Source organism: Thunnus albacares, chromosome 14, assembly GCF_914725855.1.
Source record: "Thunnus albacares chromosome 14, fThuAlb1.1, whole genome shotgun sequence".
Taxonomy (NCBI): domain Eukaryota; kingdom Metazoa; phylum Chordata; class Actinopteri; order Scombriformes; family Scombridae; genus Thunnus; species Thunnus albacares.
In genome coordinates this window covers 28,581,504-28,690,185 of record NC_058119.1, presented here as the reverse complement: position 1 = coordinate 28,690,185, position 108,682 = coordinate 28,581,504, and the positions used below count along the sequence as shown (strand labels likewise).

Sequence of the window (108,682 nt, the reverse complement as noted above, 5' to 3'; positions counted from 1 at the left end):
TTTTCAGGGTATTGTTTCCTCAGCTGGGCCCATATTCGGCTCCGATATCCATTAAATCCTAATGGATCGTGGCTATTTCCTAGCAGCACCGCCGGCATGTGTGCTCCCTTAAAAACTTCTTCTGTAGCAGCAGTTCCTGCCATGTGCATGAGCAATGCTTTGATGTCACCCAAAGCCAAGGTGACTCCTGCTGTGCTTTCTTCTAATGCTGTGATCCACTTATTAGCTCCCTCATTCAAGTCTGGCAGTCTTCCTGCTAGACCAATCATGTCACAGAAGGACCACGGAGTATATTGAGGAATCTGGTTTCGGCCCTTGGTCACTAATGGCATCTGGCGAAGGGGTGTCTGTTGAGCGTTTGGTCCTGTAGTTTTTCCATTGCGGAGTTGCATATCTAGGGGGCCGAAAGAGGCTTCTGGCCTGGTTGTCCATTCTGCCAATTCTATTGATTCCCCTTGTAATACTCTTGAATGTCTTTGCATCTCTTCCAGTTGTTCCATCTCCTCCAGATGTTCCAGCACCAGCCATTTTTTCTCCAAATTTTTTAGCATTTCTCGTTCTCTCTGCTCTTTCTGCAGACGCTCCTCTAGACGTTCTTTTGCTCTCATAAACTCCTCATGTAGTATTGCTCGGCGTCTTTTTCCCTCCACTTCATCTTCTACTGTGTGAGCTTCTCTTGGTGGTGGGAGCTGAGTCCCCTCACATCTTGGGAGGGAATGAGCGCGGGGTGTCATTATATCGCCAGTTCGGTATCGTCGTTCTGTATACTGTGACCCCTTCTGGCTGCATCCCTCCTTTTTCTGGCTCTGCACAGGTAAGGCATGTCGTCTCTCTGATCCACAGGCTGTCATTTCCTTGTCGTTATATGTTGTTTTGGCTTTGTTTGGATCTAATTTGTCCACCTGGGAGCGTGTCTTCTGTCCATAAGCCTCACAGGCATCAAGATATGCTGTCCTGGCTTTATCTGTATTTAATTCATCCTCCAGGGAGCGTGTAGTTTGCCTGTAAGTCTCATAGGCGTCATCGGACCGCACACCTCCTCTTTCTTCCTCACAGAGAGGGGAGGCAGCTGATACCCTTGATGACTCATTGCGTGCTGGAAGATCTTGTGTGTCCCAGTTCAATGTGAATCGTCCAGTGATTTCTCCCTCTGCTATAGCTTCTCGTCCCACCAGTGGGCACTGTTTTACTCGTACAGCCTCTTGCTGGGGGGAATATGGAGGTGGCTGGCTTGTTTCCATCGGAGCTGAGGGGGTAATTTGCTGCTCTGCCTTCTTTTTCTTGCTCTTTAAAGCGGGCATCTGTTTTATGTCCAATATATGTTGCTTAGCAGTGTCTCTAAACCATCTGAGCACTTCACGTTCTCTGGCGCGCTTTCCTTCCCTGCTATTGCTGGTGTCTTTTGCCTTGTAATGTTTGATGTTAGCTTCTACTTCTTTACAGCAGGCCACATCGAAAGTCCCCTTCTCAGGCCACTGAAGGATGCCTGTTGTTCGCTTATGCCACGTCTCCATACAATGTCTTATTTGTTTGACCTGGTCTGGATGCTGTCTTATTACTAACTCTACTGGGGTTAGCAGCCCTTCCTGTTTTGTTATTTTAGCTCCCATCACTCCTTGTTTAGCACTGTCTTCTTTTCTGGTGATTTCTGGCTGTCCGTCTTCCCTTGTTAGTATTAAAACTAATATTTTGCCTACTGTAGTAGCCTGTTTTAACCTTGGTGCTAACTCTGGGTTGTACTTTAAGAACTCACTCCCGTCTTCGGCTCGGGTTTTTTCGAGATACCCAAATTTACCTGTCTCCCACTCTACGTTCCTGGGAACAATCCAAATCTGCAGCCGCGGATCTACTGCCCCTCTATGTCTCCCTGCGATTGCTAGATTTTCAGGGATTCCTAAAAAAGGGCGCAAAGGAAGAATAGCTACACCTTTAGGGTACAGACAAAGATTTTCCAATATAGCAGCTAGGGTGAATGGCACCCATAAACTGCGTATCACGTCTTCCCAAGGTACTGCTGGGAATTCTTCTTTTGTTTGATTCAAATTTATGATCTTTGTCAGTTGCCACAATTTCTGGTTAATTTCTTGTTCAGTCTGCCAGTGTTCCACGCCGTCCTCGTCAAAATATGCGTGTTCCAGCCAAAAATGTGTTTTTATGCCTTTAGTTTCCACATTTCCCTTATTCAAAAAATGACTGGGGGCCTGTATTTCATTATCACTATTACTTTCTTCTCTTTGTTGAGCCATTCACTATTTTTACACTCTATTCTATTTGTTTAGTATTATTCTTGAGTTTGTGTATGTTCATACACTTTCTCTGCACCTGTGTATGTGGGAATGTGTGTATATGTTTGACACGATCATCCACTTTCTCCTGCACTTGTGTATGTGGGAATATGTGTGTGTGTGCGTGAGTGTGAGTGCGTGTAGGTGTGCGTGTGTATGTGTGGGTGTATGTGTGTAAGCGTATGTGTGTATGTGTGTAAGCGTGTGTGTGTGTATGTGTGTAAGAGTGTGTGTGTGTATGTGTGTAAGCGTATGTGTGTGTGTGTATGTGTGTATGTGTGTAAGCGTATGTGTGTGTGTGTATGTGTGTATGTGTGTAAGAGTGTGTGTGTGGGTATGTGTGTATGTGTGTGTATGTGTATGTGTGTAAGCGTGTGTGTGTGTGTGTGTATGTGTGTAAGAGTGTGTGTGTGTGTATGTGTGTATGTGTGTGTATGTGTGTAAGCGTATGTGTGTGTGTGTGTGTGCTCTGCACTCCTTATCTACACCTGCTCTGGCTTCGCGCCCAGATTTATGCACAGGCCTCTTGCTCTTCTCTCTCCTTTTTTTCTCTCCAAGCTTATACACTAGAAAGGGGCCTTTTATTACCTTTCATACATGTATATATATTTATGTTCACTACTTCATACTAACTTTAACAGAATTATCACCTCTTCTAGGTGATATAAAAGATAAGCCTTTATCCTGAGGCTTAAAAATTAGCTCGTTTTACCCTTAAAACGCTAATTTCTGTTTCTCGAGATATATTTTGTTCACCCATGCAGACCCCCCACTCTTTGGGAGCGGTATCGTGAACTTTAAGGTACGCCTTTATCCTGAGGCAACCTTTGACCTTTAACTCTAAGCGCTTACAAAAACTCACACTCATGTTTGTTTTGATTAGGTATGGCAGTCTAATTTAAGAAAACCTCAACCTTTCATTAAGTTGAATCTGGTAGAGTGAAATTCCATGCCAATCAGCCCGACAGATCAATGTTCCAGGATGAAGATAACATGCCGCACAACCCAACGCTCAAAAAAAAAAAATTATTTATTTATTTATTTATTTATCACCCGTCATTTATCACCCGTCGGTGAGTCACATCGCACTCCAGTCAGCCAGATCCAATTTAATGGATGGTCCAGGATGGAAATGCGATGCAACCCCCAACTTGGCGCCCTTTTTTTTTTTTTTTTTTTTTTTTCAAGCATCGGGTGTCAGGGAAATACTGCTCTGATCTTTCTAGCTATCCCTGGTTTATTGCCAACCTAATCAACCCTCCCGCAAAAACCACAGTTGCTAACATCCAAACAACTATACATACATTAAATATGATCTCATCACATTCATTCTTTTCCGCACCATGGTTTTGCTGAGGCATAGCAAACACAAACATCAAAAGCCACACCTTATCATCCAGCCTCCCTAATTTTTGACCAATTATTATGTTACTTTTTTCCTCGTCACTCGTTGCTGGCAAAAACTCTTCAGACCATGTTTTGAGCTGTTTGTGGGCATATCTCGGCCCACATAATTCTTCCTGATTGTGTCCAATTTTTTATATATAAGTATTGGGAATCACTTTATACCATTATTGTCCAGTTGTCTTCTGGCCTCTTATTTTATTCTAGTTATTCTTAGTCATTTTACACCCTTATTTCTTGATCTTTTCCAGAGGGTATTTTTTCTAAAAGGTGAAGACTTTAATGCAGACCCAAGCAACATGACATGTAATACAAACACACTCAAATTTCTCCAGTGTATGATTATGATTCTTCTACTGTGCCTCTATATGTACAGTGTGATTAAATATGGTTCGTGAGATTATAACTACACCAATACAAATTGTATCACACTAGCCCTTATTGCTTATAAACTTGTAAAATCAATCTGCATAGCTTAATATTGTCTTTAAGCACACCAATGACTTCTAATGAAACTACACCACACAAGCAGCGTTGAATGGGCCCTCGTGCCTCTGCGCATGTCAGGCCGCAACGCAATCGAAGGGCTTCTGTGACGGGCATGTAGATGTCTTCAGACCCAGCTGTTTTCAGACAGTGCAAGAAGGAGATAAACATCACTTCCTTTGTCCACTGTTTTGCCTGCTGCTGGGGCTGCTTTGCTGAAATTTTGTAGGGGGCGCTATTCAGCCAGTTTGCATCACTGATGGAATATTGTCATGTAGACGTGATCAGGCTGGGAGAAGTTTGGTGCAGACTGGAGCATGTACAATAAAGTTATAGCAACTTCCTCTGTCATGGCGAAACATCAAATCTCAACGGTGTGAGAATTTTCTGCAGGGTGAGACATGTCTGTCTTGCTCATACCTGTGTCATCGAATTATGCAAGTTTTGGGCCCATTCACTTGAATTTCAATTAGTAAATTGAAAACTCTTGATGAGTTTGTGTGTAAAACAAATCAATTTCCTAATTTTCATCAAGTCTATTTTTAGAAAAGTAAAGACTTTTGACCCACATGACCTGGTGAAAGTTTGATTGAAATGTGTACTGTCAAGTGTCTAGAGACAATAAGTAACTGCAGCTGGACACAGAAAAATACTCATATATTTGAATGGAGAGTGTGAGTGAACCCACACCTTTTTGAACATTTACTGCTTCCACATAGTTTTAGATACAGACTTCATTTGAACTTTAAATGCATGGGTGTGGCAAAATGGCTTGATAGAGGCTCATTTTAGCCTCAGGTTTGAGGGGTTGGTTTTCAAATAATGTCTTAGATACTAGAATATTTTTTTAGGCGTGGCCTTTCCTCATCATTCTCTAGAACCTGTCAGGTAAGGAGTCAGTCAGACTTCAACTTGTGAGGACGTCTATTAGGTCAGTCATGGCTGTAAACATCCCAGGAGTGGTAGCGATGGTGTTTTTCTACCTGCTGGTCCTTGGAACTGGCATCTGGGCTTCCTTCAAGTCCAAAAAGGAACAGAAAAAGAGTGCAGCTACCAGAATGGACATGGTCCTGCTGGGAAACCGAAGCCTTAACCTGGTGGTGGGGATCTTTACTATGTCAGGTGAGCTCGCAGGCATCATTGCTTTTGTCCCGTGGAATTCTGACATTTCTTTCGTGATGATGGAATAGAGTTCAATCTCATCTTAAATATTTCAACCAGAAAGGTTTGATAGATGCAAAATGGCTTGATAGAGGCCCATTTTAGCCTCAGGTTTGAGGGATTGGTTTTCAAACAATGTCTTAGATACTAGAATATTTTTTTAGGCGTGGCCTTTCCTCATCATTCTCTAGAAAACCTTTCAAACCTGTCAGTCACGAGACTCAGACCTCTTTTTTTGCTCCTCCTGTGATTTTATAATGAGTGTGTATTGCAGAATGTTTCACAGTACTGAGGGAGTCACAACACCAGGAGCAGTTGGAGAGGAGGATTTTAGAGTACTCTTCTTGTGAAATATCTTCATAAATCCCATTACTTTGGCCAAATCTTACATTAAAAATCATATTTTAGTAGGAAATTTTGTGGCGAATCCATTCATACAGGTTTGAAAGTGGTCAGACTTATAGTTTAGACGCCAGAAGCCTCTGTTTGACACAAAGTTCATGCCCATAGATTGCCTCCCCATTGGTTTACATTGTAAGGGTGATGTGGCACTGAAAATTTGAGGGCTTATAAAATCCAAACAGTTCAAGTTATTACAAAAAAACAACTTTTTTTCAGCATAGTGTCATAAGTCACCTATTAAAGTTTGAAGCCGATACCATTAACACCCTCGGAGGAGATAACATTTGTTCGGGGGCCAAAATTGGGGCAGTCTTATTTTGAGAGGCTAATTGCGGACTTCGTGTTTGATTTAGGTCAGGGCCAGTGTGTGATTTGTAGGTCTTGATGAGACGAATAATTGAGTTTTGGTTTGATCTCTCTACGACATTCCTACAGGCTATGGTGGCCATTTTAGTTACATAGGTGGTGCTAGAGAGCACATTTTGGCACTTTAGGGGTTCATTTTTACATTTCAACAAATTTTTCACCAGACCTGATGTGCGTGCCAAATTTAGTGAGTTTCTGACCATGTTTAGGGGGTCAAATTTAGGGTTGAAGTGGCGTAATAAGGAAGAAAGAAAGAAAAAAAGAAACAAACAAACAAATAAACAAACAAACACATGAAAAACAATAGGGTCCTCTGCCTTTGGGTGTCCAATAGGGTCCTCGCCCAAAAGGCAGAGGACCACTGTAAAACAGTAGTCCTCTGCCTTTTGGGCTTGGTCCCTAATAATTGATGAAAATAGCATCTGATGTAGATGTCTTCTTTTCTGGTGATTTCTGGCTGTCCGTCTTCCCTTGTTAGTATTAAAACTAATATTTTGCCTACTGTAGTAGCCTGTTTTAACCTTGGTGCTAACTCTGGGTTGTACTTTAAGAACTCACTCCCGTCTTCGGCTCGGGTTTTTTCGAGATACCCAAATTTACCTGTCTCCCACTCTACGTTCCTGGGAACAATCCAAATCTGCAGCCGCGGATCTACTGCCCCTCTATGTCTCCCTGCGATTGCTAGATTTTCAGGGATTCCTAAAAAAGGGCGCAAAGGAAGAATAGCTACACCTTTAGGGTACAGACAAAGATTTTCCAATATAGCAGCTAGGGTGAATGGCACCCATAAACTGCGTATCACGTCTTCCCAAGGTACTGCTGGGAATTCTTCTTTTGTTTGATTCAAATTTATGATCTTTGTCAGTTGCCACAATTTCTGGTTAATTTCTTGTTCAGTCTGCCAGTGTTCCACGCCGTCCTCGTCAAAATATGCGTGTTCCAGCCAAAAATGTGTTTTTATGCCTTTAGTTTCCACATTTCCCTTATTCAAAAAATGACTGGGGGCCTGTATTTCATTATCACTATTACTTTCTTCTCTTTGTTGAGCCATTCACTATTTTTACACTCTATTCTATTTGTTTAGTATTATTCTTGAGTTTGTGTATGTTCATACACTTTCTCTGCACCTGTGTATGTGGGAATGTGTGTATATGTTTGACACGATCATCCACTTTCTCCTGCACTTGTGTATGTGGGAATATGTGTGTGTCTGTTTGACACAATCATCCACTTTCTCCTGCACTTGTGTATGTGGGAATATGTGTGTGTGTGCGTGAGTGTGAGTGCGTGTAGGTGTGCGTGTGTATGTGTGGGTGTATGTGTGTAAGCGTATGTGTGTATGTGTGTAAGCGTGTGTGTGTGTATGTGTGTAAGAGTGTGTGTGTGTATGTGTGTAAGCGTATGTGTGTGTGTGTATGTGTGTATGTGTGTAAGCGTATGTGTGTGTGTGTATGTGTGTATGTGTGTAAGCGTATGTGTGTGTGTGTATGTGTGTATGTGTGTAAGAGTGTGTGTGTGGGTATGTGTGTATGTGTGTGTATGTGTATGTGTGTAAGCGTGTGTGTGTGTGTGTGTATGTGTGTAAGAGTGTGTGTGTGTGTATGTGTGTATGTGTGTGTATGTGTGTAAGCGTATGTGTGTGTGTGTGTGTGCTCTGCACTCCTTATCTACACCTGCTCTGGCTTCGCGCCCAGATTTATGCACAGGCCTCTTGCTCTTCTCTCTCCTTTTTTTCTCTCCAAGCTTATACACTAGAAAGGGGCCTTTTATTACCTTTCATACATGTATATATATTTATGTTCACTACTTCATACTAACTTTAACAGAATTATCACCTCTTCTAGGTGATATAAAAGATAAGCCTTTATCCTGAGGCTTAAAAATTAGCTCGTTTTACCCTTAAAACGCTAATTTCTGTTTCTCGAGATATATTTTGTTCACCCATGCAGACCCCCCACTCTTTGGGAGCGGTATCGTGAACTTTAAGGTACGCCTTTATCCTGAGGCAACCTTTGACCTTTAACTCTAAGCGCTTACAAATTTAATCTAATTTAAGAAAACCTCAACCTTTCATTAAGTTGAATCTGGTAGAGTGAAATTCCATGCCAATCAGCCCGACAGATCAATGTTCCAGGATGAAGATAACATGCCGCACAACCCAACGCTCAAAAAAAAAAAATTATTTATTTATTTATTTATTTATCACCCGTCATTTATCACCCGTCGGTGAGTCACATCGCACTCCAGTCAGCCAGATCCAATTTAATGGATGGTCCAGGATGGAAATGCGATGCAACCCCCAACTTGGCGCCCTTTTTTTTTTTTTTTTTTTTTTTCAAGCATCGGGTGTCAGGGAAATACTGCTCTGATCTTTCTAGCTATCCCTGGTTTATTGCCAACCTAATCAACCCTCCCGCAAAAACCACAGTTGCTAACATACAAACAACTATACATACATTAAATATGATCTCATCACATTCATTCTTTTCCGCACCATGGTTTTGCTGAGGCATAGCAAACACAAACATCAAAAGCCACACCTTATCATCCAGCCTCCCTAATTTTTGACCAATTATTATGTTACTTTTTTCCTCGTCACTCGTTGCTGGCAAAAACTCTTCAGACCATGTTTTGAGCTGTTTGTGGGCATATCTCGGCCCACATAATTCTTCCTGATTGTGTCCAATTTTTTATATATAAGTATTGGGAATCACTTTATACCATTATTGTCCAGTTGTCTTCTGGCCTCTTATTTTATTCTAGTTATTCTTAGTCATTTTACACCCTTATTTCTTGATCTTTTCCAGAGGGTATTTTTTCTAAAAGGTGAAGACTTTAATGCAGACCCAAGCAACATGACATGTAATACAAACACACTCAAATTTCTCCAGTGTATGATTATGATTCTTCTACTGTGCCTCTATATGTACAGTGTGATTAAATATGGTTCGTGAGATTATAACTACACCAATACAAATTGTATCACACTAGCCCTTATTGCTTATAAACTTGTAAAATCAATCTGCATAGCTTAATATTGTCTTTAAGCACACCAATGACTTCTAATGAAACTACACCACACAAGCAGCGTTGAATGGGCCCTCGTGCCTCTGCGCATGTCAGGCCGCAACGCAATCGAAGGGCTTCTGTGACGGGCATGTAGATGTCTTCAGACCCAGCTGTTTTCAGACAGTGCAAGAAGGAGATAAACATCACTTCCTTTGTCCACTGTTTTGCCTGCTGCTGGGGCTGCTTTGCTGAAATTTTGTAGGGGGCGCTATTCAGCCAGTTTGCATCACTGATGGAATATTGTCATGTAGACGTGATCAGGCTGGGAGAAGTTTGGTGCAGACTGGAGCATGTACAATAAAGTTATAGCAACTTCCTCTGTCATGGCGAAACATCAAATCTCAACGGTGTGAGAATTTTCTGCAGGGTGAGACATGTCTGTCTTGCTCATACCTGTGTCATCGAATTATGCAAGTTTTGGGCCCATTCACTTGAATTTCAATTAGTAAATTGAAAACTCTTGATGAGTTTGTGTGTAAAACAAATCAATTTCCTAATTTTCATCAAGTCTATTTTTAGAAAAGTAAAGACTTTTGACCCACATGACCTGGTGAAAGTTTGATTGAAATGTGTACTGTCAAGTGTCTAGAGACAATAAGTAACTGCAGCTGGACACAGAAAAATACTCATATATTTGAAAGGAGAGTGTGAGTGAACCCACACCTTTTTGAACATTTACTGCTTCCACATAGTTTTAGATACAGACTTCATTTGAACTTTAAATGCATGGGTGTGGCAAGAAATGAAATTCTCTGGCCAAGTCTCTGTTGTTTTGCAAGCAGAGTGTACACTTGAATGGAACATACAGAATACTTATCACTCACAGAGAATCCTCACACTTTAGACAGAGATACAAACAACCAACGCATTGTATAACAAGGCAATGATTCGCCTTAATCTCCCGGCCTGGAGACCCTGACCATAAACACAGATCCCTGCAAGCACACATTTTATCTTTACAGCTGGAGCCCAGTGAAATAAGCCAGAAAACACACACAATGTTGTGAATGACCCTGGCTTAACACAGACTAAACATCTCAGTACACAGCTTCAGTAATCACACTAAATTTCAATCACAGTCAGTAGTTTTTCCTCCCAAACCATTTTAACAGAAATACTCTCCACAACTCAACAAGTCTGTGTTTGACTTCCTGCTTATTTGATGCAATTTTATAGGATTTCACTGCAGCATTATTTTCCAGGTTTGTCATCATATGTCACTGTCCAAATCAGTCTTGCTTTTCAACTTATCTAATATGTTTATTCATTCTGCAGCTACGTGTATTGGTGGAGGCTTCATTGTCGGCACAAGCGAGATGGTGTACACACCGTCTTTGGGACTAATCTGGGCCATCATCATGTTTTCTGCATATGCAGTGTCTTACATTTTTGGTAAGAGTTAAAGGAATTATAATATGACAATTTGCATTTGTTACAAAACAATTAACAATGAGATTAACTTTTTGAGTCAATGCACCGATGCAATGCAACAATACAGCAAGAATAATCCACTTTCAACAGAATATATAGCTCATGCATCTAAGTTCAGATGAACATCGGGTGTTTAATAGTTTTTGATTAGCAAATAACATTTCATCTAATTGCATTATAAGGTCAAAATTTAGATTTTAACCATTTCTTCATTGAGGGCAGTACAACCCTTGAATGTACTGTATATACTGAACCTTGTCCTGCCTGTTTTGCAAACACAGTGCAAAAATGTTCATTTTTTCCTTCTCAAGGTGGCCTTGTATTCGCCAAGCCTATGAGAGACCGAAAATATGTGACCATGTTGGACCCTTTTCAGATCAAGTATGGAAACGCAGTCACAGCCGTTCAGTCCCTGGCTTCACTTATAGTCGATATTACCTGGGTTCCTTCAACACTGATGGGTTTAGGTAAACAGTGTGGCCTTTCACAAAGTTTTCAGTATACAAAACACAATGCAATACATGTATATATTACATATTGTAATGTTAATGGATATAACATAAATCTATATTTACTTTATAGATATTTAAAGTTATTATATTTAAGTATTTCTTATCAGATTTACAGTTATTTTATATGTTCAATAAAATGAATGTATACAGGTTTGCAAAATTAACAATATTTAAACAATATTTGGTTGTAAGTTTCTCTTATATGTTGTGTTTAATAGGTGCAACTATGAGTGTGATTTTGGATTTGTCCTATAATGTGTGCATCTGGATCTCTGCTGCTGTGGTCATCATTTACACACTGCTGGGGGGTCTCTACTCTGTGGCCTACACAGATATTATACAGCTCATCCTCATATTCATCAGCTTGGTGAGTTTGTTGTATTTTGTAGTTTTGTTAGTTTCGACAGCTGTTTTGTAAGAGGTGTCTTTGATTTAGTTATTTCAATAACTGCTTTGAAGTAGTCTCAGCAGTAGTTTGTACACATAACATCTATCTCCTCTGTTGCTCGTCCTGAGGGGTTTTTTGGATTGCATTTTTTCTTATCTGAGTCAGTGGTCTTAGGATAGAAGATGTTGTATTGCTGTACAAATTGTAAAGCCCCCTGAGGCAAATTTGTGATTTGTGGTATTGGGCAATATCATTTTCTTGACTTGACTAGTTTACTTCTTTTTGTTAGTCCCTGACTCATACACATGTATGTTGTTGCACTCCTGCAAGTTGACATTTGTTGAAAAATGATTTTAACCCAGAAATATATACATCAATATATCTATCTAATAAAGAAACATTAAATGGACAGATTGTTTTCATTGGACCCTCAGGTTTACAGACTTGAAACACAAGAACCTATGTGCAGTGGTGGAATGTACTAAGTACATCTACTCAAGTACTGTGCTTAAGTACAACATTGAGGTACTTGTACTTTACTTGAGTATTTCCATGTGATGCTACTTTCTACATTTCAGAAGGAAATATTGTACTTTCTACTCCACTACATTTATTTGACAGCTTTAGTTACTTTTCAGATGAATATTTGACACAATGGATAATATAACAAGCTTTTAAAATACAACACATTGTTAAAGATGAAACCAGTGGTTTCCAACCTTTTTGGCTTTTGACGTCTTACAAAAAGCAGTGTGTAGTCGGGGTCACATTTCACATGTCTATGAGTTGTTAACAGCTCCACCAAATAGTGATTTTTCCCTCTAAACTTCTCACATGCTTTCATTTCAATAAATGTTCAAATGATCCAATATTTCAGCAAAAATCAAAGATTAGAGAAAAAGACTAAAAACTGAAAACAGATTTGTGTATCAGAACTTTGTTTTTTCTTCTTTCCTCTCCCATTAATCATCTCACGACCCCTCAGATTTATCTGCTGACCCTTTGGAGGGGCCCGACCCCTAGGTTGGGAACCACTGGACTAAACTAGCTAACTGTATATAAAGTAGTGTAAACTAGCTCCACCTCCAGCAGCTACAACAGTAACATGCTGCTCTAACACTGATGCTTCACTATTAATAATCTAATGATGTCATATATAATAATATATCAGTCAGAGGGACCAAACCACTACTTTTACTGCAATACTTTAACTACATCAAGCTCATAATACTTATGTACTTTTACTGCAATACTTTAACTACATCAAGCTCATAATACTTATGTACTTTTACTGCAATACTTTAACTACATCAAGCTCATAATACTTATGTACTTTTACTAGGATATTTCATACAGGACTTTACTTATAATGGAGTATTTTTACATTGCTGTATTGGTACTTTTACTTAAGTAGAGGATCTGAATACTTCTTCCATCATTGCCTGTGTGACTCTTACAGTGAATGAATTTTGTCATTTTGTTGGTTCCCAGAAAACAAACTTTCAACAACCAGATGATTTTTTTTGTGTAAATGATTTACTTGCTTCTTGTCTCTGCAGTGGATCTGTGTCCCCTTTCTCCTGACGAACCCCTACTCATTAGACATCACTCAGACGGCCCTAAACAACACCCTACACGCTCCCTGGTTTGGTCAACTGGAAGCAAACATGGTCTGGAGGGCGATCGATTATTTCTTATTTTTGGTAAGTTTTTTTTTCCAAGTGCATTTTATTCTAGTCTGTAAATACAGAATTCACTTGCTGTAGTTTAGTCTGTCAAGCTCTCTAATCTAGCGTGGGACATACTGTATTCAGTTTTTAATGATAACAGTAAGAGATTTACTACTCAAACAGTCATTTCTGGAACAATGACATATCCCTGGCAAAATGTCAGCATCCTCATCAGTTGATGATTTATGAAGAAGATGTGCTCTTGTATTTAATGGTATCTACTTAGCCACAGTATCACAGTACAGCAAAGTAAGAAAAAAAATGCTGAATCAGATTTGATATTTTGCACTAACATAAGCCTGTTTGGATGCTTACTATAGAAAAATGTACCTTGGAAATGAACACAGAGGTTAGATTTATGTTTTATTTTTTTGTATTATTTTCACATTCACAAGATAAAACAAACTGCGAGGACTTACATAATGCCAACTCAGGTAATGAGCTTGACTGTGGTTTCTGGAAAGTAAAATCCAATTAAAAGCAGGGCTGAGAACCCTCGTTCGGTTTAACTTTGTTTGTGACATGTTTTTGTCAGACAGCCAAAATAATTGTGCACGTACACTTGGTCTCTGTCTCTTTCTCTTTCATATGCATGTACGCACACACACAAAGAGACTTTTATCATGATTTTTTTTCTCTTTTTCTCTCTTTTACATTTCGTTTTACTTACCTACTTAACTATAGATTATCAGGTCGGGTATCCTCCCACATCCTGCTCTTTCACTCCTCACCATAATAGTGTACTTTTTTGCTCAAAACACACAAACCTGACATCTTGGCACTCTTTCAAGGGACAATTCAGCATCACCTTCATATTGATAGAGACATGTCCCTATCATTCGTATCGTATGCCCCACATTATTTTGAACTGATGTAGTAGCATCCGTGATCGGCTCCCACACAGTGCTTATCTGACTCTGAACCAGACTAGCCTGTAACTGCCTAGTTACAGTTGATAATGATGAAACAAAGTTGATAAAAACAACTTAAAAAAACAAAGACGCATACAGGCAGTTATTCAGCTGATGTCTAAAAGTTTCAAATCCAACAGAGAGCAGCTTTAAATTGAACTCGCTTTATGTTTAAGGGAGGCGGGAACCTGGGATATCAGGCCTACCACCAGAGAACCTTGTCGGCTTCTTCCTCAGCCACCGCTCAGATCACATCTTTTGCAGCTGCTTTCTGCATGTTTGTATTTGGGACTCCATCTATACTGATCGGGGCAGTGGCAGCATCCACAGGTATTACACTTTCTCAGTGACTGATGTGAATATTGTAAAATACATACAAGAACAAGACTTGTAGTACAAGTGTATATGACACTTGTGATCACTAATGTATGTTCGTATCCACAAATAAATACTACCCAACATGATTAAATGTCAGTTCTACAAATAAATATGATGCAGTTTGAATAAAATTTAAATATTCACTGTTTTCTGTGCTTACTGATGTCTAAATTTTGGATCTGTCCATCAACTTGTATAATTCCTTCAAAATAATTGCAATTAATCTTTGGCAAGGAAAAAGCCACATGTAGAATTGTGATGACTAAACATGCTCTAGGTTTTATGTTGTTGCTTGATTTATACATGTTTTATGTATGTTTTATGAATAGTCTGTGTGCTTCAGTCTCTGCATGTTCTATGTTTTACAAATTTCCGCTAAATGACAATAAAGTTAAAGTTTAAGATATATTATGGTCTTCTGCAGCGAAAGGTGTTGAGAAATGTTTGACTTCACTTTAGGGCTGCAACTAAATTATTTTCATTTTCAATTATTGATTATTTTCTAGATTAATCAATTAGTCGTTTGGTCTATAAAATGTCACAAAATGGTAAAAAAATGTCAAACACTTTTCCAAAACCCGGGATGCAACCTAAGATGTTTTGTTTTGTCCCGACCAACAGTCCAAAGACATTCAGTTTACTGTCATAAAGTAAAGACAACAGAAAATATTCAGATTTAAGAGGCTGGAACCAGAGAATTTTAGCATTTTTTCACTCAAAATAACCATTTATCAAAATAATTGGCGATAAGTTTTCTGTCGATCTACTAATCAATTAATCAACTAATCACTGCAGCTTTAGATAAACTGTTCCAAGGTCAGGGATGAATCTTGAAGCTCAGATGTGGTTTTAAATATTTTGGAACTAATTTAAAATCAATGAACCACAAAACTAATATTAACTAAATAGAACAGCATCAACTCTTCTTCACAGTCACAGTGAGACATTTGTTAACTACCTTTTTATTATGCTGATATTATAATTACTTTTTATTTAATAAGAACAATAAGAATTATAGCTATAACAGAGTTTAAGAATTTTTGACAGACAAAATAAAAGCAGGATAGTCAAAAAGCAATAAAACAATAGAAAGTTAATGAGTAAGGTTAAAAAAATAAGTGAGATAAAGTTAAGATAAAAAGATAAAAGACATAAAAACCCAGCAGAGAGACGATAAAAAAAACCAACAAAAGATAAAAGTATCACATAAAAGCAAGTCTATAAAAATGAGCTTTAAGAAGTGATTTAAAAGAAGTCACTGATTCTGTGAGCCTTATCTCCTCAGGCAGGTCGTTCCAAAGCCGAAGGGCCCTGATGGCAAAAGCTCGGTCACTTATAGATATAAGCCTCAACTTTAGAATGACCAGATCGTCGACCAGATTCATCGAGAAAATGATCCAGAGATTAATCAATAATGAAAATAATTGTTAGTTGCAGCCCTAGTGATAATAGTGTTTATAACTCAAACTGCCTGTGAGCATTTTTGTTTTAAAGGAACTAATTAGATTTTATGACCATCTGTCCATCCTCCAGACTGGAACCTGACTTCTTATGGTTCTCCATCTCCATATGAACGTGGAGAAGCAGCTCAAATCTTGCCCATCACCCTAGGACACCTCAGTCCGTCCTATATCTCTATCTTTGGTATCGGAGCCATCGCTGCTGCCGTTATGTCCTCAGCTGACTCTGCCTTGCTGTCTGCAGCCACTATCTTCACCTCCAACATCTACAAAAACATCCTGCGGCCACAGGTTTTGTACTAAAAAAAAAAGACTCATCTTGAAGTATGAAAGAGAAAGTAACATAAACAGCATTAGTGACATGATTCTCCTTTCTACTCAACATTTATTCAGGCATCACAGAGAGAAATCCAGTGGGTGATACGTGTCTCTGTGGTGGTAGCCGGCTTGGTTGGTACGTCACTCACCAGCATGCAAAACAGCATCATATTGCTCTGGTTCCTTGGCACAGAGGTGGCCTACCTCTTAATCTTCCCTCAGCTCATCTGCGTCCTCTTCTTCAACATCTCCAACGGTTACGGGGTTGTTATGGGCTGGCTGATTGGGTTGGTGTTGAGACTGCTGAGTGGAGACCCATCACTGGGACTACCGGTAATCCTCCAATTCCCAGGATGCACTCTTGAGGACGGTGTTTATGTCCAGTACTCTCCAGTTAAGACCATCTCCATGCTGTCTGCCTTCACTGCCATCTTGTTTTTCTCCTACCTGGCTTCTCTGCTCTTCAACAAAGGCCTACTTCCTGAGAAGTGGGATGTGTTCAAAGTGAAAGCCCAGTGTTCACCACAACCACCAACAGCTACACCGGCAGCAGACGGTGCCGAAAAGCACAATGAGGATGAGAATTTAAATGAAAATGAGCTTGATCGAGATGCCTCAGAGCCGATGATTAGCACCACATGTTAAGTGTTTTCTGTGCAGTGCTTATAATATTATTATCATTATTATCTGGCTGTTGTTCACCAAGAAATAGTTCCAGCACAAAACCGACAATTTGTGTTTATATTTCAGTTTGTGTACAAATTAAATGAACTACGTACAGTTAATTTGTGATCTTTAGAGGTGTTGGTAGGTGTATTTTTTGCAGTTTCTTCCTGTTTCCAGTCTTTATACTATGCTAAGATAATCACATTTGGCTTCATTTCCATAGTTAGCACACAAATATGAGATTGATATCAATGTCCTCATCTAGCTCTTGACAAGAAAGGGAATAAGCAAATTTCACCAAAATATCAAATTATTCCTTGAGCTACTTCTTGCATAACAAAAGTAGTTCATGCTAAAGGTAAACACATTCACACATAAGTACACATAATATGACTCTGATAACATAAATGATTGTTTATTTGAATTGAAATCATATAATTTCTTGAATGCTTTATATATTAAGCAAGTTGCTTGAAACAATGTTTAGGTTACAACATTCAAAAAACAAATTATACTTGCAAATGGAAGATCAGATGGAGAATGTATGATGTTGTCATGTGTCATTAAAGAATGAAATGTGGACATATAAAGGTGTTTCTTTCTTTATTTTTGTATCTGAGTGGAAAGAGTATCAAAAGATGTTACTACAAAACCTGTCCCTGGAAAAGTGAGGTTTTTTTCTCTGATTTATTCATTTATTTATTTTTTATTAACTCACAAAAATACAAATAGAAAAACTGAAAATACAGAATTCTGGCAATTGATTAACAAACAAGTGAGTCCTACTGCCTCTACCAGCAGTTCAGACCAAACAGCAGCATGAATAAAATACTTTAATCGGAACTTGCACCTCGTTTTGGGGCATTTTAGGCCCATTCACATTAAAACTACGATACTATCAACTGTTGTAAATAACAAAAATATATGTATATTTATATAATAAGCTTTGCAAAGTTTACATTGCACATAAACTGCTGCATGAACTTAAATAATGTTAGAACATATACAGCATTTGATAACAACATAAACAATTTACCAAATACTGATATGTGCCAAAGTGTCTCGTACAGGAAGCCCTACTGTATCTTGCTCAGGTTAATATTTTTATTTTTCACCACTAGATGGACACCTAAGACTGCTAATTTCACACTGATGCTTCTTCAACACAGGTAAGTAATAAGATGTTACACTGTTAAATACATTGTATAATACGTTGCCGTTTAATGCCTGCTAACTGTTTGGTTTCAATCAATGTTACTGATATCACATTAAGTTAATGCTGATTAACCAACAGCCATTGTGATTTTACATTCAACATAATTGAATCCCAATAAGCATACCAGTAACTCCATCATGGTTTTATGTTACAAGAAACAACCCCAGGATGAAATGTTAGGTAAGCATACAAGCCTTAGTTCAATCTATATCTACTTTACAAGAAAGGATGTAGGATGTAATGACAACCGTCTTCCCAGAGGTGGTGCAAGCTGCATGCTGGTGAATAAAGCCACCCGTGTCTCAAGATCTGTGTGTTTATACACACGGCAGTCTGACACACAGGATGGAACTGCAGGGTGGAGCCGTTGACTAACCAGTTACCAGAACTTGGATCTCAACAAAGCTCAACCTGTCAAATTTCTGCAGAGAGAATGTCTAGACTTAACTGTAGGCTATTTTAATTAACTCAGTGTTAATTATACATGACATTACGATTGCCTGGCAGTACTTTGGTCAACCATCTATTGCCCAAATGTTGTTCATATGTTATTAAATGTTATTACAGACACAACAACTGTTGCAACACAATTTTTTTTTTTTTGTCAGTCCCAACTTAAAGGCTTAGTCTGTCGCAAGGCTTAATTTGCCTCTCACTCCACAAGTAGTCATGGCCCTGCTCCTCTTGGCAAGGTGTGCTATCAGTTTCTGTGGAAAGGTATGTGTAGTGTCTCAGTGATACCGTGATGTCTTTGGAGCTCCACTCCCATCCACAGTCAGTGATGGCCTGGTCTGTTACGCCATGCCGTGCAACTTGAGCCTTGCACCTCAGGACTGCGGTTTCTGCTGTGAGGTCAGGGACCAGATCAACCTCCTGCATGGTTGAATAGGTTCATGCTCACTATCTGCCAGGGATGTGAGGGAAGCGGGTGAGACATCATAGTCTCCTTCTGTTGTTCATACAACAGAAGGAGTTGCACACAGAGCATTGCTGCACAAAGTCTATGATTTCTCCTTGTTGGCAAGTTGGGCCAAAAGTGGGTAGTAAGCCTGTAGCAAGCCTATCCTCCTACTTGGCTGTGGTGAATCTGTCTCAGCATTTCCAGTCGCAAAGGTTTAGGATTGATAACACACTGGCTTCTGAGGAACACAGTCTTGCGCACTTATTTCGTCTCTGGTGGTCCAGTACTCTCTGATGGCGATGGGGAGCTCCTCTATGCAGTCTGATCATCCCCCAAACATGACAGTCTTGAGGTCTGAAGGCACACATCTTCCTCTGTGTTTCTGTTTAACTTGCACAAGGTGTTGGCTGGTGAAGTTCAGGTAGTCTGTCTGCTGAAGCGCTGCAGCATCACATTGCTCCTGCTGCAGGCTGCAGACCATTTCATGTCTGTAAGGCGTGTCTTTTCTCTTGTATACCAGTGTAAGGGCCTCCTCTGGAGGCGCTTTGGTGCCCGGAGGAGGGGCTTTATGAAGATGGACACCAATGGGCGGTGATCTGTCTCTGCTGTTATGTCTCCCCTCCTGTACAGGCAGTAGTGGAATCACTAACAGGCAAATATGATACTCATGCACTCCTTTTCAATCTGTGCATAGTTTTGTTCTGTGTGGGATAAAGCAAGGGAAGCAAATGCGACCGGCTGCCCTTCCTGTAGCAAGCAGCAGCCGTCTGACTGGAGTCACTCCGTATGGTGACTGGCCTGATCATAATACCTTAAGACAGGCACCGCTGTGACCAGCATCTCGGTCTCCTTCATAGCCTTCATGCTTGGGCAGCCAGTGCCACTGCACATCTTTATCCAGCAGTTTTTTCAATGACCAGATTACTTATGCAGTCTGTGGATTGTATGACTGTGGTTAAGTGTCCATCTCTCTCGTATTGATTCAACGGTGCTTTGACGGCTGCCTTGAGGACCAGTGGCATGTTTCTGAGAGCGTGCTGAGCAGGGGCCACAGTGCTGTCCAGTTTTAAGTGACCATGCTCTATACTATGCAGCTCCTCGGGAATGGTGAAGCATATCAGGCCAAGTCTCTTGCATTTGAAACCTGAAAGCAAGGGCTCGGATTTTATAATTTCAAAATAAAGTTTGTGTGTCTTGCCTTTAATAACGCACTGTGTGCTGAACAGGCATCCCCACACTGGAGTAAAGTTTCATTTTGGTGAAACTTGGCTGGGCTGGTAACCTGGGTGCTAGCCTCATTTTGTCTTTGTTGCTCATCACGTTGCAGGTTGCTCCACAGTCGAGCTGGCATCTCTGGTGCCCCTTTTGCAGCTGCAGGTTGACAAACATCTTTTTCCCCTGTGTTTTCACTGTTCCTATGCTCATTGCTGTGTAAATCTGGCCATGATTGTAGTCATCGTCATCTTGGTCCTCCAGCGATAGATGGGGCATCCATGGCATTTAGCTGACGTGCCTCTTTTCACTTTAGCGAAGTGATTGGCGGTGTCACATGAGTGACACAATTTTTCACAAGCGGGGCACTGGTCTCACCCACATCTGTGTTGAACGCCACAGCACTTGCATTCGCCTCTGCCTCAGGGTCGGTTTGCTAGTTGACTCAAATGGCCTGCTGGTAGGCCATGGTCACTGGCCACTTTCCCCACGCCTAGGGCTGTCCAGCACCCAAGCTTTTGTTTCCCCTTCTTATTGTTTAAGAATTCTAAAGACATACCTTTCGAAGGTATTGTTCAAGCTCCTCCAGTATGGCCACCATGTCTTCCTGTTGGGCTTGAGTGAGAGCTAGGTTGTGCTAAATGTGACAACCTTCGTTTCCCATCAGGTTCCTGTGCTTTACTGCCTGCACATCTACTGCTTTCTCATGGATTCCAGTCACCAACAAGTAATCCTCAAACTCTGCTTGAAAACTTGCCCAGTTGCTGCTCAAGTCACCAGACATCTTCATCTGCTCCGAATGCGGAATGGACGACGCCACCTCCTATTAGCCTCAATTTTCGTATCAATACAAATAAACATGCATCGTGTTAGCGACAGGCTACACTAAGCTCACTTTCGGGTCCTAGTCTATCTGACACGATGTTGCAGGTTGGTGAATAAAGGTGCTGGCCAGATTGTGTCTCAAGATCCACATATTCATTCATGCAGCACACTGATTCAGGCAGGAAAAACACACAGCTTGGCCTCAATGACCAGTAACTGACAAACAGGATTTAACCGCAGGAGTGAACGTTTGACTAACCAGTTACAACAAGACAGTCTGTGACAGAAGTACTCACCTGAAGCCTTGGATTCAAATAGTGTTTTTGTTGCCTTAAGCAAGTATGAGCAAGCTAAAATGTGTGACAAGTTCTAATTCCACCTTTATGTCAGTTTAGGGTGTGTTTTAATTACTTGGCAATCTACCTCCATGCATTGGAGAGAGAGAGAGAGAGCGCGAGCCCAGCAAACATTTCAACATTGAAAAAATAGTTGGGATGACAGGGTTTAAATATATAGCCAGAATGACAGTTGAACTGACGTCAGTCATAAAGTCAGTGTTATCTCAACGTGCAGTCTTCAACTTTAAAAATTATTAAATTTCTATGTCCTGACATGTTAAATGAATAACTGCCTTGCAAGATTTCCACCAATGTTTATATTGACATCATGGCTAAGCACATTAGCACTCAATATTCAAGAATTCCTGCACACATCATCTGTTCAGATTAACTTTTTACTGTAAAATAATTACAATATAGTAATTATTATTACTATATTGTATACATATATATATATATATATATATATATATATATATATATATATATATATATATATATATATATTACATAGGTGACTATATATATGAAATACTTAAAAAGACCATCTCATAGAAAGTCCAACCGTCTGCACTCCTGGTGTGCTGGACTACTTCAATCTTGAATGCTGCATTATTTCTGCTCTTGCTGGCACCCTGGACTACTAACACACTACACAAAATAACTTACATTCTCTATTTTTTTACTGTTGAAATTATAGTAGGCAGATTAACTTGTGTAACTTGTGTATCTCTTTTTCAACCACAACAACAAAAATATAATCAAGACATTTATGTTATTTGATAGCAGATAAAGGAAAGGAATGTTTATGACATGCCCTCAGTGACTGCATTTTCACACATACAATGCATTGAGAGGAACTGGTTTTGGTAAAAATGGTACGTTTGACACACATGACACAAGTACAAACAGTTTAGTTAATTTTATTTGTGAAAAAACATCCATAGATTCTAACTCTCCATTCAGAAGGGCATCGGCCCCTCAACATACTGAGATTTGGCTGTGCTCAGAGAGGGTGCTCTAAAACAGTTATAACAAATAAATTAACAAATGAAATTATACATCTGAAGTTGAAACTATGACTCTCCTGACATTAACATTCCATAATAAATTTTTTATGACTGCATTAATATAATTGTACTGGGTTTTTAAGTTTGACGCATATAAAACAATCCACTAAACTAATCGAAAAGAATCTGGACTGCCTGGAGCTACCACTACCTCCCTCTCCCTCCACCGCCTGCTCTTCCTGAAACATGCTTTAAGTGATCAGACATGGGACCGCTCTATGTCATAGGTTATGCTGTTAACTCTCCATCTTTTCACGGCACCTGTGGAGAGGCAAAACAAACAGTTCATTCTTTCAACATTGTCCCTATGCGCAGCAGCAATTTTGACTTCTTAAACCCAGCCATCAGAAACATTAATACCACACCAAATGATATTACTTTAGAGTCATGGGTTACTGTGTTTGGTGCACCCTCTATATGAAAGTGGAAAGGTAAATAGTTGACTGGAATGCACTTTATGTTCTTCAAGAAACTAGACAGTTAATTGTGGTTTTAAACTATTTTTTATGGTCAAAACATGACAAACACTTGCCAAACATAGAACATTCAAAAAAAATTATAACGTTAAATCATTTTTCAACATCAAAATATGCAGAGTAAAATTAAGTGAAATCCTTTTTCCTAAACAAAATAAATATCTTAATAGTAAAATTAAGTGCTACAGTGTGATACAACACATGTAAGATGGCTCAGACTGCAAAGTTAGTTACATGTCCAGTAACACACGATACCGTAAGTGTAACCCATCATCTTGAATTGAGTCTTAACATGAGAGGAAGTAAGACCATTTCCACACTAAGCTGGCTAAATTCATAAACGTATCTTTTTCTCATTTTGGCCCTCCGTCCAGACTAAAATAACATTTTTCTCCCTCGAAAACAGAGCTTTGTAGAAATGGCCTCCAGAGTGTGTAAATGTGAAAACACAGGCTGGTTTCTACAAAGCTCTGTTTTCCCCGTATACACCACAACACCAAGCCAAGTGTTTTCACATTTACACACTCTGGAAAAGCTCCATTTTCAGGGGAGAAAATCAGTTTTAGTCTGGATGGAGGGCCAAAACAGACAGAAAAAGATGTGTTTATGAATTTAGCCAACATAGTGTGGACATGGTCTAAGAAACATCTCAGTATAGGGGCAAGACAAGCATCATCATGTGTCGTCTGATATTAATAACAATCTTAATACTTTGGTGGAATTGTGGGAAGTTTGATGGCTGATGGACAGGGTTTTAAATAAGTTAGATAGTAGGAAGGAGAAACTATGTGTTCTGTGTTTTCAGGAATCATGGCTGAAACCCAACTTGGATTTTGTTATGCATGGATATGTGGCAATTAGGCGAGACAGGAGACATATTAGACAAGGTAATCCCTGAAGGGTACTGGGTGTTGGAAATGGACTGGAGTTCATTTGGTGGTGGAAATGTGGGATGAATATAGAATTGAACTATTAGAATTTAAATGGCTTTTAGTCAATCAGCCTGTCAATCATTCAATTTCATTTAGACTTTAGTAGATTGAACAATTCGTTAAAATGAATGCAATACTTTATGTTTTCACAATAAAGATATACTAAAAAGCTATTAAAAAGGCACATAACTTACAAGCAAACATAAACAGAGTAAAATCTCAAAAAATATATCAACATAACAGAGAAAGGCGAGACAACAAAGATACAGGTGCCACATAAAGTTGCAAATCAAACAGCATGAGAAGTATTAGAAGTATATATATGTCCTGTTGAAGGCTGTTTCAGAGCTAAGGTTAGTCTTTAAGTGAAATTCCTCTGAGTAATTATAATGGTAGTGTGTTTTTTTCCAGACAAACCAGAGTTTCAAAGCACTGATTTCATTCTTTAAGGCTTTGGCAGAATATTAATGAGCAGCATGCTGTCAATTATTTTGACAGGATACTCCACTGATACTACATAAAGATTTCTGGCTGGAAGAAACTAAGTAGTATATATTATATAATTAAGACTAATTAAAGCATGTATTTTTAATAATAGAATAGAACACATAATAGAATTTAACAATTGAATGGGCACAAAGCCTGTTCTGTAGGAATGAGTTGGATGCTTTGATCATAGTTTATAGATGAAGATCTCAAGCCTGCATGTTTAATGAAGCTACCCGTCACTGGTGGTCTTTGAATTAAACAGACACAATTACATCATTTCCAAATGGCAAGGCCCCTGGTCCAGATGGTTTTGTTATTGAACTGTATAAAAAATATTCTGGGAAGGTGGCTCCCTTTCTTTTGAGGATGTTCACCCATTCATTATTACTGAAAGACAGGAGGGGTGAGACTGAGTGTTTGTCTTTTTGTCCTATTGCATCACTGAACTCAGACATGAACATTTTTACAAAGTTTTGCAAACAGGTAAACAAATATATTTCATCGAACAGCCATGCTGATTAAACTGGCCCCAATAGGTTTTCATTTTTAATGGCAGAAGACCAGAGAGCATAATGTACCATGGGTAAAGGAAGGGTTCTAAGGTGGCTGCCCTTTGCCTAGAAGCAGAGAAGGTATTTGATCAGGTGGAATGGGCCTATATGGCGAAGGTATTGAAGGAATTTGGGATTGGTAGCCAATTTGTCTCATGGATTACAACATTGTATGATCACCCATCTTCCTACATCCTCACAAACCAAGAAAGATCAGCACTGGTTTCAAAACATCGCAGGACATGCCAGGGCTGTCCCATCAGCACGTTCCTCTTTGCAGTCATTATTGAGCCCCTCAACTTTAGTATTAGGGATCACCCTTCTATTGAACCCGTCCAATTGGGGAATGTGGATCATCCCATCATATCACATCTGCCCATAGACTGTATAAAAATATGGACGTAGTTACCGTGACGTCACCCGTTGGTTTCTGAAGAGCAGTTTTGAAGCTCAAAGTGAGCCGCTCCGGCCGTTGCCATCTTGGCAGTGCGTGACGCTGCCCAACTCCCAGCCAATCAAAAATGGGCAAAGAGCAGCTGGCAGACCTGTCAGCAGCCATGTCCTTCGTTATGCATGAATTTACGGCTTAATAAAATTTAAATGGGTGAGTTATAAAAAAAACCCGTACAGTTATCATGAAAGGGGAAATTAGCTATAGAAACCAAAACCGTTTTTTGTACCAGGCTGTAAAAATGTTTCTGCTGTAAAGTTGGGCATTTTAACATGGGGGTTCATGGGGATTGACTCGCTTTTGGAGCCTCAAGTGGCCATTCAAGGAACTGCAGTTTTTGGCACTTCTGCATTGGCTTCATTTTTCAGCCCGAGGTTGTCACTTGCATCTGCCTTTCGAAATGACAGATAAACTGAAGTATCTTGGAGTAGTTCTGCCAAAAGACCTGAAACTATTTTTTAAGATGAACTTCCTTGAGAAAGTGGAAAAACTGAGGGGGGGGGCTCTTTCTATGGTGGGCCATATAAATGCCATCAAAATGGTCTCTCTGCTGAGATTCTTGTTCCTCTTTCAAAATCTACACATTTTTTGACAGGGTCTTTTTTCAAATCATTAGACTAAATAGTTATGCCTTTTATCTGGGGCTTTAAAGCTCACAGGATATCAAAAACTCATTTACGTAAACAGAGAGAGATAGGTGGAAGGGGACGACTGTACTTCCTGCATTATTACCAGGCAGCGAATGCAAGGGCCCTTGTCTATTGGCAGGAAGTTACAGAATGGAGGTATCCACCGAGGCTGCGCCCTGGGTTGCCATTGAAAAGAGTGTTAAAATGTTAAAAACAGCACTCCCCCAGCAATCCTTTTCTCAGAACCCAGATCCCCTGCAGATACTAAGGTGGATAACTTAATCATTTTGAATTGTTTGAAAATATGGCAGCAAATTAAGTCATTTAGCATTTACATATTGTTTCTATCAGTGGCCCTCTACCACCAGTCAGAAAAGGAGTTGAAAGATTCAGCAGATTGTTGGCACTGAACACATGGCTCTCAACTGCATGTACTGTCCATTCACTGCACTTTATTGAAAATTTCAACTTTTTCTGGCACCACAGACATCTTTTTAAGGCAGATGGACTTTCCTTAACAAGTCAGGAGTAAAATTGTTCATCTCTAACTTATTTTACTTCCTGCATCACCCATCTGTTCCCTCTGCCAAGGACAAGAGACAAGAGGAATTAAAACAAGAAGAAGACATAACAAAACACGGCAGAAACCTTGAAAGAGAGCCACCTCAGCCTCCGTCTGAAGAGAGCTTTCAACATGACATCAGAGTCGAGAGGAGGAGTCTCCACCCTCCTCACCAACCTTTGAGGATTCACCCCTTTCAACCCCCAAAACCCCATCCAGGTCACTCTCCTCTCCAATCACCCTTTCCCCCTCTTCCCCCTTCTTGGAGTTCACTGAGCAGATGAAAGAGCTGTTCACTGCAGGGACCAAACTTACACCCCACCTTACTTCCATTTCCTCTTCCCTAAACCCCCCCTCGGCGTCCACTTCTACCGATGGCTTTAAGTCCTCGACCAGTCTCAGTCACAGTTATGCCCCCCTCCCTATGATGGCTATCATCCTCTCTTTCCCCAGCCTGAGAAAAGCACAGCACATCCAGTTATTTGTGTACAAAATACAGCAAGTTATAACTGATATGTGCTGGGTCCAGGCTGCAAGGCTATTGGCACTCATGTCTCTTCCCAGGAAAAGCCAGGGTCCAGTGTGCTGGTAGCTTGCCCAACTCCTGTCTTGATACGTAACAAGAAAAGAATGGTGGATCTGCTAAGAAACAGGAAGCACTCAATCAGTTCTGCAAATTTATCAAATATAGCATCCATTCCTCGTCAGCTACAGCTTGTCCCTAAAAACTGGTTAGATAATATTTTTAACACATTTAATTTAGCTTTATTAAATGTCAGGTCTTTGTCAGGAAAACCGTTTTTAATCAATGAGTTTATCATCAAGCACAAACCTGATATTATGTTGTATGAAACCTGGTTAGACCAAGATAACAATGCAGCTGTTCTTATCAAGTCAACCCCTCCCAAAGTTTTATGAATGAAGCTAGAGTGCATTTGTTTAATGATTCCTTCCAATGCAAGCAGATGTCTTGTGGAAACTTTGATGCTTTTGAATATGTGGCTCTTCAGTTGAATTCCTCCTCTACAGCTGTATTTCTAAATATCTACAGGCCACCTAAATACTGTGCTATCTTTTTTGATGACTTTGCTGAACTGCTGTCTTTTATCTGTATTGACTTTGACTGTGTAGTTATTGTTGGTGAGTTTAAAATCAATGTTGACACCCCCCAGGACAGAGGGACTAAAGAACTGTGTTATGTTCTTGATAACTATGGACTGACTCAGCATGTAACAGAGCCCACACACAACAAGGGGCACACTCTGGACTTAATCATCTCTAAGGGTCTGAACATTTCTACGGTTGTGGTGACTGATGTTGCTCTCTCTGATCATTCCGGTGTTTTCTTTGAGAGTGCTATCTCCATGTACACAAATGTTCAAACAGAGGTAATCACAAAACAGTATATCACTGACAACACCAGTGAAATATTTATTCAGGCTTTCTCTTCCACACCCGCCCTTTCTTGGGTCTCAGCCAATGAGCTTGTAGATAATGTCAGTTCTAAAATTACAAATGTTATTGATGCCATTGCTCCCACTAAAGTGAAGGTTGTCTCTGGTAAGAAAAGATCTCCATCCAATGCCACGATGGTCAGAATGGAAAAAAGAGAGTGTTGAAAAGCTGAATGCAGTTGGTGAAAAATAAATCTCCAGGTTCATTATGACAACTATAAAAAGAGACTTCACATTTATAATTTGGAACTGAGAAATGCGAGGCGGTCCTTCTTCTCTGAGATCATTGCCAAAAACAATAATAATGCACGTGCCTTTTTTGCTACTGTTGACAGGCTAACGAACCCTCCTGTGTCAGTAGCCCCTGAGTTTCTATCCACTAAGGCCTGCAATGAATTTGCCTCCTTCTTCACTGACAAAATTCAGAATATTACCTGGAGGACATTATACCCTTATTATATAACCTTTATTATAACCTTTATCATAACCTTTATTATATGTTATATAATACCATTATATGACATCTGAAATCCTCTTGCTGCCTTGATATTCTGCCTACAGGCTTTTTCAAAATTGTTTCAAACTACATGGCCTCAGCTCTTCACACATCTCTTCTCTCAGGTGTCTTCCCACAGGCCACTCTTAAAAAAGAGCAACTATAGGCCCATATCAAACCTCCCATTTTTAAGTAAGATAATTGAAAAAGCTGTTTTTCAACAGCTGAACAACTTTGTGGCACTAAACAACCGTTTTGATGTCTTCCAGTCGACCACACCACAGCACTGAGACTGCTCTTGTTCAGGTCTTCAATGACATACACTTAAACGCTGACAGTGGCAGAATTACAGTATTAGTATTATTGGATCTCAGTGCCGCATTTGACATGGTTGACCACAAAATATTACTAGACAGACTAGAAAACTGGGTGGGACTTTCTGGCACAGTACTAAGCTGGTTTGAATCCTACTTAAAGGACAGGGACCACTTTGTATCTATAGGAGATTACACATCTGAGTGGACAAAAATGACATGTGGAGTTCCCCAAGGCTCCATTTTTGGGCCTCTACTGTTCCACATCTACATGCTCCCACTAGCTCAGATTATGGAAAACAACAAAATATGTTACCACAGTTATGCAGATGACACACAAATTTACATATCCGTATCACCAGGGGACTCAGTCCAATACAAGCACTGAGTAAGTGCATTGAACAAATCAGCGATTGGATGTGCCAGATTTTTCTTCAATTAAACAAAGACAAAACTGAAGTAATTGTTTTTGGAGCCAAGGAAGATCGATTAAAAGTCAGCGCCCAGCTTTAATCAATACTGTTAAAAACCACAAACCAAGCCAGAAATCTTGATGTAGTCATGGACTCAGACCTGAATTTCAACAGCCACATTAAGACGATTACAAAGTCAGCACTCTATCACCTGAAGAATATATCAAGAATGAGAGGACTTATGTCTCAGCAAGATTTGGATAAACTTGTCCATGCATTTATTTTCAGTAGATTTGACTACTGTAACGCTGTCTTCACAGGTCTCCCTAAAAAATTGATTAGACAGCTGCAGCTGATTCAGAACGCTGCTGCTTGAGTCCTCACTAAGACCATGAGAGTGGATCATATAACTCCAGTTGTCAGATCTTTACACTGGCTTCTTGTCTTTCAAAGAATTGATTTTAAAATACTGCTGTTGGTTTATAAAGCACTGAATGGTTTAGGGCCAAAAAACATTTCTGATCTGCTGCTACATTATGAACCATCTAGACCTCTCAGGTCATCTGGGACAGGTCTGCTTTCTGTCCCCAGAGTATAAACTAAACATGGAGAAGCAGCGTTCAGTTTTTATGCTCCACATATCTGGAACAAACTCCCAGAAAACTGCAGGTCTCCTGCAACTCTCAGTTCTTTTAAATCACAGCTGAAGACTTTTCCGTTTGCCGCTGCCTTTGATTAAACCAAATTTGAGGGTTAATATTTTACACTGCACTGTAACTTTTATTCTCCTGTTTTATCTGTCTTATTCCTTTTTAACTTCTTTTTATTTCCAAATTCAACACTTTTTTATTGTATTTAAATGTCTTTTTACTTGTGTTGCCTTTTTATTTCTTTCTTGATGCCTTTTATACTCTATGTAAAGCACTTTGAATTGCCTTCTTGTTGAAATGTGCTGTACAAATAAACTTGCCTTGCCTTACCTTGCCTAGCCTAAACAAAGAATGTGCTTTTGATATGGTTAAAGTCTCTCTGACCCAGAGCATAACATGTAGCTTCTTCAAATCCCATAGGAGAGACAGAGTTCAAAAGTAGTGCAAGAAGACAACCACACAGCTAGAAAGTCTTATCTTAAAAGAAACCGCACAAGGTAGGCGTAAGCAGCACATGGCCGCCATTTACTAATTTTAATTTAGATCTTTGTTTCTCTAAAAGTAAGAAAAAATCTATATTTAACAGCTCCAATTCAAGGTGATGTGCAGTCTTCATTATTCAAAAACTAAATTGCGCAGAATCTGTCCTACTATTTTCTCTCTGTGTGATCAATGTAAATATCTAGACATGCCCAAAACTGTTTCATTTTTGATGTGACATATTCAAGTGGTTCTCTGACAATTACGGCTGTGTGTTTGAACCTGATCCAGAGATTGCATAATTTGCCATTTTCTCTTTCCCTTCTAAACCACAGTGTCTTCGTGCAAAGCACTATTATGTGGGGAATGATAATCGTAAAGAAAGTAATTTTAAGGCTTTGGAAGTCAGATACTGTGCCTCAGTTTAAGACCTGGTTAACTGAGCTCACTGGTATATTTCTGGATCACCTTGCTCAGTACATCGCTGAATTTGACCAGCAATAAAATCCATAGTGTGCCATTCACCTCTCATTGAGTGCTCGTGCTAAGATGTGTTGTGCTAGTGATGCAGCAGTGTAATTCATTATTTTCTTTGAATACGCCCTCTTTCTTTTTTGTCCTTTGTTTTAATTTGTTTTTTTTGTTTTCTGACATGTGTCTCTGTTTCCTGTACTGAACTATGGAAAATCCAAATAAAAATATTATTTAAGAAAAAAATTACAAAATTACAAAACACTAGAATCATCTCTTCAAGGCCGATATGGAAAGGAGACACAATTACAGCAACAAAAAACTGTTTCAATGTAGATGTGAGTGTTGTCTTAAGACAGACTTGAAAAAATAGCAAACTATCCTTTAATGTACAAGTGCACGGCATCAACCAGGGAGACATAAAAACCTGTTAGGCATCTTTCAGTGGTATGAACACACACTCAAAAAAATAACTCATTGGACAGAATTTCCATCCAATAAATATATGTAGCCCCAACTCAAACCAATAACATCTATGCATTATAATGTATTTGAGTTTGTCCAACTTGCTTTTCTCCTGTTGGTCCAACTCGAACTAAAAACATCTATGTAATATACTTAAATCGAGTTAGTTCTACTCATTTGTGTCAAATAGAGCTTAAATAAAATAACTACATTAAAAGTAGATAAAATGATTTGTGTTTGTTCAACCTAAAAAAATACATATAATTAATTGGAAATAAAATTAGTGAAATTAACCCCCTACCCCTTAGGAAACACATGAGACTATACCTGTTGAGGTGCTTTTATTTAAAAGCAATAAAAACTGAACAGGATCAGCAAAACACCGTGGGGGGGGGGGGGGGGGCAATTACAGAATACTCCACTCCCACTGGCTCACTGTCCAACCAATACCACATCTCCAAATTTAGTGTGACACTGAAAGAGGGTGTGTTCTTTTAAGACTTAAGAAATTCTCAAAGTTGTTAATCCAAACAAAAAATTTACAATGCCACTGAATCATCTGAAAAAATATCATTGCCACAAAGCTGGCTGTGTAAACTTTCAAAGATAGGTGGTTTTTACTTGACAATGACAATTATCAACCACTCCACAGACCAGGTTTGGTTCAGTACACACTCTTGCTCAGTACAAACTCAGTTCAGTGCAGACTTGGTTCTGTGCAGATTCAGTTCTGTACAAACTCTTGATTTTGGTTTTGTTTTCTGATTCAGCTGTCAGTAAAGAAAAGGTCTGTGTGTTTAGGGATATTACTGTGTTGCTCTGTGTCACAGCATGCAGGAGGCTGAAAATCCTACCGCTCCCATTATGTCTGACCAATCAGACCTCTGCTCAGAAAATGCCGCTTTACTGAGGTCATGCATGTGCACAGGATTGTTTGTGTGGGGGGGTGTGGATCTGTGAGACTCTCTCGTAGATCACAGTATAGCAGCATTTTCTGAGAAGAGCTCAAACGTCTCTGATTGGTCAAACATAACGGGAGCGGTAGGATTTTCAGGCTGCTGCATACTGTGACACAGAGAAACACAATGATCTCCTCATACACACAGACCTTTTCCTTACTGAGAGCTGAATTGGAAAACAAAAGTTGCCTACCCCAGCTTTAAGTTTGAGTAAAAGTACAAACTTGAAAATTCATAAAGGGATGGACCCAAAATATTATTTAATTGCAGTAATTTGAGTAGCAATTTGTTTCACCCCTGCATACACACCTACATGTGTACTTACTCCACTTTCCTGGAAGAGGGCAGGCCATCTGTCTTTGAAGTCTCCTATCACTGGCCTCTGCTCCACAATCTCCAAGCATCTGTGTGAGTAGGTCTTCTCCATTTTTGCTTTTATCACCACTTCATTGTCACACTTTTTCAGTTCTGACAATAAAGCAATTCTCTCATTCTCCAAGCTTTCTGCAGTTTCACCTTTTGGGTGCAGAGGAATGTAGTTAACTTCAGCTTTTCTTGTTTTTTTTTATGTTGACTGCAGCTTTGCCTTGGCCTTCTCGTTTGTGCTTCAAGGAGTTTACACGGATTTCAGGATGTCGAAGTCGTCCGAGTTTTGTTTGATAGTTTTGCACTTTATACTTAAGTGACTGCTGCCAATCCCAAAAGCCTGTCTTGGTTCCCAGCTGTGCCAAACAAGGATGGGCACTCCTCAAAGCTTCCGCAACCTCTTCACATTGATAGTCTTTTGGATATTTTGGGTATTATATCTATCGCCAGGTCAGATAAATGAAGAATAACTCTGGATTTAAATACCATAGTTTTTTTTTTTAATTGTTTTTTAATAGTGTTTTATAAATAAATCATACATATTTTATGGTCATTTCAAACTTGTAAAACTGGAACGTAAAAATGTTTTATCTGCATATTGACCTTTCAAAGCCCACCTGCAGGGCTTCACTTCAACGATCACTGCGCTACAGGATTATTTCATGTTTCATGTTTCAATTGCATTTAAACACTGGCTAATGTACACATAAAAACAGTAACATTATGAATAACTATCACTTGTAAAGCAACTCTGAAGCTACATCTAAGATCAAATCATGAAAGCATGTCAGCCGAATTTTACTCTTTTATTCTGTTTATTTTTTAGGTAAATGTTAAATCATGTACATGAAGAATATTATTAACAATAATCATGGGGTTGGTCAATATTGAAATCAAAATTATTTAGATGAGTATGTTTTGACTTTGCAAACATGATGCATTTATTGAACATTTCTTGAAAATTAACTAAAAGTATTGAGGTCTCTTAAAATGAAGCGCAGTTAACCGCTCGGGCTAAGCCTGCCTTAGCTTGCTTGCTAGCTAACAGGTGCTCGGATTAGCCGTTAGCTTTTAGCCAGACGTGGTCTGGTTCTAATTTAAAAATCCGACTTTCTTTACCGCTTACCTTTTCAAAACTCAACGAACAAGATAACGGCTGTATGTGACGAATTCAGAAGCATCTGTTAACTAGAGTTTGTATAACTGGTGTTGCAACACCGGAAAACCAGACGCTGAGCTGATCACTACTTTGCCTCTCAGTGTCTGTCTCATCTTCTGAACCCCGACACTGTGTGCGTACGCTCACAACATTCACGACATTCAATCTGGTACACAATAGGAGCACATGAAAACAATGTTATGTCTGTGCTTGTCCACCACTATAGTTAGTAACGTTAGCTGAAAACTCAAATGAGGCTTCTATAGCTACTCTCTCTGACCTAAAAATAAACAAAGTGAAATTATTTCTCTACTGTATCACGAAAAGTGCACACATGTCCATCTATGTCATGCACATTATTTCACAGGAATCTATAAGGCCCACTGAATAAACAAAAAAGACTGAACACTTACCCAGAAATAAAACTTGCACCCGACACGCCACTCTTGCTGTCTTAAGCAGAGGCTGGAAATGGTGGACGCTTACTGCTTGGCAAGGTCAGGGAGAGTGAACTCCCACGCATGCTTACGTAGTTCAACTTGTTCATTTTGGGTTGAAGAGTGGCACAGGGGACTCAATTAACTGATTTTACGTTACATTTGTTAAACATATTTGGGTTTTGTTGGATTTAATATATTTTGGTTAGGCAAATAATATAGTAATGTGTCACCTCTAAGAGGAGCTTGAATCATTTTTTTGAGTGCAGTATCCACCTCTAATAATAGGCTACATTTATGTTTTAAATGAAGACATCTCCAAAGTGATGTACTTTGAGTTCTTTACTAGTACATACTAGTCTATAATAATAAAAAACTTTATTTATATAGCAGTTTTCAAAACAGTTACAGCACACTTTACAATAAAAACAGAATACCTCGACATGAGGACCCAAGGAAGTTTGATATAAACACTGTCACATCACAGCAGGATGGGGCTTCTGGGCTCTGACTTGATGAGTGGGACAAAGGCATGCACCTCGCTCAGTTGAACTGCCCGAGAGAGAAGAACGAGCATACACAGGAGCAAAAAACAGAGGCAGAGGCAGTAAAACTAGCCAATAGGAGTGCACACGTTTGATCGGCAGCAGAATCAACTAGTGGAAGGCTGTAAACTGCCTCTATGGTTCAACCTCACTTTAGTCTCACTGGTGAACTTTCTGTCTGGATTTAAGCCATTTAATTTATTGATACGTTTGTCAATTGATACATACATATGTGGTTCTCGAGATATAATAAGCAATTTGCACGTTCCAAACAGGCACATTTTGAATGGGCACTGCACTAGTTATAAAAACACGAAGAGATTAAAGCTAAATAAAGTTCCATAAAATAATAAATGAATTAACCAAAAAGTGGATTTTTAAAAGTGATTTAAAAGAGGAAACAGAGTTTGTTTCAGAGACTACTAATCATTGGCTCCGAGGCCTCAGTCTGACTGTCGTTTTTATTCAAATATTCATTCTTGTTGTGTTCTGCGGCGCCACCTATTGGTGTCGCTGGTTGTGATGAGCGCTGGGCTTTCACTTTGAACACGTCCCACTTCTCAGGAAGCAGGCCTTTGTTGAAGAGCATAGAAGCCAGGTAGGAGAAGAACAAGATGGCCATGACGGCAGACAGCATGGAGATGGTCTTAACTGGAGAGTACTGGACATAAACACCGTCCTCAAGAGTGCATCCTGGGAATTGGAGGATTACTGGTAGTCCCAGTGATCTGTCTCCACTCAGCAGTCTCATCACCGAGCCAATCAGCCAGCCCATAACAGCCCCGTAACCATTGGAGATGTTGAAGAAGAGGACGCAGATGAGTTGGGGGAAGATTACGACGTAGGCCACTTCAGCACCAAGAAACCAGAACAATATGATGCTGTTGCTCATGTTGGTGAGTGACGTACCACCCAAGCCTGCGATGATCACAGCAGCGCGGATCACCCACTGAATCTCTCTGTCAGATGCCTGAAGAAGAAAATAGAGGAAGAAGAACAGGTAAACAACAAGTGACTGAGACTGTCTTGCCTCCAAATACATCTCTTACTGTCTTCTTTTCTTATTCGCTCATCTTCCTTCTTTGTTTCTCTGTCACTTTACTCAGTTTATACTCTCCTGTTTATACTCTCCTTTTCTGGAGTTAATGAACCGCAACGAGGCGGTGAAATCCTTCACAATAGCAAATAACAAGCACATCATTTCACCTGAGGTCTCAGTATTTTCTTGTATATGCCGGAGGAGAAGACAGAAGCTGCAGAAAGCAAAGCAGAGTCAGCTGACGACATTGCGGCGGCGGCCACACATCCGATACCAATAATGGAGATGTAGGGTGGAGTGAGGTGTTGCAGGGCGATGGGCAGGACTTGAGCTGCTTGCCCACGTTCATATGGAGATGGGGAACCATAGGAGGTCAGGTTCCAGTCTAAGGTAGGGATACATAAAGAGGGAAGGCTTAAAAATGTGTTGTCCAATGTGTTGGAGTGATTTTAATGAGCAGAGGTGCCTTCTGTATATACTAAGGAGTGCATTAAACACAATATAAGAAGCAAAACAGGCCCAGTTGATCTTTTCACAAAAACCATCCATTGTTTATATATTTTTGAGAGGAATATTTTCCTGAAGACGTTGAAATATTAATTGATGTTTTAAAAGGCAGGTTCACAATTTTTAAGTCTATCTTAAAAAAATAGTCAGGTGCCCAAATGAACATAGAAATGGGTTTTCTTGCCATAATCATTCCTCCTCCCATTAACCTTTGAAGTTGTCATTACCTGTAGATGAAACAGCGGCCCCAAGCAGTATAGGAGGTATCCCAAATACAAGTAAGACGAAAGCAGCAACCAAGCATGAGAGCTTGGCTGTGCCCAAGGAAGAAGCCGACAAGGTTCTCTGGTGAACGCACTGATATCCTAGACTCCCCAGTCCCTTAAAAGTAAAACAATAGTTAATTAATTTAATCATTAGTGTGGCATCCCAACAGGATAACATTTCTGCTTGCTATCATTGCTGATGCAACCATTCGGCAGAAAGGAGAAATGCCTTGAATTTACAGAAAGAGGCGGATAGTTAAGTTCACCTTGAAATTTACATATTTTATTTATATATTTTATTTTTTATTTTATTTTATTTGCACACACATACGACTGCATAAAATCTAGATAATAAAAATTAAAAAGATGTGACGGGAGAGGTCAAGAAGCCACAGGCTACATACTGTTTCAGATAATAGCCTCTTCCTATAACATGTAAGCTAATATTTATGGTGTTTATCTTAATTCTGAGAACAGTTAAATGCATTTGACAAAGGCCATAGAATTGTTTCACCTTACCAAGAATAAGAAATCATCAACCATTATCCAGGCCTTTTTAAGCTCTGGTGCACCAATCCAGGGAGCATGTAAAGTGTTGTTCATCACTGTCTGGCTGATGTCCATTGAGTAAGGGCTCATCAGGACAAAGGGCACACAAATCCACTGCAGGAACAAATAAAAATGACTTTTAAAGCTATCCAGTTTTAGATACCTTGTGTAAGAGCCAACACTCTATAAAACAGTTGCAGGCAATTCTGTAAAAATGTTAGGTTTTGAGTTAAATGAACCTCCCTAAAAGTGAAATTTTAATGTATGAATTGTAACTAACAAGCCCTCCAAAATAAACAACCAAATTTGTTTTTTGTCCATGTGACTCCAGAATCTGACACCTCTATCAGCAGTAATCAGCAGGACAACATCATTTGTTTGTGTTGGTGTGACAACGCTGTGGTTAAGGTCTGGTTAGGTTTAGGGAAAGATCATGCAGTCCCTTTACACCTTGCATAGAAATGCGCCTTGTATCCAGATTTTATCAAGATATGATTTAACCTGATTACATTTACACCTGGGATTAACATGTGTCTCCAGTGTCCAAACTGAGATCCGATTGAGATCCGATCGTTCTGTTCAGCTCAACCAACCCAACGTCACATCCTCCTCTCGTTTGCATGGGTCCAAAAAAAAAGAAAGGTAGCCTTAGCAATTATGTATTTCTGCACATGTAATTGTATGTGGAGTGACAACGCAATTACATTTACGCTTGTGTTCAATATGGTCATAATGCGTCCCTGATCACCTCCGGAGGTGGTTTGGCCAATTGGATCACAATATGTCCTCAATGTGTCTTGGGTGCATTTACACCTGTACTTTCATGTGGTTAAGCACTATCTGATCACCCAAAACACATTTTAATGCAAGGTGTAAAGGGGGCCATGGTTTGGGTTAAAATGATCAGCTTGTTAAGGTTAGAGAAACATGTGGTGTGGATTAAAGTTACTACTTCCTTAAAGTTAGGCCACCTTCGTCATCATGGCAACAATAATAACCATGGGATTAAGGTTTAGGGGGTGATCGTAGTTACATTTTTAAAAAAACTGCCCTGGATCGCGGTTGGAATTGGGAAACAAACAGCGGTCTCCTGTGGCAAAGTCCACTGTTTGCTCTTTGCAAGTTTGGGTTAATCTATCTACCAAACCCGCCACCTGCGAATGAGGAAATTTGTAAGTTTATATAGACGTAATCTGAACTGCGCCACTTCTCTGGTTCATAATTACTATGGCCACTAGATGGCATAAGATAATCCATGAAGTCTTGTCTACAAATGCAACACAGGACATTTTTAGCCTGATAAAAATACACAATACACAAATAAGCTGTAACTTTGTTAGCTCTCACACATTCTTAAACAGTGTTATAAATCAATTCTACTCTTAGATTAATTAAAAGAAACCAGTTAACACCCCTACACCAATGAAAAATCATGAAAAAAACAGATAATGGTTAAAACTAATTGCTAACTCCTGCTATAAAAAAAAAAACATAAAGTAAAACAAATTCACCAAGCTGATGAATATGAGGATGAGCTGTACAACATCTGTGTACGCCACTGAATAGAGACCTCCCAGCAGTGTGTAGATGATGACCACAACAGCAGAGATCCAGATGCACACTGTGTAGGGCAAATCCAGGACCACACTCATGGTTGCACCTGTCATAGACATTGTATTCATGAAATTTAATACAACCAATCTTTGTGTAAAAAGAAATATCAAGAGCACAAATTAGTTTTTTTTTTCTAATAGAAAAAAATAGTGATCCCGTATCTGCTGTACCTAAACCAATTAGTATCGTAGGTATCCAGACCAGATCCATAATAAGTGAAAAAAGGCACAGTCCTGCTGCTAGTACTTTTCCATACTTCATATGGATAGGGTCCAACATCGTCACACAGTTTCTTTCTCTCAGCGGTTTAGCAAACACAAAGCCACCTAAAAAAAAAAAAACACAGAGCACATCACAAATAGAAACAAATCAGCTGTGAGTGTATGAGTGGCAAAATGAATAACTTAAATGTGAGGTATGCCTACAAGTTGAAACAAGGAAAAATTTCACAACACTCTGAGCTCTCATGAGTAACTTGTAAATCCAAAACAAAGTATGGAGACTAATGTACACAAGATTTTTGTTCTACTGTCATCCAGATGTATTAATGCTAAACCACTTACAAATGCTGCAATGGATTAATTAATCTACATTAAGGTTATCAATTCAATACCAATATAGAGTTGGTATCAGTAATTGCTATTTGTAACAAGTGGACAAATTGTCATTAAATGTGCAGATTAATAATTATATTTCATTTCTTTAAATTATATAAAGTAAGTATTAAATTATATTTTTTACTTTTTGCTATTCCACACACTAACATGTCTGTCTGGTGTAATAATTTATTACACCAATCATTTATTTGTCTCCTGCTTTACCTTTTACATTGACATGTAAACTTAAAAAAGCATCTGTTGAATTTGAACTCAAAATACATATTGATTTTAACTGAATAAAAAGTTCCATAATTAATCTGGTGGCACACTTTAACCTCCATACAAACTTTTACTTTTTACTTTTTTCCTCCTACATCTGGGTTATATGCTAATATTTTTGTGGGTCAGATTATGTAGGGATAACAATTTGTAACTGTTTTCAAGAAACAAGAAAGAAAAAGAAAGAAAGAAATTAGTATTTCTCTTCTTCTCCCTCACATCCCCATAAAGTTGTGAGGTTTTTAAAAATATTTTTATTATTAATTTGAAAGCCAAATTGGACATCTTCCATATTTTTGGTCAAAAATGCTAATTGTATCAGGTAAATATGCAGCTTGGCCATCTCAAGGGAAGTGAATAGACTGGACATGTCATGTTAGTCATGTTATGAGATAACCTAGCTAATCACAACTGCTGCTTAATATACATATATACACAATATATATTCTGACTTTCCAGGTCAGAGCTGTATTTCTTTTATTACTCATGCAGACATACAGTAGCCAAGATGTAATTTTAAACTCTTACAAAGGATAAAAGATGAGCTATATGACAATAACATCTGGAGCGTCCAGGTTAGTCCCATAGATGGCGTGTACATCATCTCAGTTATGCCGACAATGAAGCCTCCTCCGACCCACGTGGCTACAGGATAGAATAACAAACACACAAAGTAATTTAGTGAAGAAACAGAGCGCAACACGTCATACTCTGAAAACCACGCCCACCGGAGGGGAAAACAACCTCCGCCATAATATGCAACCAAGGGCTGAAATGCAAATAAAATGCCTGTGGCTAGCTAAAAACATTAGATTTCAGCATGTCAAAGGATTATTTTTGCACCCTATGTCTACCAGAGAGGAAAAAATAGTTTAGCCCTGTAAGGCCAACTTTTAGCTACTAAAACTGCTTCTGGTTGCAGTATTTGAAACTCTATCTGTATCTTATCAGTTAAAAAACTAGATTTAACTGCTCCAGGGCTTTTTTCTGGGCTTTTTGTTTGCTTGCCCAAATAGTTGCCTGTTACATTAATTAGAAACAGGTTCTGACTGTTCTGAATGTTTTGGGGGATGGTTGTTGCATTGTTCAGGGACAGGTGTGAATAGTCCTGATGTGGGCATGTAAATGTTCCGGGGGGATGGAAGTACTCCTTTAGGTATAATTAGTAGAGAGCATAATAGGCTAGTCAGATAGTATTGTGTGAATTTAGTGTGTGTAAATGAATTAGGATTAATTTGCATTGATATTATTTAGCCTGGAAAATACTTAGCTCTCAATCCTGAACACTTGGTCCACCACCCTATCTATTCCCTCAGGTTATCTCATACAATATGATACTTATATGTATCATAAGTACATATATTTATTATTATTTGTTTTTACTTTTTCCATTTCTGAATGCAACCAGCAAAGACAGGTCTTCTATACAGTGTGCAGGATGTGATTGTTGCCATCCAAAATGGAGAGAGTGATTTTGAAATGGAATCAGATGACACTGATGCGAATGACGAAGAGGCAGATGAAGATGCCAGGGAAGTGGATTAAAAAAAACCAACAACCCACTGACTTCCCAGCCAGTGATTATCATCGAGCCCCAACCAAACAAACACACCATGACAAAGAGAGGACGCTGCAGACACTGCAATAAAGGATAAACCAACGCTATGTAGCAAGTATGATGTTCATCTTTACTTTTCAGAGGAAAAGAAGAGTCTTTGGGACTTTCATTGCAAATGAACATGGCTGAACACTGGGACAGAGATGAAATTCAGTTTTGTAAATACAATTCTATTCTGTTTTTTAATTAATAAATCACTATTCATAAAAAATATTACTTTGTGTGATTATTATTCATGGTATATACTGTTATGGAGCTAAATAAGAAGTCAACCGTACAAATGAACCCTTAGTTGTTCTGTATATTTGTTCAGAGAATGTGAGTAAGAATACAGAAATTCTGCTCCCAGCTAGGCCCCACGTTGCAATATTACAATATTTCCCTTGAAAACAGAGTTTTTATGAACTGTTGAGTGTTGAGTGAATCGGGATAAGTAACGCAATAATGCATCAGTTAACCAGGCTGGTAGAAAACTACAACTATGGTCCCAAAAAGAAGTAAAACTACAACTATGGACCCAAAAAGAAGTAAAATTATAACTATGCTCCCAAAGAGATTTAAAATTACAACTATGGTTCCAAAAAGAAGTAAAATTACAACTATGGTCCCAAAAAGAAGTAAAATTATAAGTATGGTCCCAAAGAGAAGTAAAACTACAACTGTGGACCCAAAAAGAAGTAAAACTACAACTGTGGACCCAAAAAGAAGTAAAACTACAACTGTGGTCCCAAAAAGAAGTAAAATTACAACTGTGGACCCAAAAAGAAGTAAAACTACAACTGTGGTCCCAAAAAGAAGTAAAATTATAACTATGCTCCCAAAGAGATTTAAAATTACAACTATGGTTCCAAAAAGAAGTAAAATTACAACTATGGTCCCAAAAAGAAGTAAAATTATAAGTATGGTCCCAAAGAGAAGTAAAACTACAACTGTGGACCCAAAAAGAAGTAAAACTACAACTGTGGACCCAAAAAGAAGTAAAACTACAACTGTGGTCCCAAAAAGAAGTAAAATTACAACTGTGGACCCAAAAAGAAGTAAAACTACAACTGTGGTCCCAAAAAGAAGTAAAACTACAACTATGTCCCAAAAAGAAGTAAAACTACAACTGTGGTCCCAAAAAGAAATAAAACTACAACTGTGGTCCCAAAAAGAAGTAAAATTACAACTGTGGTCCCAAAAAGAAATAAAACTACAACTGTGGTCCCAAAAAGAAGTAAAATTACAACTGTGGACCCAAAAAGAAGTAAAACTACAACTGTGGTCCCAAAAAGAAGTAAAACTACAACTATGTCCCAAAAAGAAGTAAAACTACAACTATGGTCCCAAAAAGAAATAAAACTACAACTATAGTCCCAAAAAGAAGTAAAACTACAACTGTGGACCCAAAAAGAAGTAAAACTACAACTGTGGTCCCAAAAAGAAATAAAACTACAACTATAGTCCCAAAAAGAAGTAAAATTACAACTGTGGACCCAAAAAGAAGTAAAACTACAACTGTGGTCCCAAAAAGAAATAAAACTACAACTATGGTCCCAAAAAGAAGTAAAACTACAACTGTGGTCCCAAAAAGAAATAAAACTACAACTGTGGTCCCAAAAAGAAGTAAAACTACAACTGTGGATCCAAAAAGAAGTAAAACTACAACTGTGGTCCCAAAAAGAATTAAAACTACAACTGTTGTCCCAAAAAGAAGGAAAATTACAACTGTGGATCCATGTAATGCTTATCAGTTCAATTTTACATATAAATGAAAGCTGCAAGCAGCGTTGAACAGGCCTTCGCACCCTTGCACACGTCGGGGCACGGTGCAGTCCAAGGGCTTCTGTCACAGGCATGTAGATGTCTCCAGACCTGGGCTGACAGGTCTGACTTTACAGACATGTGAAGTTTGGTGCAGACTGGAGCATGTACAATAAAGTTATAGCAATTTCCTCTGTCATTGCGAAACATCAAATTTCAACTGTATGAGGATGACAATTTTTGGGAGGGTGAGACATGTCTGTCTTGCTCACACCTGTGTCATCAAAATTATGCAAGTTTTGGGCCCTTTCACTGTAATTTCAATAAATAAATTGAAAACTTGTGATGAGTTTGTAAGTAAAAGAAATTAATTTCCTAATTTTCCTCGTCTTTTTTTTTTAAAAAAGGAAGGACTTTTAATGCACATGACCTGGTCAAAGTTTGATTGAAATATGTACTGTCAGGTGTGTAGAGACAATAAGTAACTGCAGCTGGACACAGAAAAATACTCATATATTTGAATGGAGAGTGTGAGCGAACCACTAGGTGCTCGGGCCCTAATAAAGGAAAAACTGCAGTACAGAGCAACAAATTTTAGTTTTGATTTTATTTTTCTGCAGCACTTTATCACTAAACTGTCACTCTCACTCAATGAGCTCCATTCAATGCCCACACCCATCCCACCCTCCTTATCTCTCTCTTTCTCCCTCTCAGTTGGAGAGGAGAATGTCACTCTTCTTGTGAAATATCCTCATAAATCCCATGACTTTGGCCAAATCCTACATTAAAAATCTAATTTTTTGTAGGAAATTTTGTCGCAAATCCATTGATACAGGTTTCAAAGTGGTCAGACTTATAGTTTAGACATCAGAACCATTTGTTTGACACAAAGTCCATGCCTAGAGATTGCCTCCCCATTGGTTTACATTGTAAGGTGTGATGTGGCACTACAACTTTCAGGGCTAACAATATCTAAACTGTTCGAGTTATTACAAAATTTTTAACAACTTTTGTTCAGCACAGTGTGATAAGTCATATATTCGAGTTTGAAGCTGATACCATTAACGCCCAGGGAGGAGATAGCGTTTCTTGGGGGTCCAAAATTGGTGCAAAGTCATACTTTGATGGGCATATTGCGGACTTCCTGTTGGATTTAGGTCAGGGTTGTCGGTGTATCATTTGTAGGTCTTGATGAGACAAATAACTGAGTTTTGGTTCGATCTCTACGACATTCGTCCGGGCCGTGGCAGCCATATTAGATACATAGGTGCCGCTATAGAGCACATTTTGGCACTTTGGGGGATCATTTTTACATTTTATCAAATTTTTCACCAGACCTGATGTGCTTGCCAAATTTGATGAGTTTTTGATGAGGCCCTAAAAATGAAGTTCAAGCAATCATCACGCTATTCTCACACAGACTTTACTTGGCAGCTCCACACCCTGAGTGTGACGTCACAGAAGTGACAAGGAGGCATCTTCACTCTATACAAAGTCTATAGAGAGTAATGAAATGTTTACCCCTCTGGGGTGGGCAGGACTTGATTGCGTTTTGTCTGCAGTGGTTTGGATAACCGCAGGGTTGGGTGATATTTCAATATAGTCAGTTATAAACCTTCAGTTTGATCACATCTTGACGATATGATCATACCATATTATCATTTTAGAAAGTTGTAAGTACAGTTGGTTATTGCAGATTTTGTTTTACACATTCAAAGAGTATAGTATATAGTATATAAAGTATATAGTGTCAGTCAAGCAATACTGTATGTATACTGTATGTTTAAGTAGTTCTTTTGACCAAAAAAAAAACAAAGTAGACATATATGAACAATTTAACCTACCTTGAACACTTTGAACTCTAATTACACATGCAGTGCAGATCATTAAACCCCTAACATTTTTTTTCTGTTTTCAGCCCTTCATCTCAAAAAATGTAATTTTCAGAAATATTACAATAATAATATTATAGTTACAGATATATTTGACTATAAGTGTTCTATGTAATCAGAATTAGTGACACTGCTTTTAGAGTTGTTTATATAATGTTGTTGATATAATTATCAGGATTTTATCTTAATTGTGCAAGTAAACGTCTTGTCTTTGTTGCGTAGTTTCTTAACTTGTTTTCACATTTCTCATTCTTATTAACCATTAATTAATTTTGCATAGCCTCGTCACACACATTTATTCTTACATTTACAGACATTTCAGGATTCCACTGTGAAGAACCTCATTCGTTTAAAAAATTCTTTAAGATTTATTTCATTGCCTTAATAATCATGACTTAGTAATTCTTAGTAATTCATAGTCAAACAGTTCTCCTCACCTGTCATCGTGAAAATCCCCACCACCCAGCTGATTTGCCGGTTTCCCAGCAAAGCCATCTCCATTTCAGTGGCAGCACTTTTCCTCTGTTCTCTTTTGGACTTGAAAGAAGCCCAGATGCCAGTTCCAAGAACCAGCAAGTAAAAAAGCACCATCACTATCACTCCTGGGATATTGACAGCCATTATGTACTGGTTGTTGTTCTGGCTTCCCCACTAGCTGATATCCAGTCGACCACGTGAATGACTGGCTGTGTACGGATATAAGACCAGCATCAGAGAGGAAAAACTGGATGAACCAAATACCTCCTTCACTGTTAAAGATATACTGTTGTCCTCTGGTGAAAGTTTTGTATTTCAAGTTTAAGCATGCCAAAAATTCCAGCAGTCATCTCGAAAGATTTACTGCTTCAAAGGAAGTGATGGTAAAATGGAATTAGTTGGTGTTAGTTCTGTTACACTACTTTTTTTTTTTGTTTTTATACTCCTGATTTGGTTAAGGAGCTTTTATCTACAGTACTTTGGTCCTGTTGTCTGTCGTCATAACTGCGTCCACATTCAGAATAAACTGAAACCTTTTCAGTTTCTCTGATTAATTACTGAGTGTGTGTGTGTGACTGTGTTTTGTATCTGTTGGATGGTTGTGTGGTTTGTCAGTGCTTTTGGAGGGTGGATGGCTATCAATGTTGTTTGTTCTTGTGTTTTATCGTATTCTCATGTCACTTGTTGCTGAGTGCACTTTAATGTAAAGAACATTTAGTTTAACTGTAATGAATTTGCAATGTAAATAAAATCATCTTGCCTTGCCTTGCTCATGGTCCTGAGGGAAAGAATATATAATTTCAACTTATTTTTTATGCTTGGAATAACAAATTAACTTGACATTAAGCTTAATACCAATTAAAAATAACTTTTGATATAACCTTGTGTACTATTTCAGTAAATTTTACCTGCTAGCTTCTATATATTTTGAATAGTTTAAAGTTATGTTAACCACACCAAAAGCTGAATGTTTCTGTGGTCATACTACGTAACTTATTAACTAACTGGCCTTATTAGCTTGTTAGCTTAGCCTGGAAGTTTTACCTGACTAGCAGCCGCACCTATCCACTCATCCACTAATTGTTACGTAGTTTAACAAATATCCATTTACTTTTTCTTTTTTTTATTTATTCAACTTCAGTTTCACATACAGATAACATAAATGGAGTAACATAACAGAAATATAGAACAAACAAATACACAACGCCAGGGATTACAGATTAATATGAAATGAAAATGGTGCAGTAAAAATAAAGATATAAAAATTAAATTTACACATTACAATTATATTAGTATATTAAATTTGGAGCACAAATTTATAGTTTTCACAGCTTTTCGATTGCATGAGGTAGACACTGTTTTAATTTAGTATTCTGTTTTTTTTAAATGTACAAAAAGAGGGTTTAACTTTTAACACCTTACATTTATGCATATAAAATTTGGCCAGCAATATGATAAGATTACAGAGAAAAAATTTGTTGTCCAATTCTCTCCCATAATTTGTAAAACCAAACAAAACATCCTTAAAACAAAGAAAAAAATTTTTCTTTAACTTTGTTAACCAGTAAATATCTATTAGGAAGAGATAAATCCTGAACAAACGCATTCCAGGTCGTAATTACATATGGAACATTACATTACTCAACACAAATGCTTATCTGACAGTTATACTATGTATGTATGTGTATGTATGTATGTATGTATGTATGTATGTATGTATGTATGTATGTATGTATGTATGTATGTATGTACGTATATATTTTGGTCGACTTTCATTTCATATCAAACTTCTTGTTTTGTCTCGCTGGTTTGGTTTAAATTTACGCTGTGTCAATTTTTTGACGTCATGTAGTTGCGTTTTCTTTCTTTTTTTCGTTGTTCATGTTAGTTCTGTTCCACCTTCAGGCTAAACTAAATCAGTTACCGTAAACACACCATTATCATTGAAACTATGGTGAATCATCGGATTTACCGACCATAAATTGGAATAATGAATGCAGCACAGAAACGACGCGTGCGCAGAAGCTGCTTGAATCCGATTGGTCCGTTTCAAACTCAGACCGCGGCTGTGTTGTTGTGTTTAGCTTAACGTTAGTTAGTACACAAAAGAGTATTCTTCTGTTCCCGTAGCTAATGTCCCAAGTATAACTGTCAGGTAAGTATGTTTGTTCAATACTGTCGCAGTTAGAGTGTCATCATTGGGTTATTTTCAGACAAGTTAACAGACATTTGTTAAACTATGTAACAATTATGAGTGGATAGGTGCGGCTGCTTGTCAGGTAAAACTTTCAGGCTAAGCTAACCAGCTAATAAGGCTACTCAGTAAGTTACGTAGTTTGACCACGAAACGTTCAGCTTTTGATGCAGTGAACATAACTTAAAACTATTCAAAATATATAGAAGCTAACGGGTAAAACAGTTTTTAGCGTTAGTAAAATGAGCAATGCCGAATTCACAGTGAGCCCCAACGGCTTCTAAGTGTTTGCTTTCACAATTTTTCAAGTCTGTCTTAAAACAATAACGTTAGTCAGGACAGGTGCCCAAATCAACACTGAAACATGTTTTTCTTGCTGTAATCATTCCTCCTGTGACCAACAGGAGATCACTCTCATAATGCACTTGTAAGTGCCAAAATCCAGCCCCCCTTAAAATATATTTAAAAGCTAATATGAAGCTTCAGCCGTCCAAATGAAGAGATGTCAAATGAAGAGATATCTTTCAAGGTTACAGTCTTTTAGTGCCAAAGTCCCTCTTTTTATTACTGTACTTCAACCGCAGCTCAACATCCACTTGATATGACTGACTCAGACTGCTGAAGCCTCATATAAGCTTCACATCAACTTTTAAATGTATTTTTGCACAAAATAACTATGTGGAGTCAAGGGACAGAGGATGTATCAGGCCTATTGTACAGACTGTAAAGCTCCTTTAGGGGGTTTACATACTGGGCTATATAAATAAAAATTAACTTGACTAGACTTGGCCTCATTGTGGATATTGGGATCTTTTAATATCCAGTATGAACAGGGGGGGGTGATTACAATGAGGAAAACCTCTTTCAGTGTTCATTTGGACACCTGACCCTGACCCTGACACCTGTCCATAAAAGTCTGTTGATACCCAGTGCAACACATAGTGCCAGATTTTTGGAGGAAGTTACAAAGACTGAGGACCTGTCCAGGGAGCTAAACCATATTGCAACATAGCGACACTAACCTTCTTAATTTTGCCTTTGGTGGAGGACACCCCAACTCAACTCAAATTTATTTATACAACATTTCACACACAACACAGTTAAACCAAAGTGCTTTACAGCACACATAAAAGAAGGAAACAAACACATCAGACGAGAAGAAAAAGAAAGAAAATCAGAATGATGATCAATAAAAATGATGATAATGATAATAATAGTAAAGGCACATGCTCACACAGAGGCCATAGTGGCAACACAGACCTACAGAGACTTCAGGAGAAATACCTCAGCTGGTTAAGTTAGGCATCAGGGTGCAAAATTAACTTTTTTGTCCACCGGCCAAATGGCTAGTGAATGTTAAAATTTTACCACTCACTCAATAGAATATAATAGGGTTTTTTTGGCAAGTGAGTGAAGCAAATCTACCAGCTGCTTGCATATATGACCAGCATTTGGCTGGTGTTAATTCTGTGCCTCAGGATTTTAAAATAAGTCCTGTAGCCAACAGGCAACCAGTGAAGGGAGTCAAGAAGATGAGTAATACGCCCCCTCTGGTTTGACCTTGTCTTGCTGCTGTATTTTGAACCAGTTGGAGATGGGACAAACAAGGCTGAGTGATACCAAAATATAATGAGTTGCAAAAATCAAGGTGGGAGGATATGAAGGCATGGAAGACTTTCTCCAGGTCAGACGTACAGAGGATTGATCTGAGTTTGGAGATGATGTGGAACTACACGAAGCTTAATTTTACCACCTGATTGATTTGTTTGTCAAACTTCTTTAATTCTGAATTGAATATGACTGCAGGATTTTTTTTTGCGTGTGATTTAAAAGATGGAGCCAATGGGCCAAGATGAGGAGAAGTAATGTTGGTCAAATGCTGCGGTCTCATTGAGCTGGAGAAAGTTTGCAGCCATCCAGGATTTGATGTCTTCTAGGGAGGAGGTAGATCTGTGTATCGATGTGAAAAGTGCCCTGAGATTACTTCTTTGGTGATTTGGCGCTCTACAAATAAATTGACTTGACTTGATCGACAGTGAAAAGAAATGTTGTGTTTTTGAATAACGTGACCTAGTGGAAGCAAATAGATGGAGAAGAGGACTGGACCAAGTATGGAACCTTAGGGGGACATCACAGGAAGTGAGGGAACAAGATGAATAACTAATAGAGACACTGAAACATCTGGTTGACAAATGAGAAGTTTACCAATTTAAGGCTGAACCAGAGACCCCCACCCATTTATTTAACCTGTGAATGAGAATAGAATAATCTGCTACTGCTGTTTAGAGGACGGAGCAGTTACCTGAGTCAGCAGCTAGATGACCTCCTGGTTATTAGTTATTCTCAGTAATGCAGACTCATTACTGTGAAGAGCTCTGAAACCTGATTGAAATTTTTCAGAAATGCAGTTTTGAGCCAGATGGGACTGCAGTTGGTTTAAAAACTACTACTTTTAAAGGATTTTAGAAAGAAAGTGAAGTTTGGAGATTGGTCTGTAATTATTGAGGACTGAAGGATCTCCATTCTGTTTTGTTTATTTATTCATTTATTTATATAGTGTGGGATGGAACCAATGGTGCCAATAACTTCTTTGAAGAGTTTAGTTGCAATAATGTCAAGAGAGCAGGTGGAGGTCTTTATAGAAGACATAGCCTAATATGATGAAGTTCTGGTAAAGTGATGCAGTTATGGGAATTTAGACCTGCAGTGTTCTCAGAGGAGATGGAAAGATGCTATTTACAGGTGGACTAAAAATTAGCACCAGCCACCAGCCAAATGCTGGTAAAATATTTAAGTGTCTGGTAGATTTGCTTCACTCAGCAGCCAAAAAAAAACAATGGGCTGGTAAAATTTGAACTTTCACTAGTCATTTGGCTGGTGGACAAAAAAAAGTTAATTTTGCACCCTGATGTGAAATACTTACTGTCTCTAAAGAAGTTTAGATGATTCTCACATTTAGATACAGAAGCTTTAAGCAGGGGTTTAAAGTGGAGGAGTTGACAGAGTTTAACACATTAAAAACTACCCTGGGATTATGACTGGGATGATAAGATTTTGTCAGAATTTGAAATGAGATCTGCAATTTCTCCCCCTTCCACCTCCGCTCTGCCCTTCTGCATACATGCTCTCCTGATTTCTCTGGTATTACTGTCATCAAACCACAGTGAGTATCATTTTCAGTAGTGGAAAACAAGTTTAAAACCATTAAAAACAAAATGTACTTACCAGACCTTTTCTTAGGCGACCAAAATGTTACAGTTAACTTTATGGCTGCAGCAGCCGTAGTCAAAAAAATGACTGCCCTGTGATCAGATAGGTGAAAATCTTCTATCACAGGGTTGGAGATACGGAGACCTGAGGAGAGGCCTCACTTGGACAAAGTTGGTCCACTTGACCTTCGCTCACTTTGAAGCCGTCATTACTTATATGTTGCAGGATGATGGAATCATGCCTGAACAGCGAGGCTGACAGACGGGAACAAGTAGAGGTCAACGATTTGAAGAGAGAGCTCTCGTCCGATTGCAGCACCCTACCAGACCCACAGGTAGGCCGAGTAATGACAGGGTAGATACCACTATAATGACTGAATATCTAACAGAGAGAACGCTTTATTTAATCATTTATTGTGAAGTCATTTCAGTTTTACCAAAGTTCACAGACAGCTGAGTTGAAGTGCAGCGCCTGTTCAAAACGTGTCTCTCTGGTGAGGTGTGAATGAGTTCATACACCAACGATATGACAGAAACTAACATTCAACTGTACACAGATGTTATAAATATTAAGTACTCTAATAGTACATAAATGTTCTTTTCTCACTTCAAGTAGTGTAAAATAAGAGATTCGTTAAAAAATAAAATAAAGTGGATCAATCGTTTTGGGTCATATTAGGCTCCTAGATGGTTCTTATTTTCTGTTCCTTCAGTGTGGATTTGAGTAGGTATGTTGAATGTCGACAGTTTAACCGCTGCTCACGCTGTGTTTGCTCAAAAGATTTGTGCTTTATCTGTAGTGGCGCCACAATCTTGGAGCATATGAGATAAACTGGTTTTGAATTGCCTGTGGCAGTTTTTTCCCTTCATTTTATGTGTGTACAGTCTACAGACATTGTTAGTTGGGCTCTGGGTGCTTCCAAAACATGGGTGACCTGCGATCAAAAATGTACCTGAAAGTCTCCTGCGTAGTCACTTGATGCTGCTGCTGCTGCTGATCTGCTACACGTGCTGCAAACGCTTCGCTTTCTGTCTTGACACGGAGTAAGAGCTGTCTACTTTTCTCTTTTTCGAGCATTTTTCTCCGACTCGTGTCACGCCTCATCTCTGGTCTCTCCCAGTCATGCCGGAGCCCCTGCACAGAGCAGAGCGGCATGCTGATCGCTGGTTTATTCAAAGTTTATTAATATTAAACGCATCGCGTGTCCAAATTGCACCGAATTCGGTATGGCACTCCCGTTGTTCCCCAGCAATGCTCCCGCCAAATGTGGAGTTGATCGGATGAACAGTTGAAGAGATACGTGATGGACATACAGACAGATTCCTTCCTTTAGTAGACAGATGTATGCAGCTGTGGCATCAATTATTAAATAATACTTTAAAGACATAACTGTCAAAAAGGAGACTGAATCATGATATATTTTAATATATTACTGAAACCAGTTGTTCAAACATTGGTGGTTTTTAGTGACAGACATGTCTATATGTTCGGATTTCTGAGTCATTACTGTGTTTTTGAGGTCACGAAAAGCCTTAAAAGTTGTAAAGTTGTGATTTAACCCTGATGTGTTGTGCAGCACTCCAGCACCGAGGAGAGAGAACACCTGCAGGTCTACCTCCGCATCCGACCTTTCACCTCAGCAGAGAGCGATAATGGCGAGTCACAGGTAAAGACAAGAGACGCAGAGAAGTATTTGGTTGAATTTTGACTGTGGCTGTATATGAATACACAGTAAAAATGACACTGCTTCATCTACAGGGAGTAGATTAGAGAGTTGAACAATGTTTCAAAGTACTGACTGACTGAATTCTCTTGATAACTGCACTTCATTAAATTACATGTTAACAGAAACAGAATAATTCTACACTTTTTGTCTTGACTGTCTCTCTCTCTCTCTTTCTTTTTTTTTAAAAATGTTTTTAACAGGACTGTGTTACCATCGAGCCTCCTGACACAGTTCTGCTGAAGCCCCCCAGTTTGTCCCTCTCAGCCAGGCTCAGCACCGATAAACCACTTATACAGACCGGACAGCGCTTCCAGTTCTCTCGGGTCGGTGTTTCCTGGCAGATCAAACTGTATTAACTACAACTTACTGTAGTTTAATGAAGAATTACTTGCACAGGTTTTATTGTCACGTGTATATGATCCATTTCAGTCTCCTTCCATTTATTTTAGGTCCCAAAAAACAAGGTGACTGGCCAGAAAAGGTTAAGAAATAAGTTGTAGTGTTTAAGTTTCTACTCTTCTTTTTTTCCAATAGGTGTACGGTCCCGACACAGCACAGAGAGAGCTGTTTGAAGGCACAGTAAAGGATTTGGTGAAAGATGTTCTGGAAGGAGGAAACTCTCTGGTTTTCACTTACGGAATCACCAACGCCGGGAAAACCTTCACATTCTTGGGTCGGTTTCACATTCTTGGGTCTGTTTCACATCCCCCCCCCCCCCCCCCCCCCCCCTCCCCCTCCTCTGTGTGTGACAGATCAGTGTAAACAGCCACACCTTGCAAGATTTTCAGTTAATCAAGTTATACAACCTTTGTGTTGCAGAGTTCAATTTGTTGATCATGAATTTAAGTAAATATTGCATCATGTACCTCACACGCAGCTGAGTTTCTGCCCTGTGTGTGTTCTCTACTTAGATGAAGCATCTAGTAGGAATAATCCATAGTTGTAGTTTTTTATTTTTTTAATTCTTGCAGAGGAATGATCACAATAGCCTGCTACACATATGACATTTTGCAACTGTTCTGTGCAACTGTAAACCTTATCAGGGGGAAAAAGAGTCTCATATCAGTGCGTTTACATGCACCAGTTTATAGACACACGCCTGAGGAACAAATAACCGTTTATATATATTTCTGTCTGAAAATGTAACGGTTATAGAAGAACCGTCCAACAAATATGTCTCTTGTCACTCCAGGTCCGGATGCCGATGCCGGTATCCTGCCCAGGTCTCTGGACGTAATCTTCAGCAGTATCGATGAAAAGGTTTTCACTGGGATGAGCATCAAACCTCACCGCTGCCAAGAGTTCACAAGACTCACCAGGGAGCAGCAGGCGGAGGAAGCTGCGTTCAAGAGAAACCTCTTCAGACAACTTAAAGAGGTACCGTTTTGTCACCAGAAGTTCAGACGAATGAGCCTTAAAAAATAACAACATCAGCGTTTATTGATACATTTCAGAATTTTATTTTTCATATTAAGACTTTTAGAATAACAGCAGAGCAGCAACTGTACTGTAGACTGTATATTCTTAAAGAATATGTGTGTCTTTGATGTATTTTTAATGTTTTTTCTTTGCATTATAGAGTGAGAGGAGCAACGCCAGCCTGTTGAACTCGACCAATAAGACGATCCTTGAAGGCAAGATATAGATTTATCTTTTTATCTGTTCTGGTAATTAGTTATTGATGCAGCTGCAAATCTGACAAAGAACCCATCCGAACAATTAGATAACATAATTCTGAATATACTGTTTAATGTCATGGCTTGAAGGGTATTTGAAGTATAAAGTTTCCACTGTTACTGCTTCTACTACAGCGAGTGCTACTACAGGGCGATGACTCTGGATGTTTTTGTCTCTCTGCTGCAGGCTCCTCCGTGCTCGGGACGACTGTAGCAGCAGCAGCAGCAGAAGAAGAAGGAATTAGCCTGGAGGTAGAAACAGACACTAGATTCTCTGTTTGGGTTTCTTTCTGTGAAATCTACAACGAGAACATTCACGACCTCCTGGAGGTGGTGCCCAGCCGGGCCCTGAGGCGGACTCCTCTCCGTCTGTCACAGGACGTCAAAGGCAACACCTTCGTCAAAGGTTTGTGGACACGTGAGAGAAGACTTGAGCTGGATTTATTTTTGTTTTAAGAAAATATTTGAATAGTGGCAAAATATTATAGGTACTGCAATGAATCTATTTCTATCAACCTTTACTTCTTTTTCTTTTTATCGATACCTCGGCCAATTACAGAAGCTGAGATGCAGAATTTCTTTTTTTTTTAATAAGCAAATTTAAAATGTGCATGAACAAAGGTGGATGGATACGTACACACACACAATGTATTTAGCCTTTTGCATTAATTGTCATGTGGGTCACATTTTTGTAAATGTTTTGAAATCAAACTGTTTCTTTTTTTTATATTTCAGTGTATGTTCAATGTGAGAATTTATTGATCAGCTGTGTACATTATAAATATTACAATACAAGTAGTGAAAATAAATACTGTACATGTGCAGAAGTGAAGAGTTTAGTTGCGCAACTTTGCAGCCTTCAATGCAGTAGAATCATGACTCATCAAGAGTTATACTAAAGTAATTTATTTCTTATACATGATTCATTTATGGTTAAAAGTTAAATTTCTGTTCTATCTGTGACAAAAAGTTAAAGTTTAGCCTTTTTTTTCCATCCTGAAGTGTTTTTTTTTTTTTTTGTTCTGAAAGTCTGAATGTTGCCTGCTGGAGGAACGAAGGTGGTTTAACATGAATGTAATTTCTCCAAGGATTTTATTTATAGATGCACGTCGCTAAACACCTGCTTTTTTTTTTTATCCTAATGAACCTTCTACATTTTCTGAAAAGCAATTCATTTGAGACATTTCCTGTGCAGTGTTGACCAATGAGCAGTCATGACTTAAGTTTACCTTCTGTAACAGCAGAAGAAGAAGAACACGCCAAACATGACGGCAAAAAACAACAACAACAACAACAACATATAAAATAACGAGTGCTTTATCCAGTCAGTTTACTTGAACATCCTGTTTATGTCTCATTTGTACTCAGATCTGCGTTGGGTTCAGGTGAACTGTGCTGAAGAAGCTTACAAGGTGATGAAGTTTGGCAAGAACAACCAGAGCTTTTCCTCCACCAGACTCAACCAGCTGTCCAGCAGGAGGTGAGGACGACGGTGACCTTTACAGCTTCAAACAGCAACTTAACATTGACAGTAAACATTAAATAAGTATAAATCCCCAGAGCACTGACTGCTCAGCCGATATCGTCCTATCACAGATATAATGTTATCATGTATATGTTAAAGTTATAGAGGCTAGGTTTGATCCTTTCTCTTAATTCAAGTTAAATATATACATAGGTTTTTTTTAAATTCTGCTTTTTATGTATAGTTATTTATAATTATTAAATTCCCAGTAAAGTTTACTGTTTTATACATTTATACAACATTAAGGAATCACTGCAAAAAAATGTGTTCATGTATATATAACATTATTGGCTGATATGTTGATATCAAAACTTTTTTTTCTCCCTAATATTGGTATCAGCACGGGCCCCAAATATCCAGTATCTGTCAGGCTCTGGTATGGAGTAAAACTGTCACCCTTTTGTGCTCCGATAATCAGACTAATATGCCGTTTTGACTCATTTTACTTTTTATTTGAATTGTTTAACGTATTGTAGTCTCTCTTTTTTTGGCCCCTTTTTCAAACCTCTTCTACCCTCCCTAACGACATAATCTCTCCTCCCCCTTATTTTATTTTCTGGCACTTGCTTAAACATGCCGCGGGGCATTTTGTGTGGGAACAAAGGTTTCATTTACTCCTGGTTGCACACATTACTCACAAGTAGCCTGACATGTGAGTAACGCCTGAAAGAATGGTGTGAAACATATTGTAAACAGTGGTTGTCGTCGTTAAACACATCTGGTTTTTTCCACTCACACAATCTTAACATGTATCTTCTGTTTTCCTCCTTCTCTCTCTCTCTGCAGTCACAGTGTTTTCTCCATCCGCATTTTGAGGATTGAAGATGTGGGAACTCCAAGAGTCCACACAGTCAGCGAGTAGGTGAAAATCTGATTTGAATGAAACTTGAAATATGCTCGTGTAACGGGGGACTATATTAGCCTCACAGTTTATAATAAGGGCCCCCTGTTAAGTTTCTTTTATATGGCTGATAATAGTGACACCCTACAGTCTCTACGCTGTGTTGTGATGATGATGATGATGGTGGTGGACTAACAGCAAAGACACCCAGACGCTCCGATGTCGATTCAATGATGTCTGTTTATTGCTTACAAGCACTTCGGTATCTGGGGGATACAAGCCCGGTCTGAATAAAACTATTTAATATAAATAAAATCAAAGGAAACTTACAGCACTAATAAATGATTTCTGTGACGAAGCTTAATAACCGTTAAATAACAAATTACAGGGCCGACGGTCTAAACTTGACCAGGATCAAAAACTCACTATATTACAGATTATTGATACAGATGAATCAGTTCACATAGATAATCACTCTGAATGTCAATATAATTATAATTAGTAATAAAGTCTATCTCAGGTCAGTTATACTGGGGGATACAAGCCTGGTCTGACTTGTTTCCATGGTGATGGGCTTTATAGCTGCATTGTTACCGTGGATACTATGTAGCCAAATATTAAATATAAGATAACAGCATAAAATGATGAAAATAACACAAATATGTACACCTTACAACTATTAAATAAAGGTAAAGTTACTCACAAAATTATATTCTGTATTAAAAAATGTTGCTATTAGACATAGTGACCATTTAAAGCACAACTAATGTATTAAATGTAACATGCAAGAGGCAGATGTTACACAGGAAATAGAACGTGGTTGTGAGTTTGTGTGGACAGTATGGTTGTGAAAGTGAACGTTACAGCATGTTTGGGGTGGGGGGGGGTTATTCTGTATGTGGATAAAATGTGGTGTTTGTCTCCAGGCTGTGTCTGTGTGACCTGGCCGGCTCGGAGCGATGCGCCAAGACGCAGAATAAAGGAGAACGTCTAAAAGAAGCCGGAAACATCAACACCTCGCTGCTCATCCTGGGGAAATGCATCAACGCGCTACGACACAATCAGCAGGCCAAGTGAGATCATAACTTGTCTTCACGATCGATAGAAATATAGAGAACGATGAATTAAAAGGACAACATGAAAGATTTGCTCAGTTTACATCCAACTCAGCAACTCTTTAGAGCCTTTTCAGCCTTTTTTTTTTAGCTCTAGTTTTGGTTTATTTTATGGTTGTATTACTGCTGTTTTCAGCAAAAAACATTAATAAACCCGCTGTACACAACCTTCCCAGCTGGAAACACCAGACAGACAACATTTAGGGACTAGCTGGTGAAGAAAGTGGACCATCTAGCAGCTAAAGAGCCTGATATTTTTCTCAGGAGTTGGTGGAGACCAAGCCAGAGCTAAAAGCTTTTTGCTAACTCCAGAACAACGTTATATGTTAGTGACATGTGGTGACTTTCTGTTTGTCGTCTTGTTTTTGCTGTCCTTCCTCCCCCTAGTGGCCAAAAATGGATTAATAGTGCACCTTTAATCTTTTTAAAATAACTTCCACAGCACATATATCATAAGTTAAGCTAAGCCGTTTGTATGTCTGCTCCTTCCTCAGGCTGCTTCAGCACGTCCCCTTCAGGGAAAGCAAGCTGACCCACTACCTGCAGGGCTTCTTCTGTGGTCGAGGTAAAGCCTGTATGATCGTCAACGTCAACCAGTGTGCCTCCATGTACGACGAGACTCTCAACGTCCTCAAATTCTCTGCTGTGGCACAGAAGGTGCTTATCTTATATCAGCATGTGTTTCCTCTTTTCTTTTTTTTTATAATAAAGCTGCAGATCATGCCGACACACACACATTATGTGAATAACCAAACTGTCACATACACATCAGATTCAGGAAGTAGCTAAAATTCGTAAATATGCTGACATCTTTTAGGAGGAAGCTGTGTTAACGGATATATTAGTAATTTTCTTGCTTCTCTTATCTGTTTCCAGGTTGTGGTTCTGCCCACCAGGACCCTTCCCATCATAGCCCAGAGGTCTGCCAGCGAGGTCTCGTTCATCAACAGCGGTGAGAGGAAGACTCTTCGGGGCAGCAGGAGGAGCTCCCTGATTGGCTGGGAGAGTAGCCTGGAGGATGTACAGGTGGGATCGCTTTTATGAGGTTATCTCTTAAAGTTTAATTGAAAAATCATTTAAATATTGAAACTAAGGGGTGTAAAAATTCAATAAGATGCAGCAATATATCTTTTTGAGGAGGTTGGATGAATGAGTCTAATGAAAAACTGCTTCAATAAGCACATCGTCTTTCCATCCACTCCCTGTTTTTTTGCCTTGGGTTGAGATTTTTTTTTTTTTTTTTTTGTGAGAAGAAATGACAGGCAGCAGTAATTAGCCAGATGCAATATGTTCCTCATTAGCTCCCACTGTGGTAATAATTCACATTAGTTTTTTCAGTGGGAACGTCTGTAATTATTCTGCAGAACAGAGCAGGAGAGTTTTATCTTTGAGTCCTGATCCGACGCAAGAGAAACTCTGCTGTGATAAGAACTTTATGACCCCCGTAGAAAAATGTGAAGATTTATGTGTATCAGATAATTTATATTTATTTTATTATCACCACACACGACCGAGAGAGTAAAATTAACAGTGCAGATTTTATATCTTCTAAATATCTGCTTTACAACTTTTTATTACAAAGTTGATATTTTTGATACTTTTACATGACAAATATACTTTTTTTTTTTTTTGTCCAGGAGGATGAGGATGATGAGTATGAGGAAGGAAAGAGCGTGATGGAGGACACTATGGATCAAAGCGGTGGTGAAGAAGACAGTGATGAAAATGATGATAAAATTCTCATCAGTAAAAAGACGCACCAGGTCGGTTCCTTTAAGTGTTTTAACAAACAAGTTGCCATTAATTGATTGACACATCAATAAGATCATCTTATTGTAACGTCAGAATAGAAATACAGAAATGATCAATAATAAAAATAAGTGTGAGGACATGAGTAGAAATTAAAAATGCTCAAGTGGAAAAATAAACTTTCTGGAGGAGTTTTATCTGTTTTTACCAAAGTTTATTTCAGTCTTTCTGACTTACTTTCATCAGACAGGAAGTCTGGAAGTAAGAAAGGTGTAAATGTATAAATTTGGAGGCCTTTTATTTATTTATGGTTCGATCGTGTGCGTTCACGTCCTCGTGTTCTGTTCTGCAGAAGCAGACGACGCTGCTGAAACAGCTGCAGGTCCAGCTGAAGAAGGAGCGAGCGGAGAGCCTCCTCATGGAGGTGCGAGTCAGAGACGAAATCAGCAGAGAGTTCTCCGAGCTCTTCTCTGAAATGCAGAATGACTACAAGTGAGACTTTTGATTTTTTTTTTTTTTTTTTTTTTAATACACATATCCAGGAAACTATATCAAAGCCTGCATGTGGTTTTCACTACAGTTTGCTGCCTGGGGCCTAAGATGAGTTGTTGTGTTCTTGTTGTGGGAGCTTGTTTTTATTCGGGTGTCATTAAAGTCAATCTGATATAAATTTGTTTTCATCTGCACCATTTTTTGCCACTTAAATAATGTAATGAAATATTTTTACCCTTTCAGACTGTGTGAGTCAGTGTAAGAATGATACTCTCACAGGCCGTAGTTAATTATATATAATAACTTTTAGACTTTGAAAAGAAAGAAATCCAATAAAGGACATTCAGGACTTTAAGGAACACCAGATTCAATTCATTTGTGATTGATCATTGACTTTTTTTTTTCTTGCATGTCTTCAAAAACAAAACATCTCCCAGACGGAGCTTTTAGAAAGTTGTCTTGCTGTGAAAAGAATATTTGCTGGTGTTAGATTGATGTAAATATGACGTAAATCTTATAGTCAGACAACCTGTGTGTGTGTGTGTTTGGTTTAGTGACCGCCTGGCGAGGGAGAGAGAGATCCTGGAGGAACAAGCTGAAAGGAGGCTGGAGATCTTCAAGAACCTTATTGACAAAATGGTCACCGATGGATCCAGTCCGGACGCACAAGCCGTGGTAATACAGCCTCTTTTACTGGGATCACACTAAATGTATTAAACCCCCAGTCCACCCAGTTACTTATTGTGTCGTAACATGTTAAAGGAATAGTTTGACATTTTGGGAAATACGTTTATTCGGTCCTAAATGCTAAATATTCATTGATGAGACAATGCTGAGGCTTTGACAGGAATCTTACTGCATGTTGTATATTTCAAACAAGATTCTGGTTCTTCTGTTACACTCATAGTTGAAACAAACGCATCCTTTTTCTCAGTATCAGAGTTTCCTTAATTACTGAGTGTGACCTGGTTCTGACCTTCTCCCGCCTGCAGCTTTCCATTGAAATAATAATGATGCCTGTTGGAACGGCTTTATTTGCCGTGAGAGCAAAGGGACTGACAGTTGTTTGATATCTATATTCTCTATTAATTACCCAAGTAGAGATTTGTATGTCGCTACTGAGGCAGGTATGGGTTAAGTATCATGTTTCAAGATGCTCTTGACAGATGTGGTCTCAGAGCTCCGGGGCAACAGACTCGGATGTTCTGAACGCGGGGATGTGCTCGCTAATCTCCCAGACTAATTTCTCTGATGTTTTCTTCCTCGTGGAAGGGCAACTCTCTGGACTCCTACTCGTCTGACTTGGCCGGCGTGAAGAAGGTCCCCGAGGCTGCTCGTGGCTGTCCGGGTTCAGGCCGAGCAGGACCTCAGGGAGACGGATGCAACGCCGTAGAGGAGCCGGAGGTTTCGGAACTGAATGAGCACCGGCGGAAAGTTCAAGAGCAACTGGTTCACAAATCCGCAGGTAAGAACACAGTGTTGTATTGTTGCAAATGTACCATCAGGGACTTTTAAAGGACAGGTTTGCAATTTTTCAAGTCTGTCATAAAACAACAGTCAGGTGCCCATATTTTTTTTTGTTTTGTGGGTTTCTTCTTTTTTCTTTTTAAATATTGTGTATTTATTTATTTATTTAATACATTTTCACACAGAAGGAGGACTGTGGATTTTGTCCTCCATCACCTCCATTGTAAGGTCATTATGAAGGGATCTTCTAATGGTCAGTATGAACAGGAGGAATGATTACAGCAAGAGAAACATGTTTCACTGTTCATCTGGGCTCCTGACTGTTATTTTAAGACTGACTTGAGAAATTTAGAGCGTGTCCTTTTTGCCTAGCGTCCACATCCTGTTGTATCTCTTAAATCTCTGGGCTATTTCGTAGGTAAATCCAGCGGAGTAGAGGACGAGGAGAAAAGGAGTCTTCTCTCTCAGCTCCAGGAGAAAACATCAGAGGTGGCCCAGCTGGAGAAACAAGTGGCAGAACTGGGGAGTTCACGTGAGGGAGAACGGCTGCAGGTAAGCAGCATGTAACCTGGAGGAGCTGCTTAATACTTTGAAGGAGGAGAAGTGATGTCATGAGTTTATCACTGAGGGGCGTGTTGAGTTTAATTATCGTTATCTCCTCTCACAACATTTGGTTTTGAGGTTTGTTTTATCTGGAGAAAGATGTATTAATTTCCACTAGTTCCTCTTATTATTGTTATAAAACTCTATTGATTCATCTACAGGCATCTAATGTCGACCAGTAAGCAGGTCCACAGGATCAAGTAGAGGTTAATGTCTTTCCATTTCACTTTGTTTACTCACATCTCAGTGACACTCTGTACATCCAGGAGAGTAAATAACCCAATGACCTGTTCACAAGCTCATCTTTCTAACATCTGGACTGTTGCTGCCCTACTTTATATTAGCCTGATGTTCATTGTAGGGCTTTTTATTTAGAGTGTGTGTAATTTAGACTATTATTATCTATCATTTCAACCCAATATGAATGTTTTGATTTTCACTATATTTTAATTACATTCAGAATAGAGATTCTATATTTTAATTACATTCAGAATAGAGATACCATTTCTATATATACCGCAGTAAAACATCTGACGGTATCAATATCGCCAACCAATTCCATTAGCGTTGTTTTCAGACGACACCGTGAACACAGAGCAGTGCTCCCGCCTTCATCAGCAGTTTTATTTGTGGCCAGTAAGAGTCCAGTATAGCTGTTATTATGATCTGAATTTCTCTGTATTTAAAAAAATAATTGAACTGTTAACACCCAGCAGATAACACTCACTATAAAGTTCTTGCACTCCAGAAATCAGTCGATCAGTTTCATCTGGAAAAATGTATGAATTTCCAAAATATGAATGGATGCGTAAAATCTAAGAGACGACGACACTCAGCTGCATTTCCTGTCAACTGTCTTAAAGTTTGAACAACTTGCCATTGTTGACAGAGTTTAAACTGTTCCTCATATTTCTTTTGCAGTCCAACAAAGCTGCAGTACACAGCGAATAAAATACATTTACCAAATTCACATTATCATTTAAAAAAAAAATACAGTGTTTATCAGCAGCTGATTCTCCAACGTAGGAAGTTGAAGTGTCCTTGTGGTTTGTTTGACGCTGATATACTTTAGAAAATGGGCAACAGTAATGTATATCGGCCCCTTCAATCTAGATCTTCTATGACGGTCTCTCCACCTTTGCTAAGTTTATTCAATGTTGTTTAAACACTGGAATAGCAACTCATCATTACTTGTATCCAGGAGTTGTCGGCTGCCCTTGAGAGGGAGAAGAAAGCCAGAGAAGACGCCCTCGCTGCGTTGGAGTACCAAACCATGGGGAAAGAGGAGGCAGTTGCATCCTTGGAGGAGGAGAGAAAAGCAAGAGAGGAGACCCTCATCACCCTCAGAGATCTGAAGCAAAGCAAAGAGGAAGTGACGGCGTCACTCAAAGAAGAGAGGAAGGGCAAAGAGGAAGCCGTGGCATCACTCGAAGAAGAGAGGAAGGGCAGAGAGGAAGCTGTGGTGGCACTCGAAGCTGAGAGGAGAGCCAAAGAGGACGCGGTCACAGCCCTTGCAGAAGAGAAGCGAAGCAGAGAAGGAGTACTCGCTGCTCTCGGTGAAGAGAAGATGGGCAAAGAAGAGGCTCAGTCTGTCCTGGCGATGGAGAGGAAGGAGATCACCAAGCTGGTTGAGGAGAGAGAGAAAATGCAACAGGAGGGTGACGCGCTTCGGCAGGAAGTCAGAGAGCTGACTGACAGGTTGAACGCCACAGAGCGCCAGGTAAACCTGACACCCTGAAGCTAACTAAACTAACAATGAATATTGCTAAAGCTTGAGAGGGCATGTTTCTTCTAGTGAGGAATCACATTTTAGTGCTGGGATGACAACGTTATAGGAGAAAGTTCTGATATTTTAGCTCTTTTTTTCAGTGCCTTACATAATCTTTCAAGTTTTGTGTTAAAGGACGAGTTCACAATTTTTCAAGTCTGTCTTATAGTCAATAGTCAGGAGCCCAAATGAACAGCTTTACCAGTCCACATTATTCAAATAAAGAAAATATACCAGAATAATGGTCACTTATGTTTCATTAAATCGACTTACTGCTGCAAGACTAAAAGAAATGATATTTGTGGAAATCGCTACAGGTGACCAGCGAGACGGAGAGAGCTGAACAAGCCTTAGTCCAACTACAAGCTGCCCAGACACAACTGGATGAACACGGCAAAGAGATCCAGGAGAAGACTTCCCAGATCCACCGCCTGACTCAGGAGGTTCAAGGCCTGAAAGAGGAACTGCGGACCACAGCGGCATCGTCTGCTGGTGTCGATGATCAGCTGAGAGAGGAAGTGTCTGACCTTAAGAAGAATCTGGCCGAGGAAAAGGACAAAAGGGACAGCAAGCAGAAACAGATAAAGGAGCTGCAGGATGAGCTAGCACAAGCGAAAGAACAGCTCGCTAACAAACAGCTGATCTCAGACCAGCGACTGGAACAGCTCACCGAGAAGCTGAACCACCAAGAAGCAGCTTCCAAGCAACAACTCGAGGAGCTGAGAAAGAAGCTTCAAGAGCAAGAAGAGACGTCGCGGCTCGAGTGTGAAGAACACGCCTCCAAAGAAGAAGTGAAACAGCTGAGAGCAAAGCTCGAAGAACAAACACAGGCCTCTGAGAAGCAGGTGGAGGAGCTCAACGAGAAGCTGCGAGAACAAGAAGTGATGTCACGGAAGCAGCTGGAGGAGTTAAAAGACAAACTGAGTGAAGAAAAAGCAACATCTGACCAACTTCTCAACGATCTGAAGCAGCAGCTCAGTGAGCGGGAGCAGACTGCAGAGCTGCTGAAGACCAGACTAGAGGAAGCTAAGTGCAGAAGATCAAACGGTGCCTCTAGCTCTGCCGCTGAAGAGGATCTCAAGAGGTTGAACTCTGACCTCCAGACTGAAGTCGCAACCTTGAGGGAAAAAGTCGCCAACATGGAAGAAAAGAAACCGAGTCCTGGTGATGACATTGAACCTCAACTGGCCTCTTCAGAGACGGAGAAAACACTAAAAGAGAAAGAAGATGAGCTTGCAGAGTCTAAGAAAGCGTCAGCGGAGAGAGAAGCGGAGCTGCAGAAGAAGCTGCTGGAAAAGGAGGCGCAGGTAACATCCCTGCAGAAGAGCCTGAAGGAGGCGCAGGAGCGGCGGGAGGAGGAGGAGAGCCAGGCGGTACAGGAGGCCCGGCGCAGGGAGGCGGAAAGACGCAGGGAGTTGCTGGCCGTGGCGCACGAGGCCATCGCTCAGAAGGACGAAGAGCTGGAGAAGAGAGCCGAAGAGATCAGCAGGTAACCGTTCATTTCCTTTTTTCTGTATAACAAACACTCGTCAACAAAATAAGTCTGTTTTAACACAACAGCCAAAAAGAAGTCTTGCTTCTTTTGCATGCTATTTTGCTGCTTGCATGCTATTTCAAGTCTGTCTTAAAACAACAGTGAAACATGTTTCTCTTGCTGTAATCATTCCTCCTGTTCATACTGACCATTAGAAGATCCCTTCATAATGACCTTACAATGGAAGTGATGGAGGACAAAATCCACAGTCCTCCTTCTGTCTAAAATGTATTTAAAAGTTTATCTGAAGCTAATATGAAGCTTCAGCGTCCGAATGAGTCAAATCAAGTAGATATCTTTCAACGTTACAGTCTTTTTAGTGCCAAAGTTCCTCTTTTTGTTACTATACTTCCACCTGCAGCTCAACAGGGAAACACTGTCCGAGGAAACACAAAGAGGGAATTTGATAATAAAAAAAGACTGTAAATGTGTCAGATATCCACTTGATATGACTAACTCAGACTGCTGAAGCTGAATAGAAGCTTCACACAGACTTTTAAATGCATTGAAAGCACATTTTGAAGGATCTTTTAATATCCAGTATGAACAGGAGGAATGATTACAGCGAGGAAAACCTCTTTCACTGTTCATATGGACACCTGACTGCTGTTTTAAAACACACTTGAAAAACTTATTGTAATTATAGGATTCCCAATAATTGAATTCTATTTGACATCAAAACCATTTCTATAAAGTATAGTATAGTTGCAAAATGGCCATAAAAGATGAAAAAAGGCCTTAAATAACATTGTTGCTTAGATCAACACTGAATAAATATATAATATATATAATAAAGTTCTATTATTATTATGTACTCCATTAATTCAACTGACAGAAAGCAGTCTGTCTAAATTGGAATATGTTGTTCTGTTATACCGGAGTTGTTTGTTATCGTCTCCTCTCTGAGATGATCAAAACAAACAGTGCAGACTCTGAATTATCTTGTCTTGTTCTATATTCGACTATATTATTCTGTCATTGTGAAATACATCTTTTCTTCCCTTTCATCTCTCCGCGAGCGCCCCGGATTCCGGGGGGAAGGTTGTATTAATCCATCCATCCTCCCGCTGTATTAAAGAGTCTGACGAGCAGTGATGTTGTTTGTTCTGCGATGTACTATCCTGTGTTTTTAAAACACCGGTAGGCAGTTCATTGTTATTTTGTCCCAGACTAAAGGTAAACGCCAAGCAGGACTCGGAGAAAGTCAAGAGCCTCGGCCTCGACCTTCAGAGGAAAGAAGACGACACCTCGGACCTCCGAGAGAAACTAGCCGACTACAAGAAGCAGATCCAGCAGGTCCAGAAAGAGGTACACGCACCTCATCACGGAGTAAACAGCTGTCTGTATGCAGCAGTAATATCTATTCATCTTCTTCAAATCGCAGTATGGTTTCTGAAACAATGTTGACGCTCAGGTGGTTACATTTATTATGCAGCTTCTGTATGTTTTTGGCCTTTCAGCCACAACACGCTGCAATTTATCAGAGCGGATATATGTGAAAACAACAAGCCAGTCGCACAATATTCTGTAGTTATATTGATGTTAGATGACTTTTCACACACAATTTTCTCCACAATATAAAACTGAAATACTTTATTTTTATTGTCAAAGTAGAACTTTCCATAACACTGAAGAAGGCTGCAAGGAGAAACATTTTGTTCTAACAATAAAGTTCTTTAAGTTTTGCACAAGTTTTGACCTTTTTCAGACTTTTTTCCTTCTTCATCCACCTTTTTAAAGTAGGTGAAGTTGTGTCAGAAGTCTCTGCTCCAGTGTTGCTCTGTTCATTCTGCAACATCATCACTGAGTTGAATTTAATCTGGGGCAACATATTTAAACGATACTCTAATTATATAATCATTTTTTTAAGAATAAAATGTCCAAATTCTTTGATTCCTGCTTCTCAAATGTGAATATTTTCTGTTTTATTTAATCTTCTGTGACAGTAAACTGAGAATATTTGGTTTGTGGACAAAACATTTGAGGACGTCACCTTGGACTTTTGGAAACAGTGATTGACATGTTTCACCTTTTTCAGGCCCAAATAACTAATGGAGTAATCGAGAAATTAATTGACAGATTATAGATAATGGAAATATTCGCTAGTCGCCGCTGTAGACGTATCCCAGTTAGATGTGATATCAGATCCTTTCTGTCTGTCTCTTTGTCCTTCTGTGTCCGTATTAAAGCAAAGCCAGTTAGAAATGATGCATCAATGCATCATTAAATATTAATTTTAAGTCGATTGCTAGTAAATATAAGCAATTAAATACATTCACCAGTAAGTTTCAGGCCAGTGTCTCTGGCAAAAATAGATCTGATGTGTAAAATGTGCTCACATAGTAGATTATTTAAAAAAAACTTAGAGGGATTAAACTGTCCTCAGATTGCACTCTGCTTTAGATTTTTTACATTTTCATGCTTGTTTGGAGATCTTTTATGGTCCAGAGAAGGAGCAGTTCTCTATATTTAGCTGAAAGTGTAGTTTATATGCAAGTTGGATAAATTAAATGAAGGGAAATACAGAACAGCTGCAGTACTGGAAACTTATTAGACACTAACAGCACACAGCTTGAATTCCTTTTATCTGTAATGTTGTGAAAACCTTTTATTTACAGTAGATTGAGCTTTTTCTTCCCCCCCCTAAAGATCTCAGCCATGAGAGAAGAGGAGAAAGCTTTGAGGCAAAAACTGACTGATGCAGAAAAAACTAAGAAGCAGCTTCAGTCCGACCTGGCCAACAGAGACAGAACCATCCAGCAACTCAAAGTGGTGAGATGATCTTTCTCTTTCACTGCAGAGTTTTTACAAAAAAATAAATAAAAGTTCTGAAGGCTTCGGCTCAGTTTGCTCTGGAAGAACAGCATCCTGTTCAGCACGCTGCTCTCCTCCTTTCCTCCCTCCAGGAACAATCATCCGACACCAAGTCTGATCAGACGCTGCAGCTCTACCAGAAAGCCTGTAAAGGTAAAAATAAGCCTGTATGCTTCACTAGAGAATTCATGTTTGCTGAAAGAGTTCTGATCTTAAAATCGGCCTGCGCCTAATAATTATATTTATATAAATTACCCATTAATCAATATTATTTTCCCATTATACCATCATAAATTCCCAGATCTTGTAAACAATGTCAGTGTACAATGATATAAAACATAAAAGCAGCAAATCCTCACATTTGAGAAGCTGAAATCAGTGAATGTTTGATATTTTGGTTTGATAAATGATAAAATATCGATGCCTGGCTACAAATAGAGCAGCAGGTCATAAAGCAGAGTAAATATTTGAAATTTAATTTAAGACTTTTGCGTTGTCAGTAGAGGACATTCCAGGGTTGCTGCATGATGGGAAAAACCCAAAAATGAAACTCTCATGGCCTCAAGTGTTTTCTAATGAAAGCCTTCCAGTAAAACACTGAACCTGCCCTGCAGCTGATCTCTGACCTGTCTGCAGTGAAAAGATAAATACCTGTTTAATTAAATGTCTTAGTATGAGAGCCAGGGTGGCGTTCTGCTTGTAAATATGTACCTGTGTGTGTGTGTGTGTGTGTGTGTGTGTGTGCGTGTGTGTGTGCGTGTGTGTGTGCGTGTGTGTGTGCGTGTGTGTGTGTGTGTGTGTGTGTGTGTGTGTGTGTGTGTGTGTTTCTGTTGATTTGCAGATCTGGAGGCGAAGGAGAGCATCATGGAGGGAATGCGTTTGGCTCTGACGGAACAGGAGGAGACGCAGGACGAGATGGAGCAGGTCCTGGAGGAGAAACTAAACCTCATCCAGGAACTCACCGGTGGTAAGAAACACACAGGATCTGAATACAAATCAAAGAGAGAAGATAAGCAAACATGGACGCTGTGAAAGCATGTGGATTTCATTGTTTTGCATTAAAAAAAAAGCGGTCTGGCCTGCAGAGAGTTTAGTCTAATCCTCTTATTCTTACAAACTGCAGAGAAATAAAAATGTTCATGACATTAAATAGATAAATGAGACTAGAATAAATCTGTATTCTCTCACAGCTACAAGACATTTGGAAGCTAAAGTCAGATCAGTAAGTCAACCAGCGTTACAGGAAACAAACACACAGGATGCAGAGTGTAAAGTACGGAACATCAGAAGAAGATGTGCACATGAGAGGAGATACGATAAAACACCAAACGAAGCTTTGTTTGGTCCTTATTGCATTCTGATTATTACTACAAAAGAAACAGAAAGGAAAAAGAAACACACGCTTGGCAGGAAGTGAGGTCACAAGCTTGCCACACAGATAATATCTGCGTGTGTGGCGTTTAGGGAGCATCAGTAAATTGTAGCGTCTACTGATAGTCTGCATGAGAGGCGTTTAGGCAAGTTTATTTGTATAACACATTTCAACAGCGAGGCAATTCAAAGTGCTTTATATAGAGTATAAAAGGCATCAAAACAGAATATAAAAGCAACATAAGTAAAAAGACATCAAAACAATTAAAAAGTGTTAAATTTGGATATAAAAAGAAGCTAAAAGGGAATAAGACAGATAAAACAAGAGAATAAAAGCTTAGGGGACGAGGATTGTGCTCTCTAGGTATTCTGCGTGTGAGGCGTTTAGGGAGCATCTGCAAATTGTAGCGTCTACTGATAGTCTGCATGAGAGGCGTTTGGGGGACGGGCAGTTGTTCTCTCTAGGTATTGAGTTATGAACGGGAGCTGCACTCGTCTTCTCTAATTTGGGAAATTGATTATTTTGAGAAATTCTTTTAAAAGCAAAACCTCCCAAAGCACCAGTTTTCATTTAGGCAATTAGTCAGTTACAGCGTATTTATATAAATAGATGTAGTCGGTCACTTGGGCAAAGATGTTAGATTTAGATTCATATAAACAAAAAGAAAGAAGAAAACTTGATTAACAAAGAGAAAATTACACAAAAAATTCTTCTTGGAATGTAAATATGAATCTTGTTGAAACTAGTGTCTTGTTCTTTTGGTTTTGATTATTTCAGAGGTTGAGAAGCTGAGAGGAGCGTTTCTGCAACAAGACCGTGGAAACAATCCGCTCTGTCAAACAGACAACCCATCAGATGACCTCAAAGCGGCCAAACGGGAAGCTGCTCAGGCTCAGGAAAGCTTAAAGGTAAACGAAGGGGATTTATTTACAAAAGTTGTCTTAGATGGTAGGACCAGAAATGTGTCTTCTCTAATGAAGTTTGAGTGGAGGAAACATTAAAAAGAAATAGGAATAATGCAATAATTTGTTAATTCCTGTTTAGAATTTGACAGATCAAGAATATTTTACTGTTTTTGAAGATTCTCGACTACAAAACTGGTGCAAGCAACTGTATTTTCTCCTCTTTTGCATTCCTCCCTTGCAGTATTTTAGGCAGATCCCCAAACAAAAAGCACTGAAAAATGTCAGTGTTTAGACCAGTTTTTTTTTTAAACAAGGAATTACAATTCATGAACAACTCCTCCCTGATCACTTGGATGTGTTCGTGCCCTTGAATAAAAACTAGTTAGACTGAAGTCTGTTGTCAGGTTTAAGTAGCCTTTCTTATGTTTTTGTTACAGACAACTGCAGATTACCACTCTTTTTGTTGATGTAGACGTTTTATCAGGCGTTCCAGCTCAAACAATTTTCCTCTTTAAAAATCAACTTGTGTGCAGCTGTGTACAGAGAAACACCAGACAGAACGTAAAAAGTGGCTGGAGGAGAAGCTGTTCCTGATCGGCCAAGCTAAAGAAGCAGAGGACAAGAGGAACCATGAGATGAGGAAGTTTGCAGAAGACAGAGAACGCTACACTCGGCAGCAGAGCCAGCTGGTAAGAAGCGGTTGCGAAACACGGACGTGCCAACAGCTGAGCCAAAATACAGCTAAAATTAGCAAACATATTTTTAATTTAGCCAACATATTTGCTACATTGGTGCACTGATATTCCCGTTTTACAGTTTCACTTTGTCTCTTTTTTCTTATTCACACACATACAGTGCACCACCAGTAATTTCCACCACCACACAGTGTTTTGAAAGTACATTTCCCTCTTTGTCAGGAGTCCCTGACGTCCCAGCTGGCTGAGAAGGAGCAGACCATGGAGCATTGGAGGAAGGAGAGAGACACTCTGGTTGCAGCTCTGGAGGTCCAGCTCCAGAAACTTCTCTCCAGCCAGGCGGAGAAAGACAAACAAGAGGTCGGTATAACATAAAGATGATGAGACTCGTACTGGATGCCTTTTCCATCAACTAGACTCACCACAGGAATTTAGTGAAACCCATCAAATCCCGTTCAGTTATAACAGATTGATCTGAGGTTGAGGAGGAGGATTAAGAAGGTGTTGTAATATAAGATGAAGATAATCCATAGGAGGTGTCTTTAGTCTTTAATGGACTATTCAACCCTGAATATCAAAAGCTAAAAAAAAAAAAAAAAATCTGCTCCGTCTGCTCTCTTGTGATTGAAATGTACGTTTCACCTCCGTACCCACTCAATCAGTCATGTCAAAGCAGTTGTTTCCCATCATCAGTCAAGGCAAAACACCTGCTGTGATGTTATTGATTTAGGTTTAGCCGGAGGGGGAAACACGACTGCAAGTTTGAACCTGTAGAGAACAAAACATCAACAGTTTGCTGCCCTCATTTCACACAGTGTTGATTTACCCTTCAGGTAGGATTATTTGGAGAGCAGAACCCTGATGTGGTGTAGAGAAAGGAGGTGAAAAAATCTCTCTCAACCATCACATTACTGAAACTTTAAAAAAAAAAAAAAAAAAAAGAAAACCTTAAAGGACCAGTGTTTAGGATTTAGTGGGGAGGTTGCAGATTGTAACCAACTGAATACTCCTTTTCCTCCCCCGCCCCTTCAAGGAATGTAGGAGAACTACGGTGGCCGCGAAACTCGCAAAAAACACGAAAGACCCTCTAGAGCCAGGGTTTGGTTTGTCCATTCTGGGCTACTGTAGAAACATGGCCGTGCGGTTCTTATTTTCATGGGATTATACACTAATTAAAACATACTTATGGATATTATATTCAATTTCTGCCAATAGATCCTCCTAAATATCACACACTGGTCCTTTAAGGAATAGGGCAGCGCGTAATGTGCGTAGTTGAGCAAGCGGCAGAAAAGTGACAGTGAATGCAAGCGGAGCAGAGGAAAAGCTTAGTAATAAGTTATCAATCAGTCAGTAAATGTACAGTACAGGATCCAGTGTGTCAGTTAATCAATGCTGCAACTTCTCAAGACCAACAAAAGTCTCGTCTGTTGCTTCCTCAACTGCTGGAAAAGTGAAGGTTAGCCCTGAAGTTAGCGACAACAAGTTAGCCTATCCTGACCAGGTTCACTGACCATTTAAGGTGGACTGACCTTTAAGGTGGACCAGCTACACCAGTATTCAAAAACATCCCTTTGAAAATCCTCACTACTGCTTATAAAGTTAGAATGATGGTGTTTTAGTGTCTTTCTCTCTTGCAGTAATGGTTCAAAACTCTGGATAACATTTTTGGTGAAAAGCATAAAATCAAAAAAGAGGGTGGAGAGAAAACGTCACAGATTGAACACTTCCTCTTTCAGAGCGTAGACGGTGGCGGCGTCAGTGTGGCAGAACTTCAGGCTGCTCTGTCGGAGAGAGAGACGGAGATCTTGAGACTGAAGGAGGAGCTGAAGGCTGCGACAACCAAACAGGTGGAAACGACCACGCAGGTTAGTCTAAAAAAAAAAAAGAATACGCCACCCCAAATCTGAATGCTCTTATATTCAATTAATAATTAAAGCAGGAATCTCATCTCCTGCATCATAATCTATTTCTCTGGTGGTCCAAACAGCATCAAAGAGAGTTATATACCAAAAATGTATTTTTTATTTTATATTAATAAAGTTGCACATCACAACTTTACATAAAGTTAGAGAACATACACAGCTTTATCGCTATAATCTAGATATGAGTGAAGGGCAGCGATGCAGTTTTGCCCTTTTTATATTTAAATGTTTTATTACTGATGTTTGTTTTTCATCTGTTCTCAGGTCAGGAGTGAACAGGTCAGAGCACAAAACAGAGATAACAGCCTGGCGGAGGTAAATGTTTGTTTTTGATTGTTTGCTCTGTTTTTCCTTTACTTTTTTAAACCTCTTCCAAAAACCATTTGTGAAGTGTGAACATAATAAAGGAGAAGGACATAGATCAAGGAGATATAAATCAGAGTTTTATGTCAGTGATAAGGTGAATGTCTTTGCTTTCTGGGCATTCAGCCTTTTACTTTATTTATCCATAAATTATCCTCAGATGTTCTCCGTCTTTTAAAGTGAACCTGCAGACTACAGACAGATATAACTTTGATCTTTTTTAATTTCTTGTTTTAAACTTCAGTACATCTTGTCAACAAGGTTAAACGAGGACTGTACGTCATTTACAGGATGCTGACCTTGCTAATCTTAAACTTCTTCTTGTCTGTATGTGAGGAGGCTTCAGCTCCAGAAACACTTAAAAATGTATAATGTCTGTAAAGCTGTTTCAATCATTCATCATAGAGGCTGTGGTTGCACCTGGCAGATAAATCTAGGATGAAAGATTAAAATAGTACATTTATCAACATCTTTTGCATTAAAAAAAAATGTTATTTTTCAAATTCTTGGCAGAGTGAAACCATTAACAGGAAGTCAGGAGGAAGGAGAGACATCAGAGCGTCAGTCAGCAGTCAGGTAAGCTGTCACTGTTGTGGTGTCCTCACCTTGTAGTTACCAACAGATCAGATATTTAACCTCAACCCTTCACACAACCAAGTGACCCCTGACCTTAAAACCACGTGTCGTTCCACAGGGCTCAGCTGGTTATCCGTCCGTGTTGGACTCCTCTGAGATTTCCACAGAAAACGGCCGGACGAGTCGTTTCCCGCGTCCCGAGCTGGAGATCTCCTTCAGTCCTCTGCAGCCGAACCGCATGGCGCTGCGACGCCAGGGAGAGGAGAACGCCGTCACCGTCAAAATCACGCGCTCGGCACGCAAGAGGAAGAGCGGAGAGATGGAGAAGGTAGGAGCCGCACATTAGTCAGTCGTTTAAACATTTTGTCATATTCACAAGTATAAATGCGCAGCGTACGGCAGTTTAAATGATGCATTTCTCAGTTTCTTAAAAGTAAATCCTCCCTAGATAACTAAAAGTACAACAGATGTGCAGTGTGGACCTCAGAGATGGGCTTTTTCCAATTATTTTCAGAGATGGTTTTTCACTTTTCATACATGTTGTGTGGAGAAAATGTCACAGTGAAACCTTTTTCTCCCCTCAGCCGCCATCAATCCAGCACTTGTAGTGTAGAATTGTCTTACACTCCTGGGAAATAGAGAGCAACAGCAGCTGAAATGGCAGTTGTAAATTTGGCATTTCTACATCTGTACATAGCAGATTCAAACAGTGGTGATGTGGTAATTAGTTTGGCATTTCAAGTAATTATGTTTTTATTTTTCTGGTAGCAGGGTGCCATTACAAAACATGTTACATGTCTGTGTATATCTTCAGTATGCTTGGTGTTTTTACAGGGTCTCTGCAGGTCTTGAAAAGTTTTTTTTAAAAAAAAAAAACTTAGTTCCTTGGAGAAAAGGCCTCACTGGTATTAAAAAATTCCATCTATCCATCCATTAGTGATACCACTCTGAAGAGAGGCGAGGGTACACTCGGGACGGGTTGCCAGTCAATCAGAGAGCTCAGACATCCAGGCAGAACACCGTTCACACTCACATTCACCAACGGGCAATCTAGAGTTGCCAATTAACCTAAACTGCTTATTTTCTCTTACCCGCTGTCGGCAGTAATGATAGTTATAAAAAATGTTTTTGTGTCTGATTGTGGCTCATCAGGAGACCTATAAACTAAAAGCGTGACGTTATTGCAGTTGATTATGCTGCAGGAAGCTGTTTAATTCTTTTTTTGTGGAGTTTCAGCCATCGAATCCATATCAAACACAGTAATTACTGCTAACGACAATAAGTAGGAAGCTCATCCAGTCATAATGGGGAAGTGTCAAATTTAGCAGAAACTTAAATGAATAAATAATTTCTTATTGGTTAATCAATCTATCCATTTTATGCTGCCTGTCATGGTTCAGGTAGCATGTATTTAATGAACAATAATAAATGAGATATAATATAATAATAAAGAATTTTAGGCATTGTACTTTGGCCAGTAGGATGGTGAAATAAGTATTAAACAGTTGCAGAAACCCTATTTTAATGCATTCAGATAGTAATGATCAGTGCATTCAGACTGTTAACAAACATATCAAACGGTAATATCTGTATTTTGTAGCATCTGGTTAAAATCTGCTGCATTAGATGAAAAAATAAGAGTTTTAAGATGGTTCAGACTCTTCATTACTGAGCTAGAATACATAATTTAAAAGTACCCGAAAAATAAAAGGAAGCAGTGACAGCAGCACTTGTCACAGCAGCTATTCTCACTTTAAAGAGTATTACGCAATCGCTTGGAAGATCTATAAATGTAGTTTGTATACTGAGTAGCAATGTGTGAGTAGTACAAGTAGCAAGGTCAACAAAGCAATCCCATCTGTGCCATCTGGAAATGGACGGCAGAGTTTTTCATCCTGTGAACTGGTTGATACTACGGATGTTCAGTGAAACCAATTGCGAGTCGCAGATTGTCTGGGAAACTAATCCCAGAACAGACCACAGAGGCTCCTCGGAAACAAGGCCAGACTAGTGAGGCTCGCATAGAAAAGTGAAAAGCTGCACTCGGAGGGGTGAAGATGGTAAAGGTGGTTTTCAGGACACTGTTTCGCTGGGATTTCATTAAAGGCAGCGATGGAGACACACTTATGTTAATTTGTTTGTTTCGACTAATTAAAGGGAAGTAGGCTAATGCCTCTGTTACATTTGACTCCCAAAGGCATGTGACACATGCTGATGCTGTTATCTACACATACACAGCCTGCTTTTTTATCATACTGATCATTTGATATAGATTAAAAAAAACAACCTATGTGGAGCACAAACTCCAGTATGTTTACATGAATCTGAAGTTATTATACACCACATATATGATGAAGTTATTTATTGTGGTGTCATGCATACAATTCCCAGCTGGCATTAGTTTCCAAATAGAAGCACACACGTTTTTTCCAAATATAAAGAAAACCTATTATGTCAGCTTTTCAGATCTTGACATCTATAACAGAATTAGTAAATTATTGATAACACATATACTGAATGGTTATAATTTCTCTCAAGCTTTTGAGAGAAAGTTATTTAACAGCAGTTCCCATCTTTGATCATTTGTACATCGGAAATTTGAGTCACTAAGTGAAAAATTGATGCTCTTAAATTATGATTGATAGAAAAAAACCTTAAACTTTTCTCCAAATCACACAGCTCACTTTTCCCTCCTTAATATTTTTGAATCGGCTAACTTCAAACAGTAGTTTAAACTACATCTTTAGGTCTAGATAAGCAAGATGTAATGTGTGATTCAAGGCCATATTTGTGTTAAATATCCATATATGTCCTTAATTATGTATATTTTCATACCATTATTGTTTCCTGTAGATATAAAAGCATGTAGTCGGGATAGTAAAAAAAAACACTGTCAGGCATGAACCCACCACTTATAGGTCAGAGAAAACAATCTCATTCATCATGAATAACACTTACAAGGAGAAACTCACACTGTACTGATGACACATGCACACACACACACACACACACACACATACTGTACACTCCCCCCCCTAGAGAACACATTAAACAAGCATCCCGCTCAGAGAAACACAAGGTCAGGCACAGTTCACTCGTCACATCACTGTTCCTCTGTTACTGTCTGCAGCTTGTACAACTCCTCTGTTTCAGATCTCATTCACAAAGAACTGCTTTCTTTTTCTCTTTGTCTCTTTGGCAAACACATTTTGGGAAAAAAAAGCATCATATCTCCATCTGGAGAAAAGAAAAAAATGTGTTGACAGAAGTATAAAATAGGAGACAGGCAACAGAAATGATACATTACATTTTCTTCTCATTGCCTTTTTTTTAACCCAAAATGCAAAATTTAGATGAGTCACCTGCACCAGGGAATGTTTTTTCTTTCATTCTTCCCTCTAGATTGCAGATATCATAAACGATCAGTAATTTTTGTCACTCTGTGGCTCTAAACATAACTACAGTAAAGCATTCTCGCTTGCACAGTAATATTATATATCATTATTATTGTAATTTTACAATCTTGGCTGCTTGTTGCTCATCTTATAAACACTGAATTTCTCTTTGTTTACGCACAATCCCAAGTGGCAGTGTGTTTGAGAGGAGGAGGAGTGCTGCTGGTAATTTATACTTCAGCACGTGCTCGCTGTCTTAAGGTTGCTGCTCATTAAGTAACTGTTGTAGGAACGACAATATGAGCCATCACTGAAGTGACCAATTTTGTGCACAGCGAACCAGAATGATGTAAAAATGATATAAGGATAATATTAAAAGGACAAATAAAGGAAACTGTGTTTTGCTTGATAGTCATGATCGAGACAAACTTGATGATCGATGCCGCCCTGAAGCGGTGACTTTATAAATGCTGCAATCTACAGGAAAGAGGAACTGATTTCATGCGGTGTAAATCAGAGGTCCCCAACCTTTTTTGTACCACGGACCGGTTTAATGTCAGACAGTATTTTCACGGACCGGCCTTTAAGGTGCGGCGGATAAATACAACAAACTAAAATGATACGATCGGTGTAAAAACTGTGGTATTTTCTAAATATAATAACGCACCGTGTACTGTGCGGACCGGTACCAAATGACCTATGGACCAGTCCGTGGCCCGGGGGTAGGGGACCACTGGTGTAAATGATTAACTTGCAAACAAGTTGTGATTTCAAGAAGCGCTCAGAAAGACATCAGCAGTCTTTCTTCAGTAACGTTGCCACATGAACTTTGTCACTGCAACATCTTTGATACCTGACAATGAGTTTCTTATATTATCCAACAAAACCTACAATAGAGACGGAGCACAATTAAGTCCCGCCCACTCCAGAGGAGAAAGCAATTCATTGCTCTCCACTGACTTTGTATTCCATGACGGAGCCTCCTTGTTGTTTCTGTCTACTAGCAAACAACAGAATAATGCCTAAAAGTCACTGTGTGGTGAGATGCAATAACAACAGGGTAAAGAACCCAGAATGAAGTTTTTATAAGCTGCTGAACCGAAAAACTGAGCCTTTAAGAAAGCAAAAGTGGGGCTGTGTGCTGTGTGATGGGAGAGACAGACTCAAACTGTGCTGCACAGATAGCCTGCAGCTCTAAAGCCTCCGTAAAATCGACACATATACCTGGACACAGAGAAACACGCAGGTTGAAAGTAATAGATGTTTAAATCACAGAATAGCTAACCTGCATTTGGTTAAAATGCTAACTGTCAAAAGAGCCTGAAAGGGAAATGATTGCACGTCAGTGTGTAATTTCCTGGCCTATTTTTTACAAACCGTGCTCGCCATATCAGCTGTTAAGTGTCATGCCAGCCTGTTATTTGGTGGAGTTTGCTATACAGTTGTGCTATTTCTACTGCAGACGTGATGTCAGCCCTTGCATTCATGTATTGCATCTTAATGTAACAGGTTTAAACATATGCTATAAACTACTTTTTCCTCTCTGGTAGACAGGTTGCTAAAATAATCCTTTGACATGCTGAAATCATGTTTTTAGCTCTGTCTCTATGGGATTTATTTTTGTTAGTGTTATTATGTTACTTTTACTTAATATATTTTGAAATTAAACGTTTTTATAGATGTTTAAAATATTCTATATGCCACAATCAACAATAACATCTTCACTTTTCTTTCTAAAACAGCCCTATTCTGGAGTTGTCATAACTGTTGCATATAACCCTACGGTGATACATGATAATCCCATAATATACAAGCGTAACCCTGATGTCAATGACAGTATGTACATGTCATGTAAACCAGTTTTACTCCTGCTGTACGAGAGTGTTTAGCTCCTCTTTTTTTTTTAAGGGTCGATCGTGTTTACGGTGTCGTCTCATCTTAGGGGTTGGCACATATACATCAGTTTGACACCTTTTGCTCAGGGACTATTTTGACAGCAATTTTCACACCTTGAATCACAACCACAAGCCTCCCTGAATAACTTTTTTTGTCACCAAGGGCAAGGGTATGAAATGGAAGTAAGCTCTGAACATGTTGAAAATAATGAGACTGACAAAAGCTTTACTCGAGTAAACAAAGCTTTGCAATGATATAGCAAACAAACATGAAAAAGACCAATGGATGTCATCGCATCATAGAGAAAAATCTGTCCATGGCACAATTTTCCAAAACAAAATCTCCCTAAACAAAAGCTATTTTTACAGAGAGTTAAGTCACATACTTTGTCAATTTAGGGTTAAATAATGCTACATTTTGTTCAAATAAACAACACCATTTTGATTGCAGCAGTCAGCTGATGTTTGCTGTAACTGAAAGTAACCGAAATTGCAATTAGTGTTCACATAAATGTTCTTGAGACTTGAGTTTTCCCAGATGTATCTTTCCGCCGCAGTCATCTTCATCCCACAGAAAGTGAACCTCGCTGAATAAAAGATGAAGATCGTTTTGAGATGGCACCAAGAGGAAAGCTGTTTTAGAAATGGGATTAGTCAACTTTGTGAAGCAGCAACTTAAAAGCATGTTGCTCACTTAGGTGTTTTTGAGTGTTTGGAAATCAAAGGTGAAAAGAAAGAAGTCTTCATTATAAGTAAGGCTGGGTATCATTTTTACAATTCTACTGTCAGTATGATACCAGAGTTTTTCATACTAAAACAGTCAACATGTTTTTCTACAAAACACTTGAACAAAAGAAGCCAAAGTTGTCTGAACACAAGCAGCCTTGACAGCATTCAGTACTCTGTGTAATGGGCACATTTTGGTCAGAACAAAAAAAATATTGAGGTTAGATATCCAGCCCTCCGTATAAAAAATCATTAAAAAGTCACTCATACAGGACCATAGAAAAATTACAAAAAGTACAGATATTTAAACAATTTTGTGAATGTGCCAATCATATAATTGGTTTCATTAGTTTGCTGCTCTACTCATAAGACTTGCAGCAGCAGGAAGGACTCCCTGTTAATGTTCATCTTTCCTCTTTAATATTTTAAAACTGTCAGCAGTAAGAACTGTGTGAAAATGTGTTAGCGATGTGCCTACATGCTCTGACAAAAGCGCATTAGCTGGAGCATATTAGGCCACGTTCATGTAACAAGCCCTCCTCCAATGTAACTAGGCTCTTTTGACTCCTTGTGCTCTCGTGGTATTACCATATTTTCTCTTTTGATACCAGCAGTGGGAGTATTTATACTGGAGTGAAAGCTCTGCGATGAAACTCCAAAGTAATTTCACTAATGACTGCCGTTCTGCTGACTGGGCTGGGTTCAAGAGAGAGAGAACTGGAAATGAAACGGAGTGGAAGTGTAATGAAAAGCCCACAAAAAGATGTAATAGGCTTTTTCTATACACACATGCTGGTGTGGCTCGATTCGGTTTGACTCGGCATCCCAGTACAGCAGGGATTTGCATTTCCATTACAACAGTGAAGGTGCGTCTTTAACTGATGATGCGCTTGTCTTGAGTCGAAAAGCAGTGGGCGGTATACATCATGGCTGTGATTAGTGGTCAAAGGTGCAGCTGTAAAACGGTGGATAAACACATTTAATTTCCTATAAATTCTTCACAATAAAAGTTCCCCTGTTATTTTTTTATTTAAAAGCTTTTAATATGAAGCAGCAGGAAATGTGTTTTCATCAGCAGTAACTTAACACGGCTCCATTATGGCTGAAAGCAATCAGGAAATGATAAAATAAAGGAAATATCTGAAAGTACAAACAAGGACGCAGGAGAGAAACTAAACTTCAAACCACAGAGATTCAGTTAGAAGCTACAAAAGTACTGAGAGCTGAACACACAGAGGAACAGCTTTCTCTCTGGTCTCCTGCACAGACATCAGTCTCACAACACACACTTGTTTGAGGGGAGAAGCAGGAGAAGGGGGGTCGTCACGGGTTGGTTGCGGTTGGAGGTGGGTCGGGCGTGCTTTGGCCCAACTCCGGAGATGGTTCATCTCGGGCACAACTCCACACAGTAAAACCAATAACGGAAACAAAAATCAACTCGGCGCAGCCAAAAGTGCAAATGGCAAAACACTATAGGTGTTTGTGTTGAGGAGGGGTTCCATAGCACATCCAAACTGATGTGATGTAACATAAGATTGTGTTCTGGGGTTCTGGGGCAGCTCAGTCAACATTTATGAACATGAACACGTCCCTTTTTAAAAAGGAAAAAAAAAAGACTGAATCAAGAAGATGGGAGACCCAGACAGATTCTTGATGGTTATAAAGATATTTCTGTTATCCTTAACAGAGGCTTACGTAAAAAAAAATCCTTTGTACTTAATAGCCCAAATATGTCAAGAGTCCTCCAAATGAGTCTCCAAGCAGTGGAATGAAAGGAACACCTGAAATTTGGATTGCCATTGATGCACAGTTCTTTTTCAACATGAAAAAAACCCATTTCAGCATCATAGAGATGGTCTGACTTTTTTTTTTTTTTTTCTTTTTTTACACTTTGTTCTCTAACCAATACCTCTATTCATGCTGCTGCAATGACCCAGTTTCCACTTAAAAAGCAGTGAAATGAACTGAACATATGAGGAAAAATGATACAGAGGGAGTTTCAAGTGTCAAGAGCCTTAGGGTCACGAGAGCGTCAACACATCAATGACCCCGTCAGCCTTCATACAGTATGAGGCCAAAAAAGGAGGGCGTAGAAACATTTTGTACCCAAAAACAGAAAAAAGAGAGAGAATAAGGTGTTGAGAAAACAAAAGGGGAAAAGTGAGTTTTAAACCAAAATAGAAATGAGCCAAAATAATTTGAGAGGAGAAGAGTGCTGAGGGAGGTGGAGGCAGCACAGAAAGAAACAATTGACAGAGATTGGTTAAGGGTTAGAGGGAGGAAGAAAGCAAAATGAAACAAGACAGGAAGGAAGGACAGATGGATAAAGAGCGGAGGGAATACAGCAACAGAGTAGAGAGGAGGAAAGATGAAGAAAAGAGGAGAAACCAGGGTGGCAAGGGGAGAAAAGGAAGATAAAAGTGGCTAGCAAGCCAAGTCAAGACAGAGATAAGGGGGGGTTGGTGGAGGGGAGTTAAGATGGCAAGATGAAAGAGGAGGGATTGTGGGTAGGGTGGCTGGATAGGAGCAGAGAGAATTAAAAGCAATGGAGGAGGGTAAAAACATAGCAGAAGAAAACTGACACATCAGTGACGGTTACTGAGAAAGTTTAGATCTGAGCGGAGCCCAACTGTGCAGCCTGTACTTAATATACACATCCATTAACTCAACATCTCCTTCATGTTCTTTATCACACGCAGACACATTTAGAAATGAAGATGTGTATACTTACTGTACCACTGGAAACCCACTGACTTGTCTTAATGTCAGCGGAGAATATAGGCTATAATTATTAGCTGTAAGACACTTGGTGCAATGTTTCCTTAATGTTAAAATAAAAACACAGGATATGCTAACTTTGATATACTTGAATGGAAACCCAACAAACATGACGGTGTCTTGACTTATTGCTCAGTCACATTCATGCAAGTAAAGTCTACAGATATGCCGGCTGTTTGCGTCACTGCATGTACACGCAAAACCACGCAGTATGAAGTGACACAGCCTGTACTTACCGAAATGTACTGTCCCCTTTCACACAGCCTGTAATGGATCACCGCGAGCCCTCACTGTCCCTCCTTCAGTTACACAGCCTGTAATAGAGGCTTTCCAGTTCCATCACAAAACTACCAACGTCGTCATTTGTCATCATGGAGACCCACTGGAGAAAAAGCATGGAAATAACTGCTAAATATATACTGTAACAGCCAAGCAAGACAAAAGTACTATTTTGATGGGTTACGTTTTACCCAAGGAGGTCCTGCATTTGGAAATTTTACTTGCGTCACCAGTTGTGGTGGAGTATTTTGACAGGATAAGATTCCTCCTAAACCCGTGCTCAGAAGACTCAAGTTATAGAACAATAATAATAGAACAATTATTAGTTACAAACTTGACATTTAACTGATTTTGGAAAAGAACATTCATAACTCTTAAAGTAGCTACACTACTTGCCCAGCACCAAACAGCAGGCAGATGAAGTTAGCAACAGCTAAATAGTCAGATATTTGTCTCAGCAGTCAGTGGGGACCATAACAGAGCTGAAATGAGGGTTCATGTTTGTCTCTGATAATATGGACACGAACATGACTCCAATGATTAATTGTGGCTACGTGTCTGCTAACAACCTGAAGTCAAAAATAGCTTAACACAGGTGCAAGATTCAAATGTCACAGAATTTATTACTGTTAATATGCTGGTGGTGGTGGAGGACCTTTTAAGTTTGCTGAAATACAGATATCCCCCACCAGGTGACCAGAATAGCATTGATTGATATCACAGGAATGATTCCCAGCCGCGGAAAAAAAAAAAAAAAATCCAATCCAGGCTACTCAGTCAGTGTTGCTGTAGGCTTTAGGGGAGAAGATGTGCAGTATGCTCACCAGAGGGCGTTTTATATCGTCTGCAATTGACCCATAGAGCCATATCTCTGTCTCATCCCTTCAATCAGTGTCTCTCTCTGTGGGTCGTGTCTGCCAGCAGGATCTTAGCCTATCCTTGATCCAGCAGGGAGTCAGCAGGAGCACAGGCAGAGAGCACGTTCACCGCTGATTAATGGCGCAACACTTAAGAGAGCTTCACAGAGGTCAGAGAGAGAGTAGTGAGAGTCGGAGAATGAGACAGTGAGGTCTTTCAGCTAGAATTGCAGATTTGCATTTATTGTGCTCATTCCAGTGAAAACAACAACCCATCCAGCTCCTTTGGTTTCACTTTTTAGCTCTTCATTAATTGGATAGAGTATTTATAGTATTTATTTGTTTGGCTTTGGTTGTGATGCATTAAGACAAATGTGGAAGAAAGTGACTGAGGAGAATATCCTGCATTAAATAAAGTTATGCTGTCATCAGTGATTCTTAATAGATTAATAATTCTAATATGAGACCATATTAGCTGGGCAGCTGGGCATCACATGACAACAATTAGTGAAAAATTAAATAGTTGTTAGTTAAAAAAATAGTTGCAAATATGTCTGCTTTTACATGCAAACAGTCATTTATTTTCGATGACTTCATTTAGGAAAGCAAATTTGTAGAGGAGCTCTTTTCAATTAAAACCAGGTTAGTGTGGAGGTTTGAATAGAGAGAACATCCTTCAACTGAAGTACCTGGTTTCAAGCATCTCTCCTCTTCTCTGCCCTATTACACTAAATCTGTAGGGGTTTAGCAGTTCACAAAGTTCATGGTTCATTAAGTCCTGTAGTTTGGGGGTCACGGTTAAGTGGGTTTTCAGTTAAGTCGAGAATAGAGGGAAATGAAAAAGATAACATTCACTCACCATTTTATTTGAAGCCTTTTGTTTTCTTTGTGGCTTAGTTACACATGATTAAATGAACAGTTGGAAAGTAAACATGCGAGATGTTAAAGGGACGGTTCACACACAAATAACAGTGTTTCCCGAATATTCATTCAGCAGCGGCGCACCACTGCTACAAAATTGTGAGCGCCGCTGCTACAATTTCACACGATCGTTGATATCAGTGGGCTACTAATGATTTTCACTCGCACACTGTGTGAGCACATTAACACCCTATGTTACTGTGGAATTGTTTTGAGTCATCCTCCCTCTCTTCATTCGTCAAAGGAAATCTACGTGAAAAGTACAGTGGAAACCGCTTATAGTGATCACGTCCGTCCGGGTCAAATTGATCACTATAAGTGGATGATTATTATAACCGATTTTTTTTTCTTTTTCTTTATTTGTCATGCAGATTACCATCTAATGGACGTTTGTATATTTATTACATGAATATAAAGTAATGAAACAGGCAGCTTCGCTATTCACTGAATTTTATTGACTGTTTCAAAATACAGCACAGCTGTTTCAAATGCTTGTTGTTTTGCTGCTGCATCTTGTCGGCTTGTTTTTGGCAGTTTGTCATAAGCTTCAAAGAGACTACATTTTTTTTATTTTAATCTTTTTCCCATCATGATTTCAATGTGCATACAGCACCAGCCTCCCAGTCCCAAGCAGACGGGTTGTGCGTTTAGGCTGCGGGAGTGGGGGTCGCAGGGGCACCACAACAGGAAAGTTGAACCAGATTCAACTTTTGGAGAAACGCAACCTGTAATGCTTATACAGCCCTGCCATGAGGGAAAACAAAAACATTACTTAGAGGGGAGAACATTTCTCTTCATTTGATAACATTAAAAGTAAAGTTAGGCTTTGCTGACTGCTTCCCAACTCATTTCCGGTGAATGAGAGGAATAAAATATCATTTTCTGATTATTTCATGGTGGTTACAAATAATCATGCCCACACCACGCACCTCCACACAAACCTGCAGAGGTGCGCCCATCGCCTGATAATGGTGCCTCAGCCACTAAATACACATCATATGTGTACTATGCGAGTAAGATAATACATAGTTTTTATGTATGAAAAGACCCAAAATGAACACTGTAAGTGGACTACTTGATTACTAAGCGAATTAAACAACATTTGTATAGGAATGATTCTGTCCCGAGCTTTTTGATCCATATAAACGGTTGATCACTGTAACTGTGATTACTGTAAGTGGTTTCCACTGTACTGTTATAAGAGTAGCATAGCTTCGTTAAGGTATAGGGCGGTGTGTAATGTGTGTGTGTAAATAAGCGTGTGTAGTTGGGCGAGTGCAGAGAGTGAGCGGCAGAAAAGTGACGGTGAATGAAGGCAGAGCAGAGGAAAAGGTCAGCAGTAAGTTGTCAATGTGGCAGTAAATGTACAGTACAGGCTACAGTGTGTCAATTAATAAATGCTGCAGCTCCTTGAGACAAGGAAAATACTCTGAAGTTAGCAACAGCGTGTTAGTCTAACCTGACCGGGCTCACTGAAGGTGGACTGACCTTTAAGGTAGAACAGCAATTCTCATTCTCACACCAGCACTTAAATCGTTAACAATGCTTCCACCGCTTTCATTTTGGGTATAAATGTGTTTTCTTCTTTCTGTATGTTCCTCGTGACGCTTAGATAGCTATGTTTTTATGGCTTCCTCACAGACTGAGTTGGGATGTGCTTGTAGATACACGTGCATATACACATAAAACACATACTGTAGACATATACAGTACATATTGATGTCCTCCCTCTGTGACTTCAAAATGTACCCTGTGTGAACAACACAGAATTTATACCCATAATATGCATCTCCAAGAGAGCCTATTGGTTTTGAACATTATACATGTTCAAAGAGCAAGGAGTAGTGAGACACTTTTGGTCCGGCAGAGCTTGATGAAGAGACTTTGAAGCCCATGGTGGCACCAGTGGCACTTTACATCTAATCCCGTCAGGAGCCTGAAGTATAAACTTTTAATGCCTTCTTTTAACATGACATGAAACATTGAACAATGTCAGAGCTTCTATCATGTTAGTGGCCTGAAGAAAGACGTGTTGTTATTTATGTATATATTTTTTGTGTACCACTTCTCCAGACAATGTTAGTGCCGTGCAGTGAGTGCTGTGGACAAAGAAACTACATATATTAACAAGCAGACAGCCATAATACACAGATAACTTGTTCTGTTCAGTGGAAGTGCAGAAGACTTTGTACAGGGAATAGCCTTTAAAGCAGTAGTTTCTCTGTTGCCAAGAGTTACTTGAGAAGATTGATGCCACGCTCATATCTGCCCAGTAAATATATATGGTAGCCGATCACAAGAAGACAGCTCTAAGTACAGGTTGAAGATGCACTGAGATAAAAGCTAGCCCGACCCTATCCAAAAGGTAAAATTAAAACCTGTCAGCAACTCTAAAATTCTCTAATTAACGCATCAAATGCCATTTGTTTCATAAAAAGCAACAAGATGTGGGGGTTCTATGCAGGACTGTTTCTTGGAATGGAACAATAACTTCCTGGTGTCTTCACTGGTTGCCGCATTGTGCTGCCTACTGCACATGCACATCAGTGTTTTTGTTGCTAGCCCTGCCTGCGCGTTCCAGATTGGCAAATTTGGGTGATGTTATATGAACAATGAGTAATTGTTGCAGTACCATCAATGGCCACTGGGACAAATTGGCAGCTGAGTGGCAGTAGCATATCCAGCTCTCTTAATACATTCATCAGGCTGCCTTATCTGAAATAAAGATCACCTTTATGAGCCCAAAATAATCTATATATGCTTGAAGGTGCTCTCAGCAATTACTACAAACTACATCATGGGTGCAAGAGGTCCATCTACATACGGATTTCTGTCAAAAGTGAATTATGTGTTCCGTCATAGTCAATTTATTTTCACAGCTAACACAAAAAAGATTTTACTCTGCCTTTGCTTTGCATACTGTTTAACAGCAAGGGAAAGAGACACTCATTGTTCCAGACATCAACCCTTGTTCCAGATTCCAGCAGTTGTATATGCATTGATGAATTTGTTATCTTATACTTTTCATGCATAAATTGGTGTCTTTGCCAGGGATAAAAATCATGGCCAGAATGCCATGAAAAAAACCCGGGGGGCATTCCCCCATCCCCCTTGGTGACTTCGCGCCTTTGGCACTCGTCGCACAACCTGGACACTAGCAAAAAAAGTTCAGTCAAATCATTTTTTCTCACCAGCACCCATGAACTACTCACAGATACCAAGAAACAAATAGTCCCTTGCCTCTTGTGAGCCTTTAGCTTTCAGGCGCGTTCAGTATTCAGCATGTAATTGAACTTGATCAGCTATGACTGGGTGGTTATTTTCTGACATCACCACTATATTGGCGCACAAGGACGTAGCTCATTTTTTGAGTGATGTGTTTACGTGCATCGTTTTTCTTACTCAAGTTCTGGTAGTTTATTAATGCCCTGTCATAGAGAATTGGGAAGCCATCGGCTGCAATGATAAACCTTTCTTCCATTTAGTTTGAAGGTCCTTTACTCAGTGGAGGAGAGTGAAAAAAATATTTTCTGAGGGAATTGAAACAAGCATGACTGGTTTTCACACCCAAGCATCGGAGACATTTGTTATTGAACTTTTCTTAACTTCCACACATTGTGCCGCCAGACACCTTTTTGTGTCTGTGAATCTCAGCGTTTTCGAGGTCTTTAAGTCCATATGTGTAAACGAGCTCCAGCAATACATAATTTTAACATTGCAATAAGACACTTTAAACATGATTCCAGACAACAGCTTGATCAACATTTTAAATCTGTGCTCAGCATATATTAGACTGCTAGTAAACAGTACAAATTACACCAGTCAGTCAGTTTTCTCGTTTTGTTTTTAGTTTGTGATTTTGAATATTAGGACTTACAATGCACAAAATGTTCTGATATGGAGTAAATAGTTAATTATTCAATTACTGATAACACATTACAGGCTTGTTTTAACCAAGTTGTTTGTTTTCTGAAGTCTCACATTTTCAGGAGGAGTAAACGGCGCACGACACGTGAGGTACTTTGGTTTTTTTTCTTTAACTAAACAGCATCATGTTTCCATTCTTCAAAAACTCAGTCACACGATCAACGATCTTCATCACAGTCATCACATTCTTCATTATCATACACCACATTAGCATAGTTTTCACTTCATGGCCAAATAATGCAGCAGTACGAAACGGCTTATTCATCATGAACATGTTGAACATGTTGCACCATTTGGAAAGTAATTTTATGCAGAAAGCTCCAGTATGGCGGCAGTAGAAGTGTAAATATGAACAGAATGCCTCTGACTGGAAAGCTGCTGGTCTGAATCCCCAACTTTTGTCAAGGTCGAACCTTTCTCTCAAGAGATACTGAGTTGTTATCCTGCAGTAGTCTTTTTCACCTTCAGTTTCTTCATTGGCTCTTAGCCAACAGTAAATGTAAGTATGAGTTAGTAAGAGGATGCGATGCAGAAAACAACATGTGTTCATCCAACCATCCCTGCATCAGTAAAGATTTGAAAACAGATGGCATCACTGCCTTGCTCTCCCCTCTGAGCTGTACAGCGGGGAGAATGAGGCAACTTTCATATGTATATAATCTGATTGTAGTCAGTAAAACGAGTGAGGCAGCACACCAATAAAAATGTTTACATGGACTGCCTGCTGGACTGTTCCATGAATTTACTTGTTTCCGTGCCACAGAGCAGAGTCTGACTAATAGCTGAAGACTCCCCCTTCACATTATATTACAATGTCACAGATTCCCTCCAGTATTCACCCTCAAAAGCACATTTTCTGCATGATATGGTATTAATGTGGTATAACTTTATAGTACAATATAGGGCTACAGCATGTTCCTGTGGGACTTGACACAAATGTTAATGGTGTGGTACATATTTAATGTGATTTGTATGAGCAGTATGGAATGAGATTTGATATATGACAGCAGGGCGTTTCCACCGCGGGAACTTTCCCAAGGAACCAAGAACGGTACCTGTAGAGAGCAAAAGAGGCAGAACGCGTTGGCCGAAATGTAATCTCGGAACCCATCGGCTATCGTCTGACGGCGATTTAGCATTTTATCATTATTATTATTATCTACATTCATATGCATATATCTGTTTATAGAGATTAGCTGAAATGTCGTCTGGACCATCTCAAGTTGCTAATTGGACTGTAAACAAAGACCAGAACAAGGAAGAGGAAGTCTTGGCCTGGATATTGTTTTACAGATGTCCGCTTGCTACACCGGTAGCCCCGAAATATTGGCCAATGCCTCCAGAGGCTAAATTGTCATCAGACAAATAACTGATGGGTTCCAAGATTCTCTTTTCATTCATTTATAGATTAAATACAACTCAAACATCAGTCATACAACAGTTAAGACATAGAACAACAGACAGACTGTGTTGTTTCCTGTGTATAAACTTGCATCTCAAATGCTGCCGTCATGTTTAATCGTTACACGACTGGTTTGCTTAATCTACACGGTTCTTCAGATGTGGTGAAAAGCAAACAAAAATGAGCAAAAGTGACTTTAAGTAACTGAGTTTAGTTTCTCTGGTCTCATAGTCTCTGGAACTTTTCAATCGTAGGGCTGCAACTAACAATTATTTTCATTATCGATTAATCTGCAGATTATTTTCTCAATTAATCATTTTGTCTATAAAATGTCAGAAAATAGTGAAAACTACCTTTTGTGGGTTTTTTTTAACTAAACAGTGACGTCCTCAAATGTCTTGTTTTGTCTGATCAACAGTTAGAAATCCAAAGATATTCAATTTACTATCATGTATGACACAGAAAAGCTTTAAATCTCATATCTGAGAAGCTGAAACCAGCAAGTCTTTAGCATTTTTGCATTAAAAAAACATCCCCAAGGGATACTTGTTTGTTATTTTTGTGGGATAGAAGAAGAATCATTTTTATTAGAAAGTAGCTGAACATTTTGAACATGCACTGATGAGCAGCTTGATTGCAATGTGCTAAAAACTGCTACCAGTCATAGTTGGATGTGGTGTTTATAGGTTTAAATGCCCCTCAGTCATGAAGCTAAATTAGGAATATCCTACACATTTTGCAACTACAAGCCTAATGTCTTAAAATCTAATCATAGTGTAGTCTTTTGGGTTTTTTTTTAACTTTGCTCCACCTTGCTTGTATCTGGCCTTGATTGCATTTCCATTTGATCGTCAGAGCAGAGTAAGTAATTTAACTCTTCCATTGATTTCCTCTTTTAACAGCCTCTCAGTCTCATATTTTCACCTTGTTGACTAGAAAGTATTTGGGGAAAATGTCTGTAGAGCCTTGATGTGCTTTGCCACAGGCTCATGGTGTCATTGGAGGGGAGTACAATCGAGCTTTAGCTTGTTCTTCCCTCCTGCAGGGAGGTCAGAGGTGAAGTTGAGCCGCAGAGCAGCGCTCTAGGAAATTGTTGGGAGTCAGTTCCTCGTTCAAGGACACTTGAGCGGATAACTTGAGGTCGAAAGGTAAAATTATTATTACAGGGTTGCCTGTGTGTACACAGGTCCACACTGCTCCCAAGTGAGTCACTACTGGAGTTACTTCTTCCTGTACAACTAGACATTTAAAAAGTATCCTCACCAGTGGAAAAAATATAATTCTTTCTAAATAGTTTGTTCCATGTCCTGAACATCATTTTATACGTCTGATGAAAAATTAATTTCATGAAAGATTTGGCTGTTAGCGTCTCACTTTTCATCTTAAACAGTAGGTTTTTAAAATCAGATGATGATCATGCTCTTTCTCTATCAGGAGGTTTTCTGTGAAAGCTTTTATCTTGGAAATGCTCAGACTGGCAGCTTTCATGTTTTAAATTATTCAAGGAAACCTTCTAGCCTTCTGCTCCATAACATCGTCGGTCTTTGCATAATTACTTTCCTCAGATACTGGAAGCGAGCATTAGTTCATCCAATCAGCAAAAATCTTTGTATCATAGATGTATCGGCATTTATGCTAGCAAAAGGAAAAAGGATACGTTACATTTTCTTCTTTAAGATTCATGCAACATGTTGTGTTTTTGGTTTTATTTAATAGGTACAGTGTACAGTTTTTCTACTACTGCTGATTAGTGCATGAGAGGAACAAAAACTCTTGCATTCTTTTAAAGCGATGCCAAATACAGAGTAGAGTAGATCCTCACCAATTACCTTGTTTTTCAAAGTAATTATATTGTCAAAATCAATGGAATAATTTAAATTCAATTGATCCCTATCAAACAGACTGCTCGTATTTCATCCATGTGACACTCGGGCAGAGAGTAGCATGGTAAAGTGGATTCTTATCTGATGGGTTTGACATCTGTAGGCAGTGACCCGGCAGTGATAAACGCAGCCGGTTTCATAAGCCTTCCAGACTCCTGCACCATTCACTTATTATCAGAGATGAACACACGAGCGAATAAACCGCTTCACCTTTCACTCTTTGCACACAGTCTTCCTCCTCGTTGCTCCGTTTTCTGTTTCTCTTCTTGTCTTATTTGTCGTTTAACCTCTTTCATTCAACTCCTCCATCCTCCTCTCTTCCGTCTCTCATGATGCCGTGTCCTCCCTGACAGCCACGTCCGTCTGTTCAGCAGATGAGCTTTTAATAATTTCTTGATAATGGTGTGGCTTCTTCTTCTCTTTGCTGCTGTCCCAGAAAATCTTCATCTGAATTTTTAGCTTTTATGATTTTTGATGTCAGAGTTTTGTGGCCCTGTCAACAGAAATGCAGAGTTGATCTTTCCTTCACACTGATATACTATAATATAACTCATTTTCCTACACTTTACCCCTTTTTTATCTGTTCTCACAGACATTATAGTTTTATTAGCCTGTATTCTAGTCGTCCAAATCACAGGTTGTGCGTTTAGATGAGTCAGTCAGTGATGGTGGCTGTCAAAAAAAACCTTCTGCTCTAAGTTTTATCAATTTATTCTAAAATGTTGTGTTTGTTTTTGACGTTTTTGTCGCTTATTTTAGCCTAATAAATAGTCCAGGCCGATGTACCGGCCAATATCAGCTAATTGCAGAGATTTCTGTATCAATGTGGTCAGTTAATTGATTAGCTGTCAGCTATTAAAGTAATTACCAACTATTTTATCATTTTGAGTTCCAACTTGTCAGATGTGAATATTTTCTGGTTTGTTTAATACATTAAACTGAAAATCTCTGAACAACTTGGGCTTGCCATATTCTGACATGTTATGGACCAAACAACTAATCAATTAATGGAGAAAATATTTGATAGACTAATGTCGGCCAATAAAGTAACAAGACGCTGCAGGACAGAAATGCCAAGGATTTGTTTCAGGTCATTTTTAACTTTAAAATGTCTCGCCAAGTAAAACTTTTGACTAAACATTTGCAAAGGATCCTTATCAAAAATGTACATATTTTGAGTTAATATAAAACAAGAAATTTAAAAAGTATCCTTGTTGGATTTTTAAAACTCTGAAATGCCAATTAAACTTAAAAAATCCAGTATGAGTCATGCTGCTACTTTTTTGACACTTTACTTGAAAAAATGCAAATATGTTTTTCTTGAAAACACTTTTAATTAACAAAAAATACTCAAATGGTATAAAGGCAAACAGCTTGGATGACCTACCTGATTAATAAGGGTATGAAACTATGAATTGGCAGCTTTGGGTTACCAACAGTTCTAGTACAACTGTAATTACACAACATTTACAATACATCTGCAATGGATAAAATATGAGGATATGAAATGTATATTGTCTTAAAAATGTAACACCAGTTTGTCTTTGCTTCAGGGATTAGTTTAAATTAAACACTATAAAAATTTGAATCCATTAAGAAACAATCTTCCTGCAGCACATCTTTGCCTCTAACTATCTTCTCTGCATCTGTCTTTGTTTCCGGTCTTGACTCACATTATCTCGTGTCTCATTTACTTTCTCCACACGCTTCCCTTTATCATCTCATCTCTCACACACACACACACACACACACACACACACACACACGATGTTTCGTCTTGTTTACTTCCTCCACACACTCCAATTACGGTTTATCACTTTCACTTATAGCTACTCTGTCTGTGTGTTTCCACTTCTTTCTTCCTCTGTGTCACACACTCAGAGTCCACCTCCCCTCTGAACTTTTGTATCTCTACTTCCACACTTTGCTCTTTCAGTTCCCTTCTTCCTTCCTTCCTTCCTTCCTTCCTTCCTTCCTTCCTTCCTTCCTTCCTTCCTTCCTTCCTTCCTCAGGTTATTTTTAAAAACGTCCACTGAGTCACCGACTCCACATGTTTTGACCGTTTTCCCTCCTGCTTTTTTAAAGTGCAGCCTGCTTATGTCTTCCACCACGCCCACTCCTTCTGCCCAGCTGGTGAGCCTCCCTCGCAGGTCAGGCTCATCCCCAACGGCTCCTTGTGAGTCAGAACCGCTTCGATTGTTAGAATACCAAAATATGTCCAGGGATTTTTGCACTGAAATTGATGCAGGAATATGCTGAAAAATACATCCGAGTCTGTTTTTTGTTGGCACTTTTTCTTCCAATTTGGCATAAACAGTCCACCTGTGGGTTTAAGGCACTGGGCCTGGATTAGGTGTAGACAGTGGACCATGTCCCCCCCCCCCGACACGCCAGGCTGATATACTTGCAGATATATTGGTATCGGTGTAAATGCCGACTGATAAGTAACAAGAAATTGACATGTTGTTATGTAGTTTGTCCACCAGAGAGAAATGACAAGTTGATTTTTCAACTGTTGACTGTTTTCTTGATCAGGTTTTTGTGCCTGAATCAGCTTGTGGAGGCGAAGATGAGCTGCTGTCTGAGACACTAAATGTGTATCAGCTCGGCCAGACAGCCGCTGGACAGCTTTGTCTTTCTGTGTCGGTGTTTACATACGTGCACCAGAGAGCGCTTCAGTTATAGTGATTGTGAAACCACCTAAAATTAAAACATATCTTTGTATCTTCATTTTCCAAAAGCCGATCATTTTTCCCTCCGCGAGACCTTCTGTTTACATACAGTGAACCTGGTAGCTAGTTACATGTATGTAATGTTCTTGACATGTTAAAATATCTGTTACCTCAAGTTCTCTTTGAGGGACAAACGGCCCGTACCCGTACATACTCCTCGTGACACCCAGGAACAGGTCCACATTTGGAACACAAGACCGCCAGCAGCTTCTGTAGCCATGATTGACAATATTCTTGACCCTCCTCCCCGACGACCTATGAACTCGCCCAAGGTCATGAACAATGATTGGTCAGGATCATACTTGTAGTGCTGCCGGTCTTCTGACCAAGACACAGCAGGAATTTTAACAGACAGAGCTGGCGGGAATGTGACCCGGGTCTTTATGTTGCTGGAGGGCTGTTTTGACCCTCCACCAACAAATATTACAAAAGTCAAATGACGAATGATGAATCCCAAAGAGTACTGAGTATTCTTTCTATGCACAAAGTAAGTGATCTGATTAAAAACCCGGTAGAAAAGCAGACAAACTAACTGGAAACAGATACTGAAGGGTTTTGTTGATTTTTCTGTTGGTTGTGATTGTAGCAAAATAATCTTTACATTGTGGATAATATTTTCTGCAAAGTGAAAAGATGAAAAACTAAATTAACTCAGTTTTATTATATTATAGAACAAAATAAAAATGTCTTTAACAGACCCTCTTAGAGGTGCAAAACACACAAATCAGCAACATCTGTGAATTTTAACTTGTGAACTGAAGGTTTCACGTTTCAAAACTTGAAAAAAAAACCATTTCATTCAATCATTGCAATCATTCACCATTTCTTCACACGCCATCGCCATCACGTCATTCAACTCATCACCTCTCTGACAGCAGCCCAAGGAGAAAAACGTCAGACGCTCGACTTGATGAAAAAACACCTGCAGGCGACGTCCTCGGCTTGCTCGGGTACAAAAAAAAAAACATTTTAAACCGTTACTTTCTTCCTGAAAGCCAAAGGCCTCCTTCCAAAATTGTATTGACAAGGAACTCAGACACCCTCAGACACCTATATTTTTCTTTGTTTAGCCTTAATGAAAGGTTTTCTACACATGCTTGACAGTAGCGCTCGTCACTGACATCAGAATCTCATTCGAAAGAGAAAACGAAGATTAATTGGGTGTTTCGGAGACACCCAGACAATGTATTTTGACTGGTAGCAGTTGAGCGTGTCAACTCTTCAAAACCCCCTCTGGCAGGTAAATAACACTAAATTGAAGCTTGTTTTCTCTCCTTTTGAAATGAGTCTGGCTGGTAAAATGGTAAAAGTGGAACTGACCACACACTGAGGCTGGTGTTTTTCTCTTTGATGTCTACCTTGTATTAATGATCGGCTCCATCTCGTCCAAACGTCTCTGCTCATCAGCTTCTTACCAATCCTCTGCTACAGATGACTCAGTACACACTGTTAACGCTTGGTTTGTGTGTGTTTGTGTGTGTGTGTGTGTGTGTGTGTGTGTTGACAGGAAGAGGTGGAGGCAGAGAACAGAAGGAACACGAGGACCAAAACGATGCCAAAGATGACCCCACACCAAGAGGAGGTGACAACCAGACACAAACACACAAACACATGCATAACCATGAACATGTGCTCTGATATATTTATTTATTAACATAAATGTGACACACGTCAAACATATTTTGGATGATGGAGAAGATCAGTACGAACCAGAAGTCGTCAAAGTCTTGTGTTAGAAGATTATTTCTGTTGATTTGCCGTCATTCCAGTTCAAACTATGATAATATTTAATATTATTTAAGTTTAGGGTTGTTGAAGTCAACTTTACTATAATTAACATATGACAAGTTTTCACTGCTTGATCTTAGTTTTCATTTTATGATCAATGATGTAGAGAATCAGGTGAAAATGGTTTATTTTGTGATATATTGTGGATCTTGCAGTAAGCGAACGCTCTCTCTGTCTCAAGTTGTAATACTGAGTCCATCTGTTTTTAAACCTAGATCCTTTTTTGCCAGGCTTTTTCTTTTTTTTTTTTTTTTCATTTGCCTTTTTTGCTGCAAGTGTCCTTGTGTTATGTTAAAAAATTAATATTAATTTGAATTATTATTATTATTATTATTATTAAAGCTGAGCAATCATCCAAATAATTAGACTGTGAATAAAATATTAGCAAATCCAATAGAAATTCTGGCTAAAACTATAAAAAATAGGCCCCAGCTGTAAAAGAAAACTATGAGGAACAGGATTATGACTCACTATGATCTGTTGTTTTTTCATAGATATTAGAGTATTATATTGCTGTACTGTAATAGTCTTCATTTAGCAGTAAACTAGCGAGTTTAATATGTATTTTTGTTGTTTGTAACTTGAGGTGTCACCGCTTCAGCAGTTACTGCTTCAAATCCCCTTTGATACATTCAGAAATAGATTTCAGCTAGGGATGCACGATATTATCGGCACGTCATCGGTATCGGCCAATAAAAGCTCTAAAATGACATATCAGCATCGGCCATTTCTGATGATTATGAGAAGCCGATTTGTCGCCTTCTCCTCCGCCGCCTGACTGCGCTTCCCTCCACAGATTGTTTCACCCTGACGATCCCGGTGTTTCCTCCGCAGGCTCCACTTCACTCAGCTGCCCATCAGACCCTTGAATAACAAACCAGGGCTCGGTGCTCCACATAGAGAGCTGAGGCTAACGTTAGCTGGGAGGCTAGCAGAGGCTAGCTGGCTGTGCTTCCCGCTGGTGAAACACCGGGATCGTCAGTGGGAAACAAGGGAGGAGCTGCTAAATTCAGCTATGCTTACATGCATAGTAGTCTCCTCAGACATCTGGAAAAACATATGTGCATATATCGGTATCGGCATCGACCACAATGAGTAAAATATTGGCATATCGGATATTGGCAAAAAATCCAATATCATGCATCCCTAATTTTAGCAAAATGATGTCACCCAGCTGCTTGTTCATGCTCGTACTGTAAGCCGCACAGTATTTTTTTTCTTCAGATATAAACTCTACATGCTGAGAGGCTAACTGCGGTTCACTGTCGTCTGTGATCAGGTCTCTTCCCCGGCGAATCGCCATGACTCCCAGAGCAGCATCCGCAGCAAAAAGGAGGGAACGCTGCAGAAGATCGGAGACTTCCTGCAGAGCTCCCCCACGCTGCTCGGCACTAAAGGTCAGTGTGTCAGCAGCGTGTGCTTTTTCTCTCTGTGGATACTGAGGAAGATGTCTAAGTTTGACTTTATTCTCTGTAGAAGTGAATCATGAGAGTGAAGAGTGTTGAAGACATAAAGAGGAGTTTAAATATGATGAAACAGTAAAAGAAGTGCACATATCATTCAGTTTATTTAAATGTTGTGCTATTTGTGCATGATTGCAGTACAAAGTGTCCCGTATGAAGAAGACAATAGTAAGAAGATTAAATCAGAACAAATCAAATTTAATAAAATATGATGATAATCTTTATTAGCAGAATGTTACAAGACACCAAACTAAAAGGCAACAATAATAAAATGTAATTGCAAAAACTTACAGCTAAATAAGACAATAACTTTGCCAGATGAGAATATATAATATAGTAAACCCTGTAAATAAAATGAAATAAAAAGCTGTATATGATACTAAAAACAATCTAAAACCTTGATACACAGCAAAATGACATTCATACAACAACTCTTCACAAAAACTCAACTGCAAAACATTGTTTTTTTCTTGCATGCGATCCTCTCTTGTGACTCAACAGATTTTTTTTTTTTTAACATCTCTAAGTGTTCGGTGCGACACACACCTGTCAGTGTCAGTCTGGGGTCAGACAACCCGAGGCTATCTGAGACGTTTGGCCTGACGCAGCCTTACAGGTGTTTTTTTTTTTTTTAATGCAGTGAAGGTGTTGATTTGTCTTCAGAACAACTAAAGGTCAGCGTCTGGATCCGGAGGGGGACATATAATACAATCCTTAAGTCTATTTTAAAAACCAAAAGACAAGCAGCAAATCTATGCTGCCCTTCTGTTCTCGGTGAGCACACGAGCCGCTGCGTTTTAAATGATCTACAGCTCATCTAAAAAGGTGGAATAAAGAAAAAAAACTCCTAAGTGAGAGCTGCAGTCATCAAGTGTCTTAATAATGAAAGTCTAAACTGCCCTTTACTGATGCAGTATGTCTGATTGAGCTTCAGTAATCAAATGATGATCACCAAGGTCACTTACCTTGAGGCTTTTCATAGCCAGTCTACCCACAAATAAACGCATAAACACGTCAAAGCTTGCTTACACACACAGACACATACACACACACACACACACACACACACACACACACACACACACACAGACAGACAGGGGTTTAAAGTTCTCAGGCACAACTTTTCAGGCTCACTAATCTCTTCTTGCTTTAATCCCTGTATAGAATATATTCCATCTATTATATTTATTCACCTCCAGTTGTTTACTGATACAATCCAGGAGGCAATCACATGGCCCAGATGGGTTTTTTTTTTTAAATTTCCCACCTGAAAACCAGTGTGCAGGAACGAAGCTCAGGACACACAAGGACAAAACCTCCGAGTCCCCGTCGGAGCATCACAGGACGAAGGATAACGCAGGGCAGCGAGCTCGGGACACTAATGATGGCTTAGGGGAGACAGTCGAGAACAGGGAACATATTGGAATCAACTCTATGTTTTATCCTCGGGCGCAGGCGGTTTCACTCGGCCAATTAATCGTCTCCTCGGGGTTCTGACACGAGGGTGCTGTCGTCTGCCCTCCAGTCCTCATCTCCATCTCTCACCTTCACTCATCTTTTGTCTGTTATTTTACTTCCTCCAGCACCTCTCTCTATCTGTCCTTCTCTCTCATACCTTCCTCTCCTTCCTGTCCCATCACTTTCTCTCCCTCCTATCCTGATTCTCATCCCTCCCTTTCTTTGCTTTAACCTGCAGTCTCCTCCTCTCGTTGTTCTTATACCTGGACAGTATGCGACAGCTAGACATTTTCAAGATTAATGTCATTGATTAGAGGGTAAAACTGACATTAGTTTATCGTTTTTAGCAGCAGCAGTTACCCTGAAAAGACCAAAACCAAGTATTATCTGAGAGAGTAAAGGCAGACAGTCTTCATCAGTAATTATACTAATGCTCCAGAATGATTTGTTCACTGTAAAATTGATTCACAGAGCACCTTTACCTACGTCACATAAAGCAAAATGCATCAATTAAAAAGATGCATCTATTCAGCATGTTTCTCCTGTTTTTTTTTAAATTTCTTCTCCTCAGCCAAGAAGATGATGAGTCTGGTTAGCGGTCGGAGTGATGCAGACTTGGCAGCCCCATCATCGTCCTCCTCCTCCTCTTCATCCCTCAGTCTGAGAGCCAAGAAGAAAAAAAAACTGTACCGTCCTGAAATCTCCTCCCCCATGGACATGCCCTCACACCCAGTAAGTCTCACACAGCTTCAGTACATCCTGTACATTGATTCTTCAAGTCTCTGAACTCTACTGGAGGGATGAACACCGTTTCTTCTAAATTATATTTGATGTTGTGATGATGATGATGATGATGATGGTGGAGAGCGCTGTCTAACACATCAGCTCCCCTAGGTGTTCAATCAGATCTGGTGACTGTGAAGGTCATAACAGATGATTCACATCATTTTCATACTCATCAAACCATTCAGTGACCCCTGCCATAGAAATGTTTCATCATAGTATTGATTCACAGCGATCCTTCCCTCTAAAGGGGACAAGTGGACCCAAACCCGTGCCAGCAAAATGCCCCGTACAGCATAACAGAACCAGTGCCGTTCTCTTTGTGAACGTCACTCGCCCACGTGTTGAGAATATAGTGAAGGATGACTCATCTCACCACTTCTCTGTAGACCAGCGCCGATGGTTTTTGCACCACTGAACTCTTCAAATGTGCGTTCGTCTTTGTAATGAGAGGTTTATGCACTGCAGCCCTGCTATAATATCTCTCTATTTAACTGTCAACAGACTGTTCTCGCTCACAGTCTGATCATATCTCAGTCACCTGAGGAAGAGCTGCTCTTCGGTTTTTCTTCACATATCACACTAAACATCACGGTCATCAAATGCAGGTTGTCGACCACACTTTCCGACCCTGTTTACTGACGTCTATTCCACAGATCTAAATGCACAAGTCAGTTTAGTCACTGTTCCTATCAACCCTCTCTCAAAGTCACTCAGATCTTTTCCTGTTGCCTTGTAACTTATTAAAATAATGTAAAAAAAAACTGAAAGCTGTGACTATTATCACATCAAATTCCTTTCATCAGAAATCTGAGTAAAATGCAAAATTTTAAAAATTGTACTTCAACGAGCCAAAAACTGCAGATTGACTGTTGTCGTGTTTATTTCTGCTGATAGTGCCGACAGTAGGCTTTGATTGTTGTATCCTCACTAGTAAAACAGTACAGCATGTTGTAAAACACTGTGTAGATTAAGAATAACAAGTGTAATATTCATCTACACAGACATTTCGCCACAGCTGGTGAAGACTAAACCTCTCAAGCTACCGCTGATTTACATTTTCTTTGCCAGTTTTTTTTGACATATCGCCACAGAGCTTTGGCAAATGTCATCTTCATTTACATAAGGTCACTATGTTGAGTGGATGTTAATACATCTATGATGTAATTAATTGATTTTAATGGCATAAACGAGTGACTTAATGAGCACTGGCCCCTTCTGATGGGCTGTTAAACGTTTGTACCTGTGACCCTCTAATTACAGCCCTGCAGTTCTACACATATATACACACACACACACGTTTAACATTTTATTCTCTTTTATTTTATTGTTTCAGATCATCACCAGAGAGCCGGAGGAGAAAGACAGCGACCATCAGATCATTAAAAGGCGTCTTCGCTCCAGGCTGGTTAAATAATTAACCTTCATACACTTCTGGACACCTTTTTTTATTATTATTATCATTATTATTAACACTATCTGAAATGAAGGAAGCATTTAGCTGCTTACAAGCCCAGCACATTGATATATATCTTCTAAGTAATCTTATTTAATCTTAACTCAATATTTAACAGTTGAAGTAGATTTTTTTTATAGTATGTACAGCTGGTTATGTGGCTGTTAAAGGAATAGTTCTTTTAGTGTGTATACACTTATTCACTTTCTTGCCAAGAGGTTGATATCAGTCATGTGTTTGTGAAGTACGGAGCTAAAGTCCTGTCAAAAGTTAAAAAACAAAATCTGCCCAACAACACTCCAAACATTTGGTTTGTTTAATCTGTGGTTCTAGAGAAACTTAAGCTAAACTTCTTATTTATGTTTACTGTTTATTGCTGCTCTGCATGTATCAAAGTGTAGTTGTAGTCAGTGTTTGCTTGGTTATATGTGCCAAAACGGTCTGTTGTTGTTGTATTATTGTACGGATGTTTTGCTGTTTCCTGTTGCTCGACATGACTTGTGTTCTGTCTTGAGAATTGTTTTGTTGTTGTTGTTGTTGTTGTTGTCTTTATGGCGTCTTGTTGTCTTCGTTCTGTAAATTTTATTACTTTAGGTTTCAAAACATCTCGCCAAAAGACTGCAGTTGAAAATTAGCCGGCCGGCTAAAACATTGTCACGTTGTACACTGGCACATTTACAGAAATGTTGATTTTGCTTCATGAACAACAGTTTCTCCATCTGAGCAGCATCTCTCCTCATGCAGTTTGCAAAGAAATAGTTCCAAACAGAACTTTAAAACCATAACTTGTATTTTTTACATTTTTGTTTGTATACGGATTTAACAAAATAGCTGTGTGTTAATTATTGTGAGTAGTTGACATATTTTTGAATGTTGGGCAGAAGCTGTTTCCACCTGCTCCAGTCTTAATGCTAAGCTAAGCTAAGCTAAGCTAATAGTGTCCTCGCTCTAGCTCCATATTTAATGCAGAAGCTTGAGTGGTATCAATGTCCTCATGTAACTCTCAGTAAGATGAAGTATCTCAAAACTATTCCTTTACAGTTCTGCTCTATAACTGAACAGCTGCTGAATAGTTTCTTTAAGTGATGTTGCGTCCAGATCTTTTCTGTAAATCTTATAGACGAAAAATGATTTTTTTACTTAAAGTGCAATTTTGTATTGAAAGTTATGGGCTGTGCTGGAGTTTTCATTGTTTATTTTTACTTCATGTAAGTAAACTACGACAGTTAAAATGTTGTCGGTTTTCCAATGTTTCCTGTTTGTTAAAGGCAGATGCAACAGAAACTTTTTTTATTGTAACGTAAACCACTAACCAGACTACTTTATGAAAGCAATAGTAACACTTTGTCTCACGTTGTCTTAAGCAATTTTTTATTTCTTTTTCATAACAGTTCAGATAAAATATCACTGTGTTCACCTCATATTCAGCTGTGAAAACACACTCGCTAAACTCCTACTGCACTTTATCTCTCTCCTCGAACAAATGTAAGAAAAAGAAAAACATATGATTGCACACTTAAGCTACATAAATGTATCGATGACTCTGTCGTAGACTTTTTACTTAAACATCTTCGTGCAGTTTCATAGTGATAGTTCAGATTTGGTGTCTAGTTGTAAAGAAACTGACATATTGAGCTCATTGAGTTGAAGCTTCATATTTGTCTTTTGTACATTAAAGTTTTGTCAGGCTGCCTGGTTTAAAAAAAAAAAAAAAAAGTTTCATTCCTGATTTGTTGACTGTTTTCTGAAATCATGCACTTTTCTATATTTTCACCTCTTTTTTTTAAAAAAAAAAACCTAATACATACTCTGCTGCCTCACCATCATGTTGTTTATTCTCCTTTGTCATACTGTACGTTCTATATATTAAGTCTTTAATTTAGCATTTACAAAGTAAAAATAAGAAACTGTTGCTATTTAAATATGAAGATTTGCTGCATTTCTATTAAACCAAATAATATCTTTGGGTTTTTTTTATTGCTTCTCAGAGAAAACAAGCATTTTAAAAGACATGTATTACCAAACTGACCTTTTATATCATTAATAATAATATTAAAATTGATAATGAAAATAGTTATTTGTGGTATGTGTATTGTTATTTAGCTTCTAAATGCTCTTCTACACACATAAAAAAGCATTAAGTTGGTTGATATTAGAGCTGCGACCATCAGTCCATAAAGTAATCAACTATTTTGATAATTCAGTACTTATTTCGAGTCATTTCATAAGAAAAAATGCTAAAATGTTCTTGCTCCAGCTTCTAAAATGTGAATATTTTCTGGTTTTAGTCCTCTGTGACAGTAAACTAAATATCTCTGGGTTTTATGTTGCATCTCAGGCTTTGGGGAAACACTGATCAACATTCTTCACCAATTTATTTATAGATCAAATGACTTACTGGTCAATTCAGTAAATAATAACAGATTAACCGATAATGACAATAATTGTTAGTTGCAGGCATAACTGATATACTGGTTTAACATCCTCTAGTCTCCAGAGGACTCGTCAAACTGAAGGCAGTGAATCAATCACCTGCAACACCACAATCACACACATTTACATTCAAACACTTCAAGAACCAGTTTTGATGTTTGCAATTAATGACACTTTTTCACACAGGACTTTTACTTTTAATAGAGTATTTTTACAGTACTGTAGTGGTACTTTGACTAAAGTAAAAGGATCTGAATACTTCTTCCACCACTGCTGATATCTTGTGTGCAAAGTTAACATTTTGGCCTCAAGTTGGTGCTAAAGGAACGCTGAGGGTCCAAAAAAGTACGTTCATTTGATACATCATTTGGATATTTGTGCAAAAATTGGAAATTTTTAGCTGAGGGTTGAATTAGAGGAAAGGTAATATCATGGTCACTGAGGCGTCACCGCTGGCAGAGCTAAACAATCAAACATTCATTGTTTTATTAACCACCGGTGGTTCAGACACAAACGCATCACTTGAAGCCTGACAAGATGGATTCTCCTGTGATGTCGTGCAAATCCAGCTGCCTCGCAAGATAATTACTTCACAGTAAGCAAATTATCTTAACTACAGACTGAACTGTTATTCTCTTTACTTTCCCAGCAACACTATGTGAGTCCTTACATACAGTATATAGTCCAGACATCATGACTTTAACTGGAGTCTGATGATACATCAACAGACAAATGACATCAGCTGATTTTATCTTTTTGCAGATAATTCAGTATCTGTATTTATGTCAAGTGATGAGTGAGAGAAAACTGAAGAAGTGAAAGGCCAAAGATAAGTGCTTGAACATCAACTGGAGAGCACTGCGACTCCATATGAGTTCACTGTGAGACAACTCTGGTGAGTCAGTTTTTATGATCAGAACTTGTTTTCATAGCAGTTCAGAAAGGCTGCAATCAAAGGAGGAATGAAACGTTGGCTGTCACGGAGAAACAGAAGACATGATATCCTTTAAATACGGGGATGACTGTCTCTCCTGGAGGACATTCACAATGTTGCATTCGGTTGTTCATGTGAAGAGAAACAAACTGTCAAAAAAGTCAAGAATGAGAAAGAGCTGAGAGAGAAGTTCAAACCCTTCCTCCTTTCTTGCCTCCACAGAGCTGACCAATCACAGCGTGAGGTGAGCGTGAATGTCCGATTGTTGGTTTCGGAAAGTTACAGAAATTGTCGGACGCAGGCCTCCTAATCTGACATCAGAAAGGTGTCGGGGGGGCCATGAAGCTAGCTACTGTGGTGACTCAGTCAAGAGGAAGATATGATCGTCGTGTTCATTCTGCCTAACTGACGTATTTGTGACTCATATTTCAGTGGAAATACGTCTGATTTTCCTCAGAGAAATTACAGGCCACCAACACCGAGGCGAAGCAGCTTTACTGAATCACTAACGTCTGATCATCACAAACCAAAACAGCGAGCTAGAACTGGTCACATTAGAAATAAATACGGTACGTGCACATTCCCTTCCTGTCGTTTGTTTTATTTCTGCATCATTACAGACGGCAGATTTTAAACAGTGTTTTCAGTCTGTTGAGATAAATAAAGGTTGAAAAATGCTCCTCTGTGACTGACTGCTGGACTGGAAACAACTATTAACAAATAGTTAATGGTGACTATTGTAACTATCAAAAATTCATTTAGCACAATATCTATCATATAATTAGATTTTTTTGGTCAATAAAAGAAAACTCTTGCTTACTAGCCAATTATAATTTACATGAATCGCAAATTAAAAGACATGTAACTATTAATATTATTAATTAATTTATCTAATTTAGGAAGAACAATGAATGAATTAAACATACTCAGCTGTCTGGGGTCGGGGAAGGAAAGGTTTCTCTGTTAATTATCGACTTATTAGCCACATTATTTTCTATAAGACAGGTTGACTTGGTTTTGTTTATTTGGAAAGTAGCAGATCTGTAGATTCATGCTGATTGTTGCCTCGTTGAGCTTCTGAGTTTCTGTTAGAGAGGAAAAGAAAAGACATTTAGCTGCATAATGTCTCACTCTGTAGTCAGTAGTGAAGTGGATCCTTATCAAAAATGTTTCTGTTAAATAAAAAAAAAAAAGAATATAATCTTTTTTTTTATGTCTCCGTGCAGTTCTCACTAGAACAGTCGTCTGTTTCCCCTCAATTTTTTGAAAAACCTCTCACACTCACTGACGATTTTTGCAAGTTTATTTGCTTTGGATAACTGTCAGCTGGATGTCAGACATGTAAATATATTCAGCAACAGGGGGTTGGGGGGGAGTAATGGGAGGTGTTGCTCATACACACACACACACACACACACACACACACACACACACAGACAGTCTCAGAGTGTTTGGGTGTCTTCTTCATGGCTGCTGTTGCTGACGTCGGACATTTTCAGGCCATTTTTCCACAACACAGACAGCGTCACTAACTCTCCCTGTTCCAGCCAGCGGTGAAGTGACAGGCGGGCAGATTAGCTGTGGGTGTGTTTTTGTGTGTGTTTGGAAAGGTTCTGCGACCACAGGCTTTTATTTAGTGCAGTATTTTCCAAAAAAAAAAAAAAGCGTGCAAAGCGAGGTTGAAGTAGCAGGCTGACGGTCGAGTGAGGGTCCAAAAATCGAGCCTGATTTCATTTTCTTTCTCAGTCTTGCAATCGTTTTATTCCTCAATTTTTTATTTGTTTTTTTTGAGTCCTTCAACTTCACAGCGATGGAGATGCTGAGGTCTGTGTGTCCCAGGACAACAAACATGGAGGAAATTATTGAAGACAGAGATCAAAAGGTTGTTATAACACGTTAATAATAAAACCAAGAGATCTAGAAACAATGTGCACTGTTGGGCTTTTTCTCATGATTAAAAAAAAAAAAAGTCAGCACTTTTCCAAACACAATAAAAAATTCTGTGTGAACGCAGCATTAATAGAGTTCAGAATATTATTTAAAGAAGAAACCTTTAATCTCTCCAAACACGCTGAGTGTGTGCAGACACAAGCAGAACGGAATAAAAGGTACCTGCGTTAGCTGCAATATGCAACCATTTTAGACTAAAGACAATACATTTGATACTATAAATTCTGTCTGAAACACCTGAATCCACATTTAACTAAAGCTGGAAATACCAGTAACGCTGGGAACACACAGGAAGTGTTGGTGATATCACCTACTGGTTTCTGAAAGGGAAGTTTTGAAGTCTGGCATTTATGATGATTGATTTATGGTTTCAGTTATTTTTAAAACAAAAATGACAAACTCTGCTTCCAGCTTCTCATATGTGATGATTTGCTGTTGTTCTTCGTCATACGACAGTAAATTGAGGATCTTAAGTCGGACAAAGCAAGCAAATTGAAAACCTTGAATGCCGTTTTTCACCATTTCTTAAACATTTCATTGACTAAACAAGAATATAACCAGCAGATTTATTGATAAGGAAAATAGTCGTTGACCATCTTGACCCACAAAGTCCACACTGACGCCGACAGGAGGACGTCTGGGTGGAGCTGAGGTGGGACAAGCGGGTGGCGACCAAGCGGCTGTAAAATGAAGCCAATGAAGAAGTGCCAAAAACTGCAGTTCCTTGAACGACCACTTGAGGCTCCAAAAGCGAGTCAATCCCCACAGACCCCCATGTTAAAATGTCCAACTTTACAGCAGAAATAAACATGTTTACAGCCTGGTACAAACAACGGTTTTGGTCTCTTTAACTAATTTCCTCTTTCATGACAACTGTACGGGGGGTGAATTTTTTTATAACTCACCCGTTTAAGTTTTATTAAGCCGTAAAGTTCTGCATAATGAAGGACATGGCTGCTTTGAGTGACAGGTCCGCCAGCCGCTAGGTGGCTTGTTTCAGCCATTAGGGCCTGCCTCTTTACCCATTTTTGATTGGCCGGGAGTTAGGCAGCGTCATGCACTGCCAAGATGGCGACGGCCGCAGCGGCTCGCTTTGAGCTTCAAAACCACTCTTCAGAAACCAACGAGTGACGTCACGGTAACTACGTCCATATTTTTATACAGTCTATGGGAGGAACTCAAACTATAAAAACCTCATCACACAGCACATATATCAATATATATATTTTTAAATAGATAGATTTCTAATTTTTCATCATAGACACATAAAACTAACTTTATTTTCATTGAGAACCTCCAGTAGCTCCAGAGCTATCATGAGTTTTTTTGTTAATAACTTTTATCGTAGAAACATCAGACCAATTTTATTTCTTCAATAAATTGGAGATACAGATACACAGTTTTTATTTAGTCTCAGTTTAGACCCTTTTTTTCTTTTTTTTGAAGGGATTCAAATACAAATTATGTTTATTTGACTGATTCAGGTACATATGTAAAAAAAATGTTGTATTGTTGTCGTCAAGTGTCGGCAGCTGAACACATAGATATACAGTATTTATCAGGGTCTCTGGGTGTGATTTATCAGTTTTATCAGTCCAACAAAAACATGAGAGTCAGATTAATACAAGTTTCCTGCATTTTGTAACTATCCTTCATCTGCA

General features: G+C 39.1%; 3 protein-coding genes across 6 annotated transcripts; 2 read left to right on the top strand and 1 right to left on the bottom strand.

Moving 5' to 3' along the window:
* Positions 1-5,113: 5,113 nt before the first annotated feature.
* Positions 5,114-16,946, top strand: LOC122997390 (high-affinity choline transporter 1-like). Its single transcript, XM_044373487.1, has 8 exons — positions 5,114-5,297; positions 10,449-10,565; positions 10,916-11,071; positions 11,335-11,483; positions 13,064-13,207; positions 14,322-14,475; positions 16,057-16,274; positions 16,377-16,946. Exons 1-8 carry the CDS (start codon positions 5,114-5,116, stop codon positions 16,944-16,946), a joined length of 1,692 nt encoding a protein of 563 aa, XP_044229422.1.
* A 17,691-nt stretch (positions 16,947-34,637) lies between these two features.
* Positions 34,638-45,992, bottom strand: LOC122996557 (high-affinity choline transporter 1-like). The gene is made up of 8 exons (XM_044372061.1): positions 45,372-45,992; positions 40,210-40,326; positions 38,974-39,129; positions 38,701-38,849; positions 37,160-37,303; positions 36,602-36,755; positions 36,035-36,252; positions 34,638-35,798 (listed from the first exon to the last, which is right to left on the bottom strand). Exons 1-8 carry the CDS (start codon positions 45,553-45,555, stop codon positions 35,241-35,243), a joined length of 1,680 nt encoding a protein of 559 aa, XP_044227996.1. The 5' UTR covers positions 45,556-45,992; the 3' UTR covers positions 34,638-35,240.
* A 1,466-nt stretch (positions 45,993-47,458) lies between these two features.
* Positions 47,459-103,527, top strand: LOC122996555 (kinesin-like protein KIF20B). Of its 4 annotated transcripts, none has more exons than XM_044372055.1 (35): positions 47,459-47,566; positions 51,041-51,149; positions 52,392-52,481; positions 52,742-52,864; positions 53,076-53,214; positions 53,734-53,918; positions 54,121-54,175; positions 54,405-54,623; positions 55,586-55,697; positions 56,529-56,600; positions 57,510-57,656; positions 58,193-58,355; positions 58,575-58,724; positions 59,336-59,461; positions 59,800-59,939; positions 60,494-60,611; positions 61,212-61,404; positions 61,825-61,958; positions 63,211-63,729; positions 64,095-65,266; positions 66,481-66,619; positions 67,961-68,083; positions 68,218-68,278; positions 68,967-69,092; positions 70,275-70,405; positions 70,936-71,091; positions 71,320-71,457; positions 72,837-72,965; positions 73,287-73,337; positions 73,899-73,961; positions 74,080-74,289; positions 96,264-96,338; positions 97,824-97,941; positions 100,037-100,197; positions 101,585-103,527. In XM_044372055.1, exons 2-35 carry the CDS (start codon positions 51,042-51,044, stop codon positions 101,663-101,665), a joined length of 5,727 nt encoding a protein of 1,908 aa, XP_044227990.1. In that variant the 5' UTR covers positions 47,459-47,566; position 51,041; the 3' UTR covers positions 101,666-103,527. The 4 variants fall into 4 exon arrangements, with proteins under 4 accessions (XP_044227990.1, XP_044227991.1, XP_044227989.1 ...); XM_044372056.1 differs by having other exon boundaries at positions 60,494-60,614; positions 73,287-73,301; XM_044372054.1 differs by having other exon boundaries at positions 60,494-60,614.
* Positions 103,528-108,682: the final 5,155 nt, after the last annotated feature.

Bases quoted from the DNA above. Each gene is read 5' to 3' on its own strand.
- LOC122996555 (XM_044372054.1), top strand. From the start codon at position 51,042: ATGATGGAATCATGCCTGAACAGCGAGGCTGACAGACGGGAACAAGTA. The intron at 54,624-55,585 runs GTTTGTGGACAC...ATTTGTACTCAG, and splicing joins AGGCAACACCTTCGTCAAAG to ATCTGCGTTGGGTTCAGGTG. The intron at 74,290-96,263 runs GTAGGAGCCGCA...GTGTGTTGACAG, and splicing joins AGAGCGGAGAGATGGAGAAG to GAAGAGGTGGAGGCAGAGAA.
- LOC122997390 (XM_044373487.1), top strand. From the start codon at position 5,114: ATGGCTGTAAACATCCCAGGAGTGGTAGCGATGGTGTTTTTCTACCTG. The intron at 10,566-10,915 runs GTAAGAGTTAAA...TTCCTTCTCAAG, and splicing joins TGCAGTGTCTTACATTTTTG to GTGGCCTTGTATTCGCCAAG. The intron at 11,484-13,063 runs GTGAGTTTGTTG...TTGTCTCTGCAG, and splicing joins TCCTCATATTCATCAGCTTG to TGGATCTGTGTCCCCTTTCT.
- LOC122996557 (XM_044372061.1), bottom strand. From the start codon at position 45,555: ATGGCTGTCAATATCCCAGGAGTGATAGTGATGGTGCTTTTTTACTTG. The intron at 39,130-40,209 runs GTAAGAGTTTAA...TTTTTTTTTTAG, and splicing joins TAGCTCATCTTTTATCCTTT to GTGGCTTTGTGTTTGCTAAA. The intron at 37,304-38,700 runs GTGAATTTGTTT...TTGTTCCTGCAG, and splicing joins TCCTCATATTCATCAGCTTG to TGGATTTGTGTGCCCTTTGT.